We start from the raw sequence: 144,179 nt of genomic DNA, 5'->3' as shown, positions 1-144,179 counted from the left end.
GAGAAAGGTTGTTTTCTGCTGCTCCAGAGAAGCGGACACGGAGCAATGGATCCAAACTACAAGAAAGAAGATCCCACCTAAACATTAGGAAGAACTTCCTGACAGTAAGAGCTGTTCAACAGTGGAATTTGCTGCCAAGGCGTGTGGTGGAGTCTCCTTCTTTGGAGGTCTTTAAGCAGAGGCTTGACAACCATATGTCAGGAGTGCTCTGATGGTGTTTCCTGCTTGGCAGGGGGTTGGACTCGATGGCCCTTGTGGTCTCTTCCAACTCTATGATTCTATGATTCTATGAAGATAAAAAACAGATAAAATAAAATAAAATAAAACCTACATACAGCAACAGTGTTTTGTGTTGTGCAGGCTCCTTTGATGCAAGTAATGGGCCCCGCATATAGCATATATTCAGCACAAAAAAGAGTGACAATTTGTTGTTGACAAAGGACAGCTGGACATACAAAGGGCCCCATTACCTTCAGTAGCTTAGGGCCTCATCAAACTTAAATGCAGCCTACGATCTTGCGTGGTTCATATGACTTGTGCAGAAGCGCAGCCTAAGAAGAAGGTGTCCCGGTTTTTCTATATGGGGTCATCGGAGATTTTGGAAATAGGCACCATGTCTCTGATAATGTGCAGTTCTGTGGCTCTGTATTCCCTGCTTTATGTTCTTATCATACTTGCATTGCTTTTGCTCAATTTTCTTATGTTTAGATTTATGCTGTGGCAAACCAAAGACATGGCAAGATGATTTACAACTGCAGAGATGTATCTACTCTCAGATAGCAGATGAGTTCCTGATCTAACAATAGTAGTGAAGGGGACATTCATTTCCTCCTACATTTCTCATGTAGGCTGAGCTGGCAAATTGATGGGTCCAATTAAAGGAAGAGTTATAGAAATGCAGTGTCAAGAGCTAGGTATGAGCTTATTTCTCAAGGCCAAACTAAAGTGGAAACTGCTGCCAAATGTTCTAATTTGCACCCAGTTCAACATGCTCCAGTTTTTTGGATCTCACATCCACATGGCAAGTTTCCTATGTGTTCTTGTGGCTTAATTAGCAATCTCCTTCATACACATCTCTATACTGGTGACAAACTAGAAGTACAGGAAGTAGTCATTAAAGAAAGAAGACGTGAAATTGTCATGCATGGGCTCTGTGTGTATCCTACAGATGTCAGGAGCTCATCCTACACTCAAGGAGGACCCTGACAGAGACACATGCCTGACTGACATGTTCTCTCCCTCCTGGTCTATCGTTCGGGAGCTTCAAAAGTTTTCTTCTGCCCGAACATCACAGCGACCAATGCCAACAGACATCGGCATACTTAGGGATCCGCAGAGTCTTCGCAGCTTCCGTAACAGACCTCAGCAACTCAGCATTTTGGCTAATCTACTTTATTTACATATAAACACATGCGGAGCACTGCAACATGGCTCCCTCTCTTTCTAGCATCAGACAGAGAAAAAGAACAAAGGACAATAGTTCCACTTCACGGAACACAGTAACACAAACATCCTGTCTCCGTCACTTCCCACTCTGTGGAGTCAAAACATATACCATCATGTGATAGACAAAAATCCCATGACGGCAATCACGGAACAGGAATTCTAACACTACACACTTGAGAACCTTACCCAACAAGTACTGGGGAATGGCTGACCAGTATCCAGTATGGTGGCAACTAGTGGGGACTTCCTTAGTAGTGCTTTGTGGACTTCCCTCATTTGGAATGAGATGGGCAATTGAAAAAGAAAGTAAAGGAGGCTGGGGAAGTGTTCTAAATTCACCCACCCTTGCTACCTTCCTTTGAACTCCCAGACTACCCTCCTATGATCCCCACCCCCATACTGGACACTACTGACAGTGATAGAAGAGGGATCTCGCTACCCTTATTTCTCCATGCATCTGCTGAGGCCACTGGGTGTTCAGGACTGGACTGAACAGGAGGAATAGGAAATGTGCCCTCAATCTGATTGGCTCCTCTAAGAAGAGCAGGGGGTGTGGGAAGTCCCCCCTCCCCCACCTTCAGCAGTTTCAGGAGGAGAGGGAGACAGGGATGATGTACTGCTGAATGAGGAAATGCCTAATTATGATGTAATGGCGGAGGAGGAGGAGGGAGAAGTTAGAGAGCAGACAGCAGAGACCTCCCTGGAGAGTCTGGGAGACCCTCCTAGTCCAAGGGTTCGTTGGTCCCTCTGCATTCAAGAACAGAGTATGTGGAGGGGATGTGACTCCTTTGACTTCCTGTAGGTTTCCAGGATGTTGTGGGCAACAGAAGAGGAGGGACTCAGAGTAGCCAATGTCTCCTATGCATAGAGACATGGATTTTTTGTCTTGCAACCAGATGACTGAATAAAAAGCCATACAATACAAATTGTTCATTCTTCTTGCCTCTGAGGCTACTGGGGAAGGAGATGATACTCCACACTTGACACTGGGATATCATGGCTTCTCTTTCTCTTGTTTGAATTACTGTTATTGTAACATCCCATAATCCAGGAGTTCCAGCAAATGTATTCTTCTCTTGCCTTGGATGTCCACACCAATGTCAGGAACCATGAGCTACTGGAACCCAGAATGCTACCATCATAATATTCCAGGTGCTGTTGGGAATCTGAGATAAGAAAAAGAAGGAGAAAGTGGGGAGAGGAAGACCTCCGTCTCTCCTTGAAACCATAGGGTTTCATTAAAATTTAAGCTGGAGAAGAGCTCAGGGGTTGTTCACAGTTAAGGCACGCCCCACAACTCACAAAGGACCATGCCCTTAGCCATGTCATGAACTTCAGCAAAGGTACTGGGATATGGTAAATGTAATATATCCCACATTCAGATACAGGGAGTTGAACTAAAAGTTCTACTGGGATCCTGTGCTTCTAAAGTTCTCTGATGTGAAGCAGGGCTTCTTAATGACAGCATTGCCCTCTGTTTTGTGTGTGGTCTGTGGCACCTGCCTGGGATTCACAACGTTTGCTCTGCAGGTAGGTGTGGTAGCAGGGAATGTGCTTGAATGCCATGCGGCCTGCAGGACTCTAGGAACATGATGTAAACTTTAAAAATATTTTAAAATGTGTGGGTCTATGAGTGTGTACATATACACACACATCTAAACATGCCAGCGTGCACACACTCCAGTTGAACCTGGATGGGCACAATTCCTTTCAACCTGGGGAATTATATAACATGGTTTTGCAAGGAGTGTACCAGCAGCATTTTAAAGGCTGTGAGCCAAGAAGCTGTACAGACAGCAAGGCGTCTCTGTTGCCACTACAAAGTGGATGTTAATTACCTAAAACAATACATGTAATAAGCAAACAGAAAAAAGCCTCTCTTATTGCAGTACCGTACCCACTCATCTAGTATATCTTTAACTGCACAGTTATTTAGCCTGCAGGGATCATAATTAGCTGCTGCACAAATTAATAAGGGACAAAGGGGGGGAAAGAACCAGAGTAGAAGAATGGTGGGAAACTATGTATCTGGCATTTTTCGAGGAATCTAGTTAGCTTGCACAAATACTTCCTTGTATTTCTAGGAAGAATGCAGGCATCATGCATTATATCTCAGAGTGCGAGCATGTATTATATTGTTGCATGCCACCCCAGTCTCTGAGCAGTGAAGGATTCCAAGGTTTCCAGGCGCTTGCCTAGGGTTTGTGTTCCCTTTGGAATGAGGGACAGTGGAGACTGTGGCGCTTTGTGGTTTATTTGCACATATATACAACCTGAACCTTTGATGGAGGGGCTTGCAGCATTAACACCCCAAGAGAGTTTTGCTTCCCCCATAACAGCAGCCTTAGAGTTAAACAGAAATAAGGCATGGCTCTCTCTCTGGCTTCCCAGCCTGCAGCTTTGCTTCCAGCTTCCAGCTATCTCAACTCTCACTTTTGTCTTTTTAACTACCAGACAACTGAGGGAGGAACCCCTTTGTCTTCTGGCACAAAGCTACTTCCTTTCTTTCCTTAATGACCCAGTATCTCACCAGGAAGATTGCCTGGCTATTTCAATAATTAGAAGGGTCTCAGCATACAGCCTACCCCCTCCCCACGAACTCATAACAGTATATGATTAAGAGTATAAGATGAATTGTGCACTTATATGCACTCCATTTACACATTGGTCATTGAAGAGATCAGTTGATTCTAGGGTGTCTTCTACAGATAATTAGTTAAACAGATGAAATACTGTGCAAACGCCATGTGCTGTTGTGTTTCTGGCTCCAGCGAGATAGTGCAATGCTAGGCGTGACTTAATTATCATTATAAATACTTTGCTATTGCCGTGTATTAAATCATACCTTGAGTCTCTCATAAAAATGATTGGCGGGAGGAAGAAGCGGGGGGCAGAAGCTTACATCTCCATTTCACAGACTGGATAGACTGAGGCACAAAATGAGAGAGTCTCTTATCAAAGATCATATAAGAATTAGTGACACAATTGCAAACAGAAACTAGCAATTGCTGTGAACTCTACAATCTGAAACTTATGCACTTACGGTAGATGTTTTTAAAATGGGGAGATAGGCAGAAGGAATACATTGTTAAAGAAAAAATATGAATAAACAAGCATCTTCACATCACAACTGAGACCTAACATGGAATATCTAATGATAATGATATGATGAGGGCAACCCTATCAGCAAAGGTCTACCGTTCCTGTGGAAGACCCTCACAAATAATGTAATATTCTACTACAATGCAGTCCTCTATGCTGGAACTCCAGCTGTGACTCTTGGGCAAAATATCAAAAGATACTCAAGCCAGATCAAGCATCTCCTTTTCAGTTCTGCATTACTTCTTTCACCATGTTTCCCAAGCTACAAACTGAATGCTATGGCTAGGGATGTAAAAATGCATTGATTATTGTTCCACCCCATATCCAATGCATACAGCGATATTTCATTTCCACTGCAGTTCAGCTACATTAGTTGTCTCAGTTGTCTGCTCTGGGGAATTATTGTTTTGTTTATTATTAAGTTATTTATTTTGTGTTTTTATACAGTAATCTGCTCTGTGATCCTTGGATAAAGGGAGGTATAACATTTAAGTAAGTTAAGTAAGTAAGTAAGTAAGTAAAGGAAATCATTATGTTATTCCACACCATTCATTTCAATGCAAAGGAAACACAATGTGAATTGTGGCAGAGAGAAGGAAATAATCTATTATGTATCATTACATTTACCGGTAGTTTGCATATTGAAAACAACAACAGCAAATACTGTACCTCACAACAATTCAAAGAAAAATGTTGCCAAGCATTTTCAAGCATAGCATTCCTTTCTTGAGTACTTTTCAAAGTACTAATATTTTGTTGTTTCTGGGCTGCCATTTCTGTTTCTAAAGTCTTTCATTGCAGATGTCATGGAGACTCATATTTCATAGCTTGGAGAGACTTTTTGGGGGCACTTGTAGTGTTGCCCTCAAATACAAAGTGAGCATTATGACCCCTTCCAATTCTTCTCCAGCTTAGATTTTAACACAGAACAGAGATACAGTGGTACCTTGGGTTAAGTACTTAATTCATTCCGGAGGTCCATTCTTAACCTGAAACTGTTCTTACCTGAAGCACCACTTTAGCTAATGGGGCTTCCTCCTGCTGCTGCGCCGCCGGAGCACAATTTCTGTTCTCATCCTGAAGCAAAGTTCTTAACCTGAGGTAATATTTCTGGGTTAGCGGAGTCTGTAACCTGAAGCGTATGTAACCTGAAGCGTCTGTAACCCAAAGTGCCACTGTATGTTTAAATCTTCCATTGTCTCAACCTCCAGTCACCCTCCAAAACCAAACCTTCTTTCCTTCTCTCATTCCCACCCATGTACTTGGCTTCTGTTCTTGATCTGGAAGAAGTGAGATGGGAAGGATGTTTGGTCTTTCGAATGTTAGCAACACCTTGTGTGAGGCCAAAATTTGCCCCCCCCCCGCCTCTCACTTTCTCCATCATCTCCGGAAGTCTGGCTAGGAATTTCCCCTGTCTGAAATCCTGATGAACTGCTGCCAGTCATGGCAAACAATTTTGAGCTAGGTGGACCAATGATCTGGTTATGCTCCTAAGCCTTTTTGATGCAGGAGGTGTCTATCAATATGTGGCATATAGCATTAATGATCCCTCCAGAAGCTGTGGAGGTCTACAGTGATGACCTCCTGCAAGTTATCCAGTGCAACCAAGGCATGGAGTCCCCAGAAAAGGGGAGCTTCAATGGTAGAGCACACATTTGTATGTAGGAGCTCTCAAGTTCAATCCCTGACATCTTCAGTTAACGGGATCAGGTAGCAAATGTTATGAGAGATGTCTTCCTGGAACCCCAAAGAGCCAAGACCAGTCAAACAGACAATACTAGATAGACAAATAGCCTGCACTGGTATAAGGCACATTCCTGTGATTCCAGAAAGGGGATGGGCATATGTCTGCAGACAACCAAATGGAAAAAGGAGTCGTCCTCCAAACTTTTCCAAGAGCAGAAACAGGGTATCATATTTCTTGTTTTTCCCTCTGTGTGGAGACTGTGTTGCCCACAGTGATCCCGTGATTTCTCATAGCTGCTCTGTAGCCTGCTGGGGGATGGAAGCAGTTATTGCATAGCTGCTAAAATCATATGTGTAGACTCAGCCCACCAGACTCCCCTAAGCCCTACTTCAATGTTCTAGTCATAGCTGTCATAAAGTGCTACAAGACTCTTAGCAAGTACCCCTTTGGCCCCCTTGAGTTCCCTCCCCCTTCATATTATGGTTGCTAACTTCATACTCGTCATGGGAAAAAAGTATTCTCTCCCCCTGACTTTTTTTAACAGCAAGTATGAAGTTTGAGATTAAACATTTTCAAGATAACAAATCACATGGATAAATTCTCAGCTGTGTAACCACAACGATCTAGAGACCATAAAAACCGGGGGGGGGGGGGATGTAAACATCTCATTTACTTTTACCACATATATTTGTTTATCCTTGGAATTTTAGATTGCAATTTTCCAAATGAGATGTCAAACAGGGCTCCTGCCCAACAGAGTCATTAACGTTCCTGTGGCACTTTTCACATTGTTGCCGATAACCTCAGAGTCTTGAATACAATATTGAAGATCTGCAAAAGGATTTCAGAATCCAAAGAAGCTGAAAGTTGCTGTTTCCTCAAGTGGTTTGCAACCATTGGCCAGGGTGCCCATTAGCATACAAATAGCCTCTTTTCCTCAGTAATGGGAATTAGGCGTCCACATAGTAGCATTGAAAATGCTCAGAAGTGATTTAAACTTCATGTATTAAAATATTCTGAGTTTGGCTGAGAGGACTGACACAATCATATGCCCATGTGCTTGTCGTAAATTTCTCCCATGGTGGCTCCCTATGCATACCAGGGATGGGGATCCTGTGGCCCTCCAAACGTCACACTACAGCTCCCATAATCTCTGACCATTGGCTATGCTGGCTGAGGCCAATGGGTGTTGGGAGTCCAAAGCAATCTGGAGAGCCACAGATCCCCCGTCCCTGCTTTGCACATTATAAGAACAGACTGCAAGCAAGGACTGGACTCCTTGGTTTGGTTGTGAGTCATTATGAAATATCAGTTGATGTACATACACATGTCTCCTAAGTAGTGCTTGGAAAGTTATTTTTTTAAAAAAGTAATTTGTTCCAGTTCACACCCTCCAAAATTGGTTCCAGTTCCAGATTTCTGCCACCCAAAAGGAATTAATTCCGTTTCAGTTCAATTCACAGTTCAATTCAGAATTCATTTGTATGGTCCGCAGCATTTTTTCCCAGCCTTCAGAATTGTACAAGCTGCTCTGCTGAAGTATAAAATAGACTTAGTAAGAAAACATCAACAACCCATAGTGCAATGCAAACAAATTTTTTTAATCTCCCCCAAGAATTATTATCTTTAAGCTTAAACAGCAGCATCACTTTTCAGAAAGGTGTCCAACCAAACCATGGAGTCCAGTCCTTTTCAGAAAGGTGTGTTTGTTTTTAAAGATAAAGTGCTTTACCTTGTTTTGAACACCTCTCCCTCACCTACTCCTTGCTCCTTTGTGCTACAGTAAATCTTGCAAACTCAGCAGGAGCCAGGTCTGATGCAAATGTAGATTGTGGGTCAGCATGCCCTCACTCTGAAGCAGTTTCAGCATTCTCACTGTGGGGTGGCGATTCACAAGCTCTCCTCGTGATGACATGGCCAGGTGAATGACTCATTGCTAATTCAACACACACTGTGGGCACAGTACATTTTGTCATGTCAGAAAGGATTGTGTGAACAGAGCTCACCAGCATGGGTGTATCACATGGGCACATTGTGAAAAACCTGCGTCATGAGGTGTGACGGCCTACACAGCTTAAAAATGAACAGGTGAAGAAAGGAAATAAGGGTAAAATGCCCATAGGCTTCAATTGCATTGACTTGGATTCAATGGAGCTGTCTCACTACCACAACCCCCAAAATCAGGAAATACTTTGGTCTAATCAATTGATTCAGGACTGTGATGATTCATTTGTGGATGTAGCAGTGTCTAATTCCTATTCTTCAGATTAACTCATCAGTTTGCATTTTTTAAAGTCCTCATGAAAATTCACCAGCATTTGTGTAAATTTTTCCTAAATGAGGCAGCCATTCCCTTCCCTTCCCAAACCCAGTTTTGATGTTTTGTGATGACTTAGCGCAAGGATGGGAAATCCGTGGTGCTCCAGATATTGTTGAAATGCAGTTTCCATCATTCCTGACTGTCAGCCAAGCTGGTTGGAACTGATGGGAGTTGAAGTCCAACTACATCTGGCTGGGCACAGGTTCCCCACCATTGGTGTTGTATCATTCATAAGGGGGCTGCCACTTCCCCATTGAAATCCTTCTCAGCAAAGTGAAACATCTTCACCATCACATAATACTGTTCCCTAAGGTACGTTTCTGTAGCAAATATCATGGCTCCCCATGAATTCCAACCCTCTCTGAAAAAGTGCCCCACATGTCCCTCCTCCCATCAAACAAATTGCCACCCTTCAAACAAATTAAAATAAGGATTGGAATCTATCCAGTGGATTGAACCTCATGTCATGATGGCTGCATGAAACCTTCAGATTCAGAGGCAGCTTGTATGTGAATACGATTTGCTGGAGAGTGACTGGAACCAATGGCTGGAGACTTTGTGCCCTGCTTGCAGGCATCTCAGAGGAATCTGCTTGGTCACTGTGGGAAACAGGACCCTGCACGGGTGAACCCTTTTTAAAAAATCATTTTTATTGATTTTCCAATAAATACAGCCAATCAACATGTCCACATCATAATCTAATTAATAACAAAAAACTAAAATAAAAAAGACCAAATTGTAATCCAAATTTTAATTATTATTTTTTCCGGGCTCCCCATAGTCTGGACCTCTGAAGCATATCTCCAAATCCTCAGTCCTGCACAGATGAAGCTTTGGTCTGATCCAGCACGGCTTTTCTTTTCCTCATACATAGTGAATGTCAGGGGAAATGTTGAATTGCAGCTTAGCTATAATTGATTGTTTGTCAAACATAAACATACAGTTAAGCAAGCAACTACTGCTAAGGCGCCTTCCTTCATATGAGCAATGTGGTGTGGGGAGATCTGCTATGATGTGCTGCTCTTTCTGGGGGTGGGGGTGGGATGGGCAGCACAGATTTAGGGAACACCTGCCTATACTTCTTGCTCAGTGTCCTCAACTTCTACTGTTATGATCAGTGGGAGAATATGGCCATAATCTGTTCATCCCCTCTCAATTCATAATATCCATTTTTGCTACTTAAAGCAGGGGGTGTCACAGTAATTGCCAGGATGTTGTGAATGTGCTGAATCACAGGAGATTGCAAAAGCATTAGTCACTTCTTGTTTGCCAGAGAAGCAAGCAAGTTGAGGCTTCCAAGCCAACAGCACAGCCAGGTGGATTGCATTGCAATAAGATCGCGCAACGTTGCCAGCAACAGCCAAGAAGAAACTTCATTTGAATGTTTCTTACATAGAAAGGTTGCTGTTGTGATCAGGCTGCTGTCAACGTTTTTCTACATCTCCCTGCATCTCCAGTGCATGAAGCATGCCTTTATTTATTGTGTCATTTCTGGAAATTAAATCATTTGTGCCTCAAGGCAAAGACTGTGGCTGCAATCTAATGAAAGTTAGCCATGCTGAAATTCTGTTGAAATCAACGGCACAAAAGCATTTTAACTATGCAGTTTAATTCCAGTTATTTCAATGAGACTTAAGCACACCTAATTTTCTCTGGATTAAACCCCACGGTTTATGTTATTATACTACACACTATACTATAAATGCAGAAATATAATGCCCAATAACCATATATTGCTAATGAGCAGTACTACATGTATTTTAATGGCCCTGAGTAGCAAAAATACTGTGATTATGATTTTGGAATGATCTATGATATTAGGTGTGCAACAGGCAAAACAGGCACATGCTCAGAAAGCAATCAACAAGATATAAATTATATTAGTTGAACTTGATGCACAGCCATCAATGAGGCAAGGTAAACCATATCAGAACCTTACCTACATAAATGTACGGTAAACATTAAACAATGTACACATCTAGCAGAACATGGGAAATAAATGATACATAATGTAGAAGCCAAATCTACAAAAAATAAATAAATATGTAATTAAGATGCTCCAGGATTTTCAGTGTTTAGATCATTATCAATGGTTTGACAGTGATAAACAACTAGCTGGCCTTCATCAAGAGTGTGAAAATGTCTTCTGTAAAATGTCTTTTGTAAAATAACAACAACTTCTTTATGGGGAGCTCCCAATCATAGTTAACATTCCACTGTATAATAGCAATTATAATTTATAAATTTCAAAGATGTTCTGGTTAATGGAACTGTTTGGTCTCTGTGGTAATATGCACAAATATTTATGAAATGTTTATATGTAAACTGTCATAAAAGCTAAGGGTATTGCAAGAATTGGAGTATGGTTGCAAGAGCAGCAATTGTTTCATGTATTGCGCTTTAACAACCCTCAGCATCAGACCACTCATCCTTTGACAGTTTGGGAACAATTAATTCCAAATTTTGAATGAAACCATGGGGATATGGTGTGCAATGTATACGGCAAGATAATCAATGTTTTGTGGGGACACTGGATGTTTTTTAATGCAGTGGGGGATCGTTTTAGGTGAACCTAAGTGGGGTGAAATCTGGGATTCCATGCCACAGAAGTCAACTTCAGCATACCTTTGGAAAAACTATACATTAGTAGTTCAGAATCACAGTACAGCTGTCTCACATGGTTGCAGGAAGATTCCAGAACTGCTGGCTAAATTCTGAGATTAAGGGGACACAGGTCTAAAGTGACAAGGGAAATGTCAACAATTTTGACATGTTGGGTGGACTGTACTCCTCAACTGCTCCTGTTTGAATGTAATAGTGTAAGCGTTAAATCTAAAGGCCTGCAGGTGTACTTGATCACTGCAGCACAGCTGGCCATTGTGCAAAAGTGGAAGACTTCAGACCTGGATGTGTGGTATGGCAATGTATGGAAGATAGTGATGGCTGAATGAGTGACACATCACGTGAGAGTCTCAAGGAGCAAGGAAGCTCCAGACAATTTTTACACCATTTCGTCACCATTTGTTTGTATCATCATTTACCGTATTTTTATGCTGCCTTTCCACCACATTCAAGGTGGCTTGTGACATGAAAAGATTACAAAAATGCAACAAAATTTAAGTGACCATAAGCAATAAAAATAAGAAAGCATCGCTTTTAAATAAATATATATATTCTGGAATTTAGAAAAAGGAAAACAGACATTATTATCAAATACCTTTTTTTGTCAAAACTAAAAGGTCAATCTAGATAAAAGCACAAACCACAACAGAAAAGGAAAAAAGGAAAATAGAGAAAAGAGGAGAAAGACAGAGAAAAAGAGGAAGAGGAAGAAAAAGAGAAGGAATAATGGGAGAAAAAGAAGAAAGCAAAATAAAGAACTTCTGATTCCTTGTCTATCAGCTATTTGTAAATGTTTTCAAGGAAAATATTTCAACAATACCCATATTAAGGTCTAACTATAAAGATACAAAAAAATTAATACTGAGCACAGCAAAAAGTAAGCATCCCCCAAATTAAATATTGAGCCAAACAAAAACTCCAAAACAACACTGGTGATTGCCTGGAGAGCATTTTATTGCATCTGCTACACTGCACGAAGTGCTTACTTTCACGTCTATAGCCACACACTGACATTTTGTTTTGTTTGTTTTAATTTACCGTACTTTTCCGTGTATAAGACTAGGGTTTGGTTTTTTTACTAAAAAAATAATTTCAACAAGGGGGGGTTAGTCTTATACACAGAGGCAATCTCCCCCCATTTTCTAAATTTTGAGCCCCCCAAAATACATGTGGGCATGTTATAGACGGAAAAATATGGTAATTACACCTCTTGTTTGTCATTTTCTACTTTGATAAACAAAGCTTTTTGAAAATAAGAGAGAGAGAGAAATTGAGCAGGGTTGTAGCAGATCTGCAATAATGAGTCAATGTGCCCATTCAGGTTGCTGGGGTAGGAGGAAGACCATTTGGTGCACCAATAGGAGAATAGGATTGGTCCCATCAGTGCACACCTATAGGCCTGATCTCCCTCCCACCCACCCTGCCCCATCCCCACCCAAGTAAGAAACATTGACACCAATGTCAGGAGGGCAGCTCTGGACATGCACCACTACTGGATAAGGAAGACTCGGGTTCAAACCTGGCTATTCAGCAATGAAGCTCAGTGCGCTGGTCACTCTCTCAGCCACATAGGGGGATATGCTATTTGTCTCCTGGACCTCCTTGGTGTGTTGAAAATGTGATAAATACATAAAACAGCTTGGAGCAGGCAAGAAAGTCTATTTATTTACATCTACCTGTCACATTGCAGCTATGTTGTGTATAGTTAAAAAAATAATATTACAAAATGTAATAAATAATAATACTGCTTAATTTATGGTCAGAATGTTCTTATACATTTGGAGCATGACTTGGGAGGGATTTCCAAGCAAGATGAGGGGAAATGGTGTATGAATGCATTTCAATATATGTCATAGGATGCTGTTATTATTCTAGAGCAGGGGTCAGCAAACTTTTTCAGCAGGGGGCCGGTCCCCTGTCTCTCAGACTAAGTGGGGGGCAGGACTATATTTTGAAAAAGAAAAAAGAATGAATTCCTATGCCCCACAAATAACACGGAGATGCATTTTAAATAAAAGCACACATTCTACTCATGTAAAAACACTCTGATTCCTGGACGATTCGCGAGCTGGATTTAGAAGGTGATTGGGCTTAGTTTGCCTACCCATGTTCTAGAGGTTCCTCCAAAGCAGAATGCTTGCTTAGATAACTGAAGGGCCTCTGAATGAGAGTTTTAAAGGCAAATTTCAGGAGCAGCCAGCATGGTGCCCTCCAATTGCTGCTAGAAGTCTACAACTTCTATCATCCTTGACCACTGGCTATGGTGGCTGATGGGAATTATAGTCCAGCAACAAGTGGAAGGTGCCATGTGGGCCACCTCTGTTCAATTTAAACACAGTCTGCTATTCAGTTGTATGGAAGCAATAGTCACATACCGTATATACTCATGTATAAGCCGACTTTTTCAGCACATTTTTTATGATGAAAAAGCCCCCCTTGGCTTATACTTGAGTGAGGGTCCCTTTCAGGCTGCTCCTTCCTCCTCCTCCGCCTTTGCCACTGTCAGTGGCGGTGTTGGAGGAATGAGCAGTGTTATTCCAAGTGGCTCAAAGATGAAATTGCATTCCAGCACCTAAAATGCAAAGTAAACATGCATTAGATTGTGCTCTAAGTTACCAGAATCATCTGATTTCTTGCACAATCATCATCCATCCTACATACATTGTAGCAAAGCACTGAACCCCAAACTGCTGCTGTATCCGAGGACTGGATCCTGCAGATTAATTATCCTCCCAAACATTGTTCAGGATTGAAAGGGAGCAGAAATCATGTATTGAACAGCTAGCTACTAATTACACTTTCATGTTAAGCCCCCAAATCAAATTGGTACTCTGAACTTGTCTTCTTTGTATAAACATCAGTAATTTCTGAGTTCAGTGCTAAATGCTCTAGGTAATAATTATCATCATATGTGGTTAAAATTAGTCAGACCTCATCACTGGCAAGTTCAAAGCAAGTTATTTTTCATAATTGTTTTCTGGCTGGGCTACTTCTGCTACTAAGGTTCAGAAGGAAGAATCAGGAAACAGAGTGAAGCTCCAGGACAGCTTTAACATTTGATATGAGGCTGTAATGGATCAACATCAAAAGGTTCTTTTTTCCCATTTGAAATGCTTTACCAAACATTTATCAGGCTGAGAACAGACTCTTTTGTGGAATAGTCAACAATTTTCTTGTTCCATCTATGGTTGGAAACATCACAAGAAGATCTTGACATTTAATAGGATGGCTTTTCTGCCTATGGTTTCAGCCAAAATCAAGATGGGAAGAATTAGGTGGATTTTTCCGAGCCTCAAAACGTTTCTTCATTCATATGATGCAGTGACATGTTTCATACTTGTGTGCCAATAGCTCAGAATGAGATGCACAACTCATTCTATTATAATGTGTACAAGACCATAATGACAGTCTGTGGTGTTGCGTAAGAGTAGCACAGGACAACCACTCTGGCCAACAGAACCCTACTTATAGTCTGGATTCCTCCAACAAAGAGAAAGGTTGAGAAGAAGCCATAACTCAGTGGTAGACCACATGCTCTGGATTGCAGAAGATGGCATGTTCCATCCCTTGCCTCTCCAGTTAAAGCATTAGGTAGCAGGTGATATGAAAGACCACTGCAGGAGATCCCTCATTAAAATTTATTGTAACATGCACAGTGCACACATTTTACACAGTGTCAAAAGACTGTGTAGTGTGAGAAGTTTTTATGCAGTTGGACACATGGGATATAAGAAGGAGTTAGGTAGTTCCTTAATAATAATAATAATAATAATAATAATAATAATAATAATAATAAATTTATTTATATCCCGCCCTCCCCAGCCGAAGCCAGGCTCAGGGCGGCTAACAACAATCAAATAATCAAACAATCAAATAATCCAACAAAAAGAACAAGAAATGCATGAGGAAAGATCAAAATAAATAGAAACTGAAGTTGAGTACTGGTTCCTTTCAAATATTCATAACACATACTAATAGTACATTCCTTCCAGTAGCACCTTAAAGACCAACTAAGTCAGTTCTTGGTATGAGCTTTCGTGTGCATGCACACTTCTTCAGATACACTGAAACAGAAGTTTCCAGACCCTTCTATATAGTGAGAAGGTGGGGAGGGGTATTACTCAGAAGGGTGGTGGGAATGGGTGATTGGCAGATAGCTGTGATGAGCCTGTTGACGACTCTTAACGACTGCAATAGGTCTTACAGGAAAAAGCAAGGGGTGAAAAGGTGAAAAATGGCTTTGTCATGTATAATGAGATAAGAATCCAAGGTCTTTGTTCAGACCAGGTTTCTCCATGGTTTTGAGTTTGGTGATAAGTTGTAATTCAATAGTACATTATGAGACTACCTGACTAGTCAAAGGCCTTTATTGACTCATATTGAACTCCAATTAAACAGTTTGTGTAAGTATGCAGCCATTACACGCCACTACAAAACAAACAAAAGATTACACAGCTGTGCCATAGTCCTCTCACAGTATGCTGAACATGTTGATATTTGTTTTGAGGTTGGAAGAGCTTTGTGGGGAAAGGGAGTCTTCAGTAGCCCACTATAGGTGAAGGAAGAGAGATAATTTAGTTCCCCCAAGTCGCCTCTTTTTTCTTGTTCTTTCATTGTCCTGACTTCCCCCCTTTCTGTTGTTTCCTGCCTTCCTTCCCTTTTCTTTTTCTGTTAAATCTTATTTTCTTTCCCCTCTTTTATCTGGCCATGCCACAACTAGGAAATGGACACCAATAACTACTCCACAGTTGTTCTCTTTCATGTTCTCTTTCCCCAGTAGGTTGATCAGGTGTTCTTGATAAGCCAGTAAAGTTCTCCTTGAAGGACAACATAAGCTATATCTAAGATTGTATGACCCTGTTCACCCTACTTGTTTCCATACGACATAGGGTTTTGATTGACCAACCAGTACAGCATCTAGGTCCAAGCCAATGCCTGTCTATTCATATCCTTGAGGATAGCTCCATTGATTCCGCAGAATGCCAAGTAGGTTGCAATCTATGGAGTGTAGTATTAAAAACATGAGAACATAAGGAGAACCCTGCTGAAAGGCACCAAAGGTCTATCTGGGTCATCATTCTTCTTCCTACAGTGGTTAACCAGATACCTTCAGGAAACCCACAAACAGGACATGAGCCCAATAGCCATGTTCTCCAGCAACTTGTGCTCAGAAGTAGGATGCCTGGCAGTGCTTCTGACCCTATAGCCATCCTCACTAGCAGCAACTGATAGCTGTATCCTCCATAAAGGTATTATTATTATTATTATTATTATTATTATTATTATTATTATTATTCCAAAATGTATGTTGAAACCACTACAACTGCTGAAATAAAAGCAAGAGTTGGTGCTAAAGTTATTGACGTGAGGCATAATTTCAGAGCAGTTATGGGGCTACTGGTCTTGAAACTAGCAATTTGAAGTTGTACATTGTAATTATATAAGTGAGAAAAGTGTTAGCCTTGAATGCCAAAAGTAATAATTTGATATTCAGGGCTGCACTGATTGCTACAGACTGTATCCCAAGGAATATAGTAGCAATTCCTGTTTAATCAAATTCAGAAGGGATTTTTTTTATATAATATATAAAAAATCAACCAATCATGTGTAATTAAGGTTTTTAATATGCAAGTCCTTTGATGTTGTGTCATCTTGGAAACATAAAACAAGCATTTGTCTCCTTTTTATAGAATCTGATGAATGAATCTGAAGGGAGGGTAGATCTCCAGAGAGATACGTTTAAAAGCATCTGGTGTTTTGACTTTTTAAAAAAGCAACAGTACTGGCAAGAAATCTTAAAACGGGTGCTTGTAGAAGTGAATTAATATGTCAGCAGCTCACATGTTGATGGGAAAGCTTTGACACATTTGGAAGATCCCTTTATTTTTTCCCCAGTTCCAGCTTTCATGCTTGTAAGAATTTCCCCAGGACATTTTAATTAATTCTGATTAGCAACACCCCCTTAGGAGCTAGTATGTGTCATTAAATCAGTCTCACAAGGACATAGAACAACAACTATTGTTCTTCTGCTGAGAAGCCTCTCCTAGTAGGGGTTCGGTATCTGGGGTTCTCCAACTCCATGTAGCGAGGAAGTCCCAGACGTTTTTATTCCTGTACCGTTCGCCCCCACCTCCAAAATTATTTTTATCGCTTCAGACCCTTTATGATCCAACAGCGGCAGGGGAGTCTTGCCATTGGGGCCCTTTTTGAGGTTGGGGCCCTCAACAGAGGCCCCATCCTGCTGACTATTGATGATAACACTGCATGCATTGTCTCCCTTGTCTTGGCAGAAGATTCTGTCTCGTTCTCTCTTTGTTCCCCTCCTTTCTCTTTCCACAAGCATCTTTGTTTTCTGTTCCACTACATACAGTGTTTTCTGTTCTACATGTTCAGCAAAATCATGTCAAAGGCTCCTTTTGGGATTTGACCGTTTCAATCTGAAGTTGAGAAAGGTCATTTTTAAAATGTTTCCCCACATTACATAACACTTTCTCAACATAGAAAACAGGGGGGGGGGGGAGAGAAAACACATCTCCAATGTCTGTCTGTCTATCGATCGATCGATCTATCTATCATCTATTAAAAATAAGGAGCTGTGGCTGGGTTAAAAGAAAAGATTAAAAGGAAGAAGAAACCCGCAACAGTGATTGTACAAAATAGATCGAAACAATTAAGATTTGTTAAAAAAATAATCAGTACAAAAAAGTAAGATAGGATTGATTACAGCATTGACAAAAAAAATCATACATTTGCAAGGAAACGATCTCTCAGAAGGTAATCAAAGGTGTCCAGTACCTTCAAAACATATTCCATTTTTTCTCTTCCTCCCATCTTTTCATATATGTTTTACCGATTTTGCTATGAGTGTGCCATGATTCCACATTTTTTCCTAGTCATTCCCTTCCAGGTGGTATTATGGAAGCCTCCAGTATTTTACATGAAGAACCCTAGCATCTGTGACCATACAGGATGTTAAATTCTTAAAAAGAATTATTTGTAAATATAACAAAAAAGAAAGGGAAAAACTTTTGCCAGGAGACATGGGAAATAAAAATATTTCATCAGTCCTAATTTAAATATATATAGATTAATATATGCAGGCCATATATCCAAATAGGTCTCTATTTGAGATTGACTACTATAAACAGAAATGACAATGAGATCTTCAAACCAGAGTAGTAGTTGGTGGGTGTTTGTCCTTCCAAGCTTGTAATAGAAGTCTCTTACCCATCACAAGAGCTCGCAAAGACCATTTTTGCTGTCCATCGATTAGTCCCCACACCACAGGAATATAATTTAAGAGTGCATGAACATCAGCACATATCAAGGATTTGTCTAAACCAAGTTAATATGAACAATAATTTATTGCCTGAAAGATGACACCACGGAACATGCCAGCATCGTGTGCCTCAAAAAGGTGCTTTTACGACACCAGTATTGATCTGAACCAGTCAACTGCTTCCTATAAAGACATTCTGTCATTTTGTTGGCTTTTATCATTTATATGTCAGAAAGAAGAATAGTAGCTGTAGTGGAATGAATATAAGACCTCAAGATCTTCACTAATACTCTTCTAATTTCTCCCCCAAAACGTTTTAGACCGTGGACAATCCCACAATATATGAGAAGGGGAAAATGTAGTATAACAATCATATTCAAAGAAAAGTTGTGTACATTGGGTTGTAGCCAATGCTAGTCCTACTCAGATTAGACCTATTGACCTTAATAAACATTATTAATTAAGGCTTATTCATTCCAGTGGGTCTACTTTGAGTAAAACAAAGTTGGATGCAATCCATTGTCGCACAAACTCTCCCAGCTGGCATGGGAATGTTATCTACTATGCCTTGAGCCCATCAAACCCTTTTACAGTTTACTTGCTCCATTTTGGAGCCATGTTCTAAAAGCAATGTGTAGGTTTTAGAAAGAATATGTTTATTATTATTTAACAATATTTTCCTCAGAACTATTCTCTCAACTGAACATTAAATTTTACCCAAGGCAGTCAGGTGTGTCAAGTGCATTCTAATCTGAAAATATTTGGGTTAAACCCAACCCAAAGTTGGTTGGGTTTAATTCATTTCATTTATTTTTCAGTGCTATTATATCATGCAACCTTTTTTCCTTGTATCAGCTGGGATTATTTCAATGTACTAATTTCATATATCAAGGGAACGGTTGCTGTTTTTGTTTGTTTGTTTAATAACTCCCTTTATGGTTTGAAGTAACCAGAAACCTCTACTGCCTTTCTATGTCTACTCGAAGTTAATTCCCATTAAGTTCAATATGACTTGTTCCCATGTAAGTGTGCGCAGGGTTGGTGTGTTAATGATCTTCATCAGTAGCTGCATTTTTCAAAATGTGTCTGTTGACAACACAACTTTTCTTGACATCAGCCCAGATCTACTTATCTACCATTTCCTCGTAGAAATCCCCCGCTTGCAATATTTATGAAATCATGCTGGCACTCAAACATGTCGGGTGGGGGTGGAAATGACTGTACAATAAGGGACTTTTTATCGTTTGAAAAATACAACTCTATTCCCTGGAAGCAAGCCAGGCTTAATGTGCAATGTTCTTCTGTCATGTTATAATTAGAACTTACACATACACTGAAGTTTAATTTCCAGAGTTTTATTGGAGTGGTGGAAGGAACAGTGGGTGGGTAGGAATCAAACAAATTCTGTAGTTTTTCATGTTCAAAGCATTTCATGGGAGGTGCTTGTAGAAGAGACAGAAAACCCATTAGTCGTTAATAAGACTTGAGAGCAGATTTATTAGGTATTACTTATGCATTTTCCCCTTGCTCATGACTCAAATGCACAGACATTCTGAGGACTTCTTCTCTTCTCTTCTCTTCTCTTCTCTTCTCTTCTCTTCTCTTCTCTTCTCTTCTCTTCTCTTCCACATTCACTATTACATTGTTTGGGGTAAGCTTGGTCTGAGGACATATGACATGATTCAGCCACCCTGCTGAAGCTAAGCCGGTCTGGGCCTAGTTGGTGCTAGATGGAAGACAGCCTCAGAAACCCCATGGATGTTGCCCTGGGCTCCATGATGCAAGAACAACAGGGTATAATAAGTGGGCAAGTGCTTATTGGGTTTTTAGAAGGTCCCTTCCTCACCTGCGCACCCAATGCAGGCAAACTGGTGGCGCTACTCTAAACCTGCTTCAGACACAAGATTCCTCCACTGAGATTTTAGAATACAGTGGTACCTCGGGTTAAGTATTTAATTCGTTCCGGAGGTCCGTACTTAACCTGAAACTGTTCTTAACCTGAAGCACCACTTTAGCTAATGGGGCCTCCTCCTGCTGCCATGCCGCTGGAGCACAATGTCTGTTCTCATCCTGAAGCAAAGTTCTTAACCTGAAGCACTATTTCTGGGTTAGTGGAGTCTGTAACCCGAAGCGTATGTAACCTGAGGTACCACTGTATATGAATCAGTTTGATAACAAGTCAGATTATTAGAGTAACTATTCTAGCCCAATATTGACTTTCTTTGCTATAGAAACAGAGGTCCTGTTTTAATAAAAAATGGTCATGATCGAGACCCTTCTTTCTGTCTCACTATCACATTTAGTAAGTACTTAAGTAAGGTCCTGCTCAGTGACTGACCTAGGTCTCTGGAACTCTTTTCTGAAAGAGGTCTGGCTTTCCATATTTCCAATGATCTTCTGCCAGAAAGCAAATTTATTTTTTATTTAGACAGAACTTTTGTCTTCTTATAGCTATTGTAACTATGTTGCTGTTGCTTAAATGGTTGTTGCATTTGTTGGTTTTATTAATTGTTTTTTCTGCCTTGTTTTTAAGCTTTGGTTCTTATTTTGCAGTGGACCTCGGACAACATTTGATGAATATGTGGGGTACAAATTTAACACATACACATAAATTTTACGAAATTGTTCAAAGTCTGGATTCCAATTTTGCCTCTTTAAAAACATCTATCCTTCTCATCCTTTTCTTCTCTTGTTTTTTGGCAATAAGACATTTAATTTATTTGACTGATTTGCAGTGCAACCCTGTGTTTGCTTACTCATAAGGAAATCCCATTGAATTCAATGGCACTTATTCTCAAGAAAGTGTACACAAAACTTCAACTGGCTATGCAGCTCAGCTGTCTGACCTCATGCTTCCTATCGACTGTTTCAGAATGAAACAGCCGTAACCACACTGTTGGTGCTGTTTTATTATTATTATTATGATTATTATGATTATTATGATTATTATTATGTTTGTGTGTGTGTGTGTGTGTACACACTTATAGTTCTCTTTCAAGGAAGCCAAGGCAATGTACATGTGGTTCATTCATTGCGTTCCACCAGGATTTCTGCTCAGCAAACAAGGAAATACAGCTGATACAAAATTAACAATTAAAATTACTGCCTCTTCTATTTAGAGATGATGTTGCAGCCAAAAAGGCTGTTAAAGTGTGATACTTCATTATAAAAGTAAAAATGCATAATTATCTGATTTTTCTCTGATCTTGTCTTGATACTTTATTCTTTCTGGATATAAATATAATTAGAGAGATAAATTGCCTGTGGTTTTCTTCCCTTCTTCCCTCCCTCTTCAACAACTCAGGACTCCAGAAGCATTTTCAAAGTTTAAATGTGCTCTGTTTTGCTTGCCGTATCCTTTCTGCTGTAGCTTGCAAGCTCTTGATCTAAACAGCTAATGTTCCAAAACTCCTTTCTGCACAAGTGACAACTAGTTGGGAGAGATCCATGTGATGGGCCTCATTCACAGCATTTCTGTGTTCAGATGATGTTGTCAAGTGCAGGGCCGGATTTGGGTTTGATGAGGCCCTAAGCTACTGAAGGTAATGAGGCCCTTTATACGTCCAGCTGTCCTATGTCAACAACAAATTGTCGCTGTTTTTCATGTTGAATTTTTGCTATATGGTAATTTATGGACCTAATATGTATCTAAAGCCATTTGCACATAACAAAATATGTATTTTATCCAAGTAATTTATTTTTTATCTTATATTTTGGAAATGTACATTCAGGTTTTTTCCTTTAAATTTTTTGGGGCCCCCAAGAGAGTGGGGCCCTAAGCTATAGCTTGTTTAGCTTATATGTAAATTTGGCACTGGTCGAGTGTAAATGGGCAAGGTCTGTAATAAACTGGGGTAGCAATATTGGCAATGTATACCCTCCTGTTCAGATTCAGCAAGTGGATGTGATGAGCTACAAAGTCAACTCCAAAACTAGTATGAAGAGTTTCTCACAATCGCTTTCAACTTCCACTGGAGTTGCCATCACTTTTGATTTAACCAAGGAAGAAGCCAGACCTGAAATAAAGCACATCTGGATGGTGTACATGAAAACTTGGAGATGGGGGCAAACTAACATCCATTTAAAGAGCACTCTTCTAGCAAGCAGTGTTTCAGAGAAAAAACAATTCTTAATTTTTGAAATCCACACACATATTTACATGGCATTTCAGAATGGAGAACAACTAAAAATGTGCAGATCAATTCATTATTTCAACAGTTATCTATTAGCAAAAGTTATGTGTAGCTTCAAGATTCATACAAAAAATCATCTCTGACCTGTGAATCCCCAAGTCAACATCTTGAAACCAAATGTCTGCCTCAGCAGAGACCGCCAAAAGACAAGAACTTCCTCTTCCAGCTTCATTTAGCTATTCCACACCATAGTCTCTCACACTTGGGAATGGTAGATGACCTTAAAATGTATGGCTTCATGTGCCAATTCTGACCCGATTCCAATGGCTAGGTGGGAAGTAGAATAAAATTTCTCAGGAGCTAAAATGAAGTTAACAATGTAGGTGTCAAAACCCATTTCCTATATAAGACAAATTCCAACAGGATCTCTTGGATATTACTTCAAAGCACTGAATCAACCATCATAGATAAGTGGAGGGTGATTGCACCCCACAAGAAGTTCATTAAACATTTGACAAACACACCTCAAAGTCATCAAACAAGTGAGATCCCAGACAAAAGGAAGGTTAGTAATTAAAGTAAACCTATGCCCCTCAAGGATCTGTCATTGAATAGAGAACTCTTTTTTAAAAAAAGTGCTGTTGTTCAAAGCAAATAAGAGTAGGGTTATGTCCCCCCCCCCAAAAAAAGAATAATGCTCCCTTTGGTGGGGGGAGTCCAACACCTTTCACTGTGAGATTGCAATCTGTTCCCCCTGCCGCCTCTGGCTGCCAGCACATATTGCCACAGTGCTTGTTAAGGGAGGGGTCATGTTGTGCATCAAATTGTGAATGCCCCCTTCAAAGCGGCTTGCTACAGTGCAATACACCCCTTCTCTTGACAACCTTCAAAAGATGGGGAGCTTTCCAATCTGCATGTTGCTGCAGAGTGCCTCCTCAAACTGGCTGCTGGCAAAAGCAGCGGTGGGAGAAATGTGCCACGCATATTGGGGCCGATTGTCTCCTCCCAAGTGGCGCCAACCATTTGAAAGGAGGTGAATGTTATTAATTTTTGGCCCTTCTTCACATGCAGCCCAAATAGGGATTGAAACGAAGTCCTCCTAAAGAAGACTAACCTTATGTTCTTCTAGCTAAGTGTTCTCATGTAGAGAACAATCACTCGTCTTTAGTTAAACGCAGCCAAGGAGTGAGATAGGAGGGCTCTTAATTGTGCAGCGCAAGGCTATTCTCTATTTATTTATTTCTTTGATGTCAGTTTTCACATCCCACACACATGTAAATTCAAAGATTTACAATTAATTATATCATGCTTAAAATATAGACAACTAATCATACCAGGATTAGTACATCCATAGTTACAGCTTCGTTTATGTTTATATTGATTCCATTGCAAAAGGAATGGCATTCATCTCTCCACATCGAAAAATCTTGTTGGTTGTATCCTTGTCTCACCAAACTGTTTGTATCTTGTGGTTTCATTTGCTCTCATTATGTCCCATCTTATTTTCTCCCAGATGTCTGTTGCTCTACCACTGAGCTATGGTCCCTCCTGGTATAGAACAGAATATGTGGCACCTGCAACAAAATGTTGCAGCTTCAAGTGTTGTTCAGTATTCCAATCACTCTCATCTCTACAGTCAGCATTCTATGGGCACCAAGTGTGGTTTGTTTTGGAGGTCCCCCTGCCATTGAGGGTTTTTATTTTTTATTTCTGCAGCAAATCCAGAGCAGTCAGCCACCTTCCCTCACCACAGCCCTGCCCTACCCCATCCTGATTTGAGCAAGCAGCAGCACCACCACAGCTGGAGAAGTGGAGCCTCAGCAGTACCCCACCTCATGTGTCATGTCTGGGCAAAAATTAGGTTTCCCCCAAGCCTGCTGATATTTCTTAAGGTGCCATTTTGACTACATTATTGTGCCATTATGGCTACATCATGGCACCATTTTGATTACATTAGCACTAACAGCCTGAGCAATAAGAATAGAGCAAATGACGATGGATAGGACAGGATACCTTTGAGAACTAGTTCACACATGCATATATACCCTTGATTGTTCTATACTTTACTCCTGGTGGTAGCAGAACGTGTGATTTGGCTCCACTGAAAATCTTTGCACCTGCCATGGCATGAAACTTCTGCCTGCCGTGTTAAGTCTCTGATGGACCCTTCATATATATACAGCTTATATACATGCATTGATGCTGCCATCATGCACGAAGATCTATTTTTACCACCAACCTCCTCTCGCCCCCTACAACCCTTTCGTGAGAAAATAGCTACAATCACAAGAGTGGCATATACAGGGGAGGGACTAGACTGGGCACACAATGTTCTTCTGTGTAGAATCACATTGTTCCATAGAGTAAAAAACCAAAACACAACAGTGCAAGTTTTGAATCTTGCAGATTGCATTCTTCATGCTTCAGCCACTGCTTCCTAGCTTGGGGTAGGGGTGGGGGTGGGGGTGGGGAGAGAAACAGATGTGTCTCGCTAAAAAGAAAGGGGTGGGGTGGGGTGGAAAACCTTCCCAACTTTCTGTGCACATGGACCTTTCATTTTATGAAAACAGTCAAGCTGCAACCACAAGATTTCACAGATAAGAGAAAAAATGTGGATTGTACTTAATTCAATATTATAAAGAAATACTCTTATGGGGAGACGGCAAGCTGAGCCAAAGCCAGACCAAGACTGCTGACTGATCTGAAAAATGTGAATATTTTTCACACTGGGACACCACATCTCATAATGCTCCATGTGTGCTATAGTATATAATTATGAAATGTTTGCATTAAGTAACTTGGGTGCCTAAATACAGATGTTCCTTATTGACATTAATTGGACATGACATATCTTTGGCCTGCTTTATAGCAGTCATCAAAGCATGCATTTCCATTTTGCCATATATATTCTAAAGGAGCTCTGTTCCATATCGACCTTATTAACAGTGAAAAACATTAGTGCCGCAGCTATCTGTCATATATTTCAGTTAAAAATGCAATTGGTTCACTTTGAAGAGGGCATTTGTTGGGAATTGACCGCAAACATTAATATTTGTTTCTTTCCCCCCAGAAACTTTTCTTCTCTCTCTCTCTCTCTCTCTCTCTCTCTCTCTCTCTCCCTCTCTCTTTTACTAGGTATCTTGATGCTTATTATTGCTTAATTATTTTACTGTTCACAATAAAAGAAACATAAAAGCATCGTCTCCCTAACTGCAGAGACTTCAATGGCATTTTGTTAAACATTTCAATAGTAATAGCTATCTTTAGGGTGATCTGGGCCTGGTTCATAAGTTGATCCTCTGGTCAAAAAAGGAGGGGGCATAATTTTTCCTAACTCCCCACACCATTCCCAAGGATTGCCCAACCCCCAGGACCAGGTTTTCAATGGTTACAATGGGCTGCTAGGGGAAAGAGGAGACAGAAACCCCCCATGCTGCACCCTTGAATTTGATTCCATTTGCAGAAGGAAAGTTAGGACCTAAGGCTATGAGCTGGGTCTAGTTGCACCTAGTTCTCATTGAAATCCATGGGGCTTAAGTGATGACTGACTTTTCCCACTGATGTCAATGGGATTCATGAGCAACTGACTCAGAGCACAGAATAAGTTGCATTGACTTCAGTGAGATCTTTTCTAGGTCTATTTCCCCAGGTATAGGATTACAGTCTTAGGGCAGGAGTCTCTCTAGTGGACTTCTGCGCATGGACTTCTGCTAGTGCAAAGGGATTTTCCTCACCTCCTCTGCTTGTGGGATCTGAAATTGCCTTGGGGAGGGGGGCATGAGAGAACCCCCAGAACAATGTGCTGCGGGGGGGGGGGGAGCTCCATCTGGCAAGTGGAAAAAACTTGCCATAGTGCAATGCTGAATTCCACCTAGTCTGTATCCAGTCCAATCCAATCCAACTCTACGTTTTCATTTTAGAATTACACTGGCATAATGCAAAATGCCATTTTTTGCAAAGTCACACAGAGCTGTTATGATATGTTAGCTTCTATGGCAATCTAGTCAGCCCAGCTCCAAAGCTGGTCAATCAGTTCATTTAACATTAAACTGAGGCAGCAGCTTTGGATGAATCCAGTTCAAAAGCAAGAGTAGTGGTGAAACCGAGATCTGGAAATAAAGTGCAGTGGTTCAGAAGGCAGGGATTTCTCAGTGGTGGCACCATGTTTATGCAACTCCCAGTACAGATCTGGATGTACTCCATATTATATTTCTTTGGCATCTGCTTAATACTATTTATTTTCACAGGGCTCCAGGGTCTAGCAGGAGTGGCCCTATTTATCTAAGTGCATCACTGATTGCCATATGCTACTGTTATTTTATTGCCAAAAAATGGCTTTAATTTCGCTTTGTGGAATGCAATGACCCTATTTTCATCAGAGAAATGTTGGAGGGTATGGAATAGCACAGCAACCCAAATGGCTTCCATGCTCTCATGGGAAAAAATGAGATGCCTCGTTTTGGGGGGGACATCCCGGGGTATGTTATTGTAAAGATTACAGTTAAATAATACATGGGAAGCCCTTTGGACACTTGAAAGCACTATACACATGTTAAGTATTATTATTAACTTTACAAGTCACAGAGCTGCTTCGTAGACGGTGCCTACCTTGATGTGCTTTTTTTTATTAAACCAAATAACTTATATTTCATATACTTTTATAGTGCGTGCAGCAAAGCAAGGGAGCACCTATTCAATCAGCTAGGTAGGTGTTTAATACATGCACTCCTTGCCTTCTGCCTAACTAAGCTCCTCAAAGCGACTTAGCAAAGTGTGCCTGTTGCTCTTACATTAATTAACCTGGTCTGCTTTGCTGCTCTTCAGCAGCCTCAGGGGGGCTGGCTGTTCATCAAGCAGTCAGCGATGACTCTGCCCTCCTGATGCCCCTAGAAAGCGGCAAAAGCCGGGCAGCTACCTGCTGTCCCTTCATCAGCAGCTTTGAAACGGCAGGCCCTGGGGATCAATGAGCAGCTTTCCAGCGCCTGCTGCGAACGAGGCAAACTTGAAGTAATTGAGAAGGGTTGCAATCCAGACACATTCTTTGAGCAGATCCAAAGGGCTGCACATACCAAATACGACGTCTGCTCTTTTCTATTTTTTTTTATTCAGATAAATGTAACCCTCTTTGCAGTACAGAGGGCTCCAAATGTCTAATAAAAATAACCCTTAAGTTGCGTTTGACCTCCGCTATTCCATATTTCATACTGCTTTTTTAAAAAAACACTCCTAATATTTTTCAAAGGGCTTTGCTATCCACAGGGCGGTGGGGTGGGGGCTTGGGGGAGCGAGCTGCTGCTGTTCAAATGAAAAAAAGGTCAAAACACCCGGCTGGGTGTGTGTGTGAAACGGAGTCACCCGCTTCCCTGAAATGTGGCAACAATTTATATATCTAAAAAGTTTATTTTTACAATGTTCTTGGTGGAGGAGAATCATCTGGAGGACGTTTTTAAAACAAATCCTAATTTTGAAAGCGTAAGAATCTTTGGGGATGAAATAAGGATGTACTCATTTGTTCCAAAACTGTTTCTCCCTCCCGCATGTTTAATAAATGGCAAGAAATTGTGGCTTGGTGTTTTCAGACTCATGCGTGCGTGATGTGCCCTTGAGGGCATTGGTTCAAATCCTTCTGCTGTGATAAGGGGGAGCTGATGGTTTGGGGTAAGGGGAGGGGCTATAGCTCAGTGGAGGAACAAACATGTTGCATGCAGAAGGTCCTGGGTTTACTTTTAATTTTCAGTTTAAAAGAGTCTTGGGTAGTAAGATTAGCAGCTATGACTTCCTGATGCCGTGTCAGTCAGAGCACCTATATACTGAGACCAACAGACCAGTGGAATGACTCAAAGTAGGCCAATTTCTGCTGGACATAGAATAAAGGCCTGTTCAGTGTAGTGGTTAGAGTGTTGGACTAGGACCTGGGAGACCAGGGTTCTAATCTCCACTCAGCTATGACACTCAGTGGGTGACCTTCAGCCAGAACTTTCCCCTCAGCCTAGCAAAAATCAGGAGGCAGAAAACCATGTATGGTACATTGAGCTCCTTGGAGGAAAGGTAGGATAGAGCTGTAATAATAATAATAATAATAACAATAACAACAACATATGGCATTAAGGTGGAAATGAACAGGTTACCTGCAAAGGAGGAAGAAAAATCTCCACACGCTTCCTTATTTTCTCCTCAGAAAGATATCCAGGAATTGCTTGCAGCTCCTTCTTCCTAAACTTGCCTGGATAGGAAAAACTGGCTCCAAGTATTCAGTCTCAGGCTTTGTAGATGTCTCTTCATCAATTCATCTTCACAGCAAACATTTCCACAGCCGCCTCCAACGCTCTGAGGTACCAAAAGAAGGTTATTCAGCAAGGTTATTTGATAATCTCCCAGGCGATATTTGCAACAATTCCCCTGGATGCATTTCCCCCCCTGCTCAGTAGATCTCCTGGGAGAAAAGAGTGTCTCCAGATAAGCTTGATGGTAATGGAGTCGAACAATGTCCCTGAGGTAATAATAATAATAATAATAGCTGTGGCTTTGGCGTCCAAAATCTGCTTCCTTGAATAAATAAGCTGCCTTTGCCCATCTGAGAATGATTTTTGCCAGGGAAATTTCTACAGTTTCAGCATATCTACCTTCTCTTCTGAACACAGTATTTGGCTTAGCTCTGCTTTAACATCCTGTTTCGCCTCGAAACAAACACTACTGTGTTGGCTCAGGCCTTCTCTCCCCGTCCAACAGTGAAGGCGGCAGGATGGGAATGGCTTTTGTTTTGGAAAGTCATGCTTTCACAGTACGTTGGGAAAGCAGCCCGAGAGCAAGCGATCCATTGGATCCTACAAAAACGACAGCCGTGTAATTCAATTCCATAATGCCGCGAGTTGTCTCTGTATCCCCTTAACAGACTTGGCAGAATGAGGACAATACCACAAGGGCCTCCAGGTCACTATCTGTGTGAATCATAAAGGATTATGCCAAAACCTTGTCTAAAGAATAAGTCTTGGAAAAAATTACTCAAGAGTTCCAGATGTTAAAATATCTGGGTGTGTTTGCTTTGTGTGTCAGTTCTCTGAGGTTTTTTAAGGTGAAATGCATTTAAATAATGGGAAGAAAGGAAGCTGGCCTCATTTAACGAATTCTCCTGTTTGTTGATAGTTTATTTGAGTGAATACAGCCTTAGCATATTTCTGGAGTATGATGTTGTAACTTGTAACTAAGAGCAGCAGCGTCTTCAAATATACTCGTTGGCTTTCAGAGAAAGTGAGAAGCGCAGTGACATAATACCACAGACTGAAATACAAACTAAGCCCACATGTGCAAATGTACAGTGGCTGCGAATACATCTCCCAAGGGTGAAGCAGGACTTTTCCTCCTGGCACTTGTAAGAAACACATCCAAGAGGTGAGAGAAGGGGAAGAAGGAGAGATGAGATCGTCCTTTTCCCTGCTTGCTTAGAGATGGGTGGATCTATCAGTTTCAGTTTCTCATTGTTTCTATCTTCATTTTAGTTGTCCACATTTCCACAGAAGTTTGCTGATTTTTGAAGAAGTCCTTGTGAAAATTCACCAGCACTGTAGGTGTAAATTTGTTCTAATATGTATGCATTTTCACTAATATATGCATTTGTTTGGTTTTTGTTTGGTTTTTTGGTTTTTTGCGCACATTACATGGCTAGAGAATTACAAAATTCAGATAAGTGTGGATTTTGAAAGATAGCTTTGTTTTGGTTCTTGTGATGTTTTGGAAAGTGCAAAATACTTTACCTTTACATGGGAAATAAATACACCCCCCCACCCTATTTCTACTCTTGTTGAGGTATATAAACTATCACCACTGGTATTCCCAGATGTGTTAATTGTTTTGAGAGGGAAGCGTGCAGAGGTAGGTGCTTTGTTAAGATCATATGGGCTTAGAAAACAATTATTTGCAGTTTTGGGGGGGAACAACTCAGATCCCTTCCAAGTCAAAAGGCGACAAGCTCACCCACCCAGAATTCAAAGCTGCCATTCTTTGATGAGGCATGTGCAACTAACTGAGAGAACAAAATAATCTTAAATTTAACAATGGTAATCCAAGTGGGCCATTCCAAGAAATGAGAATGAAAATAGACTGATGTGATGTGCATGGCCATGCTATGATCAATCTTTCCTACTTTTTTAATTGCTTTTAGTAAAAATATTTTTTTTTTATTTGTTAACAAAAAGTTGCAAACAAAACAAAAAGAAAGAAAACAAAAAATCAAAAATGTAAGCCATAAAGTGTTACAGGACAAAAGTACAAAGATGTGGCATTCCACCGGGACTGCATTATTTACCCACCCACAAGAGCAAATCCTCTCCAACTGGAACCCCAGAATTTGGTAGGTATTCTGTTTGGGGGGATGTCTGAAGGCATTCCCAGTCACACAGACCCCTTCAATTAATATGCTATGCCTTCTGCTTCAATGAAGTACCATGCCCTGTTCACCTTGCTTGATTTTGCCCAAAAAGGAAATTCAATGAAGTACCATGCCCTGTTCACCTTGCTTGATTTTGCCCAAAAAGGAAATTTACCTAAGTATAGTCTAGATTGGAGGTGCCAAAGAACAGGAAAAACAATGTACATGAATTATGAGCAAGATAAACGAGACCTACTGCTTTGAGAATGAATCAATATTGTAATTAAAACATCAAAGGCAGTTCAAATAAATCTGAGCTCTGCTTAGAAAGCAGATGCCAGGAACATCTTTTCCATTTTCGTGGTGTTCTCAGTTTGCTTTGTACACACCCATCACAGAGTGTCAATGCCCTGAAATTACCCAGCGTAAAGAGGGTATAGTGCATTTTGCTGCTGCTGCTACCACTGCCACCGCCACCCAAAGCCAGCTATGTTTCAAGTGTCTCATAAAACACAGAAGAAAAGAAACATGATAAATTAGGCATCCATCCCAAGTGGATGTTTTTCTATCCAAATTCAACCCCTAAAGGAATGTTACGCATAGATAAACAAAGGAAGAGAAAGGGTGGGGATATGTTAGAATGTAACATAACGCAAATTGCAAGTTATAAATGAAATCAAGTCACAACAACTTTGCCATTAACAATTTCCATATTTGGTGTGCTCTACAGTATCCAAATTTACCTTGTGGGTGAATCTACGGCTGTTGCAGCAGAATTTATCCAAGGTCTACCATTCACTTATTGTATCAAAAGTTGATTGCAAACTCAAGATGAGGTTGATGTGAATAGCCAACACAAGGGTGGGATGAATGACCAGCAAAAAAAATATATTGCTGGATCATTAGGAAGCTCAAGAATGTCTTTTCTAATAAAAAGGGAAGTATGCTTTGTCATAAATAGCTGCAAAGTGCTCTGTGTCCAAATCACAACCCAGGAAGAAAACAGGAGCAAATTGTTTCATAGCCCTTCCCAAGGCAACCCACCAAGTGGCAGATGCTAGGAGGCGAGGACTGGCGGAAAGTTGTTGGACAGTGTGCTCTGAGACCAGCCTTAGCATCAGCTCATGTACTTTCCTTGGGTGCAATGTAGGATGCTGAAGTAAGAGTTACCTCACAGTCCTGTTGGGTCTTGTCTTGTGCACAGAATGCAAGCAGGCTCCATATTTCCAGGCAGCAAAAATATCATTGGCCAGCCTTCAGGTGTCTATATGTTACTTTCCCACAAAAGTTGACAGTTACCTGCCAAAGAGTTTGGCCCTAATTCACACAATCCACAACACAATTGAGCTCAAGCCATGTGATTTTTTAATCACTGTATTCCCTCAAAGTCAACAGAACAAAGAAATAGAATTATCAGATGCCATAATTACAACAACAATGTTATACTCCATATATTATTATGTAGTAGAATTAACAACAAGAAAAAGTGCTGCTTAGAATATTTGAAAAGAAAAACAAACCTTTGCTGAGGCTGAACATATCTGATTAGGTGTTTTGTTTTTTTCATATTTCAGAGCCAACCACTGCTCTTATATCGCTAGATGGACCCAGCAAATGAGTCCACGTTTCCTGGAGATGAATCAATGTAACTGCACACATTTGTAAATGAGGTCATGGCAGTCACCCAGAGACAGCAACATGCTTGGAATCTGAAATGAAGGATTCTAATGCTCAGGAAGTAGAAGAGGCAGCCCCCAAAGGTGTCTGCAGACAAGCTCTCTTCACGATGCTAGCTTGTGCCTGACTTGATCAAATTATTTTTCGGGGTGGGGGGAGTTGTGAATGATTTGCTGTAAACTAGCAGGTTCCTAGAGGTCATGAACACAACGAGGAGTGAGGGTGGAGGATACACTGCTGCCATCAACCACAAGCAGCTGTTGCAGCAATGCCGGCTAAGCCAAAGTGACTTGTAATGAAGCATTCGGGGAATGTCTGCAATGTCTTAGCTTGGCCCATGCAAATGGTGGTTGTCCATTAATGTTGCATAGAATTGCCAGTAATTAGAACATCCCTGGTAGGCCACCAACATCATTAATGCCTGTTATGATTGTTTTATAAGTCTGAGGAGACAAATGCATTCCTGCATGACTCTAATGCTGCTGGAAGTGCTGCGCTCATAGCTTGGGCTACAACAGCTATGAAGAAGATTGTCTATCTGAGGAAGATGTCTCTCTAGAGCCACATCTTCCCTTCTTGCCCTTTCACGGTTGCATTATCCCCCCGAACCCAGCATCTTTTGAAATCAGCTCGCTAATATCTTATCTTTAATGGCCTTCTAAAAACAGACCAAAGGGGACTTTGCAAAGTCAAGACGGCAGTCATCACTTCACGTTTAACTGGCCAGCTCACTTGGCCCTCCTTAAAGGACGCAGAGTGCACAGCTCACAAGTCTGTGCGCCTTCTAAGAAACCTATCGCGCAACATGTAAAAATAAGAAGGTGTCTGCAAAATGAGAAGTGCTTCTTTGCTCAGACGTTACTGAATGTCTCCCTGGCATCTATTTTCAGCTTGGGGAAGCAAGTTAACAACATCCAATATTTGTGCTTAGGTCACAAAGGCAGGGTCAGCCTGGTCATTGGGAAGAACAAGGCAGCCATCTCCAGACGCAGATTCAGATGCCATGAAAGTGCAGCCAAGAGGAAGTTCCTTAATGTAGCATTAAAAGGTTCAATAAGCTGGAGTTAATTCTCACTGATTTCAAAGGGCAAGTGCTAATAGAAGTCCTTGACTTTGACAAGATTGTGCTTGGGTGTTTTGGCAAAAGGGGAAATTAATCAGGAATGTGTGAACCTGTCAATTTCAGATTCCCTCATTTTCCCATTGTTAGGTTCAGATCATCACATTTCCATTCCACATCAGCATGTTTTATTTACTTATTTTAAAGTCCTCATGAAAATTCTTCAGCATTTTAATGAATATTTCTCTAAATCAGTGGTTTCCAAACTCCCCACCTCCCCGATCCCTTGAAAATTGCTGACAGTCTTGGCAGACCACTTGATGATATATATTTTTTGCCCATTGTTGGAATTGTAAGCTGCTATATGGTTTTTAATTGTATTTTAATTGTTTCCTTTATTTCTTTTATTGTATTGTATTGCATTACAATTTGCATTCCATAAAATTCAAGTTATAATGCAATAAAATACAATAAAACAAAAGAAGTAATAAAAATACAATTTAAAATTTGGAAAAAATCAGGTTCTTTGACAGCATAGAGACACCCAATACTCAATTGTGAAAAGGAGTTTTTAAAAGAAAAATGAATATGTCATGTGCCAAACCCATGACATTTTTGTCATTTTGCTTTTATATGGCATAAGAAATACAAAATTTACTGTTGCAAACCCCCCAAACATTGTTGTAACACTTTGGATGATTTATAAAAATTGCCTGCTAATAAAACAGATTCAAGGGTGGCTATTTTCTTCTTCCAAGAATGAAGAAGAGAGCATAACTCTTTCTTATGTCCTTGCCTCTCCTTGGACAATAGTGTAAAAATAAAAAAAAAATGCCCTAAACTCCAAAAACAGGATAGTGTGTCTTTTTGTACTCTGTGAAGTATCATGGACATTGATGGTGCTATGTAAATAATAAGGACACTTTGTGTAAGTAGCAATTTGCCTCCTGCCAGGCATAGAATCAATGGGATGCTTGGACCAACCAGTAGTTTAAGGACATTATGTGAGCTTTCAGGCTCCATAGACTGCTTCTTCAGACAAAAAACCCAATGTTCATAATACAAAAGGTGGAGTGAAAGCACTTACATGCTCAGTTTGGTTTAGACAAAGAGCAGGAATAACTGCTTAATTAGGTTTCTCCATGGCCAAAAGTGTTGACGTCTTTCTGGTTCTCACACTGTAGAGCTGGAAGGATGCCCATGCAACACAATGGAGGAAAGGCATTAATCTACTTGTAAACTTGACTAGATTTTGGGCCAGCACAGCAAGCTTTGCAACGGTAGATGATAGGAAGAAGAAATGGGCAAATACACACCAGCACAACAGCCACCCTCCCAGTCCTATTCTCTGTGGAATTTTCCATCATTTTTATTTGAGTGAATCGCTTCTTCTTACTGAAAGTTTCCTTGTTTTATTTTTAGTATGAGCTACTTCTTTTTTTTATTTTCAGAGGGAAGATAATATCATCTCATTGATTCTTCATCTCTGCTTCTGTTGACCCTGCCAAAGAGATGCCAACAATTGGGATGGCTGGATGGTTAGTTATTTGCTATTACGCAGCTTAGCCACCAGATGTCTCTTTTCTTTATTGTATGTAAAACTAGAGGACTAAGCTCTCCTGAGATAGTTGGTAAGGGTTGTAAGGGAAAGGTGAGCTCTGACAATTTCTTCTTCATCATCATCATGCTTGTAATACAAAGGGTCAAGCAAATGCTTACATTCTATGTTTGATGTAGGCAAAGAACAGAAATGTGTAGTATTTAATCAAATTAAGTGCCATGGGAGTGTGTGTGTGTTTGGAGATGTTCCAAAATACATTAAGAAAACTTTTTATAGCATGGAAAGCCACTTTGGTGCCCTCCAGATGATTTGGGACTACAGCAATCCTCAGTGCCAGCTAGCATGGTCAAAGGCCAGGGGTGATGGGCACTGTAGTCCAGTAACATAAGAACACAAAAAGAGCCTGCTGGATCAGGCCAGCAGCCCATCTGGTCCAGCATCTTCTTCTCACAGGAACCAAACAGATGCCTGTGGAAAACCCACAAGCAGGACCGGAGGCATACCAAAGCTCCCTTGCGCTCTTGGCAAGGAGATAGATCAGAGCCCCTGTCTCATCCTTTGCATGCCTGGCAAGGTATGTTGTTGTTTAGTAGTTCAGTCATGTCCGACTCTTCGTGACCCCATGGACCAGAGCACACCAGGCACTTCTGTCTTCCACTGTCTCCCACAGTTTGGTCAAACTCATGCTGGTAGCTTTGAGAACACTGTCCAACCATCTCGTCCTCTGTCATCCCCTTCTTCTTGTGCCCTCAGTCTTTCCCAACATCAGGGTCTTTTCCAGGGAATCTTCTCTTCTCATGAGGTGGCCAAAGTATTGGAGCCTCAGCTTCACGATCTGTCCTTCTAGTGAGCACTTAGGGCTGATATCCTTAAGAATGGAGAGGTTTGATCTTCTTGCAGTCCATGGGACTCTCAAGAGTCTCCTCCAGCACCATAATTTAAAAGCATCAATTCTTCAGCAGTCAGCTTTCTTTATGGTCCAGCTCTCACTTCCATACATCACTACTGGGAAAACCATAGCTTTAACTATGCAGACCTTTGTTGGCAAGGTGATGTCTCTGCTTTTTAAGATGCTGTCTAGGTTTGTCATTGCTTTTCTCCCAAGAAGCAGGCGTCTTTTAAATTTGTGACTGCTGTCACCATCTGCAGTGATCATGGAGCCCAAGAAAGTAAAATCTCTCACTGCCTCCATTAAGCACCACCAAAGCTGGAAGAGTCCATGGGCCAGAATCTCAAAAGTTTGCTTTTCGCTGCCTTTCTCACTTCACCAATGGCTTCCTCTGTGCCTATGGGGCCAGGACTGCTCTGCTCCATCTCTCCTCATTCTCCTCCTTCATCTGTCTGCCTGCCTGCCTTTCTGCCTGCCTGCCTCCCTCCACTCACTACTTTCTTCTGCCAAGGAACCCAGAGGAGCCTGCACACCCTGCCTACCCTCCCAGAACAATGGAGGAGCAGCCCAGGGAGCGTGCAGAGGAGCAGACGGGCTCTTAGACTGAGGGTGCCATATGTCCGGACATTATCGGGATTTCAATTCAATTGGCCCTTAAAAACAAAAGCTCAACAATTTTGGTGGTTTCCTTAAAAAAAAAAGCTGAACAATATTGGGGTCTTCTTAAAGAAAGTTCAACAACTTTCAGGGTGTCCTGGTATTTACTGTTTGAAATATGGCAACCATATCTTAGCCAACCCCTAGGTATGCCCCTGAGCAGGACTTAAGCAGAAAACCACTCTCCCCATCTGCCGTTTCCAGCAACCGGTACTCAAAAACATTTCTGCTGCTGATCATGGAAGCAGAGTGTAGCCATCATGGCCAGTTGCCATGAAATGGAAGTACGGTACTATATTGGCTGTCCTCTGTTGTATAGAATCAATGAACAAGGATAGTCCTAAAGGCCAACTATCTATTGGACCCCATTGATTAATTTACAGATCTACCATTAAGCTCTTTAGATATCTCATCCTACTATTCTCACGTAAGAGGGATTCATTTAAAATAGGAGCCACAGCTTGAGATAATAGGCATCTGTCCACCTCCTCAAGTTCTTATAATTTAAGAACTGTGTTTTATACTCTTGTGTTTATCTCCCAGAGTTGATCGTAACATTATCTTGTTTTCATGCAAAGCAGCTAAGTGGAACTATAAATCATACATGCCAATTAGATACTATGAGACTAACAGCACAATTCTAACTATGTCTACTCAGAAGTAAGGCCTATTGAATTTGATGGGATTACTCACAGGTAAGTGGGAGATTAGGATTACAGTCCTACAGTGCTGCTAATACAATAGAATTACTGAAAATAAAGTATCAGATTTTCAAAGACATGTAGAACATGTATCCAATTTAGGCATGAACTCACATTAAGAGTTAAAGTAAGTGGAAACAGAATATTTCTTTTGTTTCAGTATTACCACCATAAAGCAGCAGCGGTCTAGTATGGGCTAGACGTATTTGAAGAAATGGCATTTTGTTATTTGGACGCCCCTTTAATGTACTTTGTAAACAACTGTATTTCCAGACTGATTATGGTTGAAATGCTGCAAGTTCATTTGACCTCCAGAGTTAAGTACATCCTTGGGCTACCACTTAACACAACACTTTGGGAATGTAAAGTCTTAGGGTGCCTTTGGCCTTTCTACCAGTTTCTTAATCTGCTTACAAGATCTCCTTGCACTTTGACCCTTTGGAAAAACGTTTGCTCCATGTAAATGGTGAGACTCTTAAGCTATTGTGTGGGAGCAATTATCAAGGCCTTAGAGATCTTGCAGGCAGGCTGTCCATATACCAGAGTTAAAGGGATGGTGTGGTGGAGATGAGAGGAGAGAGAGAAACGTTTTTACTCAGATAACTTTTTTTTTTACATACAGTACTGTATAAGCATTGTGCATGCTCAGCTTCACAAGCTACAGCATGGACCCTTGCCCCCAGGAGATTACAAACCACATTTTGACAGGGGGAGAGGCAGCAGAGGAAAGACTAGAGCAGGTGAGGCAAGTGAAGCAAAAAAGAAAGCAAAAAGGATTTGGTGAAAAAGAGTTGCTGCAGACAGCATGGAAAGGTTCACTGATAGAGGGGCCACTTATGCATTGCCCCCCACCCCCAAAATGGAATGCATCACCAAAAAAGAGCACTAAAGGTGGCATAGATTTGCATAACCTTAGCATGTGCTAATTTACATGCATCAATTCAAATGTATAATTACTATAATTTAAACAATTATCATAATCAATCTTTATTAACCACCTCCTACTGGTTGCATAAGGGACGAGGGTGGTGCTGTGGTCTAAACCACTGAGCCTAGGGCTCGCCGATCGGAAGATCGGCAGTTTGAATCCCTGCGACGGGGTGAGTTCCCATTGTACAGTCCCAGCTCCTGCCAACCTAGCAATTCGAAAGCACCTCAAAGTGCAAGTAGATAAATAGGTACCGCTCAGGCAGGAAGGTAAACGGTGTTTCCATGTTCGCCAGAAGTGGCTTAGTCATGCTGGCAACATGACCTGGAAAAACTGTCTGCAGACAAACGTTGGTTCTCTCAGCCAGTAAATCGGGATGAGTGCCACAACCCCAGAGTCATTTGCGACTGGACTTAACTGTCAGGCATCCTTTACCTTTTCTTACTGGTTCTATGGGTTGTTAGGGGAGGGGCAGTACCTCTGGTGGGGACACATTGTGCTCCTTCTGGGGTGGTTTGGTCCCCACCTTGCACTCAGCTCTCACCTGTGGCTCCTAGAAGCTGTCAGCATGTGACAGGGGACCCACCCTAGGAAATGGCTTCGACTGATTGGCTAAACCAGGTGAGGGTAGCTCATGGGTCTCAAACCCTCAGTAAGTTTTGGACTTCCTCTGCATGCGAAGATAGGCTCTAGGAGATTGAGCAGGCGAGACTAATAATGGGTCTAATGGTCAAGAAGGCAATTTCTGCACGTGCTGTAGAGGGAAGTGATGGGCAGATGGGACTTGTCAGTCTGGGAAGATAGCCCACCCAGGAGAAGGTAAACTCCTCTAAAGCAGATTTGGAGGTGGAATGGTGTTGCACAGGGGGAGGAAGGTGGGGGAAAGTCCCATTGCAGAAGTGTAAATCCTTGGGCTGATGGGATGCTTACATAGTGTTGCATTGGATAAAAGCCTAAGCTCCTATAGCAGTGGTCTATTGTGTGAGTGAGGAGTAAGAGGAAGAGCTTTCTATGATGTTTGATTCCTTCTAAGGCTGCTTTTAGACAGGTGTTTATTGTTGAATTCAGTAACAGTCAGCAGAGTGGAGTGGTGGGGCTTATCTGACCTCCCATCACCAGTGTCACTGCACCTTATGGCAGGAGCAAGATGCAAATCCACAGGCAGAATCATCTGGTATTCTTGCTTGGGCTTTTGCCCCATGCAGTCTCCTCACCACCTCCCACCTACTCAGAAGGGACACCAAAGATGGGAGGTGAGGTAAGCACTCATGGGACCAGTCCTCCTCATGCACGCAAGATTTTTTATTTTTTTGCAGAATCCACACAGTGTCATTGGCATAGCCCGACCCTTTAATCCAGAATTTCCTTTTCTGGGGATAATCAAATACATTAAAAAGATGGTTGCTTATGACCCATGCAATTTATGTGAAACGCACCTGAAAATTAAGCCCGCCCAATTTGTCAGAAGGGACACGGGTGGCACTGTGGGTAAAACCTCAGCGCCTAGGACTTGCTGATCGTATGATCGGCGGTTCAAATCCCCGTGGCAGGGTGAGCTCCCATCGTTCGGTCCCAGCTCCTGCCCACCTAGCAGTTCGAAAGCACCCTTAAGTGCAAGTAGATAAATAGGTACTGCTTTATAGCGGGAAGGTAAACGGCGTTTCCGTGTGCTGCGCTGGTGCTGGCTTGCCAGAGCAGCTTCGTCACGCTGGCCACGTGACCCGGAAGTGACCTCGGACAGCGCTGGCCCCCGGCCTCTTAAGTGAGATGGGCGCACAACCCCAGAGTCGGACACAACTGGCCCGTACGGGCAGGGGTACCTTTACCTTTACCTTTTAAAATTTGTCAGAACCTTAAATTCAGTGTGATAATGCAGGATAATCTTCACAGACAGCCTACTGATGGAATGTGGCCACACTGGTAGACAAATTCATGGAGGAGAAGGCTATTGACAGCTACTAGTCATGACTGGCTGTGCTCTGCCTCTACAGTTGGAGGCAGTGATGCTTCTGAATGCAAGCTGCTGGAAACCACAAAAGGGGAGTGTATTCTTGTGCTCAAATCTTGCTTGTGGGTTTCTCACAGGCATCTAGTTGGCCACTGTGAGACCAGAAGGCTGGGTTAGATGGGCCTGATATAGCAGGCTCTTCTTGTGTTCTGATAGTCTTACGAAAACATTTGATGTTATTAGTTGTCCCCCAACTTCCAGGTTCATGTCTCTACAATCATACCTTGGTTTACAGATGCTTCAGGTTGCATGTTTTTGGGTTACAGACTCGCCGAAACCCGGAAGTACCGGAACGGGCTACTTCTGGGTTTCAGCGCTTGCACATGCACAGAAGCACTAAATCGCGCTTTGCGCATGTGCAGAAGCACCAGATCGCGACCCGCACATACGCAGATGCAGTGCTGTAGGTTGCAAACACTGCGGGTTGCAAATGTGCCTCCTGCACGGATCACGTTCGCAACCCGAGCATCCATTGTATGTTGATCTACAACAGACATATTTTAAATATACAGTTGTATCTCAGAAGTCGAACGGAATCTGTTCCGGAAATCTGTTTGACTTCCAAAACATTTGGAAACCAAGGCACAGATTCCAATTGGCTGCAGGAAGCTCGTGCAGCCAATCGGAAGCCACGGAAGCTGTTCCGGATGTTTGGGTTCCAAAGAACATTCGCAAACTGGAACACTCACTTCTGGGTTTGTGGCATTTGGGAGCCAAAACGTTTAAGTCGCAAGGCATTCAGGATCCAAGGTACCTCTGTATATGCTGCAATGTATTGTGCTGATTGTTTCACATCTTTATATTGATAGGCAAGCATAGGTTTAAACAAGTTAACTGTCTCTGTTAGGATTTTATCAAGAAGTACATAGCATGGCTAAAAAAAACCCCAACACTTTAAAGCACAGAAATAACCCTGTTGCAGATGTAGCATTCATCTCAAATGTGTTAAACCGACATGGAATATTGAATGTGTTTTGCTTGGAGAAATGAAGAGAGTGGTGTTTGTTAGTGACAACAGAGGATGTGACTGCCTCTTTTGAGAGTACAATTTCTTTGTATCTTCAAACAGACTTACTTTAGTTTCTGCATCTACGGATATATTAGAGCCACACCTAGAAACCTGCTACCAGAAGGATGCAGACAAATTAGAACAAGAGCTGGAGAAATTATTAAACTGTTCAAAGGATGGTTTATGAGGAACTATGAAAAGAACAAAAAGCCCCCAAAACATTTAATTTGACTCATCTGGGTGAGCAAAAGATGTATAGGACTAATCCTACCATAAATCTCTGTGGGTCGGGGAAGGGAACTCTGGCTGATTTTAGGGTACGTGAGCTCTTTATTGCCCAACTCTATTGAATAGCCTGGGAGAAGGCAGCTTTTTCTGCCCACATACACTCTCTTTAAATTCCCTTTTAAAAAATCTTGCTTCTCATTTTTCACATCATTTTCTAGTGCTCCTGATTATGGAGGCAAAGTTGAAAGCATGATGGCATTCTAATCTAAAAGACTCAAAAGCAAGAGGGCGAAAATTAAAAACCACAGATTTACTACTGCTTTCAAAGTTCAGCTCATAATGCTAAGAAGTTGTCTCTGTATTTTAAATATTTGTGGTTCATAGATACAGACTAGACTCTTGCTTGCTTCAGCTCCCTGTGGAAAACTGGGGACCTGTCACACTAATCAGCATCCTTTGAATTATTTCTGGGAAATGCAGTGCGGATGCTAAAGGTGATGCAGAATGAGATACACATAGAAAGGCATCACCAAAGTATCTCCCTCTCTCCACAGTAGTGACCAGAGGGGGAATGACCACTGGGAGAAGTGCAGAAATAAGGAACGCAATGGTACATTTCTTGAGTTGCTCCTACCAATCAGAGCCTTGGACAATACATAGTCCTATGGACCACTGTTCTGATTCGGGGTAAGTTAGCTTCCTTTTAAAATGATAAATAAAATAAAACACAATTGCTTTCCCCACACTCTTGCCCATGAAGTGCAGTTGGGACCTAGTTGTCTTTTCCAGTTCTTTTGAATGTTAATTATCAAACAAGAACAAACAGCCAGATATAAATGGGGGGGGGGTTAACATCAACAACAGCAAAGATTTACTGCAAACAAATTCAGAAAGTGCATATACTCTTAAGGCTGTCAATCATTATAATCAGAAAAGTGGTCCACAAATTTCAGTCTGCAAACACTGACACCTGTTTTTCTACCCTGCTAGACTCTGCCTGGATTCAAAGTACCCGATTCTGATCGGCCCTCAACTATTAATTACAAGCAGAGGTTGCCAGAGCCCTGGCGATAAGCTATACTTATCCAGCTCCTCCTCATCTAACACCTGTTGGTTCTTGCTCATAGTGAAGAGTTTAGGGCAGATTCATAGGAAGGCATTACAACAGTAGTCTGCCCTGGGATGGAAAAAAAAATAACTTGAAAAATATTTCAAGTTGTGCTTGAAATATTTTATTAAACTTGGCTGTATGTGATTTTCAGGATAAGAAAACAAATATCACACGCTTCTCCAAGGGGGGCCTCATTTGAAATCTTTTTCACCTCCTTCCCCTTTTAAATATGGGCTTGTGGCACTTTGCTGCATATGAATGAGAGGCCCTAATGAATAGTAACCTGAAATTGAGGGATTTTCGTTATTGAAGGAAATTAACCTTGTTTAAAGGAAATGAGCATTCAGAGACTGAGTGGAAAGCTATAATTTAAATGATATCTGAAGCCAGTTTCTTTATTCAATGTGTCATTAAAACAGTGGGGGAAGTTTCACAGAACAGCCTCGGGGAACACTCAGAACCAATACCATGCCTTCCCGTGCAAGGCTCTAATATATTAATAAATTATGCTAATAAGAAACAAAGGAGCAGAGGAGACAAAGTCAAAGCATAGGACCCCTTTCAGCCTCAATTTGTAGCCAACCATGTGTAGGCTCCTGGGAGCCAAGTAACTACAGTCTTGTCTCCTTTAAAAGAAATAGCACCCCACTTTCTTTTTGTTTCCCAAAAGGTAACAACATCACCACAGAAAGAGAGAAAGGAAGAGAGAGAGTAGGGGGCTTTCTATAGTCAATATGCAGACAGGGCAGGGGAAATCAAATGGGACAATGTTTTCCAAGCTTTGCCGTTGAGCAACTCTCCAGCATATATTGAACAACAATGTAAGAATCATGAGCAGTACACTTTCACACTGTTCCCATTAGCCCCAGCTAGCATGATCATTGGGATTATAGGATCTTGTGTCCAACAATGTAGGAGGGGCAACATTTTGGCTAACCATGGTCTAAACCAGCACAACAGAAAATCTACTTTCATAGACATATTTTGCAATGCTTGCATTATTCCCCCTCCCCTGCCACATTTTTTTCTACAAACGACCTATTGATTTCTTCAGCATGGGTTATTCAGGTGTACACTGGACATCTTTAAAAATCTAGATGCTCACAGCGGACATTTAGGAACAGGGATTCTACCACGTTGATTTGTTTTCCTTTTACCAAACAAATGGAGTAAGAGGAAAACTATAAACAGCTCAGGAGCTTTTGTATGAAAAATAGGAAATGAAATAAAATATGTACCCCATTAGAACCCAGTTGTATGATACAGTGCAGGTATTTGGGGGTTCTTAGAGTTCTTAGAGACGGTGGTTGGCATCCACGGTCACTGCTGTGGACACAAGTCCTGGCTGCCTGTCTCCAGGCACTGCAGTCGTCTGCAAGGGATTCCCACATGTCACTTTTGCAGACATCTTTGTGACACAGAGTTGGCCTTCCAATGAGCCTGGTGCCTGCAGCCTGCTCCCTGTAGAGCATGTTGTGAGATTATTATGAGAAGGAATTTCTGGGGTTCTTTTTTTGACCCCTACCTTGGAAAAGAGGACAATCTTTGCCATGATTTTGTTGCAGTTGCCTCCACCACGCCACCAAATGATGCTAGGTCTGGATCATGGCAGACCATGCAAAATGTTGCTTGCTGGTGCACTTGCTGCTGTTTGCAACAGTGGCCGGGGGGGGGGGGAGAGACTTTGGAGAGAGGAGAAGGAAGATATCATGAGGCTGGTGGGAAGTGCCACTGCCAATAAACTGTAAGATAAATTTTCCTGCCCTTCCACAGAGGATACTGAGAGAGATGGTGTCCCCATCTCCCATTTCCTATCACCATTCCTCTGCATCCAATCAGTCCATGGCAACCCATGAAGGCAAGGAAGATGCCTTCAAGGACACCTTTCAACCAGCCAAACATGTTCGCAGGCACAGATCAGGGCTGGTGAGGATCATAGTTTAAGGAGCATCATTAGGCTCACATAGAGAGTCTCGGAGGTCAACATCCAGCCCACAAGACTGAGATTCCCTGGCTATGCAAAAATGACAAAGTAGATGCCAGGTGAGCATCTCTTCAGAGGATGTTCTTCAGACTAGCTGCCACAACAACAAAAAAGTCCTTGTCATGGTTATCACTCTCCTGCCTTCCAGTGTAAATGAGTAAGTAGTTCCTACAGTTCATACACTGTTTTGTAGCTCTCACAACTCCCTTTGAAAATAAGGTTCTCCAAGTCCAACAAAGACACGAGAAGGCTAAATGACAACTCCTTAAGGCCTGTTCCCTAGGCCCCACGTCTTTAAGCATGTGTCTATTTCTCCCGAATATTTGAATGCCTAGAAGGAATCACCAAGCATTCCTTTCTGTAGAAAAAGAAAACTGAAGAGGTGGGGCAGGGAATCATGATATGTTGTTTTGCAAAGATTTAAGACAGCAAAACAGGAGCAGTGGTCCATCTAGTCACTCAATATGAAGCGGTATCACCGTCATTTTTCACAGGAGGGCTCAGATACTGTCGATGGGGAGGGGGCAGTGAGGGAAAGTCAGGCTGGACAGCTTCAGATCAGTAAAGAGGTGGGGAAAATTTCATCTCCTCCAGGAAATAAGTTCAAGTGTGAAAAGTCCAATCCAATAGCTTGGAAATCTTGCACAGCAGGACTTAATGGAAATAGACGTCTAGGTAGCCTAGTGCAGCAGCCCAAATTCTCTTATTAGAAAATGTCGAAGGTGCAAGAAAGCCCACTCCGCATAGGTTTAATATCTCTAATAAGTGACCACCTTTTAGCCCCAGGAAAGGGATAGGTATTCATCTTCTTAAATTACTTTTAAAACCAATTTTTCTTCCTCCCCCCTCCCTTCCCCATCCCCCCTTTTTAAGCAAAAGGGGAGGGGTGAGAGTGGTGAAAGAAAACAGAGGCAACCCAGATGCCTTTCAGTGCTTTGATCAGTTTCTATGCAGACAGCCAGGCTGCCTCCTAGCACCTCTTTAACTACAGCTTGCCAGTAAGAAAATGAGCTGTTTTAACTCTGCAATTATAGTGCCTGCTGAATGCCTGTCATCACAGCAATAGGAACCTGATCTGAACTGTATATCCACTGGAGAGAGAATTACAGCAACCAGGGCAGAAAGTTAAATACCCCCTATGGCTGTGAAACTCACATAAATGAAAGAACCCACAGCCCCCCCCACCCCATCCCCCAATCCTCTCCCACCCTTCCCTACGCATCAGAGCAGCAGATATATAAAGCACAGGAAGATGATGATGGGGGCCCTTTTGAGCTAGCCAGGGGAATAAACACTCTGGAGATGTCCCCCTTTTGAGGGAGGGTTTCTCAGGCACATCTATTTCAAGTCAAGAGCATTGCTGGGGTGTCAGTAAAAAAGGCGTTTTTAACTGTGCAATCCCATGCACGTCTGTTCAGAAGTAAGCTCCACTTAGTTCAATGGGACTTGCTCCCAGGTGGATAGAATTGCAGTCTAAAAAGAAAAGAAGAAACCCCGAAGAGGTTTACATTGGTGTGTTTTGTAGGGAGGAAGGCAATTAAGACAATGCTCTTGCTTCTCAGTAGGAGCTCCTGAGGCTGATTTGAGGAGCTTTCATGTCGCCACACATGGAAGTGCTGGTGGTAGCATCCCCTCCCTTCTCCTCAGATGCTTTATTTTGGGACCCACCTTTTAAAGAGATTTCTTCCTCTCTGAAATGTGAAGGCCCCCCTCCTCGCTTTGACTATTATCTACATGTGGGGAACTGGGCCAAATGAAATATTGCCCTACCCCATTTAGAGACAAGAAAAGCAACCAGTAGGGAGGATTCGCAGTCCCTGTAGAACATTAGAGAAAGCCCCAGAATAATTAACCTTTCTGGTGCCTGTAAATTCGAAAGGGTTCCAACTTGGATAGTTTTTTTCTTCTTGAGCTCCCTTATGATTTGACTTAAAATAAATAAATAAATAAAACCCTCCTCGAAAAAATTGCCCTGAATGATATCAGCTCCCTGCATAGTCCAGCACTCATTATCTCCTTCCCCAGTTCCTGAGTAGATTTTCTTTTTTCAGCAGCCATAACAGCAAACACCTGAGTCCAGCTGGCTGAGAAATCGAGGCTAGGGAAGGAGAATTCGCTTGATTCTTGAGTCACTGGGGGGAAACCATGGCTTAGTGGTAGATCACCTGCTTTGCAGACAGAAGGTCCCAAGTTCAACTCTTGGCATCTCTAGTTAAAGCTGGGAAAGAAAGACTCCAGTCAGTGTAGATTATACAGTGCTAGATAGATCCAAGGTCTGACTTGGTATAAGGCAAGTCGCTGTGTTTATTTACATACTTTCCAGCTGCCCTGTGGACTGCCAGGTAGGGGTTGAAGGGTGAGGGATCTGATAAGAAGATGCTGGTGTACCACAGTGGTTAAGAGCACGAGCTGTGAGGCAGGAAGTTCCTCATTCAAACATTGCTACCAATCTCAGCTTTAAATAGAAAGGTGTTGTACTAAGCATATGGAAACTATACCTGACTCCTCTGTTCTCCAACCAGATTTGTGAAGTGGATCTTGATCACAAAGTTAGATACAGTGCTTTGTATGCTACAAGACCACAGGCCAGTTCAAAGCACAAACCCACAAAGGCACACAAACTCAGTACATCCTAAATAAATAATAAAACAACCTTTTCTGTAGCAGTTAGCTGATGAGCTGCAATTTTAAATGTTTATGTGGTTTTTATTGCAGATCTATCTATCTATAAATATATATCTGTTGTAAACTGCTTTTATATTTTCTTATGAAATTGTGGCATACATCTATTTTTTTAAAATAACATAAATGTTGCTGGTGGTGTGAGTATCATGTTAGAAGGAAAGAGAGATTAATCAACATTTAAACATTAATTCTGCACTGCCAGTTTGCTATTTTAGCCCTAGGGTGGAAACATATTTCACATACTTACAATCTGTATATATGCACCATTGAATGTTAAATTGTGAATGTTAACATATTCAAAACAAACAATCTCTCCCAGTTTACCATATATACTATATTAATTTTCAGGTTTCTTCTTCAAAGCCCTTTCCTTAGACAGAACCCTCTCTAGTTCTTCTTTCCTCCCACACTTCTCCACAAGATTACCTGTTTCTCTGAGAAATGGGGAATTGTAAAAAGTCTCCTGCCCAAGTGATTTTCATAGTCACATCTGACATTAGTCATCTATCTTGCAGCCCCCAGTCCACTGAAGTATGCTGCACTGAAGTATGGATTTCTCTCTATGTAAGACACACTTGCAATCACAATGGCCCATCCAAAGGATGATCCATCTCATCCTTAGTCCACCTCATCCCTGAAAATGACAGATTGATCCATGAATGGACACACACTCATGGGTTATTTTGCAGGTCGGGATTTATTTAACATACCTCAAGTTGGCAGTTGTTGCCATATCAACAGTGTTCACCTTGGATTAGAACTTGATCCATAAATTTTGATGCAGAAGATAACCTCCTTTTGCCCCTGAAAAATATGTAACTTCCAAGCACAGCACTAGGATAATTCTTAACTCAGTGCATAGGCTTTATGCTATAACTGGAGGGATTGCCTCAGATGGGCATCTAAAGCAAAGATTTCTATAATGTGGGATATATAAACAAACTTACAAGTGTTTGATTCTACTAAATATGGGAATTGTTAGTAATTTCATGGCACTCATTTCGTTTAACTCATTTGAATGTTCTCCATATTTGCCTGAGAAACAGACTTTGAGGTTGCTTCCAGATAACCTGTTTATTGAGCTATCATCCTGATTTGTTTGCATAATGTCTGTAGGGAAGTTAGATGATGTTACTTCAAGCAATTGTTTCCCCACACTTTCCAGTGCATCTTTCTGTCACTCATATCACTACAAAAGGTCCCATTCTGGGAGGGGAAGAGGGCTTGTTGCTCAAGAGCACCATAATATCATGAATTTGGCTACCCACCTTTTCCAGTATGTGACTGAACCCCGCTTGAAACAGTGACAGTCTGGTAGCACCCTTGAAAGATCCAAATTGTTTCAAGAAAGACCTTTGAAGGATTACCTGTTTGTGCCTGTTTGCTGGTGTTTGTGATGGGGATGGGTTGGGCATTGGGGAGGGGGAAGGAAAGTCAGACATTATTTTCTGGCTTGCATTTTAATCTGAATTGAATAACTTGGGGGCTTGTAAAACTCTCCTTTGAGGTGAGCTTTGTAAACCCTCGAAGCTCATATTCAATCCTGAGCTTGGCATGTTTGCTTGCCTCCCCCAAATTGCCAAAGAGGGGATCACTTTCCTCACAGAGAGAGAAAAATGGCCAAAAGCACTCCTCTCCAACATAGATGCACATACCTGTTTTGGGTTAGCCCGAACATTTTACAAGGCTTAGAACAGAACCTAATCATGTTTACTCAGAGGTAAGACTCTAGTGAATTAAAGGGGTTAATAAAGAAAACCATATTGAAATGTTGCTTTGACATGTTAGGGTGGAGGCTTGGGAACACAACACTTTACAAGGTACATGAGTAATTGGCCTGATGTTCTTTAGTACTGAGCATTCATCAGTTCCTTTGATCTGAGTGGAAACCACAAATATAGATGTGAAAATGTGTGGGCAGGGAGAAAGTGAACTATAATTTGACAGTAAATGAAACAGAGTTGCCCGTCCAAGTTTTAAAACTCACAAAGAACATTAGAGTCTCAATAACATGGGAACATAAATATGCAGGCAATTAAGAAATAACTTTGTGTAATAGTTAACTGATCTTTGAGTTTAAATTTTTACATAGCATTCATTTTATGTGTGTATGTGTGTGTGTTTTGTAAACCACTTTGATTTCTTTTCTAATTAGCAATATACAGATGTAATTATAAATAAAACAAACTTTGAACCCATGAAATTCAATGTACATTATTTTCCTGTGTTGCAAAGCCAGCACAATACTGGTGCAACTTGGAGACACCCAAGGGTAAGTTTCATGGTTTGTGATGTCAGGGAACATAAGAGATGGAAACAGATACTGTAATGAGTTTATGGTTATCATTCTCTTCCCAAAGCCAGGGAAAGTTGCTTACCACCTACTCAATAACCAGCTTGCCTTGAGATTACAGATTTTACTCCATCATCACACTGCTTTGTTTCAGGGTTGCCCAAGACATCTTAATTACTTCTTCCCAGCTATATGTTCACAACATATCTGTGCTGTATATAGCTGTGAGCCACGCCATCTAGGAATGGCACAAATGTTGCTGAACTACAATTCCCATCACCCCTGCCCATTAACCATGTGTGCTATAGCTGATGGGAGTTGTAGTTCAACATCTGGCAGGCCAAAGGTTCCTCGCACCTGCTTTATGGGAATCTCATCTGACTTCTCAAGACTGCTTCACACTTGCAATTATAATTAACACACCACTTCATTTCATATCACCTCTTTACTTGCAGTCCACAGCTGAATGTGGAAACACACTCCACAGAAAAGAACTGGAATGTGCTGTGATGTTTTATATGAGCAGGGAAGTCATAATTTCATGTTGCAATTGATTTCAAACATGAAATGCTGCAACCATCATTTGATTATCATGCTTCTGTGAAGTCGTTCCTCCTAAGCAAGATCATACTGTAGGCAAGAACAAACAGTGCTGACTGGTTATAAGTGTTTGCTTAGCCAAAAAGAGTTGGTTGGAAAAAGTGTTGAAGCACTATCCTTTTAGTTTAGAAAGAGAAAATGACAGCTTCACAAATGTTCACAAAACAAACTCTCTCAGGTGTGAGTTTGATCAGGGCCTGAAACTATAACTACCTTGGATTGCATGATGCATTTATGTTGCATATAAATAATAGAATAGAATAGAATAGAATAGAATAGAATAGAATAGAATAGAATAGAATAGAATAGAATAGAATAGTTAATGGTCAATTATTTTATTTGTTTCTTTCCCAGCTTTGTATCCCAGAACCAGGACTCAAGGCAGCTCGCATAAGTGGAAACAAACATGGATGTAACACAGAAAGCTAAAAACATATACAGTGTCATAGTTTAAAACACTATAAAAACAAAACTATAAAATCTAGCAAACAATTTTTTATAAAAACAGCACACCACTATTAAAAGCTGCCCCCCCCAAAAAAAGTTCACAAAAGCCCACTGAAATAAAATGGTCTTCTCCTACCTGTGGAAGAACAAGAAGGGAGCCAGTCTAGCCAATGTAGGGAGGGAGTTCCCCTTGAGACTTCTGGGGAAGGGGGTTAATAAATTCATAACAAAAATAAACGCGAGGCAGTATGTAAAATGCCTAAACAAGCTAAAAACCAGATTAAAACACATGTTGACAGGTAGAATGTTGGCAGTTGTTTTAACCTGATTTTAGCTTATTGTTTATTTTAATTATTTTAACGTTTTAAAAAGTTGTTTTAAACTGTTTTTACTGATAATTTTCTTGTTTCATCCTTTTTGTAAACCACCGAAGTATGGTTTATTTCTTGTGAAATAAATAAAGATGCCAACTTGCAAGGCTGCAAACTCACTTTGGCTCTGGCCCCGCTGACTTATGGATCTCTCTTTGCTTGCTATTTTTCCAGTTCCACATTCCATGCCTACTGAATATGTATTGTTTTGTGGTTTATTTCCCTGCGGGATTCTTTTATTTTACTTCTACAGCCCTCAGTCTTCTCTCCTCCTGGTTCCACCAAGCATGGTAATATACCTCTCTCCTGTTGGTTCCCCACTTTGGTTCCAGTCCTGTCACACTCAGTCCCTGAGGGGGAAGACTGCCTTAATCCTTTTCTCTATGTTTCCAAATGGATATTGCTGACAATTCCCCCCCCCCCCGCAATACATGCCCTGAATCCAGCTTTTGAGATCATCAAAAGAAATTGGAAGGTTTTCGTTCTTATTCTGAATGCTTCACATGCCCTTATTGTATACACAGAGCTCCCTAAGTATCACCATTTCTTCCCCTGCTGAGATACTAATATCTGAAGCAATGAAACCTGATCTGAAATGTTTGAATTTGAAATGATGACAGACAGTGCCAGGGCAGACATAACAGTCGACATCTATGCAGTTCTTTTCTCCAGACTGAGACGCCCTCTACTGAGGAAAGTGGTTTAAAAAAAAAAACCCGAAAGGAAATTATGAATTTTGTAGTGTTTCTTGATTCAGGGTTTCTCTTCTCATGCAGTTTTGGAATTTTAATACTGTATTATTATCCAGGCTCATACAGTATCTATAGACCACCCTGTATATTTGAAGGGCAGTATAAACATCATATAACATCATATAATACCATGGAAAGCGCTCTCTCTCTCTCTCTCTCTCTCTCTCTCTCTCTCTCTCTCTCTCTCTCTCCACAGAAAGATCTGAATAATGTGGAACCAGGGATTACCTTATCTTGTATAACTTTATCTACCTGATCACTTTGATCCATGGGAGAGAAGCTTTTATTAATTGTCTTCTCTCAAGGATTGGCTTATGTCCACTAAGAACAGGGCCATTAGTGGAGATGTGTTTGCCCTTTGAAATGCATTTCCAATTAACATCAGGTACATACAATACTGGGGTGTGGGTGGCGCTGTGGGTTAAACCACAGAGCCTAGGACTTGCCGATCAGAAGGTTGGCGGTTCGAATCCCCGCGACGGGGTGAGCTGCTGTTGCTCGGTCCCTGCTCCTGCAAACATAGCAGTTCAAAAGCACGCCAAAGTGCAAGTAGATAAATAGGTACCGCTCTGGTGGGAAGGTAAACGGCATTTCCGTGCGCTGCTCTGGTTCGCCAGAAGCGGCTTAGTCATGCTGACCCACATGACCCGGAAGCTGTATGCCGGCTCCCTCGGCCAATAAAGCGAGATGAGCACCGCAACCCCAGAGTCGGTAACGACTGGACCTAAAGCTCAGGGGTCCCTTTACCTTTACATACAATACCGGCTTTTAGGTCCGTGCTTAAAAACTTATCTATTCACTCAAGCTTTTCCGATGAGGTAATTAGAAATATTGATGCATTAAGCATTTTGTACTTGTTATGAACATACCGTATTTTTCGCCCTATAGGACGCACTTTTTCCCCTCCAAAAATGAAGGGGAAATGTGTGTGCATCCTATGGGGCGAATGCAGGCTTTCGCTGAAGCCTGGAGAGTGAGAGGCGTCGGTGCGCACCGACCCCTCTCACTCTCCAGGCTTCAGGAAGCTATCCTCCAGGCTTCAGGAAGCTATCCCGCCGGGCGCGCAAGGCTTGGGGCGGCAGCCTGCAGCCCGAAGCAGGGGGCAAGCTGTGGAGCCCGCCCCCTGCTTTGGGCAGATGTTCGCAAGCTTTGCGCGCCCGGCAGGAGGTCCCGCCAGGCGCGCAAGGCTTGGGGCGGCAGCCTGTTCTGGGGGCTGGGGTCAGGGGAAGCTCATGCTTCCCCCGCGCCAGCCCCCACACCTGGGGGGGGAATATTTTTTTCCCCTTTATTTCCCCCCCCCAAAAAAAACTAGGTGTGTCCTATGGGGCGGTGCGTCCTATGGGGCGAAAAATACGGTAGCTAGTCAAGCTATTCTAACAAGGAATCATAGAATTGTATTGTTCTATGACTGGAGGGTCACCTAGTGCAACCTTCTGCAATGCAGGAATCTCAACTAAAGCATCCATGACAGAGGGCCACTCCGAAAGAAGAGTGGCAGATGAAAATGGTGGACTTTGCAGAATTGGCAAAGCTGACGGGAAAAATCCGAAACCAGTGAGATCATGTATTCCAAAAGTACTAGAGTAAATTTGTACAATATTTGAAAGAGCATTGTAAGCATTTAACAACACTAGCAGGGTTACCCGAAGACTTGTAATGAGAATTTTTTTACCTTTCTATATTTATTTAAATTTTGAGGTATTTTGTAATATTAGAATTGGAAAATATATATAATGCTGTGATATAACGGTTACTTTTGAAAGCCAATAGGTGGGAGGGAAGGAAGTTGATATGCTGTAAAGAGCCAAAAGAAGTCATGTGGATATTAACAATGTGATTATATATGTTTAAATGGAAAATTTATTTTGAAAATCATTTTTAAAAAAGACAGAGGAACACTCAACCTCTGCTTAAAAACCTCCAGTGAAGGAGAGTCCATAACCTCCCAAGGGAGACCGTTCCACTGTGGAACTGCTGCTACTGTCAGAAAGTCCATTCTGACGTTCCTGTAACCAGCTCCGGTCACCAATCTGGCTGTAGCATCTTGGACCTGCTGAGGTTTCTGAACACTTTCCAAAGACAGAACATGTAACAGTAATCCAAGCAGGATGCAACTGAGGCATGTATTAATGTGGCCAGGTCAGGCATCTCCAGGAATGGGCACAGCTGATGCACTGGGCATCTAGGCTGAAACCTGGGCATCTAGGCTGAGGGCTGAATCCAAGAGTACACCAAAGCTGCAATCTTGAGGTTTCAGGTTCCCATAGCTTTTGTTTGGGAAGTATCACTTAGCCCTCCAGTGATCTGGAAGTTATACACTTAAGCTGTATTCCCCCATTATTCGCTGCTGGCATGCAGAATGCTCTTTGTAAACCGCAGAAAGGTTCTGCCCAGCCTGTTTGGAATCGCTACTGTATGACATTGTTCAAGCCTGAAAATTCAAATGGTGACATATCTCACATGACCCCAAAAGATTAATGAGGAAAGTGTGTTCCTCTCTTCTACTCCCTAACATCAGTTGTTTGACTATTTATGATATTTGGCTTGTGGGTTTCTTTGGAAGAATTAGAGCTCCAAAAAAGGAGGTCTACTTGAAAACAGATGTTTTGTACTTCCATTTTCACTACATGGCTCTTTGATGAATAATGGATTATAAGATAGGAAATGCCATATCTTTTTAACATTCTTCAAGTAGCGCCACATAGTTCCATGAGGTACAAGAAATTCTCCCAAACCTGGATGCATTTTCTGCAATTGCTGTGCTTGTGAAATGATGGACACTTTCATATTTTGGTCTTTGATGTTGAAACTGATCACCTATAAAAGGAGTAAAAGTGGGAAGATTTCCAGTCTTCTGTTTATAGTCATGAATGACTTGGCAACTCCACAGTATACCAAAAGTTTGAGCATCTTCCCTTTTGCTAACTGAAAATGGAGACAGAGGTTCAGTAGATAATAGAAGAATTTGCAGTTGAGAAGCTAGATTTCAGGACACAATATATGAATTGCTTTTGGCTTTCTTTCTTGCTGACATTCAGGTACATGAAAATTTGTCCCTGGGAATTTTTAAAAAGGATTTTAGCTATAAGTTATTTTATGTAGATGTTGAAGAACTTACTTGAGCATTCACTTTATCCAAAATCAATGTTTCCTTCTTCCTGTCTGGCCCCAAAGACTAGTGATATTAACAGCAAGAAGATTTTGATTAACCTACAAGGGTCATTTGTTCATCCACCTTACCTTAGCATTTGAAATTTGATTCAGTTCATATTTAAGGGCAAGCCTACCTAATTCACACTTTCTGATACAAAATGTGAACTAAAATGCACCCATCCTTTGAAATTCGCATATTTCTGAATTTTGTAATTCTCCAGCCAAGTAATGTGCATAAAACTGGGTGTATAAAGTGTGCATAAATATTAGTGAGGGGCATGCAAAAATGCAGAAATGTATACTGGTGAAATTACATATAAAAATGTGTATATTGGGAGAAGTTCACACTCAATGCTGATGAATTTTATGAGGACTTTTTTAAAAAAAACTCTCTACATGTTGATGTGAAAATGCATTATTTTCAATATGTGTGTGTCACCCTCTTCTCAACCCCTCTCCTTCTAGCTGATCACCACTGCAGACTTATTGCCTTCTTTCTCAAGTGTACCCAAACAGATGTGTTATGATGCTTCTCTTGGTGTCCATCCCTCCGTAAATTTCTCTGACAGAAAGGTATAACATTATACTAAGACTGGAAGAACAGGGTGGGGGAAGGAAGGAATGTGGTGTATATCAGAGACAAAATGCTGAGAACTGAGCCCTGTGTAAAACAGCTGGCTGCCTTGGCCACTAAAGTCCACCTTGAAACTTTGCCTTGATGGCTGCTTCAGCAGCCTAATATCTAGGATCCCATGCCCATATGATAGCTGCCATTGCATCCTCTCACCTGTTGCCTCCTTATAAACCTATTAACATCCTTACAATCCCCAGGAATGTCAAGCAGATGCTAGCATTCCATGCTGCTGATCAAAAGGTTGCCTAGCAACTGCCTGCCTCTCAACTCAGAAGCAGAAATTCAGCTGTGCTTGGACCAAGCACCCAGGGAACTGTGGGTCCTTTCCCTCTAACACCTCAATGAAGTAGACTCTGGTCACTGATGTCGTAATCAGTTTATTAACCTTTGAGGCACTACGAAACTCTTTGTTATGCAGATGAGGCTACAGCTGGAGATTTATCAGCTATGGCAAGATACCTATGGCAAGATACTACAGCAGGATGATTGCAAATGAAACCTGCTGAGGAGTCAGAGAGGGGGAAAGGAAACTTACACCAGGTCTTGGATTGATCCAGAGCAAAAGGCAATGGTGGTCGTGAATAAATTCAGGGCTGAAAAATGCTGCTCTGGCTTACCTTACAGCAGAGATGCGGAACCTGTGGCCCTCCAGATGTGGTTAGCATTCCAAGGCCACATCTTCACTACATGTTTAAAGCATCATCATGCTACTTTAAACCCAGAGTTTAACAGTCAAGCTATCTTTCCAGGGAACTCTGTAGCTCTGTGAGGGGAATGAGGGTCTCCTAAAAACTCTCAGCACCTTTAATGAACTATCATTCCCATGCATGATGATGTTTTATATAGTGCAGATGGGGCCTAACTCCCATCATCCTTGATAATGGGCTCTGCTATCTAGGGCTGATGAAAGTCCAACATCTGAAGAGCCACAGGTAATCTATTCCTGCCTTACAGGACTATTGCAAGATAATTAATATGACTACTTTATGCACATAAGGAATTATTGGCATGATTTAAACAGATTTTATATATATAGTTTTCATTCTATCAATGTTTCATTGCTTTTTAGTTATTGCTTTTTCTATGTTTTTAGCGATTCTTGTTTTTATCTGTAAGCCGCCTACCAGGGGAAAAGGTGGGGTATGATATAAATAAATGGCTCAATAGATACTAAATATTAGTGACAGTAGCTCTATCTTAGCTGGTGTCAGCTCTGAAGTAATTTTAGATGGTAGATAGATGATAGATGATAGATAGATGATAGATAGATGATAGATAGATAGATAGATAGATAGATAGATAGATAGATAGATAGATAGATAGATGATAGATAGATAGATAGATGATAGATAGATAGATAGATAGATAGATAGATGATAGATAGATAGAAGATAGATAGATAGATAGATAGATGATAGAGAGAGATGATAGATAGATAAATAGATGATAGATAGATAGATAGATAGATAGATAGATGATAGATAGATAGATAGATAGATAGATAATAGATAGATAGATAGATAGATAGATAGATAGATAGATAGATAGATATAGAGAGAGATGATAGATAGATAGATAGAATCACCTGCCTCCCCAGCTTTTCTTTGGACTGTTCCATCGTGTGAAAGCAACAATGAGTGAATGAGCAGGAGGGGTGAGGGATGGGGGCCATGTGAGATGCCTACACAAGCAGATGGAGCTGTCAGTTCCAAATAGCATTTGCAGTGGTCAGTGCTACATGTCTAGAAATTTAATTCTGGCCTGTCCTTGAATCCTAACAGGTACCTATTTGGTGCTCTAATAATTTCCATCCTTGGCAGGGACTCAGCTGTCTGGGAGAGGGGCCAAAGTCATATGTTACAGAACTTATTAGAAGGTGCTGGTCCAATCTGAACGAGGTGCCCGTCCAATCTCATGTTTGGCACTTGCAAAGTGGGTGGCTGCAAGACCGCAGCTTGGGTGGAATCAATGACCTACTTGTAACGACGTCAAATTTGGTGACATTTCATTTTGTCCTGTGGTCAGTTCTGATCAATCTTTTTAAAAACATTAAGAAACAGATCATTATGTGAGCTGGATACGGGTGGATGTAATTAAATGTATAATCTCATCCTTCTTCCCAAAGACACTTGAGCTAGCAAACACATCAGTAGTAAATTGATACAATTTAAAATAATATAAAAAACATACTAAAACTATCTAAAAACAACCACATATCCTCACACACAGTTAATGATTAGCACGTGAAGCTGTCTTATACTGAATCAGACTGTTGGTTTATCTAATCTAGCTCTTGGCTACTCAAGGGCAGCCAGCATGGTGCTCTCCAGATGCTGTGGACTACAAGATATTAGTTAGGGGCCTCTGCTAGTCCTCCTACCAGAGATCCTTGCAACTGGAGAAGCCACAGATTGAAGATGGGTTTCCCTGCATCTAAATCATACGCCGTACAATTGTCCTACGTTGTAGCGACAGTAATATGATTTCCCTTACATGGGGATATAAGAGTGCAGCCAGAGGCCTTTTCTCCCTGTGCATGTCCTTGAGTTGTGATCTTTTGTTGCCACAAATGAGCTGGTGCAGGACCTGAACAATATATCCTGATGGGAAATGATGGCATTTACTGGTGCAATCGTTCACAGGTCTGCGCGCAGATACATGAACCACACACCCATGTTGGCACTGGTGTGCTGAGACCAGGGGAGCATTTCACATGGCTCCCATCAAGCAGAGAGAAAGCCCTGGGAGGTAAAAACATGTCAGTGGCCTGCAGAAGTACATTGTTGTGAGTAAGCTCTGTCTTGTAGAAAAGCCGTCAAGGCCAACAGCATGGCTCCCAAACTGTCACTGCAGGCAAAATTAGGAACTCCAATGAAATCCAGCCTTTTGAGTGAAGCTAAGCTTCCAGGGCTCAGGAGCAAGAGTGAATGCTGAAATGTAGATAAAATCAGTGGAGGCATCTCTTCATTTTTCTCTGATAGGATTTGTTGGAGGCTATGGTTGGTTTGTCCAATTTGATAGGGGGACACTTAGTTGGTGAGATCATCATAATAAGAGAGGGCAACCAGCAACCAGCCGCAATGTGGTTATTTGTACTTTGGTCAGATTAGACAAAACAATTTGGGCCCATTTGAGCTGTTGGTTGTTGACTGATGCAACATTGGTCCTGTATGCAAAGATACAATTATTATACAGAATTTCCTTGTTCAGTGATACACATTCATTAACTACGAACCAATATAAAGGCTGCATTGCCACTGGAGCAGAAAACTCAAACCAAAGCTACATCACTGCTACAAAGGGCCACGCCTTCATGAGAGAGAAGTAGATTGCAAAACCATTAGTATGAAGGAAGGGGGCATATTATTCCTTTTTGAGTCAGTACCACATTTGAGGTCACCTGCCCCCCTCTTTTACATGGGGCAGGCATGTTTTTTTAGTACAATTCCCTCTCAGTGATGCAATGTTGTCAAGACCCGCCCACCCCAGGGGGACTTGTTGTGCTGTATTCAGGAGCCCTCGCCACTCCTAGCTTTGGGTGGCTGGATGACCTGTTTTGGAGCTCCTTACAAGGTGGGGGCAGGGAGTGGGCAGAATGCTACCAGACAGAGTCAGTTCTACAGCCCTCAGACACCTTAAAAAGAGTTCTGCAGGACTGTGGATTCTGAGGTGAACCATGAACTGATCATGGTCCCGATCTGCTCAGACTCACTCAAGTGAGTCCACTTCAGAATCTTCCAATCCCTAAGTACTCCTCTTCAGTTAAATTCAGACAGCTTTCATGAAGAAAAACATGGGATGATTATGACAGATCAGGCGACTCATCTTAACTCCACCAGAGGATGCTGTTGTTAAATTTATGTGGGGATTGTCAGGAAGCCCATGCAATGGGAAGAGCATTCTATTATCTCCCTCAGAAGGAAAAAAAAAACCCCTGCATTGTAATCCCCAGAGTTCATCCTTTTCTCTGACATCCTGTGCCTAAAAGAAAAGATATTCTATCTGCGAAATGAGCAAGCGCCTCTCTGTTTTATCACAAAGAAGAAGCAGATACCAAGTATTTGGGGGTCACCCTCATTGAATGTGCACCAGTATTGTTGGTCCTTTGAAAACCTAGAGGAGAAAAAGCATTATATCACAAAAAGAAAAGCTCTTTCGTCAGGGAAGGGGAGAATACAAAATATGCAAATGTAATTTCAATAAAGATTGGACTGTGCCTTTGGGGGAAAGATATGCCTACCATGTTAAAATAATTACATTGGCAGATTCTGATTCACCTTTTCACTGATATCTAGTGCTTTTCAGGACTTAGCCTTGGGACAGAATTTTCAGAGCTAGGAAAGATTCAGATGCGAAATATGTGATATTTAAAAAGAAAAAGGGGGGGGATGTGGGAAGGGGCCGTAGCACTGTAGAAGGCCATGTGCCCTGTAATGAGGAAGTCCCAGATCTAATTCCTGATGTTGCCAATTAAAAGGATCCCAGGGATCAGGGCTTAGAAATATCTCTGCCTGAGACCCAGGGAATCAGCTACCAGGGTACACAATACCGACTCTCACCATTTAACCTTCTATATGCAGCTGCCAGCTTGCCAATGCTCAACACTGATCAAAATCCATCTAGCCTACCCATAGCTGAAGAATCCATAGAATTCAAAGAGGGCTGTCTCATATATATAAAACACCTAACATAGCGATTTTCTGACCCTGACCCTATTAGTCTCCAAGTGAGACTACTGGGGTGTTTGTGTCCTTAGATACCTCCCCGGTCCTGTCTACTGTGAATTGTGGTGATAGCCCAGCATACCCCAATGTTTTCCTGTTTATTCCTCTCCCCCTGCCCATTAGCCATTGCTGGACTTTCTGAGAGACATAGGCTGTGCACATAGAGGACAATGGAAATTGCCAGATATTTTGGCTCAGATCATGCTAACCGCATACGAGCATCTTGCTTTATTTGTCACTAGCAGACATTGGAGGAGGGCAACCAAGTGGGGTGGGACAAGGGATGGAAGATCACAGGGAAAGTGAACTGGTCATCCTGACTGTAGATCCACAGGTGGCTATTTTCATGAAATCCTTTCAATTTGGCATGCACGATGAGCTTTCAAACTGAATACCATGTGTTCCCATTATGAGGCTGCTATTTATAAGATATTCCACAAGGGGGCAATGGAGACATATTTGATATTTAGCTCTCTTTCTCTGATTCCTATTCTCTTTTCGAAAGATGTTTTCCTGCTCCTCAAGGATATAAATTTTAGTTCTAGGAGGGAAAGAGGGAAGTGGAGGAGGGAGAATCCAACAGTCTTTCAGTGCTAACAACGTGATTCTTGTCCTGAAAGGAATTAATTATGCCTTCCTATCCCTACTTACCTTTGGTAGCCCCACTGAGTAGGGCTTACTTGCCAAGTAGGCAAGGAAGCCCTTCCTTCTCATGATTTCTCTGGAGGATGCACACAACAGTAGCATGTCCTCCCATTGTGACAAAGTAGAATTATTCCACCTCTCATTTCTGTGCTTCTTCGCCTTAGGTGCACGTCCTCTTAGTGCTGTATTGCAGAACTGGGGATTCAGGAAGCATTTGCATAGGCTACACTTTCAATCTCTCAAAGACCTTTGTGCAGGCATAGCTCAGCACTGCACAGTGGCAATTTTGGCCTGCCTCTTGCTTTATTAATGGTTGATCTCGAATTATTTGGGAGCTCATATTCAATGGAATGGGTTTTAGAAGTCTCTTAACAGTTTTGCAAGTTAGGTGCAACCCTCCCTGGCGGAAGCTTGTGTGACAAGCTCAGGTGGGCAGGGGGAGGTACTGACATCAGATGTAAAGTCTTAAATGCACACACATCCAAATATAGCCAACTTCTTGGCTAAACTTGGCAACTTACCATTTTGCCTCAAGTGCCAAGAAGATGTCAGGGTTTTAACTTTTCTCTGCTTTACAGAAGACCCCAAGTAATTACAAATCTGTGCCTACAACTGCGTAGCAAACAGGCTGGCTCAAATCTCTCGCCACACATGCCAGTTTCCATAGAGTCATTCACTAACAGGGATTCAGATGAAAGGTGGGATCATCACAAACAACTGCCTGACCTTCCATCTGAACTGTTCATAGTCCTATGGCCATGTAATAACCTCATGGACATCTACGTGCAGTAGTTTCCCCCATTCCCAATTCAGCACTGCAGCACTGGAGACAAAAGAAGGATCTTTGGATCCTTTCTCTGTTCCCAGTTGTTTGCTGCAGGACCCAAGCAGTCCATTTCAGATGACAAGTGAACATGTGGAAGAGGGATTGGGATCCCAGCTCCCAGCTCTCTTCAATGCCTTCACTGACTGCCTTAAAAGGGCGAATCCTCTTCCAATTCTATGAATTCTTCTGCTATGGGTGGGCTAGATAGATTTTGATCAGTGTTGAGCATTTGTAAGCCAGAAGCTGCATGGAAAAGGTTGAATGCTGAGAGACAGTATTGTGTACTCTGGCAGCTGATTCCCTGGGGTCTCAGGCAGAGATCTTTCTAAACCCTGATCCCTGGGATCCTTTTAATTGGCAACATCAGGAATTAGATCTGGGACTTCCTACAGAGCACATACCATTCACCCAGGATACAACAGAAAGATACCCATGTACAAATTGCAGCCCATTGTTCCTTTTGTGTATTTTTAATGTTTTGATGATTGTTTAGGGCTACTTTTTATGTTGTAGTCATGTGTTTTTTCATGTTGTAATTATGTATTCTTTTCAAGTTGAAAGCTGCCTTGAGCATGGTTTGAACTGTGGAAAAGTGACCTAAAAAGAAGAAAAAAGTATGTATGTATGTATGTATGTATGTATGTATGTATGTATGTGACACTGTATGTTCAGCCTAGAGACAGAGGGAAAGACTACAGTTTCTAATAGGAAAAATGCCTCCAAAGGCATTCATTTTGAAGCCTTGCAAGTGCTGGTATTTTTCTTTCTGAGAGCTGATAAGGCTGTAAGTATGTGACTGTATTTCCTAGCGATTGATTAGTTTGTTGCCTGTTTGAACCTGCTTCCCCGTGTCCTATAAATCATTGCTTCATCATCAACTGCACCTTTTTTTTTTGCTCAGGGTGCTTAACTGCCGGGCGATTTACGAGGTTTGCCATTGGTTCCGGACAAAGAATATTTAATGAAAGAAAAGAAAGAGAAAATCCTCAGGAGATTGCACTTCTCTGTGAACCATGAGCCCTTGAAGCAAACTCATTCTAGGTTATGTGTAAGTGAGTGTATAAATAATATAGAGTTACATACACCTAGCTGGACAGGAGGTCATAATTCCTGAGAGGCTCTATAGCCTTCCTAGAGCGCATGAGCTAAGGTCTCTATAGGTAGACGGTTTTTCTACAGCACAGAGCTCCTCAGATCCCTGAGATGCCAAGTGTTGCTGTCTGTACAGCAAGCAATTACAGATAGCGCACAAAAGAGTCAAAGAAAACCAGGCATTAGCTCTCGACAAACATGCTACCAGCTTCCCCCACATCTTCCACTCATCACGTCTCTCTCTTGTTCAAGGCACTAGGGATTTCCAGAGAGACACAGTTCAACCCACACATATTCGGAGCAGCTAATCTGGCGTGGCACAAGAGGAGAACATCTGGAGGGCACTCCTTGATTAGCCAGCACAATTCATTGACTAATGGCTTGATCACACAATCCAGTTGCTTACATGCTATTGTTGAGTCAAGGGACAAGTTATGTCAACCTAACAGGCAGGCTGGCCATTAAAGATTGCCAAAGGAGAAGAAAGGAATCACCTTCTTTTTTAAGTGGTTTGCATAAGCTCCGAATCGGCTCATTTAAATGTATAGGTGCAAATCAAGAAATAATAAATTAACATCAATGGAAATTAAACCACATCTCACCGTAGAGGGGAAGACTATGACCAGGTGAACTTTGCATCTGCTCCGTCTACTGTCCAGGAACAAAGTTTTGATGACCAATCCCATGCTTTCCCTTCAGATGGTTGTTTATCTGTAACCCAGCCTTGGACTCGACAGGGCATGAGACTCTTAATCTCAGGATCACATTGGGCAAAAAGATTCCTGCATTGCAGGGGGTTGGACTAGACAACCCCCGTGTTCCCTTCCAACTCTACAATTCTACAAACCCTTCAGATGGAGGACTGTGCTCTGACAGCCTTTCAAATAGAGGACACCTTCAAATAAGAGGGCAGTCCTGTGCAATGTGCGGGACATATTGCCACCCTATCAACACAACAAGCTCCAAAAGGGCATAAGAAAAGCTCGGCTGGGTCAGGCCAATATGCAACATGCTGCATAGCGTAGCGGGTGGCAGGGCTGTATTGCTGACTTGGCTTCCCAACGCAGTGCCTTGCAGCTGCTTACTACAATACAGAGAGGGAGTGTTCGAGGCAATGAGGAGGTTGGCCTAGTGTGGGTGCAGTAGCGTGACTTGGCAGGTTGGTGCTGGAGGTCAGGTCATCAACAAGCCCCATCCTTGATGCTCCACTGGCTGCTACTGGCTACACAGTACAATGGTACCTCGGGTTAAGAACTTAATTCGTTCCAGAGGTCTGTTCTTAACCTGAAACTGTTCTTAACCTGAAGACCACTTTAGCCAATGGGGTCTCTCGCTGCTTCTGCTTCTGCTGCTGCGCAACCGCCATACAATTTCTCTTCTCACCCTGAAGCAAAGTTCTTAACCCAAGGTACTATTTCTGGGTTAGCGGAGTCTGTAACCTGAAGCGTCTGTAACCTGAAGCATCTGTAACCCGAGGTACCACTGTAAGTGGAATGTGTATTTGGCCCAGAACACTTGCTTAGCATGCATGAAAATCTCATAACATTTAAAAGGCTCTCAGGTAGTAGGAGTGTCAAATAAAGTCTGATACAGGAGTGCTGCTGCCTATCAGGCCTAAGTGGACGACGTCAGAGTTCCTATTTGTTTGACTCAATATCAGGCACCCCTTCAAAGCTCAATCAAGCTCAGTTTTCCATTGTACACTGCCCAACCCCCCAGCTGGTCAGATTTGAGGTTGAGGATTCAAATGAACCACAGTCACGTTGCTGATCAGTCAAATGATCGTCCATTCCCCATCCACTCTGTGGCCCACTGATCAGGCCAATCTGATCTGGGCTGCCTTGAGGACCGCCTGCCTGAGATTTATCCTCAAAACAATTTGAGGGCAAGGCTAAAGGAGAGATGGGGGGGGAGGCAACCACCCATGTCCATGAATACTCAGCAGCTGGGTAGGACCTTTTTGCAGTTTTCCTAGCACACCGCCTGACAGTCTCGGATCACTCTGGGCCAGCAGCCCACCATGATCTGGGGCTACTTCAACCTCACCCAACTCACAGCCATATTCCCCCAAGTCAGCTTAATGCAGTTCAGGCCTAGGGCCTCAGCCGAATCTGGTGCACAGCTCTAAAGATTACACTTCAAAGTTATAAACATAGTTACCACAATTAGCAGAGAAGAAGAGGGGAGAGGGAAAGGGAGGGAGCATAGGTGCCAATTCCCTGGAGCCCTGGGTGCCTAAGCACCCACAAAATTGCCCATGAAGGGGCCAGGCACCCACAAAATTCGGTGCCAGGGCATGTATGCTGCATAGCACCCACAGCCCCAGGCACCGACAGCTGGCACTCCTAGGAGGGATAATGATTCGGGAGAAAGGTAGGGTGATATTTTTGTTGGAGTAAAGCTGCCCTTTAACCGGAGGATGTCAGAACATGTCTTGTAGTCTGCTTCTTGCTCATGAGCAAGACTTTATGGGTGTATGAACTGAAAAATACTTCATTTTGCCTTTACTGAAAAAGTTGTGGCCTCTACATTCTTCTGTGTAACCAATTTCAGGCCCCTTTTCTAATATATGTCAGCTCAAGTAAGCCGATGCATATTTTCCAGCTGTATCATTTAGCTTTTGGGGGCAGGGAGCAGGGATTGTCCTCCTTTTCCATTTTCCTAGGGCTGTTTTAAATGTCACATTGAAAGGGGACTTCCCGTCTGCACTTCAAACAACCAAAGGAGCTAAATATAAAAGATGCATCATGTGCTTTTTGCAGAGCGGTGCCAGATTTAAAAAACTACATGTTTTTCTGCCCTTTGTTCTGCAACACCAGAGATAGCTAAATATAACTATAGGACATTGGATAATTTGGCCTGGCGATGGAGCACGATAGAGGGTTTTTATTATCTCAGGGCTTTGAAAGGCAAGTGTCACAAGCACACACACAATTTAAACAGCCACTGTGAGAGAAGGTGGGAAAGGATTTTTTGACATGCACTCATGGCAAAAAACCCCAAACCATTTATGCTGCACTTAGCAGTAACAGTGTTGGCTCATCCATTCTTCTCCCCGCCAGCACTGGTTTTTAAATCAATTAAATCTCTCTAATTCATTCCCAACAATGAAGGAGCATTATTAAGTGCCTTCACACAGAAACCGTATGAGAGGGGCATGGAGGAGAATGGTGGCATGGTTATTTTTTACAATATAGTCAATATAAACATTTTCAGGAAAACTGTTGAAAATAAATAATTTGCAGAGCCTATTTAGATCCTGGTCACCTCTGGAGTGGATACTGCAGCACATTCTACATTCTGCTTCCATATTCTCAGTATTCTACAAGAGGGATTCATGTGCATACAGGAAATTTAGGTTAAAATGGATTGAAGGCCTAGTGCAACAATTCCACTTTTGTTTTTAAAACTGGGATTTTTGCAGTTAGGAAAGTGATGGTGAAATGCATTGAAAATTGTGGAATGAACAAATGATTAATGGGAGCATGTATAAGCACCGCACAACCAAATTAGGATGTACCCTATGTTCTTTGTCATATAACCTCCCTGCAAACAAGTCAGAATGAATTTCACTAAAGACCAATAAAAGGCACAAGAGGACACTTGGGCAAAGTGGTAAAGATGCACCCAGGAGTATCCTTTCGGGAGAGAACAGGTAACATGCAAATTTCCAATTGGTGCCAACGTTTTGTAGCATTTTGTAGTGAAAACCTCACAATTTGTAGCACCCCACAGAGCAATAGACACTCAAAAACAAGGGTCACGGGGTCACCCAAAAACCCAATGTTGTCCAATCCCTTCAATTTTAAATCATTTTGTAGCATTTTGTAACAAAAACCCCATGATTTGTAGCTCCCCACAAACAGAGCAATAGACACTCAAACCTGAGAATCACAGGGTCACCTCAAAACCCAACATTGTCCGATCCCCTCAAAACCAGTGTCAAAGTTTTGTAATTGTTTTGTAGTGCTTTTTGTGAAAACCCCGCATTTTGTAGCACCCCACATATGTTTGAAATGTTTAAAGCTGATAAAAAATACAATTTTATTGATCAAAATTCACATTTCGTGAAGGAATTTTTAAAGAATCATTTTTAGCAAATAAAAATTGTCTATTGCTCCATTTGTGGGATGCTACAAGTTGCGGGGGGGGGGGGGCGGGTTGCTGCAAAACTCTATAAAACGATTACTGTACAAAACTTCCACACCTGTTTCAAGGGGATCAGACAACGTTGGGTTTTTGTTTGCTAACTAGGAACCCGAGTTTGATGCATCAATTAATCTGTGGGGTGCTAGAAAATGTGGGGGTTTGCTACAAAGTGCTTTGAAACAATTACAAAACTTTGGCACCTGTTTTGAGGGGATCCCAGATTTGGGGGTTCTTAGTTAATGGAGCTAGTTTCCAGAACAAGGGGAACCACCCACTCAAAGAGCCCCTATCTTCCCAGCATTCAAGCACAGTTTATCTGGCCTCATCCAGTCCACCACTGTATTCAGACACTGGTCCAGAGTTTTCACACCCTCCATTGATTCAGGTGTTATGGAGAAGCAAAGCTAAGAATTATGGAAAGTGTGTCTCAAAAATAAATGTTTGGAATGTACTGATTTAATAAACAGAAAGGACAGGACAGAATCAAAAGCAACAATGGGGAGAATCTCTAGGGTTCTTCTCACAAAGTTCAAGCCTTTAACGTTTCCAGGGAAGCCAAGCAGAAAAAATGAAACTTTCTGTTTCTGTTACCATACATAAAAAAACACAATCCACATCCCAAGCCCTCTAAAATGAGATTTGTTGTTCAGAAGCTCAGAGCAAATATAGCATTATTCTTTCTGAGGCAGCATTAACAATGAACTTAAACTTTCAAGCACAGCCATTTCTTTTATTACACAGCATTTTTCAGAGCTCTCAGAGTATAATTCTGTCTTCATCCATCTGGCTTATAACAAAGCACCTCAGTGACGTGAAATAAATCAAATAGGTAGAAACAAGATAACTATTCCAACACTGTTGGTGAGATTCTGAGATTTCTTTCTGAACATGTCTACAAATTTAGCCATTAAAGGCCAATCCCTGGAGTTGTTTTCCAACCAGCTTTTGGAAAGTCTTCACATGGATACCCAACAGATGTCCTGAAAATGAATGTGGCCTGGTTTAGATTCTTAATGGAATGAAAGGTTATGTTTCTGAGTTGGAGAACTTAAAAAGAGCTTGGCTAGATCAAGCCAACGGCCTTATTATTCTTATTATTACAATTTATTACCCATTCTTCACCCTAAGGGTGGGTTACAACAATCAAGGCACATTAATACAGGTCACTCTCAACTAATAATAATAATAATAATAATAATAATAATAATAATAATAATTTACTTGTACTCCGCCCATCTGGCTGGGTTTCCCCAGCGACTCTGGCCGGCTTCCACAGAAATCAAAAATACACTAAAATATCACACATTAAAAACTTCCCTGAACAGGGCTGCCTTAAGATGTTTTCTGAATGTCAGGTAGTTGTTTATTGCTTTGACATCTGATGGGAGGGCGTTCCACAGGGCGGGCGCCACTACCGAGAAGGCCCTCTGCCTGGTTCCCTGTAGATTTGCTTCTTGCAATGAGGGTACCACCAGAAGGCCCTTGGCGCTGGACCTCAGCGTCCGGGCAGAACGATGGGGGTGGAGACACTCCTTCAGGTATACTGGACCGAGGCCGTTTAGGGCTTTAAAGGTCAACACCAGCACTTTGAATTGTGCTTGGAAACGTACTGGGAGCCAATGTAGGTCTTTCAAGACCGGTGTTATGTGGTCTCGGCGGCCGCCGCCAGTCACCAGTCTAGCTGCCGCATTCTGGATTAGTTGTAGTTACCGGGTCACCTTCAAAGGTAGCCCCACGTAGAGCGCATTGCAGTAGTCCAAGCGGGAGATAACTAGAGCATGCACCACTCTGGTGAGACAGTCCGCAGGCAGGTACGGTTTCAGCCTGCGTACCAGGTGGAGTTGGTAGACAGCTGCCCCGGATACAGAATTGACCTGCGCCTCCATGGACAGCTGTGAGTCCAAAATGACTCCCAGGCTGCGCACCTGGTCCTTCAGGGGCACAGTTACCCCATTCAGGACCAGGGAGTCCTCCACACCAGCCTGCCTCCTGTCCCCCAAAAACAGTACTCTGTCTTGTCAGGATTCAACCTCAATCCATTAGCCGCCAGCCATCCTCCAACCGCCTCCAGGCACTCACACAGGACCTTCACCGCCTTCACTGGTTCTGATTTGAAAGAGAGGTAGAGCTGGGTATCATCTGCATATTGATGGACACCCAGTCCAAACCCCCTGATGATCTCTCCCAGGGGCTTCATATAGATGTTAAAAAGCATGGGGGAGAGGACGGAACCCTGAGGCACCCCACAAGTGAGGGCCCAGGGGTCTGAACACTCATCCCCCCCCACCACTTTCTGAACACGGCCCAGGAGGAAGGAGCGAAACCACTGTATAACAGTGCCCCCAGCTCCCAGCCCCTCTAGACGGTCCAGAAGGATGTTTTGGTCGATTGTATCAAAGGCCAGCAGAACTAGGAAACAGCTCTCACCTTTGTCCCTAGCCCGCCGGAGATCATCAACCAGCGTGACCAAGGCAGTTTCAGTCCCATGATGAGGCCTGAATCCCAATGCGAGGGTTACGTTTCGGGGATAGTGTGTAAAGCCCAAAGCATGAATAGTCAAAACACATTGGGTGCAATGATGGGTGGGCTTGCCCAAGCTCCCCCCCCAGACTCCCCCCCCCTTTTTAATTTTAATACATCTTTTTGCCAAGTGCGTAAAGCTGAATGCACACAAGTTGAATGTGTGCAAATTGTGACTAACTTGTATTAAAACACAATGTTAAAAACAGTTTAAAGCTACTCACAAAAAAATAAGGTAGGCACTAAAAATATACACCTCAAGTGTCAAAAGCCAGGGTGAACAGGTGCATTTTCAGCATTCATGGGAAGCTGTATAAACAAGAAGCCACATGCAACTCTGAAAGATTCTCTGCCTTATACCACTTGTCTGATAACAAATGTTGGAAATGTAAAGGAAATGAAGGAACATTCTTTCACCTCTGTTGGACCTGCCCCAGAGTGAAGGCTTTCTGGGAAATGATATATAATGAGCTGAAAAAGGTATTTAAGTATACCTTCACTAAGAAACCAGAGGCCTTCCTTTTGGGCATAGTCGGCCAGAGGGTGCTAAAGAAGGATCGAACTTTTTTTATGTACGCAACAACAGCAGCAAGGATACTCATTGCTAAGCATTGGAAAACCCAAGATTTACCCACACTGGAAGAATGGCAGACGCAACTGATAGGCTACATGGAACTGGCTGAGATGACTGGCAGAATCCGAGACTGGGGAGAGGAGACGGTAGAGGAGGACTGGAAGAAATTCAAGACTTACTTGCAAAAACATTATAAACTGTATGAATGTTAAGCTGGAGGCTAGATCATAAACAACTTGGCACCATTAAAATAGATGATGTGATTTATGAAGAGAAGTTCAAATTTGACAATGATTAGGTTAAATTTAAAATTGTTTAAGATTTCAAACAAGTGTAGATAAAATGTGTGAAATAACATCTGGAGATTAGCTATTAAAGAATAGAAACAGGGTGATAAATTGCTGGATTAAATTTTTAAATTAAGAACGCAGGAGTGGGAGATGCGAGGAAGTCCAAAGATGATAAGAAAATGTGTTATGAGATGTATTACTGTGTTTTATTTATTTGTATTGTAATTAAAAACTTTTAATAAATATATATTTTAAAAAAATGAAAGATGCTCTGCCTTCCCAGTACTTTGACAGACCTGCCAGGTGCTGGTGTAGTTTATTTTCATCCCATGGCTTATAGTGGGTCCATTCTGTCCTGCTGGGGAGAGTCCAGTAGTGCACTGAATGAGACAGTTAGGCTTGCAACCTTACAGATGCATATTTTGAGTTAAATATAGTTGTACCTAGGAAGCCAAACGCCATGGGAGTCAAACGGTTTGGCTCCCAAACGCCGCAAAGCATGTTCTCCCTAAATGAGAGCACGTGTTGCGGTGGGGTCCGCTGAGTCACCCCTCTGTTGCCAGGTAGGGTGATAAAATATAACCCTGGCATTTAATTGGTTGGCTGTGTTGCTGGGGGAATTTACTTGTTGCTAATTTGGTGGGAGGGACCAAACTGTTTAAATTCTGAGCACACAGCTTGGTGCTTTCTCTTTCGCTGCGTGAGCCGGATCACCCACCTGCCCGCCCTCAGTTCAGAGGTTTTGCTTGACCTTGCTATGCCTGTCATGGTGTCGTCTGCCATTGGGGCAGGGGACTGGTAGGAATTTTGTCCATCTGGCTGATTGGCTGGGCCATTTGGTTTTTGCCTACTGCGTAGCAAATTGTCACAACTTGTAAGGTTGGTAGTTAGGCATTGGTTATCAACTGGTTGGAGGAGGGGTAAGGATTGGCTGTGCCTGCCCCTCCAATGCTGCTGCGGAAGGGAATTCCATTAAAGGAATCCAGGGGCTTGCCACGATTTCGTCTGAATCCCTGGAGAGGGGCTAGGGCCGGCAAGCCCCAGGAAGCATGCGGGTGAGCGCTGAGGGCCTGTGACTCAGCTCCTTTGCTCCCCAATATTGTTTTCCCTTACTGGCATCCGGCGGAGTTCGGTTGTCAGTTCTGTCAGTTCTGTCCCCAGGTGGGGGGGACAGGTAGTCTTAACCAATGCCTAAGCAACCACTCAGAGATATGTATTTTAATAAAGTTGTGGCCAAAATTATGCCAAAAACCTTAAACAAAAATTATGTGTGAGTTGTGAGTTATTTGAGGGGTGGCTTGGGGACCTTGACACGCAAACCCAGAAGTGAGTTCTTTGGAGCCCGAACGTCTGACGCGGCCTCCGCAGCTTCCGATTGGCTGCAGGAGCTTCCTGCAGCCAATCTGAAGTTGCACCTTGGTTTCCAAACATTTTGGAAGTCGAACAAACTTCCAGAATGGATTCTGTTCAACTTCCGAGGTACAACTGTATGTTCAAAAATACATACTTGTTATTGATCTTTGAAATTGTAAATTTGTTAAAGAAAAAACAAAAGAAACACAGACACACAAAGAAGGGAGAACACAATGGAACAAAAACAATATTGTCAGCTCCTATTCACAGTGCAATAAACATCAACACATCCATCCCAGTTTAAAAACACGGATCGATATACGCCATTCAAATGTCTGAATAGGTATCCAAACAATAGCTAGCTCATTCTTCTAAGTATGTTTCTATAAAGTACATTCAAACATGGCAAGGACATTAAGGCCTTCAAGCCATTGTATAATAGATGGTGAGTATTTATCTTTCCAGGCTCGAAGTAGAAGTCTCTTAGCGACCATAAGGGCTCATTAAATCCATTTTTGTTGTCCTGCTGTTAGCCCTCATACTACAGGGAAATAATTTGAAAATACACAAATAATAAGCAGATATAAAGTATTTTGCTAACACAAGCTGAATACAGACAGTAACTTCAGACCAAAAATTACATACTTAACTACATATTTAAATTTGCATTTTCATAGAGGTTTTGTTTTGTTTTTTATTTAAAGAAATGCAGATTACTGCGGACAAGGGATATAATTTACTTGTGAATCTGGAGACAGTGACACAGATTAGAAGTAGACTCGTTCTTCTTTCCCTAAATGTTGCAGGTGTGGTGGTGGACGTGACGAAAAGCCCCCCCCCCCCGCCCCGGGTCAGAACCTCTGCTAGGAATCCTAGATAACTGCTCGCTGCACAAGTAAATGAGAACTCTGTTTGGTTCTAACCATAGGAGCCAGCCAACTCCTAGAGGCTGCGGTCCCTTTGCCCACCCCCATAAAATATTTGAGGGCCCCCCAAAGTTGATGGGCATTGTCATTCAAATGGTATGTGTGTGCCGCATCTTGTGATCAAATATGTGGGGCAGGGTTTACGTGGCCCCCAAATATTTTATTCAAGTTGGCACGCCTGGCTCTAACTACCCCTGCATCAAATTGTCAACCTCAGAGCAGCCTGAGGTCCTGCAGCTCATATTCAGGTAATCCAACTTGATGCTCCTCTGACTAACCAACTGATCTGCTACCTAGTCTGGCCAGTGGACTGCCTGCCCCCTGAGAATTGGACTTGCCCTGTGGGCCAGGCTAAGATATCAAATTTCTCCTAACACTTTTAAAATGTAACTACCTCTGGCTCATAGTTTATCCAGATTACTTTTATTCCTTAAAAAAAATAAAATAATTGTGTGTGTCTCTATTGGCCTAACTCTGAGGACTTCGGCTGCTTAATGAATGTTTCAGTGGCATAAAAGTCTATAATATCCACTTCTGGAGCTCAGTCAATCTTCCAAGGGAAGGAAGGCCTGCAGCTGGAAAGCTGTGCCCTTGTACATACTTTTGTCACAGATGGCACCACCAAGAGGCTGCTTCTAGGCAAACGGAAATTTCAATGAAACGGATATCTGTACATACAGTCTCATTCTGAAGTCTCTTGGGTTCTCAGTGTTCAGTGATTTGAAATAATTTCTTTTGATTTACTGTACTCCAGCCTTCCCTTGAACTGATGCCCTCCAGATGTTTTGGAGTCCCATCAGCCCCAGCCAGGGTGACCAGTTGGCAAGGATCATGAAAGTTGTAGCCCAGTACATCTAGAGGGCACGAGGTTGGGGAAGGCTGCTATAACCTATCCTTTTAAATCCAATCTGTATTTTCCATATTTGAAGTTATCAGATAGCACACACCTGCTGATCATCCTACACACCTTACTTTTCAGTGTGAACAGCAGCCGATGCTTCATTTCATTTTTGTCCATGTGTCTCATATTCTACTTTTATGATCCCAGTTCTCTGTTTTTGTATAAGAAGCAAAGTTGCTTAACACTGCATAAGGAAACCTGTGGCCTTTCAGATGTGGCTAGTCTCCAGCTCCCATTTGCCTCAGGCAGCTTGGTGAATGGCCTGGAGTGAGAGAAGTAATAGTACCACTCTATTCTGCCGTAGAACATACCTGGAATACTGTGTCCACTTCTGGGCATCAAAATTTAAGAAAGATAGGTAAAGGTAAAGGGGCCCCTGACCATTAGGTCCAGTCCTGGCTGACTCTGGGGTTGCGGTGCTCATCTCGCTTTATTGGCCGAGGGAGCCGGCGTATAGCTTCCGGGTCATGTGGCCAGCATGATTAAGTCTCTTCTGGCAAACCAGAGCAGCACATGGAAACACTGTTTACCTTCCCACTGGAGCAGTACCTATTTATTTACTTGCACTTTGACGTGCTTTCGAACTGCTAGGTTGGCAGGAGCAGGGACCGAGCAACGGGAGCTCACCCCGTCGCAGGGATTCAAACCACCGACCTTCTGATCAGCAAGTCCTAGGCTCTGTGATTAACCCACAGCGCCACCCGCGTCCCCCTTAAGAAAGATAAAGTAAAGGTAAAGGTACCCCTGCCCGTTCGGGCCAGTCTTGCCAGACTCTAGGGTTGTGCGCTCATCTCACTCTATAGGCCGGGAGCCAGCACTGTCCGCAGACACTTCCGAGTCACGATAGACAAGCTGAAATGTGTGCAGAGAGGGTTACCAAGATGATCAAGGATCTGGAAACAAAGCCTTATGAGGAGTGGTTGAGGGAGCTGGGAATGCTTAGCCTTGAAAGGAGAAGACTGAGAGGAGATATGAGAGCCATCTTCAAATATCTCAAGGGCTGTCACATGGAAGAGGGAGCAAGCTTGTCTTCTCCTGCTCTGGAGGGTAAGACTCAAATCTACTTTATTTTATTCCTAGGATTTTCATACCATAGCGTTCACTTTCCATATTCATACTTTTTAGATATCTTATCTCATATTTTGTCACTTTGCTTTGCAACAGAGTATAGCATGCTTGTCCTTGACATTACTAGAGCTATAGTTAGAATGAAAACATCAATCCATTATTAAATGTGTAAAAAACACAGGTCACACAAATCTTCTGCAGGTTTGCAGCACAGCTTTGTCAAGCTTTAAATTCACCAAATCTGTTTGGACTGCTTGAACGAATGCATCTCAGAGAATGCCTTCTCCTGTATTATCACTCATGTGTGTTAAGATTATCTGATACGACCTTGTTCCATGTCTTTCACCATGTTCCATGTCTTACACCATCAAAGGCTGCATTAGAATTACAGAACTGTAGAGTCGGAAGGGATGTCAAGGGACGACTATTCCAATCTCCCTCATGTGGGATAGCCAGTTCTATATAATCTACATGCTTAAGTCTGATTGATGCATGAAGGGGTTAATACCATAGAGTAAGCTGTCCTGCCAGACTTAGCTATGTCACTTCACTTACCTTGGGAGGTAATAGATAATCAACCCTATTGCTCCCTCCCAGCCTACCTGTAAATCTCAGTATGTGACAAGGTTTGAGCTGGTTGCTCCCACTCAGTAGCATGGCTCTCACCAGCCACTCTTGAGTTTCTATGCCAATAACCTAGGAACTTTTACCACTTTGTAACTAAACTAAGTTTTACTGCCTGTGCAACTTTTCTGACTGATGTATGTAAAAGCACTTACCAAATGTGTGCATTTTTTTAAATGCTAAGGGAAATGGAAAACTTTGAAGTTCACTCGGAAGTGCATATTTTAGAGGTCTAACAGCTTATATTTCCATGCTTTACTTTGCTGTGTATTTTGTGACTTTAAATCTTTGCTGGAGTTCTCTCACCAAAGAGTACTTGTCCCCAGACTTGGATCTTGGCATCCAGGAATTCTCTCTCATTCTCTCTCTCTCTCACTTGTGTGTGTGTGTGTTTGTGCGTGCGCGCACACACACACAGTGCTTTTTTCTTTAAAAAATATGTTTAGGGGTACTCTCATTTTGACTCAAGAAAACCACTATTTTATAGTTTAAATTGGAAAAATAAATGCAGTAAATGGACAAAAGTAGAAAGATTCACAAAATGTTTAAAGGGTAAAGGTTTAGGGGTATGCATACCCCTTCATCCCCCCAGAAAAAGCACTGTATGTATGTATGTATGTATGTATGTATGTATGTACACACACACACATACACACACACACGATTGCAGTGTTTGAGTCGGTTCATATGGCAAAAGGTGGTCCCTGAGGTATCTAAAGCTTTATAGGCCAAAACCAGCACTTTGAATTGGGCCTGGAAACTAATTTACAAGCAGTGCAGGTGGGCCAGGATTGGCATAATATGCTCAAACCGTCTTGCCCCAGTCTTGCCTGGCTGCTGAATTCTACACCAGCTGACATTTCTGAACCATTTCAGAGGCAGCCCCACATATAACTAACCACCACTGCACAGCAGCCTTTTTGATGACTAGTGGCCCAGCTGCCTCAAAATATAATGATGTTGGGCTAGTTAGACTAATATAATGAATAGATTATCCCACATTATACACATTTGAGTTGGAAAGGAGTCAGTCAGAATGCACCAGTAGCCTAGTCCTTTCTGAATGCTGACTTCTACGGCCCATTGTTCTCTTTCCTAGCCCCTTGAGTGAAATGAATAGTGTTTTGCTTAACACATTGTTCCATTGCAACCCCCCTTTTTGAGGGGAGGTCCGCCCTATGAGTGACTGAGATCTATGAAGCCAATTACACCGACAATTTAGAGTCCAAGTGGAAATTAGAAATGCACTACTGTCCTTGACGTTACTGGCGCTGCAGCTGGAATCAAAACATTAATTCAGATTAAAGCTGAATCAGACAACAATTCATTAATTTTCCAATGAAGCATTTGCATTTCATCTCTACACATGATTTGACTGGTTAATGAAATGCTACCACCTATGGTGCCTAAAAGTGAACTTGTCAGCACTCCATATACCACAAGGTTGCATGTGGGAAGGATGCAGGATCTAGTGAATGCAGCAGAGCATGAGAGAAAGAAATGTGAGGCTAATTGTTATGCCATTAATTTAACTATGCAAGCTGATTAACCTCCTGTATTTCCAGTTCAGTTTAGGTAGGTTGTTGTTTCTTTATTAATGTTATTTTCTATGCTGTCGTTAATTGGACAATAGGAGTACGGTATTTGGTACAATGGGAGAACTGGAGCATCACAAAGGGGAGAAGCCAGGAATTGAACCTAGGCCCTTCAGCATGCAAAGCACATGCTCTCCAATGGAATTACAGGCTGTAATAATTCCACCAACAGCCAGTGGAACAGGGTTAAGAACCTTATTAGAAGCCAGAAAGGCTGCTTTTGGTGCCTGACTGGGTGTAACTAACAAATCTGAAGACAGGAAAGGAAAGTTAAACCAAACTAAACCAAACCAAAGTAACTGCTTTGCCCCTAAGGGGCAGTGTCAAAATTACAAAAGAGTATACAGTGGTAGCTCAGGTTAAGTACTTAATTCGTTCCGGAGGTCCGTACTTAACCTGAAACTGTTCTTAACCTGAAGCACCACTTTAGCTAATGGGGCCTCCTGCTGCCGTTGTGCCGCCAGAGCACAATTTCTGTTCTCATCCTGAAGCAAAGTACTTAACCCGAGGTAATATTTCTGGGTTAGCGGAGTCTGTAACCTGAAGCGTATGTAACCTGAGGTACCACTGTAGTTAGGGAACAACCCCAAATGTCAACAACAGATCTCATGATAGGACACTGGTCCCCCTGGCATTCTACAACTTGTTTCCTACTGGTTCCAAGCACCTGCATGAAAATCAGTGTTCATTTCTTCTCTTCCTGCTGGGACAGCAGAAGTTTTGCTTGCTCAAGAACAAGGAGGTTCTTTGGTGTAATTCCAAAGGACTTTAAAAGCCCTCCCACATAGCAGCCAACTGGTTGTGTGTGTAGAGCTTTTGGTGGTCCGACATGACCCTGAGATTCAGCTGGCCTTTACCAGGGAACTGAGCCTTTAGTCTGAAAAGCCCTGGCCTGTAGAACTCCTTGCCAATAGAACAAACCTTCCAACACGGCACAACCCAAATCCGGGATGCCATCTTCCAGGTCCGCACTCCCGCACAAGTCATGTGACCCACGCAAGATCTTGGCACCCCAAAAGCCTTTTGGGGGTGCAGTGTCCAAAAATGTGTGTTTGGGGACACTATGCCTGAGAAAAGCGCAGCCCAAAATCGCACAAGATCACAGTGGCCATTTGGGCCACTGTCCATCTGCAAGAAAAAATGGGATGTCCCATTTTTGCTGTGACAATTGCTGGGTATGGTAGAAGTTCAAAAGGAGCCATCCCTCCTCAGTTGTCGACACTGTTTTAAAAATCATAAACTTCCGAGAGACCTTGCAAACCTGAGATTCCTTGCCAACCATATTTTATGATTGTGTTATGACATGTTTTATGGCATGGTAGAATAGTTTAAGCCTGTATACCGCCTTGTGCTTTTTTAGATGATGGTGCAGTTTACAAATATTTAAATAAGTGAAGCACTATGTTGCTCTAATGCAACAAATCCACATTAAAAAACATAAAATCTGCCCTCTCCCGGACTTATTGCAGTTGGGAAAGTGATAGGGAAATACAGTACACTGAAAAATGTTGGGTGTGCAAATGATTAACGGGAACACTTCTAAACACCCTGTAAGAAAATCAGGATGAAGGTCCCTTGCCATATAACTTCCATGTGAACAAAAACAGAGCAAATTATGCATAAAGACCAGACATAGTCTAATCTCAGCATAAACTCTGTGCAAGAAAATCAGGATGGATGTTCAAAAAACAGGTCATTTGGAGAACCCCAGTTTTAAATAGCTTTATAATTTCCAACAACAAAAATAGTCTCTTTTGGCAAAGCGCTTTCTGTTAGCCGTGCATACTTATGTAAGACTCTTAAGTATGCATGACTAGCAGAAAGTGCCTTACAAACAAATAATATTTGATTTTATAAAAATTACGCAGCTTTTTAAAACCAACTAGGCAAAATCAGTCTTCGTTGTTGTTTTTGGCTTTGGAGTGACTGTATCACTCCAAACAGTAAAATAAACAAACAGAATTTCTTTCCTCCCCCCACCTCAAGAAAGGAAACTGAGCAACAATGTGTAGCATAATGAGAGTTCAGCATTTTGACTAATTAGTTTGAAACAAGCTCCAGCTCCATTTAGCTGTTCTGGAGTCCTCTAACTCTGCAGTGCAAACAACTCCTCAATGACAGCAGGTGGCTTGTTCTTACACATTTTAATAGGATGCTGCTAAAATATTTATTCTTTTGTTAGATTAGTTGATATCACAGCTGGCTGGGAGCTTGCAATGACTTTTCTGACTGTTGTCCCTTTCCCAAAAGCCCAGGGAGAGAAATAAATAAGTATAGAGCATTTTAGTACTTTGTTTCAATATTTGGGAAATGCAATGGGACATCTACCTGTATCTATTTTCATTTTTGTTAGTTCAAACACATTCAATTATATGGCAATTTAGTGCTAATTATCAGCAATTGGATATGATAGAGGTAACTTAGAAATAATTGATAACCAATAGATAACCCTTAATTACTAGAAACTGATGATCAGCAGAAGTTGATATAGTTTCACTCCTCCATCCTTGAGTCTTTTCAGGTTCCAGAGTAAGGAATATAAGCACACAAACACATATTCCCAAAGGGGCTTTTTTCATCACTCAAGTCGCTGGCAAAAGTTTAGTTTGGCGGATGATAATTAATTGCACACTGAGCTTTTATTTTTAGGAGGAAGTGCAGTTGCATAGGCAGAAACCCTGGGGCTAATGGGATGACTTTCTTAAATACAACCCATTCTGCATCGTAGAGATGAGGAATCCATGGCGCTCCAGATTTTGTTGGACTAGAACTGCCATTGTCCTTGGCCTGTTGGCTGCTGCCGCTGGGAATTAGAATCCTACAACTGTGCTGGCTCCCACTCTCAGTCTCTGAACTCAAACTCTCCACATGATTACCGTATTTTTCACTCTATAAGACACACCTGACACACCCAGTTTTTAGTCTCATTTCTCACCAGCGAGGCGGTGAGGTCGCGCTTACTGCGAGGCGGCAGGCGGCGGTGCTGAGGTGCGGTCTTGGGCCTCTGGCAGCCGGCAGAAGCTCATTGATCCCACCTTCGTCGCCAATGTTAAATGTTCGGAAAAAGTCAGAAGCCCAAGGCAGTATAAGTTCCTGAACTACCGTATTTTTCACTCCATAAGACACACCTGACCATAAGACACACCTAGTTTTTAGAGGAGGAAAACAAGAAAAGAAATATTCTGAACGAAACAGTGGATGCATGATTTTTGTGGTTCATGCTGTGGCCACAGACATGTGATTTGACGGTGAGTTTGGGGTAGCCCAATGCAAAAATCCTGAGAATCCATGTGGATCCCTGCTTTGTAACCATGTTTTTGTGCCATTGCGGCCCCACGCAACAGTGGATGCGTGTTTTTTGTGTGTGCAGGCTGTAGCCATAGACATGCTATGTTATCTGATGGTGAATTTGGGGTGACCCAATGCAAAAATCCTGAAGATCCATGGGCTTTTATCTCCCCCTTCCCAGGCAGCCTCCTTTATCGCTAGTGTCTCTTATCTCCCTCCCCGATCGCTTACCGATCAGCTGCTTCCTTTCAACACTCCCTTCCCTCTTGTTTGCCTTAGTGTCTTTTCCTTAGCCTTAATCTGGCCTCAACTAGAGCCAGGGCTTTTTCAGCCATGGCACCGATCTGGTGGAACACTCTATCACAAGAGACCAGGGCCCTGCGGGACTTGACATCTTTCCGTAGGGCCTGCAAGACAGAGCTGTTCCACCAGGCCTTTGGCCAAGGCACAGTCTGACCCCCTCCTCTGGTATTCCTCACAGAACTCTAGCCCAATGGTTGCCATGAATTTGATTTTGAATTTATTTTAAAACAAATTGATTTTAGAATGTTGTGTTACTTTTATTGTTGTTAGCCGCTCTGAGCCCAGCTTCAGCTGGGGAGGGCGGGATATAAATACATTATTATTATTATTATTATTATTATTATTATTATTATTATTAGCTGGAGCAGTTTTTTGCTTCTCCTTTTCTTCTAATTTCTCTCCTCATTGCTTTAGTCTTCCTGTCTCCTCTCCTTGCATGTTCACTCTTTACCTCCCCGCTCCCAGGCAGCCTCCTTTATTGCCTGCATCCCTTATCTCCCTCTGATCACTTGCCAATCAGCAGCTTTGTTTCAACACCCACTTCCCTCTTTCAAAAAAAGAAAGAAAGAAAGAAAGAAAGAAAAGCATGATCTTTTCATGATCTTTTCGCCCCTGGGCAATTCGGCTCCAGGGACCATGCATTCACTCCATAAGGCACACAGACACTTCCCCTTACTTTTTAGGAAGAAAAAAGTGTGTCTTATGAAGTGAAAAATACAGTGCATCCAAAAGCTTTATTCAAGAAGTCAGTACATGATCTATGTATGAGCTCAGACTATAGATTATAAAGTTTTCAGATATATAAACAGAGTTCTAGAATACATGACTAGGCCCAAGCTAAGACATTGTCCCAACGGCTGGTATGCCCTTCCTACTTTGCTTTCAAACAGCCAAGCATAGACTATCACTCAGGTGGTTCATGTCTTCTATGTAAAGATAGCAACTAAGCAGCCCTCCAAAGGACATCAAACTGTTTGCATCTGATGATACATACTTAGAGATGGAAGCTTGTCTGGTGCTGCTACCTCACTCTCAGTCCCAGTCTCTGTCAACCCTGCTGAACCCATTGATTGGCGAGCTGGCTTCTCAGTCACCATGACAATGTCCTGCAATGAAGGTGAGGCCTGAGGCAGCTTGAGTGGCTCTCCTTCCACCTAGGAGCACAACTCGAACCCTTCCCATCCCTGTCCACCGACTACTTCTCCTTTCTCCCTTCTGACAGATTTTGCCAACCTTCCTCCCTCCCAGATTCTGCCCCAAGATTCACGGCATACAACAGCAGGAAGCCTGCAGGTTCCTCATCCCTTCTGTACAGTTTAGAATTTTGGTGAATTTACTACTGCAATGTGTCAGAGGATAGCCAGAAAAAAGATGGCCAACATAAGCTGGAAAGAGACAATCTATGAGCATCCAGTACTTTTCTTCCATGTCCAAGAGCATCATGCTTGCCTGTGCTTTCAAGGGAAATTTAGGTTGATTGTTGCAGCATGAAGATAAACCCGACTACCATATTGAAGAATCATGATCTCATACTCCATCACAGCATCTGTATAGTCCTCGGTCCAGTTCTTTTGGAAAGAGAATCGCACCTGTCAAAGCGGCAGATTTCCCTGGGAGCGTTCCCATCAAATATCATTGAGCTCATATGCTGCCTAACTCGTGAAACCCATGGAGAATTTGGCCAGAGGTTAAATGCAAATAACATTGTTATGCACAATAAAGCTGCCTTATCCTCTCAAGGTCAGAGGCCGAGTATGTTACATGAGGTCCCAGTGACCCTTTTTTGCTCCAAAACGGGTGTCAGCAGATGGGCATATAGAAAGCAGAAGAAAAGTGCTTCTTAGAACGGCTCTCTTTACACATTTAAACATTGTGCACTGAAGCCCAGCATTATTACCAGCCAGTGGTATTTAAAGCCATTATCCAGCTTGACAGCTCCAGACCTCCAGGCAGCCCTTCCAAATGCCACTGTTGATTTGCTGCAAATGTTAAGCAAGCAGACACTGCAATTATTTGTCAGCAATATAACTTTCCCCTCTTGCCCCGTGGTCATCAGACACATATGGTGATGTGTGAGCTTCATTTGAAAGGATGCAGTATTGAACCAGGAAACAGAGAGCTCCAATAGCCCAAGACTGAGCAATTAGATAGCAAACAAGCATTAGCAAGAGGTGGTTGCACATCAAGGAAGCTCTCCATCTGGTGGTGCATGCAGTTGCACTTTCCAAGCTTTGTCTTAACAACAGGACTTGGTATTTGCCCTCAGTCAAGTCTGCTTCTGCTTTGGCTGTAAATCGGTGGTTTCCCCCAGAGAGCTGGATGACCTTCTGGGTAGATGGGGCTTTCATTTAAGGAAATGGGCAGAGAGGTGGGTGTATGGAAAGCTAAGAAACTTGCTCTAGAGAAAAACAGTGAGGCTTGGAATGACAGCGCACCTCCCAGTCCATGGACAGATGTCAATAGGATAGAGAGCTGAATATTAATTTAACATTATATTATACACACACACACACACACACACACATACACACACACACACACACACATATATATATATATATATATATACACACACATACACCCATATGCAAATGCATTTGACAGGTGTCTCAATTAAGCAGCTAACAAAGCAATCCTGGATATTGAGGGTGGGGTAAAAGGGAGAATGGCTCTACAGCATTTCATACATCCATAGCCCTACCAGCTCAATGCCACTAAGGTAGGATGCCTTGTTATCCTTTCTTTGTTCTTGAACTCAATGAGAGGGAACTGAGTGTGGCAGTTCCAGGCTTGGAACAGTTAAGGGAGTCTTTTGTGATGTGTTGGGGAGCTGCGGATCCAAGCTCATCCCAGGCACAACCTCAGCATGTCCCCAGAACAACCTGTTTGGGCCCTTCTGACAGCAGTGCCTCTATACTTGCAGGCATTCCTGCAGGAATGGGGGGAGGGGACCTTGAGGGCAATAGTGCTGATTCACAGGCAAACCTTGGTCTCCAGTGGCAACAGCATCGCCCCCTCCCTACTTCCTGTGTGTTTCCCACTATTTCCTGCATTGGGGGGGGGACTTCATATTGGTCCCTTAAACTCATATGAACAATTGATTGCAATTTCTTTAATTGGACTGCAGTCCTACTAAATCCACTTGAAAAACAAACAGAGCAGAACTCCAGGAAAAACCCACACAACCTGAAAGTCCTCCTAACAACGGGGGGTGGGGGTGGGGTGCACTCCTAGACATAAAAAAGATGTCTGCCCACTTCTACATGACCCCTGTAGAAATAACAATTAAACCTGTTTGCCTTTGCCTATCACAAAAGGTCACACAAAAACGCCCTCAGAAGGTGTCGAGTGCATTTTGTGCGAGAAAAGGCTGTGAGCGGTGGCATTTTCATGTTTCTCTCCTCACAATGGTACTCTGAGAACAAAAACTATTTTAATCTAAAGCAGGGCTAAATAAGCAATTAGTCACTCGTACATTGGAGAACTGAGGAGCAAAAATGACGGTTAACCCACTCAGGCAGATTAGGGTTCTATGGTTCTTCCCTTTGTTTGATGATTGGAATCTTTTCCATTTTGATTGTATTTGCCAATTAATCTGAAGAGCAACAATAATGATGGCTAATAACTACTTTGCTGAAGATAATGAGGAAAAATAACAATTCTTTTGTCGGACAGATTTGTACTGCTGTTTTTTCTGGAATATGTGGGAAAGATAGATGTCACAGTGAGTATGCTTCATGCTAAGTTTTCTTGCCCATCTATCACAAATGTTTAAGGACAACAAGGTCTTTAAAATATATAAAGTAGCCCCAGGCTGCATTCAGACAGTATTTTACTCTGCTTCCCTGACATTTCCTTACCTAATAATTTCCAGTTTTTAACGTGATCTTTCATATGATGTAAAAGCCACTCCTGGAAATCTAGCAGAAGTTTGATGCTCATTTCTATGCTAAATGTTTTCAGAAATGACCAGACAGCCACCCAGTTAACCTGGATTATTGTGGGAGTTTTGTGTTGCGATTTCCCCATCCCTTTGCATGGATAGTGGCTTGTGACAAAACCTGGTGCTGTATTCCGACATACAGTACAGCTCTTTCCCACCATTTTCATGGGTCAGTCATGAGGGAACAGAAGCACGCATGCGCATAAAGGGTCGTACCATGTCCAATGACATAGAACCATAGAATTGTAGAGTTGGAAGGAATCCAAGTGCAGGATTCCTAGGTTGTGTCACATCACACCCACAGGTGTGAATGAAATTTAGTGCAATATGGTGGCAGAATGATAAAAAAAAGCCATAGTTCCATAATGCAACAAGGGGCATTAGAAACAGGTAAAGGTAAAGGTACCCCTGCCCGTTCGGGCCAGTCTTGCCAGACTCTAGGGTTGTGCACTCATCTCACTCTATAGGCCGGGAGCCAGTGCTGTCCGCAGACACTTCCGGGTCATGTGGCCAGCGTGACAAGCTGCATCTGGCGAGCCAGTACAGCACACAGAACACCGTTTACCTTCCCGCTGGTAAGCGGTCCCTATTTATCTACTTGCACCCGGAGGTGCTTTCGAACTGCTAGGTTGGCAGGCGCTGGGACCAAACGACGGGAGTGCACCCCGCCGCAGGGATTCGAACCGCCGGCCATACGATTGGCAAGTCCTAGGCGCTGAGGTTTTACCCACAGCGCCACCCGCTACAGAAGTGTTAATGTTATAACCAGGAAAACTAATACAATGAACCCCACATCTGACTACATCCCTAGGCAAAGCAACCCTCCACTCACCTTCAGTTGCAGCCAGTTGACCCTCCACTGCTGTTTCTCATCATTGTACGACTGAAAAGCATAGATCCAAAACAAGATGAATCTTGGGAGTGGTCACTCCTCTAGCATTGCTGTTGTTTATGATGATGAGGATTAGTATTCATATGCTGTAACTAAGAGCCTTTAAGTTGTAATTCTAAACACATGTACTAATTTCTAAGTCCAATTATAGGACGCACTTACTTATTTCTGAGTAAGCATACATTGAAAGCATACATAGGACTATAAAGTTAAATATTGACATTAGACTTAGTAAGTATACACATTGGCAAGAATTAAACTCTTGAAAGCTCCCAATTTTTGCTGTTTCTTGTTTGTACAGTGGTACCTCGGTTTACAAACTTAATCTGTCCTGGAAGTCCGTTCTTAAACCAAAACCATTCTTAAACTGAGGCACGCTTTTCCTAATGAGGCCTCCCGCCACTGGTGCCCTTCCACTGTTCGGCTTCCATTCGTAGACCGAGGTAAAGTTTGCAAACCAGAACACTGCTTCCGGTTTTGCGGAGTTCGTAAACCGAATAGTTCGTAAACAGGGCTGTTCATAAACCGAGGTACCACTGTACTTTTAAGCACATTGCAGGAGAAAAGACAAGTAAATAAAGCCATAGCAGCTTAATTTTTAAAAATCCAGCCTATCTTTAACTTACTAGAGTGGATATAAGAGGATTGTTCTGTGCAGATAGTTTCCTGTTTCCTTTGCAGTTTACATAGGTGCTTTATTTTTAATTAATCAACCCCCAAATACATTTGGTCTTAATCCGATAAGCAAATTTCCTTTTGGCAACAAATCTGACTCAAGCCCTCAGGTAACATTGTACTTCTATTTGAAGATGAGATCTGAGTCGTTTATCGTACCTTTTTAATTATAGAACACAATTTAGGTATAATTACTCTGCTTACGAGCAGGTGGCTTTGTAATTTGCTCTGCCAACACTGCCATGTAGGCCAAGGCTCAATTCATTGGTGTTAGATAGATCAAGATTTATTTTATTTTATTTTTTAAATGCTTGCTTCGTGTCTCGAAAGAAAGATTTTGCCATGTAAAACCCCTCTGCGGCTGTGGAAACAACTTACTTACGTTTTTACAGAAGGAATGAAGCAATTGTTTGGCATGACATGCCATATTCTTGGCCAAGTGGCCATCATTCAGCTGCAAAATTTAATTGGTGTAATTAAGATGTGCATGATTTGATGTGCTGGGAATTCTAAAAATCCCCATTAACCACTTCTCCAGCTTGCACTAACTGGTACATTGCACAGTCAATGCATGCCCTGTCCTTCATGCTTATGCCCCACCTCTGCTTTTCAGTAGCAAAGTTCATGACTATCACTTGATGCCCAAGCTTGTCTTGAAACTGTAGGAGCAAGGTCTCAACTAAGGTTTTCTTTCTTTCTTCCCTCCCTCCCTCCCTCCTTCCTTTCTCTGACCCATAGCCTGTCCATCTAGCCTGTCCCATAACGACTTGGTTGCAATACTATCAGATTAATGCGTTATGGAATGAGCATAAAAAAATAGGGATGAGTGAGAAAAAGTCCAGATATCAGGTAGAAATAATAGAAGGAGATTCAAAACTCCTATCTAAAATGTATAATCAACTACTAGATTGGGACACCAAAGATGAAGAAGTGAAGGAAGTTATGATCAAATGGGCCATGGACCTTGGATATAACTTAGAATTTGATAGGTGGGAGAAACTCTGGAACAAGGACATGAAATTTACAGCATGTGTTGGACTCCGAGAAAATTTACAAAAAATGATGTACAGGTGGTATATAACCCCTGTGAAATTGGAAAAAATGTACAAGACCGGGGACAAAATTTGCTGGAAATGCAAATCAAAAGAGGGCGACTTCTTTCACATGTGGTGGGCATGTGGAGAAGTGAAAAGGTTTTGGGGACTTATCTATGATGGACTAAAAAAGATCTTGAAATACACCTTCCCTAAAAAACCTGAGGCTTTTCTCTTAGGAATGGTCGGGGAGGAGATAAGACGAGAAGACCAAACCATGTTCCAATACGCAACGGCAGCAGCCAGGTTACTCTTAGCGCAAAATTGGAAAACCCCCAATATCCCAACTATTAGAGAATGGCAATCCAAGTTATTCAAGTACATAGAGCTAGCAAGGATGACACAGAAGATCAGGCATCAGAAAAATGTTAAATTTATTAATGATTGGAATAAATTCTTTACATATATAGAAAAAAACATAGGAAATATCAAAATTACAGTAGGTACAATATAAAATCTGAGAGGTACTGATATAGACGGTAATAAGAAACCGCAGGGAGATAAGGTCAAAATAGAGCTCAAACCGTGATGGAGGGAAGTCCTTAATGTAATGTTGCAATTTGTAATATGTATATGCGTTTATTGGTGTTTTCTTTTTTGGCTTTGCTTATTTGGCTTTGCTTATTTTTATTTTTTTTCTCTTTATTCCTTTATTCGTTTTCTTTTATATGTGTGTTGTTTTGTTTCTTAATTTGCGGTGAAAATTAATAAAAATTAAAAAAAAAGAAAAAGAAAATTGATGCCAATAATAATGATGATGATGATAATAAATTTATTACTTATACCCTGTCCATCTAGCTGGGTTTTCCCAGCCACTCCTGGTGGCTCCCAATAGAATATTAAAAACATAATAAAAAATTAAACATTAAAAACTTCCCTAAACAGGGCTACCTTCAGATGTCTTCTAAAAGTCAGACAGTGGTTTATTTCCTTGACATCTGATGGGAGGGAGTTCCACAGGGCGGGCGCCACTACCGAGAAGGCACTCTGCCTGGTTCCCTGTAACCAATGCATGTGCTGCTTCTCCACCACCGGCAGAGGTGGTGGGGCATGCAGGATACCTGTGAGGGAGCAGCCTCAGGGGTTTCTGCAGACTGAGGCAGCTGTTTCACTCCACCTCATGTATGGGCCAGCCCTGGGTTTAGTACATAGATGGGTATAAACCTGCATGGATTAAAAACAACAACAATAACTCTTACCACCACACCTTTTCTGCAGTGAAAATGGGGAGAGACTATGGAGATGGGCAAGACATGGGGGTGGGGTATTTGAAGGGGGGCAGAGAATTCTGCTTCATAAATGTATTAGGTAAAAATATTCATTTTGCGTGGATAAATGGATTAATGGCAAATGAGAAACAAAGATAGCAAGGATGGAGGTGATGCTTTGGGATCTTGTGCTATTCTGCATTTTTATTAATGTCTTAGAGGAGCACAGAGTATTCCTATGAAATACACAAATGACACCCAGTTCAGGAATATTGTAAACACTTTGGCAGGTAGAATTAGAATTCAAAGTTGTTTTGACAAACCGAAGACTCACACTGGAGAGAGGATTCTGGAAAGGAGATATCTAGTTGTGTTGCCCATTATACATACAGAAGTGGAGAGGGAGGGGTAATTGGCTAAGCAGTAGCCGGGCTAAAAAAGGGTTTTAAGCTAAGGTGATGCTAGTTTTAACAAGAGATTTCCCCCCACCCAACCACCCTCCTGTGTGAAATTATTCCTGAACTACCCTGTGTCTTACTCTGATCCAAAAGTAATTCCTTCTGTTGTAATGGAATGGAGTAAATAGCCAATCTCAATGTTAAATTCAATCGGCTGCTTCAAAAACTGATGAGATTTATTGGGGCAGGGGAGGCATCAGAAGCATTGATTGAAACGGATTTTGACTCTGCTATTATGGCAGGCTCCTGAAGTGGAAAAACTAGGTTTTTTATTTAAAAAAAATCACTATAAAACCAAGACCTTTCTTGCTCTCTTTTAGTGTTGTCATTACTTGTCTTTCCAAACAAAGAAGCTTTTCTTCTTGGGCAGAAGGTGGCCACAGGAAGCTTAATCAACATAGCCGCTCCCCGCAGAAGGTATCATTATGCATTATTCCAAGGGGCTATTCAACCTACCCTTCTACCTGCATTTAAAAGCAATTTTCTCTCTTCCTTAAATAATCTACACGTGTTAATTACAAGGCAGCAATGAAGCTGAAATGGTGTGAAATTAGATGGAATGAATTATTCATGCCATTTGTCAGCTGCTGGGTTGGATATTTTTTTCCTCCTACTGAGAGTTTAAAAAGAGAGAGAAGATTTACAAGAGAAAATGAGATATTCTTCTAAATTCAGGAGGAATGAAGTCTCTTCTCTTCTCCAGAGCATCCTACTCATCTTTCCTGCATGCTTCACTTGCCATTCCAGAAAAGAGAACATAGTCTGTTACTTTCAGGGATCAAGGATATTGTTTCGATGCTTCTGATCTCAGCCACCCACCCACCTTTTGAAGTGTGTCTCCACCTATTTAAGCTCATTTCTGATGGTTGGTGGCACTAGAACATGTTCCTGAGCTCATCACAGGAGGGAGGATCTAGTACTTCCTGAATGAGGAGAATGAGAAAGAATGGACCGATAAGAGAAGAACTTCCTGACAGTAAGAGCTGTTCGACAGTGGAATTTGCTGCCAAGGAGTGTGGTGGAGTCTCCTTCTTTGGAGGTCTTTAAGCAGAGGCTTGACAACCATATGTCAGGAGTGCTCTGATGGTGTTTCCTGCTTGGCAGGGGGTTGGACTCGATGGCCCTTGTGGTCTCTTCCAACTCTATGATTCTATGATTCTATGATTCTAAGAGGTTTGGCCATGCCTTTCTAATCTCAGAACAACACTGCTATAGCTATGTTACCAAATATTTCCCAGAGGCATCTGATTGGCCTCTGTGGGAACAGGATCCTAGACTTGGTGGGCCAGTGGCCCAATCTAGCAGGCACGTCTTATGTTCATCACATGACACAAACAAAGCTCAACAGATGAAACTCCATGTGAAATAAAAACTTCCATCTAATGTTTTTGCTGATTATTTAATACATTTCTACCAATAATTTTAAAGCAAAAAAGGCAGGTTCCAATGTAAAAATTAACACCATCATACAATAGCAATCATAAAAACTGGCCCACTGCCTACATCTCAAAGTAAACCAATGAATAAATAAATACATAAATAAAATAGTGAACCATTTGTAATACCCCAAAGCTTTCTTATCTACATAAAGTTTACTCACTTATAACTGGAAGTAAAAGTAGTGAGGAATCAATAGAAGGGAGTACTGGGAGGTGAAGGGAGTGCAGAATGATACTGTAGAGAACTCGGTGATGAGCAGAGTCCCAGCCTACCTAACTGAAGAATCTCACTGGTTGGGCAGAGTTGATATACTAGCTTCCTGGCAGGTGATTTTTCTGTTGCTTACCAGCAGGGTGAGTAGAGGGGGATGGAGAGGTTGGTGCAGTGCAAACACACTGGCAGGAACACCAGATTTATTGCACCAGTGCGTTTGCACCACTTCAACCTCCTCGCCATCTCACCTTTCTCACTCCTGATTAGCAACAGTGTCCCACCTGCCTGAAAGCAAATGTAGGGCCTCCACACAAGTCATATCTGCTAATAGACAGTAGGTGTAAGGGACTTACCAAACCTCCTCTGCAGTATGAGGGAGGACTGGGGCTCTGAGGTTCTATATGTTCCTCCCTTTGGGCCAAAAGGATGGTCCTTACACATCCTTACAATGCAATTTTTAGTACAAAACCTCTGTTTCATGAAAGTCTAAAGATTACGCTTTGTTCATTGTTTCTAATCTATGCAGATTATATTTAGTATTCTTTCTCCATATTGCAGTGTTGAGAAGAACCATTGAAAACGACCAGATGCGATGTTTTTAGTGATTCATTAATTCCCACCTCCTCTCATAACCGCTATTGAATAACTGGTTTCTATCATCCACGAGTCTTAGTTGAATAAAAACAAACAACAAAGGTGAAAGTTTGAATTCAGGGAAATTAATCTAGCAATTTGGGACTTCCTGTAGATTCATTAAAGTCAAATAAATATGATTTAAAGATAATTAGCAACACATAATTAAACTATCCCAATAGGAATCAACCTCAGAATCCCACCTGGAACACTCAAAGACTCTTGAAAAGACAGCAGAATTATTGTGGGATAATTTCAATGTCATTTCAGACAATTGGCAGCACAATTCCTTTCTGTCTTATACATATCTACATTTCCAAAAACTGTGTTTTTCTTTCCCTCATTGGCTCAAGCTCTCCCATTATCACTGTTCCTCCCTTAACCCCTGATTTCCACCCCACCCCCAAACTCCAGCCTATACACTGGGAACAGATTCGTCCATTTATACAAGTTCCTGCACCATTTGCCTCTCTCCTAAACAAAGAAGATTGACCTTGTTTGAGGAATGTACAAAAAGGACCATAGCCCAGTAGCAGAGCAATGCTTTATTCCCACTGTGGCCAACCAGGACATAAGTGCAACAGCACTCCGTCACTGTTGTTCCATAGCAACAGACATCCTGCCTCTAGCGGTGTAGGAACTCGCAACTACTAGTAGCCATTGATAGCTTATCCCCCATGAATATGTCTAATCTTCTTTTAATGAAATCCAAGTTGGTTGAGTGGCTACATCTTGTGGTCATGAATTCCATAGTTAACCATGTGCTGTGTGAGGAAGAACTTTCCGTTGCCTGTCTTCAATCTTCCCACATTTAGCCCCAATTCTTATATTGTTCTTGGCTTTGGGGACAAAATCTAGCCTACTGGCTAAATAATATTACATAGCTAGGAATTTTCCAAGGTCTTCTCTTTCTTATTGGATGCCAGAAAAAGAATCAGCCATCTCACAAAGTTTGAAATCTGAGGGTACAATGTGGCCATCCAGGTTCATCCTAATGTTTACTTGCTACTGGAAAGCTAAAACCAAAGGCATTACTACAACAAAAACCACAAATATATTATTGTTCTTCCAAAAATCAAATATAAACTGGCAAAAACTAGAACCATAGAATTAGAACTATGGCCACAAACCAAGACACAGTTAAGCTGTAATCATATGGACAGTTACTTGGGGGGTAAACCTTTTTGAGCTCTGTTGGTGTTGCTCTGAGCAAACATGCACAGGTTTGAATTATATGGAATTCCAACCCTGTCAAGTTTTACAAGGGTGACACTGAAACAAAGGAGAAGGAAGCTGGGAGGCATTGCTACCCATCTGCACTGGTTGTAAGTAAGAAAGCAGGCAGATGGGGGCTGGCTGAGAGCAGGCAGGTTGGTGGGGCAATGCCCTGTTCACCATGGACCAGCCTCCCCTGGCTGAATTGTGGCCTGCATCTGCATTGGATCAGGCATCTGGGCACAATATTATCAGGCATGTGTCCAATAATCATTTGATTACTTTCTACAGCAGTTCTAGTTTAAAGCTACAGTTGTGTGCACATTTACTTGGAAGCGAGATCCATTAAATTCCATGGGACTTACTGCCATAATATCCGTAGGACCAGGCTGCGTGTCTTCAAATTACTATGGAGGACGTAGTGGATCAGATGTCTATAATATTCCCTGAAACCTCCACCAGCCTGCATGCATACAGAATAAAGCAGTAGATTCAAAAGAGGATTCCCAGTAAACTGCAAAGCTTTATAAGAAACTGCTTAAAATTCCACACACCAGTCTTTGGAATTATGTATGTAGACTTGGTCCTACAGGCACATACCAGGCTTAAAGCAAAATATTTGAAAAAAAAAAATTCTTCCACTTGATTTGCCAAGGTCTGAACAGAGAACAGTTGCCTTTCCTGTGTTATTTAGTGTCAGTGTTCAAGCAAAGTCTGTAGAAGCATCTGCTTTTCATGTACATTGAGGTGATATGTGAAACAGAGTGCAGTGAATTATGGGGAGTGAGAAGCTCAATTTTTAATGTTCAGGATTCCCCCCCGATATTACAACTGCCAGGAGATAAGTCAACAAGAAACATAACTTCACAATCAGCGTGTTTTCTATTTACACTAGATTATGATGCCCATCAGCCCCAACCAGCACAGCCGTGGAAGGGAATGTTATTCCAAAATGACTGGAGGGCAACAGGCTCGTAAAGATTGATGTTCACTTTCTCTAGCTGTGTTTTAAACAGCAGCCTTGAAAGAGGAAGACACCTGCAAACAAAAGAAAGAGTGATTCAAAGCAATCTGTATCTTTAATACATGTGTGGTCATCCATGACAATCTAAAATGTTTTTGATGACAGTTACAGGAGGCACAAAACACCCCCATTTCCAGGTCTTCTTAGACGTCCAGTTTTTGAGGCTCCAGTCATAATTAAAATAAAATATGATGACACACAAAACACAGTAAGACACCCCCAAAAGAGTGGGTGGGTTTTTTTAATATGATCAGATGATCTGAGTGGACACATTATTAAAGTCTAATCTTCTGCCATCAAAGCCAATCTATATATTATTACTATTTATGAGCAGTTTAAGCTGTTTAATATGACAAAATCTATGCCAGTTAGCAAAGAAATGAAGTTTTTTACCAAATCACATATCTCATCTGCTTAGATTTGCAGCTCTAAGCTGAGAGAGTGTTCCACATCTTGGTCTGATGTGCATAAAAGCAAGTTATGAATGGTATCAAATCCCCCCCCCCAAAGAAGAAATGTCTAAATGTGAGGAATTTCATTTTTCACAAATCTATGCAACAGAGATAGGGCAAGAAATGGGGGCCACTATATAATGCTTCTGTTGAGCTTTTCAGTTTACAAAATTACTTTAGGGTTATCTCACTTGAGTGGACAATTCTGTGAAAAGTTAGCTTGTGTGTTGGTGGTTCATTCAAGGCCATCCAGTTAGTTTCATAGTTAAGCATTTTCATACCCAAATGCCACACTGCACCCTTGCCCATAGCAAATGAAGTGCAGTCACTGATCTGCTACAGCACTCTGGTTGGTAGCAATAAGTATTAGTTGACTGGTCTGGGTTCAAACCTCAATTCCATTACATCAATTCCTGCTTTGCAGGGGGTTGGACTAGATGACCCTCGGGGTCCCTTCCAACTCCACAATTCTGTGTCCTCATTGTGTGGCTTCAAGTAAATCACATTCAATAGCAGTCTCAGCCCTGCCCCTTATAACTCTGAGAATAATAATACTCCCCCACTTTACAGAATTCATCTAGCTATTGGGATTATGGATTTGAAGTGAATTGAGAACTTACGGAAAGCAGTATATATATTTTGCTTTCTGAGATGGTTGTTAAAATCACATGGCCAGATCAGAAAACTGAATAAGTCATCGCAGGGTCAGATGCTAAGTATGCATGCAGAATGGGAAAAGGGAACTGAAGCAGAATTGTTTCCTGAAATGAACTCCAGACATAGGCTAGAATTAAATTCAATTCAACCTCAGTGGTGCTGGAGGGAACAGCAAACTTCATTTCTTCCTGTAACCAAAGTGCCAAGCAACCTATTTGTCCTTTCTCCATCCTGATTACTTAGTGACAGGATGAGAGGTGACATTTGACCGCAATGTTGCTGAAATCAGACAAATCAAACTCTGTACAGATTTCAAAACCAGGAAATATATTCAGGGAGTAAAAGCAATCCAGGTCATCTGAAAGAAAAAAAGGGGGGGGGCTATACGTCAAAAGCTTTGAAGTTCACCATGCAAGAAAACAGTAGAGAGTAGCATTTCCCCCAGCTATAAGCTAGGGAAAAATATACATAGACAAGGATTTCCGAGGATTTCCAGAACTAAGACAGAAAGATGGTAACCCTTGGTTTTATGGTTTTATGTACCTGGAGAGAGAGAAAGGCTTCTGAAGAAAACTGTCAGGAGATCAGATAGTTTTATATGAAACAGCATATTACAACTTTTGTACTGGCCTGTTCACAATACCTCTCCATCTTTCTTTTTTTCATTGGTGCGAAGCAAATGGTTATGTTCCTTTCCCCAGACAACTCAATCTTAGTTCATACATTACCCAGGGCAGTATTCTTCATTGCATTTTTGAGAAGTGGGTGCCTTCCTCCCTTCTGCCATGCAGAGGATACAATCGTTGTAATGAATGAGCCTGGTTCCTCGTGCCAATACTTGCAGGCATAATTTCTCCCCTTCAAAGAGGGGCAGTGAATTGATTAGGGATGTTGCATGGTCAAGCCCAACCAGTATCCCACAGTGGTTAAGGTGTAGTGATGCTTGAATCCCACAGGTGTCCGGTGGGCCACTTTGAGAACAGGATGCTGACCATAGGCCTGATCCAGAGACTCTTCTTATGTTCAGCTTCTCTTTAGCCCAGGCCCAGCCCGATCTTGCTGGGGGAGGATAAAAAAAATAAATTAAAGAGGTAGGTGGAGATGAAGAAGTTGCTCCCACCACAATCTGGCTTGCTATGAGGGATGGGGAGAAGCAGAGACTGCACTGCCATTTTTGTTCTTAACCAATAAGTGTCAGCTTCGCCTTTGAGCCGGTGCCAACGACTGGGCTCAACCTCTTCAGCCCCGAATGGGCCAGGCAAGCTGGGAAAGCACTTCCAGAGACCTTCCACAGCAGGGAAACAGGTCTAAGTGAAATGGACTCACAACTTTGAGCTGTGAGCACCAAGCTCGCTGCCAAAGTCAGCAGAGCACAGCAGAGTATGAACTACACAATCGACGGCTCTGAAGCATAACTTCTTTATTCTTTTACAACTACTGCAAATTAAAATAAATTAGAAACTAAAGACTATCGGAGGCTACCGAACTGCATGAGTGTTGCAGTTGCTTAAGCAGTCATCTTATCTCTACACAGATAACACTTAGACTCCCACAGAGCCAGGCTGGAGAGGAAGAAGCGATGAACAGATTCTGCCCCCTCCTTTCTGAAAACATTGTTATCAGGAGATTCTTGCAATGGGAGGGGTGAAATATCCACAATAAGGTGCAGGTGAGTAGAGGAAGCGATTAGAGTGGTGAAATGATCCCAAACTGCAGGTAGGAAGTTGCCATGCTGATGTCTGAGATTTAGGACCACTCCCAGTAAATGTTTCCACTATACACAGCAGTTTTCAAGACAGAATGAAAGTGGTTTGGAAGAAAACATAGGTATTTTAGAAGAAGCTCCAAGATGCCTGTGGGTCCTGGCTAACAAGTGTTCATGGACTCAAAAGCCAGATTACGGTAACCACTAAGGTGTGCATTGCCCAAGTTAATTGTTTTCATCTAAACAAGAGACCTTGGGGTATAGGGCGGCAGTGGTGGAGCTTCATGCTCAGGCACCGGGGGGGGAGGGGAGAGCAGGTGGGGGTGGGGCTGGCATGTGTCCTGGGGGCGGGGCACACCAACTGCTGGCGTGGGACACCCAGCGCGGGTGGGGGGCAGCCGCAATGGCACCCTGGGTATCGCGCTGCCTGGGGCAGGGCGCTCCCCCCGCATTCCTCTTCCTCCGCCAGTGTAGGGCGGTATATAAATTGAATAAATAATAATAACAATAATTGCTGCGTGGTGACTTGTGTTTTCCATGCTTACCTGCTAAGAATTTGTTCTAGCGACAATGCTGCAGTTGGTTGCTATGATCAGTGTCAGTATGGGAGACTGCGTTTGTTGCACAGATGAACAGATGACATTTATTACTCTTATATCATTCTTAGTACATTTTCAGCTGGATGGTGCTGAGTAATCTCAGTTGCCAACTAAAATATACTGGCACAGCTATAGTCACCTTAGTAAAGGTAAAGGTAAAAGGACCCCTGACCGTTAGGTCCAGTCGTGGACGACTCTGGGGTTGCGGCGCTCATCTCGCTCTATAGGCCGAGGGAGCCGGCGTTTGTCCACAGACAGCTTTCAGGTCATGTAGCCAGCATGACTAAGCTGCTTCTGGCGAACCAGAGCAGCACACGGAAACACAGTTTACCTTCCCGCCGGAGCGGTACCTATTTATTTACTTGCACTTTGACGTGCTTTCGAACTGCTAGGTTGGCAGGAGCAGGGACCAAGCAACGGGAGCTCACCCCGTCATGGGGATTCGAACCACCAACCTTCTGATCGGCAAGTCCTATGCTCTGTGGTTTAACCCACAGCACCACCCACATCCCAGTCACCTTAGTAGACTATAGAAATTAGCTGTCAGGTTCAAAATGTGATTTTACAGTGTCTTCTTTTTTAAAAAGGAATGTGTCTTTATCAATCCATATGCCCAAACTGACCTTTTGTTACATATGTAGATGTAGTAGTCCTCTGGGAGTTGCTGCTCCCCCCCCCCCCCCGTTCTTTAACACAGCAGTTTTGAATGATAAGCCATATAATCATATGCATTGTTATTGTAGTCCTGCTTGCACATTCCGAAAGAGACTTCCAGCTATGAAATCTGTGCTGAATGGAAATCCGCTGTTAGTCTTTTGATGTGCAAAGCTTTCATACTTGGTGCCACACAAATACGGATTTCAAAGATCACAGCCACATTAGCTAGTGGCGAGCCCTCTGCTGAAAGATTTGTATCCATGATTATGCTAAGATTTAAACCTATAACTGGGGCACAGAAATGGAATGCAAGGCAAAGATTCATAATCATGTAGTACTAAAAAAAAAAGAAACCCATCCAATTTTCCTGGGGACAGAAGTGGATGGTTGAAATCTATTTTTCAGTCTTTGCAATTCATCAAAGAAGAAGCGTGCTACAAATGATTGAACAATGAAAAACCCAAGGGCTGTTCTCCACACTAGAAGGCTTTTAAATAATTAGGGGAAAGCCCAGACTGTCACTAGAAATGGTGCTGATTAGCATGTATGAACGATGCACTGGAAGAAGAGTCAATATTTACTGACCTAATATTTACAGAGATCAAAACGCTTAGGCTTACCCACCCTAGATCTAAAACTGCTTTAGACACTCTATTTAAAATGCTCCAGGATACTGTAATAGGGGCAGGAGAGACACGATTCACTGCACTGTAACTTGGCCTCACTGTGCCAGTGGCCTCAACACCCAGGGCTGGCCATACCATTAGGCAGAGCGAGGCAGGCGCCTCAGGTGGCAATTGCTGGGAGGTGTAGAGTGGTATTCCCTAAAGTAGCCTGCTGCTGCTGTTTATCTAAGGTTCAGCTTCTAGTTTGGTTGGCTTACATACATGGAATAGAGACAGGGGGCGCCATCTTATGGTCTGGCGCTGGCAAGGAGAATGCAGTACAGTGGTACCTCGGGTCAAGTACTTAATTCGTTCCGGAGGTCCGTACTTAACCTGAAACTGTTCTTAACCTGAAGCACCACTTTAGCTAATGGGGCCTCCTGCTGCTGCCGCACCGCCGGAGCACGATTTCTGTTCTCATCCTGAAGCAAAGTTCTTAACCTGAAGCACTATTTCTGGGTTAGCGGAGTCTGTAACCTGAAGCGTATGTAACCTGAAGCATATGTAACCCGAGGTACCACTCTTTAAGTATACATTTACAGGTTCTTTACATGGATAGATGACTTTAGCATGTTTAATTGTTTTAATGAAGAACAATTAAAGCAAAACCTTTATGAACAGGTGGGTGTAGAGACCACTTGTTTGGGAAATTTTTCAGAGAAATTGCCATGTAGTCTACAAGGCAATGCTCACCAAGCTCTGGTAGGCAGTAGCTGCTTTAAGTGTGAACGCATAGCTTATTCTGATATCAAATGTCATGGCAAAAGTGGAGCAGCCGATTGTCTGTGTCCCGTCACCCACAAGTTAAGGTGTAAAGTACCCAAAGCCAGACAAGTTATTTCCTGGCAAAAACCCATACTCATCTTCTTTTTTTCCCTTCTTCTTTTTTGGAACAAACCAGATTTCCAGAGAGAGGCTAACTACAAAGGAACTTAGAAGTCTCTTTGTTCTTCTGAACCAAGAGTAGCTGAAAGACAGCTGTTTCTTCCACTCTTTTTCTATTATGCTATTTTTTCTATTCCTGCTTAATTTTCTTTCTTAAATCATATGGTCAATAAATATTTGAATAACTAAAAGAGTGCTGAGAACTCAAGATAGTGTTTTTTCTGTTTTCTTTATTGAAACAGTCTGCATTGCTTAATTCTGTTGGCTGCCTTGTTTGTAAGAACTCCCAGGATTTAAAAAAAATATTTTTCTGTGCATTTTAGTGACAATTCATGTCTTTTCATACACAACACGGTCAATCGTAGCCATGTGTCTGATTACACTAATTTGCAATGGCAACAGGAAACCCACGGATTGATAACACTTTATATTTTCATGTGTGTGCTTAAAATATACCTTGGAAAATTTAATGTGTGAATTAGTTTGATATCAATATAGGTTTTAGGCCTATATTTAGGAGGAAATACAGGAAAACTAGGAAACTAAAGTGCGAGAAATCCTTTCACTAATCTATGCAGAGAGTTTCACTTTGTGAGTAAAACGTTATGTTCAGCTGATAGATGAGTAGAGGTATGGTCATATATCTTTAGTATTATAACTAATCTCTGTAATCGCTAAGCCACTGATCTACCTCATCTTTTACAAATGGACCTCTCCACTTAAAATGTCTGAACATCATTATACACTTTTTCTGACTGGTATTAATGTCATTAATTACATTGGGACATCTCGTGGTTTCACCCAGCACAAGGTCCTCTTTCAGTGTCTTATATCATTCATTTAGATCATATTTGGAAGGCACAAATTGCTTTACAATTCTCAACTCATTCGTCTTTACAACTCGGTGAGATAGCCCATTACTCTTATTACCACATTTCAGGTGAGAAAGTATAGTTAGGAAGAAGTAGTACTGCTAGCCAGTCATAATTTCTGTTGACTTTGTCCATTGAAAAGTAAACAACAACAACAACAATTTTTGTCAGAGTTTGCCCTTATTTCCTGTAATAGCAGGGTTGTGAGACTGAACTGTCTTCAGAGACAAAAAATATTAGACTCTCCAAGTGTCCCTATTTTCCAGGGACAGCCCTGGATTTACAGGCAGGGGTGGAGGAACGGGGTACAGTAGGTGCGGACTGCCCCAGGTGTCACCACTAAGGGGGATGACAAACTGCCAGGCAGAACTCACCGCGGGAGCCTGCAACGTGCTCGAACCACTCGTCTTTCATGGCGAAAATGTGGTGGCTTGGGCGCGCAGGCTCCACGCTGTGTAAGCAGTCTGCCTGCTGCCTTTCCCCCAGCTGTAGGGCGGCTGAGTGGGAGGAGGCATGCAGACTCCAGAGGCCCCACGGTGTGCCCCGCCCCTATGGCCAGTGTGCCCCGCCCCTATGGGTGGTGTGCGCTGTCCCTGGGCATGCTGCCCCAGGCGCCAGAGCGGCTTCCTCCGCCACTGTTTACAGGTGTTGGAAAACAAAGTAAGCTGTGCCACATGGCCTGCTTAGCATCCCCTAAGATTGCCTATTTTTCTTAGGTGTAGTGGATGACACTGTTCCATTGCTAGCACTGAAGTAAAATGTAACTCTTCAGTGACTCCATATTGTCCTTCATCTTATGCTACAAAGTCTTGGATTGGCCCTGCTAATCACAATAGATTTGTAATCCTGTAAAACAGCCTTTGGGGAAACTTTACCCAGGGTTTTTTTAAAAAAAAATCCTATTCCATTTTAATGGATCTGCTCCTAACTTAATAAAGAATAACTGTCAAGTCAACATGCTTAAAGACACTTGGGGACAGGGGTTGCTTTTTTTTTTTTTTTGTATTTCCCCTCACAGCTATCCTCCAAATGCCATTTATAAAGCTTTACCTTGTAACTTCATATCTTAATCAAATCAGCACATGTTAACGTGGGTGTGAGATAGTTCAGGGACCAGTGAGAGTCCAGGCTCAAAGTGTCCAATAATGCCCCATGCGCCTTACGCAGAAACCTATTTGAAATCTTATTCACAATTGTAGCTATTGCACCGTTGAAGTTATCAGTGAAGAGCAGAACATTTTCTGTCAAGCTCAAATGATGACCTAGGCATTCTAAGAACAAAGGACAACATATCAAAAATAAAACAAGTGGGTTTTGAAAGGGGGTGATGAAAGAGGAATGTGCTTCCCCTTTTTTGTTTCAATGTTTTCAAAGGATTCCTACTTCAATCCCCACTAATCTAGTGACTTATTGAAATACAAATCAGGCCCAAAGCTCAAAGGAAGGAAAACTTTTATCCTACCAACAAGTAGCAACATTTCTAATATTTTTTAAAAAAATGTTCAGTGGTCTTGAGCTTCACATCACTAAACAATGTGTCTATTGAAACCATGGGTAGATGCGGAGAACATTTAATTCTGGCTCCCTTTTATTTGCAGTATTTAAGATATTCTAGGTCTCAAAGAGCACCACAAATGAACAAATTGTTACCAGACCTTGCAGCTTGGGTGAATTAGCTTGGAATCATAGAAGTATAAAAGAATCATAGAGTTGGAAGGGACCATGAGGGTCATCTAATCCAATCCCCTGCAATGAAGGAATCTTCAGACATGAGGCTTGAACCCACAACATTGAGAATAGGTGTCTTATGCTCTGCCAACTGAGCCAACTCTATCACTTGCAGTTTCTGGCATTCAAAGGCTTTATTCATGTAGGAACTATTTAGGGTTCCATGGAATATGCTGAAAGTGAAGGGTATGTGGGCAATAGTTGAAAAAAAATAAAAATACAGCACAAAACTCTTTTTTGGCAGGGTCCTGTGACAGAAATTCATTCTATGATTCTTTCTAGTATGAAAATGCATCGATGGTGAGTGACACCTGTCAAATTTCTGCAGTTTTTAAAGGGACACGAGCCCTGCTGGAAACATGGAAGCCTCAAACAAGTCTGTGCAATACGAGCCAGGATTCAGAAGACAAATGCTCCATTAAACTCAATCAGTTTGCTGCAAAAGTGTCTTCCCAATACATTAAATTGTAGTGCAGTTATAGAGAGTTATGTTGAACATCAACAGTGTTTGTTACATCTCATTTAGAAGGGGGTAAGTAAGTAGCACACTCCTGCCATACCGCCTCCAGAGAACATACTCCACTTGAAAGTACATAGCTCTCTGTTATGTGCTGAAAGCACGGGAATAAATAACAGAAGAAGCTTATTACTGAGGCAAGAGTGATCAACATATTTGATCTCTTCTCCCGTGACCTGTCTGCCTATTTCAGAGTGTTGACCTTATATCGGCTTTTTATTTAATAAGCTGAATGAATGTTAGTGCTCAAAGTAATTGCCTCTGATTCTTGCCTATGTTGTTGCTTTTTGTCAGCAGGTTCAAACTGAATGACTGAAGAGATCAGAAGTATGTAAAACTCTGCCAGGAAATAAAGCACTCCCTCCCAGCCAACTCTTTTCTCCCGCCTCCCTTTGGCTGCATTTATGTGCAGGATTCTCCAGCAATAAGTCCCACTAAAACAGACAGAACTTTTGAGCAAACCCAGCTAGACTGAGCTGCACACATCAGAAACTTCATGTACAGTGGTACCTCAGGTTACATACGCTTCAGGTTACATACGCTTCAGGTTACAGACTCCGCTAACCCAGAAATAACGCTTCAGGTTAAGAATTTTGCTTCAGGATGAGAACAGAAATCGTGCTTTGGCGGTGCGGTGGCAGCAGGAGGCCCCATTAGCTAAAGTGGTGCTTCAGGCTAAGAACAGTTTCAGGTTAAGAACAGACCTCCGGAATGAATTAAGTACTTAACCTGAGGTACCACTGTACTGTTTATCCATTAATTGGGGATGATCTGGTTTGGCTTGGGGGGTCGTTTTCCCTGCCATTGTCAAATGAAAACTGCAGTCAACTTTCTGAATTTCTGCGTATGTGTTAAGGGTGGGTTCACTGCCCCAGTAGGAGTTTTTACTTGATGGCTGCAATTTCATCACCAGAGCCTCCTGCTCTATGTTGGCCGCCTTCCCAATGATAGCCAATTCCCAATGATAGCCAAGACAGCATGAGCCATCGACAAACATATAAACAGACAGAAAAGTTCGTGCTTTCCTTTGTTTACTTCCTCATTGCAGAGCATCCAAGATAGGAAGTTGTCTTATACCAAATCGAGCCAATGGTCCTTCGAGCTCAGCTTTTTCTACACCGACTGGCAGAAGCACTCCAAGGTTTCAGACAGAAATCTCTCTCAGTCCTACCTGGAGATGAAGCTGCGTATTTCTTTCCCTTCGGATGTCCCCACCCACATCTTCCTCCCTGGCCAGCAGAGGACAAGGGATCAGGATATGGCTATCCTTCCAGCCCTAATGATCATAATGGTCTGCAAATGTTACTCAAAAGCTTTGAGTTAACACAGGAGGATTTTGGACACAACATTTGCTAGATCATATAGCCATCTCTGTATGGTCACTGCTGTATGCCAGGTTTCCTCAACCCAGTGACCACCAGGTGTTGCTGAACTCCATCTCCCATCATCACTCCACATTGACCATGCTGGCCAGAGCTGATAGGAGCTGCAGTCCAATAACAGCTGAAGGGCACACAGTATTGGCTACCTCTGCAGTCTGCAAAGGAAGGGCAGGAGAGAAATGTTTTTAATGAATGCATTTAATATATGAAGTGCTTGTGTGGAACTTTCAATTAGGCTTCCAGCGGGCGTAGGAAAAGCAATGCCTCAGTAGCACTTGAGAGCTGCAGTGTGGAAGCTAGAAGCCTTTATCAATAAGTCATTTTAATGTACCCAGAAGAGCACAAGGTCAATGTCCTTCCACATGGTCTAAGTGAGATTATTATAATATTGTTTCCCAAAGTGGCAGAAAGTTCAAAGCAGCCTCTGGAGAGTCAGTTTTCTCTGGAGGAACAAATATTTATAGTATCTTTGTGAAACATTTCTTTTTGGAAGAATGGTAGGAGAAGAACATTAGTCCCTTCCAGACATTCTAGGAAGGGGGCAGGGGAGCTCCATACATTCACTAAGCATACATAGGTCTAGTGGGGCAGCAGCATAGCTGCAGGCTCCACCCTTACCCGTATTCCTTTGCCTGTCTACAATATAAACACATATGACAGAACGCAGGAAAGATGCTGTCACACTCTACATATGTTTCCATACGTGTACAAAATGCCTGACAGGGGCTGTGTTATTTTTTCTAGAATATGCTCTTCATAGATTCAGTGCCCAGCAAAGGAACAAATTTATTATTTATCTATAAGGATCTTTTTATACCCCTGTGCCATAAAGAAAATATCAAAGTGGTATACAACAATGATTTTTTAAAAAAACAACAACATGCAGTTAAAAACAGTTAAAAACAGACATCAGTTAACCATTACAGAAAGATGTAGCCTTAATTACAGGCCTGGAAGAATAGAAATGTTTTCAGCAGCTGAAGGCACCCCCTGAATCTCTATTGGCAGAGTAATCCATAGAACTGGGCCAATTACACTCAAGGATCAGTTTCTTCTTGTCAAATGATTGCTTCACCTACCATCCATTTTTCAGCTATAAAACTGTCAATACTGAACACGCATTACCCTTACCCCACCCCAATTTTCCAGCCTCAGCAGGCCTTTTGATTTCCAAAGCTGTCCCATGAATTTCAGGTACACCCCAGGTGGTTGGACATAAAAACCGGTGGAAACAGATTTCTGTTTGGAGAGAATTACACACACACACACACACACACACACACACACTGTGCTGTTGCCGTTGATTCGAAAGTGATGTGCAATCTTAACTCCAGTTACCTGAGATTAAGCCCCATTGGATTCAATAGAACTTTCTTAGGAGTCAACATGCTTAGGATTGTGTGGTTAAGCTCCCTATTCTTGGCCTAACTCATACAACATACACCTGTGTTATAAGTGTAAATGAACCATTTATACAATGTGCACTTTGGCTGTGAGAAGAGAGAAGCATTTCTGTTCAGATGAATGCTGCATAACCATACATATGCACTCTCGCGCACACAAACCCCACACCTTTCTATTTCTCAGCAAAAGCTGAGTGAATCCTGCAACAGACAAACCTCAACATCTTTATATACTCTGTAAGAGGCTATAAAGAGATAACCCAGTTTCTCTCTCCCCCGCCCTCCACCGTTGATGAATAATGGAAAAGTCACTTGAACATTACTAATTAAAATTTTTATTCTGGGTTACTCTTAATACAAGATATTAATAAACACTGCCTATTACAGTATCTCAGAAATTTGCCCGTCAGTCCACAGAGAATATTCAACATGGAGACACTGTGGCAGTTGTGAGCTACATAAATATAACTAACCTAAATATTTCAAGAAAATGTTAAAATAATTATCCTTAATAGTAAAGTGGAATGTATGTATGGGCATCATAAAGGCCTAAATGAGGGGAGGAATGACCCCCACCTCCTCCCAAATTCTAATGAACATGAAAAGAAAATGTTGCATTCACTTCTAGAGGGTGTAATTCAGGCCATCTGAGGGTGCAAGCACTGAGTTGAGGGGAAATATGTTGATTCCAGAGGTGCAGAAGATATTTGATTCAGTTTGTATTTAAAGGCAAAACTCAGCCTAATTCATGCTTTCCAAAATGATACGGGAACCAAAACACAGCCATCATTTGAAATTTGCTCTCCTCTGAATTTTGCGATGACATTCTCCACCCAAACAATGGTAATGTAAGTGTATATATTAGAGGAAAGTGAGAATGAAAATGAACATATTCATGGAAATAGCATGCAAACCTGCATTATATTAAGGAACATTGCTTGCAAAAAGATGTATGTTGGTCAAAACTGCATACAAACATGTTTACTTAGGAGAAATTCACACTAAAATGCTGACGTATATTCAGGAGGATTTTTTAAAATGCAAATTGCTACAGAAATGTGGAGAACTGAAATTAAGACCGGGAAATTGAAAAACTGAGAGAATCAAAATGGACAGATCTGTTCACCCCTGGTCCGTCCCCCCCCCCACAACCCCCCTTGAATTTTCACAAATTGCCACTTTTGTTTGTGAGTGATTAAGGTTAACAGCAGCTAAGAGAACAAATGGGTGATGCATTGGAAGCATTTTCTCATCTGTTCAAAACATGACCTACTGAATGCTCCATTTAGTACAGAATGGTTGTTTAAACTTAATCAGTTTTTAGTTAGAGCCAGGAATATTATTTATTTCTGGGTAATTAGTACAGAACAAACATGTCTGCTCATGAACCCTCTCATAAATTCCATCAAAAAGTTAACAGGACTGCTTTACCTCCAGAGCAGGGAGACACCATATGTGCAGAATTAATCATTTTATTCTTGTCACTCACAAAGGAGATGGTACCCTTGAAATGGGAGAAGCCCGATATCTGCACTGTTCTTCAGCAGCTGTTTGCTGCTAAGCAAGCATAATGTTAACAAAATGAAACGAACATTCACTGATTTTATTTTTAGCTTGTCCAGTCAATTTCCAGCATAAGAGACTTTGAGGCAAAATTTTTAATTCACATAATCAGTGTGAAATTTCCCCCTTAAGATTTGAATCTCTAATTCTTACCAGCTCATCTGGTATTGGCAGGCTTCAAATACGAGTCCGCATAATGATCAAATATGAATTATCTATCAAATGCTGTTGGGTACTAAATACTATTGCATATTACCAAACAATGCTGTAGACAAAAAGACAGCTATCAACCATCTAATATTAAGCATTATTATACATGAGGAGAGTTAAACCATTGGAGAGTTAGAACACCTGCTGTGGCCATAGATAACTTCTGCCTTCCGTGTTGTTTTTGCTGTGCTTGCAGCACCGAAGTGACCTCTCTGAGGCACAAGCCTGGGCAGTATATATGGAGGTCTAAGGCTGCCCGGACCACAGGACCTCCCTCTCGGCCTCCCTGATGTGGTCCAAAGGAAAACAGAGCAATATGTTTGGCACCAGCTTGGCTGCAGGAGTTGCCAGAAGGAGGTGCGCAAGGTACCATCCAACTCTCTTAGGGATCCCACTGTAGGATTTACTCCTTAGTCTTTTCTTCTCCCAAAGCTGTTCCACAAGGCAGTGGGTACACCTACATCAACACAACTGGACACCTTCACCTGCCCCAGCTGGAACAAAACTTGTCTCTCCTATATTGGTCTCTACATGTTCTGTCATTTCAGACCTGCAAGGGAACACAAAAAGCAAATGGATTACCTGGTATCCAACCTGTAGTGAACACCAAGATTTTATTGTCCTCTTCCCTTCCTTTACCCTAAACCTCCTCAGTAAGAACAGCGAAGTCATTCCCTGCACCCCTCCCATACTGGTGAAAGTGCTGTCCCAGCCCTGTCTGGTAAGCAGCAGCCAATTTTATTGATTTAGTACATCTATCCCACCTTTCTTCCAGGGATCCCAAGTTAGTGTACAAGTTCTTGCCCCCCCCCCAATTTTATCCTCCTTTTATCCTGAAATGTAACAGGCGAAGTCCCGGCAGACTGGAGGAGGGCAAATGTTGTCCCTATTTTCAAAAAGGGGAAAAGAGAGGACCCAAATAATTACCGCCCAGTCAGTCTGACATCAATACCAGGGAAGATTCTGGAGAGGATCATTAAGCAAACAGTCTGTGAGCACCTAGAAAGGAATGCTGTGATCACCAATAGTCAGCATGGATTTCTGAAAAATAAGTCATGTCAGACTAACCTGATCTCATTTTTTGACAGAATTACAAGCCTAGTAGATGAAGGGAACGCAGTGGATGTAGCCTACCTTGATTTCAGCAAGGCATTTGACAAGGTGCCCCATGATATTCTTGTAAAGAAGCTGGTAAAATGCGGTCTTGACTATGCTACCACTCAGTGGATTTGTAACTGGCTGACTGACCGAACCCAAAGGGTGCTCATCAATGGTTCCTCTTCATCCTGGAGAAGAGTGACTAGTGGGGTGTCACAGGGTTCTGTCTTGGGCCCAGTCTTGTTCAACATCTTTATCAATGACTTGGATGATGGACTCAAGGGAGGGGTGGCTAACACCCCAGAGGACAGGATCACACTTCAAAACGACCTTGACAGATTAGAGAACTGGGCCAAAACAAACAAGATGAATTTTAACAGGGAGAAATGTAAAGTATTGCACTTGGGCAAAAAAATGAGAGGCACAAATACAAGATGGGTGACACCTGGCTTGAGAGCAGTACATGTGAAAAGGATCTAGGAGTCTTGGTTGACCACAAACTTGACATGAGCCAACAGTGTGACGCGGCAGCTAAAAAAGCCAATGCAATTCTGGGCTGCATCAATAGGAGTATAGCATCTAGATCAAGGGAAGTAATAGTGCCACTGTATTCTGCTCTGGTCAGACCTCACCTGGAGTACTGTGTCCAGTTCTGGGCACCACAGTTCAAGAAGGACACTGACAAACTGGAACGTGTCCAGAGGAGGGCAACCAAAATGGTCAAAGGCCTGGAAATGATGCCTTATGAGGAACGGCTAAGGGAGCTGGGCATGTATAGCCTGGAGAAGAGGAGGTTAAGGGGTGATATGATAGCCATGTTCAAATATATAAAAGGATGTCACATTAGAGGAGGGAGAAAGGTTGTTTTCTGCTGCTCCAGAGAAGCGGACACGGAGCAATGGTTCCAAACTACAAGAAAGAAGATTCTACCTAAACATTAGGAAGAACTTCCTGACAGTAAGAGCTGTTCGACAGTAGAATTTGCTGCCAAGGAGTGTGGTGGAGTCTCCTTCTTTGGAGTTCTTTAAGCAGAGGCTTGACAACCATATGTCAGGAGTGCTCTGATGGTGTTTCCTGCTTGGCAGGGGGTTGGACTCGATGGCCCTTGTGGTCTCTTCCAACTCTATGATTCTATGATTCTATGATTCTAAGAGGTTTGGCCATGCCTTTCTAATCTCAGAACAACACTGTGGTCTCTTCCAACTCTATGATTCTATGATTCTATGATCAAATGATAAGTAAGTTCCTCAAGGATGTACAATGTAACAATGTACAATTCATGTAAATAAGAATGGTAGAAACTGATCTTTTCCTGCCTTGGGTTTAATAACATTCGACCCTGATGAAATGTTCGTAGTTGGCAACACTGAGCAAACACATATTCAGACTTGGCAATGAGAGGTTCTTTGAGGCTAAGCATAACTTAGGAAACAAAAGGAAATGGGTATGTTAGTTAGTAGAGAATTATTGGTCTGTAGGCATGTAGAAAGTGGACAAGCCAAGAAACTTTGAAGATCACTGCAAAGATCCATGATTCCTGGCTGGTCAAAATGTTATGCACACATTGAGATGTGAGTCCATCTTTGCATTATGAAGTTCAGAATTACTGGATTTGAAATGCTAATTAGTCCCGCTCAGACGCACTAATATCAACTGAGCAGAGTTTTCTCAAGAATATCTGTTTTGGCTCAGAATATAAAAAGAGACTGTGCACATGCACAGCCTGGTCTGTATCAACATGTGCACAAAAATCATTTTAAATGTTAGCTCCTTCCTTTCTTGTTGAAACTGTAATTGGCTGGTATGGAACCATAACAGCAGTCAGAGTTAGGATGGTGTTATACACCTGGATTCCTCGCAGTGAGTGTCACTGCTATTTGTTGAGAGAGTGAGGCCCAAGGAGTTTAATGTGGTGTGGGCACAGAAGTAGAAATGTCCATTTGGCATTGCTGTCATGTCCCCACACTGAGCTCCTTGCAGCTCTCCTTCTTGGGTTGTGGTAGTGATGCTCACTGTCAGGAAGCCAGGTTCACCCTCACAATCCCACTGTCTTCACATGCATCTCCACTGTGGAGAAGCCAGAATTGGTCCATCCCATTTCACTGCACCAAAAGTGGGGGGCAGGGAGTATGCACTTTCTCCAGGAAAAGAAGCACAGGTAAAATTTGCTGAATGGTGCTTGCTGGTGGCAGCAATAGCAAACATGATTCCTGCTCTCCCTTCCCTCCCCACCCCCTGAATCCATCTAACGATGTAGCATCTCTCCCATGGGACCTTTGGGGTAAAAATGGCAACCACCAACAGGCAGCCACTAGGAGGAACTCTGCTGCTGTTGCTGCAGAAACTGGGGGCAGTGGAAATGCTGAAGAAAAGGGAACAATTACAGTCCTTTTTTTGCCCTCTCATTTTCCAATTTCAAGCCAAATGTTCTCAGCTAAAAATTCTCATCTCCTCTCTCTATATATTCCACAGAGTCCAGTAAATAGTATTTTCTCTTGAGACCCGATTCAGACCATTGCTGCATTTTGAAGAAGGTGATGACTTTCTATTTTAAAAAGAAAGTTGCACAACAGGAGTTTTGTGGAAAACCACAATGGGTTGTGTCTCAGCTTTAGTTGCCTTGCATTGCTGTATATCCCTGAAGTTTCAAAGCTAGCAATGGGGTGAGATGCAGCAGAGAAAATAATGTGTTTTTTTGGTTGGATTTTTCTAATCTAAAGGCGATGATCTGTGCCAAGCAGATTGACAGAGCTTGCATTCCATGAGATATATTTATGCATGCATACATGTAGTGTTTGTGAATAAACTGACAAATGTCACTGCTGTTCATAAAAAGTGCTATTGTAGACTACAATGTTCCAATGAGCTGTCTGACTTGCTGCTTTTCCAATAGGCTATTTCTACTCAATTAACTGTGTGCCAGGTTTCCTTCTAGGTAATCTGATGGAGCCGTGGACATTTTTTATTAAGTGTCATCAAGTGAAACTTGCCCTTTTACTAGTACCTTACAATGGCTACATTGATACCATTCATTTAAAGTGTCATGATCCCTTTTTAAACAGTTTAAATCGTTATCCCAAAGAATTCTGGGAAAGTTCTAGTTTGCTAAAGATGCCTAGAGTTCTTAGAAGACACCCCTATTCCCCTCACAGAGCTACAATTGCCGAAGTAGCTTAGTGATCAGTCCCTTTTCACACAGAACTCTGGGAATTACATCTTTGTGGTCTGTCATCCCTGGGCACACTGGCTAGGATGGCAGCTGAAGTCCTTCTGAAGAGCCCTGGGTTCCTAAGCCCTCATGTAGGCATTTGCAGCAAACCACTGAGAACGTGTGTTGTTGTTGCCTTCATCCAGGGGAACATACATCATGTCCACACCAGACATTTAAAGCACATGGCCTTCCTGCAAAGAATCATGGGAAATGCAGTTTGTTAAGGAATTGTTCTCTGTGAGGGATAAACTGCAGTTCCTCAGATGCTTTGGGGGAAGCCAGGTGCTTTAAATGTGTGGTGTGGATGTGACCACAGGTATTCTCTCCCTCTCAAAATGGATTATTGCCAACAGAGTTTAGAGCTTCTGAAAATGGGCTAATACAATAATTTTATCGTTGCTCCTCATCACATGTGTTTATACTTCATTCACAGTACCATTGAAAATAGGATCAAGTCAAAGCTCAAGCAGAGTGGGGAACACATTTCCAAAATGTATTCTTCTGCCAACTTGTTTCATTACCCTTTGATGTTGAAAGGCCCCTTCTGGGATAATTAATGTTATTAACCCAGAAATGATCACATAAATCATTCTTGCCTTTGATTCGGCTTCTCTGGAAGTCTCAAAGACATCAGTTAGTCGGCGACAACTATGGTTAAACCCGTGACACTCACCACTGGAAGCCGCAAATCAGGCCACCCACACTGAAATATTGTTGAAGGGGCCTTTCAACACATTCCTCGTTATTATTCATGGTACATTCATCTAGACTAGTGCCATTCTCAAAATCTTTAGTCAGTCCACCCATTTGTAAACGATATAATATATATTATAGTATTACATATTATACTGTTTACCCCTAAACACATTGACCTCACATAACTTTGACTACAGACATATTCAATCATTCTCTCACATAAGAGCATGGGAACAGCCTGCTGGATTCCATCTGGTCCAGCAACCTGTTCTCACAGTGGCCACCCAGATGCCTGGGGAAGGAGCCCACAAGGAGGACTCAAGCACAAGAGCCCTCTGCCTCCTGTGGTTTCCAACAGTTGGTATTCAGAAGCATGACTGCCTCCAGGTGGCATCACCTCCATGGCATGATTGCCATTGCAGGAAGGGGAGACCTGGGATTTTCCCAGCATGCAAGGCACCTGGTTAAATAGAGAAGGCTCCATGGGAAATACTTTCAGCTCCAAACTTGTAGAGGGCTGCAGAAATGGAAAGGGGATATGTGGGAAGGGTTGATGAGTTCATCCCAACTCTCACCATTACGAAATGAGTGGTGTTCAAAATGTTACATTCAGCAAGTGTACAATCTGTATACACGAATCATAGGCTGTACACTTGTATAGTTATTCACATGCAATGCTTCACTGGTATACAAGTTGAGTGGTAACAAATCAACAAGTGCACTTTCTTTCACACAAAAGTGTATACATGTGTAGAGACAGCTTTTGCCTGTGTTCAGTGTAATGTGTGAACAAGCCTACTGTAACCAGGGGTGTGATGGGAGAGGGGGAGAGGAAAAGAGTGAATATGGCTTTGCCTTCATTTGCTGCTAAAGGTTTTAATATTGCTTGCTACTGCCTCCCTGACTCTGTCATCCATTCACTGAAGTTCCACCATAGGGTCACTTCAAGAAATTTTTTTATTAAAATTTGTATCTTATCCCGACTAGGTGACTGAGGCCACTAACAAAAACAGTATGTAAATGCAGTGTAAAGGCCAAATTTCAGCCTTCAATAAAGCCATCCTCCAAACAACAAGTTGAAGCATGAGCAAAGAAAAACAAGAGCAGATTAAAAACAGCAGTCAGCTGAGGAAAGCCAGCAGGAAAAGGAAAGGAAAATGAAAAGACACCACGTATCTAAACAAGAAAGATTTTCACCTGCCCATGGAAAGATGAGAAAGGTTATTTAAGCAGTGCCTCAGTGCCTGAGCTGCTGCAAAAGCAGTGTGGGAGAACACAACACTTCCATTCCCTCTTTCTACCTAACAGCGCCCCCCCACAGGCATGATGAAATGGCCCAGGGAGAAGGGGGGGTGATAGAGGGGTAGGGAAAAGGCTGTTGCCCATCAATTGGGGCAGTGGCACCTATCACAGCAACACCCCCTTTAAAAATAAAAACAAGCAATATCATTTCTATTAGGAGAGAGAAAGGAAGCGAAAGTTTATGGTGGTCCTATGCAGCCACAACATGGCCTTTTGGCTCAATGAGACATAGGGCAAACTAGGCTTAATTTGGATTTAGATCTACTGAAAGGTAGGAAGCTGGTGTTTACTAGCCTTGGCTGTCTTCAGAGATGTCTAGTAGCTGGACTGTTAACTTATTTTTATTTATACGTATTTATTACAGTTGTTAAGACACTTGATCTTGCCCAGTTTGCAACCCAAAGCTACTTACAAACAAACAGAAAGACAGACAGACAGACAAAAAGCCCCACATAGATACAGTCAAATCGGGGGGGAGGGGGATTAAAATATCCCACAGATAGTTAAAGGTCAAAGGCCTGGTTATAGAGGAAAGTTTTTGCCTGTTGCCTGAATATATATAATGATGATGTCAGGCGAGCCTTCCTGGGAATAGCATTCCACAAACTGTTCATATTTGGTCAAAATGGCTGCCCCAAAAAGCTTGGGGAGGGAACGGTGGTCTGGGCCTGAACAAAAGTGAATAGTTGGCTTGAGTGGTGTCATGCAGCTGCCTTCATAACACTGCCTCATTGCTGCTGCTTACCTGGGTGGGCAGAGCAGTGGTGAGGTTGGGGCCGCATAGGTGCCCTGGGGGAGCCAATCCAGCTCTTTGCCTGTGCAGCCCTGACCTCGCTTCTCCCCTTCCCCACCCCCCACACCACCCAGATAAGCCACAGTGACAGCACTGCTAGGAGGGCAGCTCCAATGTATTGGACTCCTGAATAAGAGTAGCAACTGTACAGCCCTAAGCCTAAGCTTGTCCCTTCATATGTCTGGGGGGAGGGGGAAGTTAGAGTTAAGAACCTTGGGGAACAGAGAGAGGTGGGCAAAAGGAAGATGCCCACTGTGCAGTTTCAGTCCCCAAGTTTGGGATGCTTGCGTCATCATGCCATTTCTGACAACAGCTCCGCTCCTAATTAATATAGCAACCATTATGTTGAAACTAGCAGGCATGAGGGCATTGCTGCAAAGGCTATTTACTTTGTAAAGAGCCTTTTCTCATTATTTGCTGTTGAACAAGACACAAAGGGCAAGACAACTCCTTTGAAGAATGGTTGCTATGCATCTCCAGCTAATATATATTGAGTTGAACTGCTTGCATACCTTATTTGTTAAATTGGAATTCTTTTAGCATTACAAAGCAGGTTTTTATTACAGTTCAATATAAACAAATTGAATTCCATTCCTACAGTTTTAATGGGAGCTAACATTTTAGGTAGGTTTGGGTTTTTCATCATTTGAATGAGGCACTCTGACTTTACTGTACCTTAAGTAGATTTGAAGAGTCCACTTTTTAAGCTATTTGGATATAAGAGTTTCTTTCTCTTCAGTAACTTGGGACTGGGGGCTGGGGCGGTGGTGGTGTGAATTAGAAAACCATTTTGCAGCAGATTGCATATAAATTCAGGAAAAAGAATTTTCACTTTGAGACCATAGAACAAATATACATCATAAACAGGCTGGGCTGCAAAATTATTGATTTCAATTAAGCAGTTAAAGTGGAATGAGCAGTAATGTGCAGATAGCTGTACCAATGAGAAGGACAGCAGAGCTATGTGCGGATATTAATTCTAATATTAAAGGATGTTTCACCAATTAGTGACCCAGTTAAACCTATTAAAGCAGGCTGGATTTGGAAAAACCTGAAACAAACTTGAAATAAATGAAAGTGCTGCCAAGATTGTTACATTTATTTCAGGTACTATTCCCCTCCCAATACTAACTCTAAAGGAAATCCAAAATAAAATCAGCACCTCAATTATTCAGAGTAAATGACCCAGGAACGCCATAAAATTAGTAATGTATACAAAAAGTCAAGTGCAAGAGGATGAGGAATTCTAGTACATATTATGATGCATTCCGGCTTCATTGGCTATGTCATATGATTCTCACAGCTGAAACTCCATTGATAAATATAGCTGGGAAAAGCTATGGGACAGATCTGCAGTGGGCACCTCAATTCTACCTGTGCACTCTCTCCCTCCTCAACCAAATGTAAAAACCCATAAACCAAATGCAGTTTCCCAACCTAGAAGAATATGGCAAAGACTCTTTTTTTTAAAAAAAAAAAAAAAAAAGAATGGCAAACTGCCACATGCAGCGCCTTACTTGGATGTGTCTGGAGTCTTGGAAGCTTGACTACCCTACATTCTCCTACAAATGGACCTTGAGCTTGTTTGGAGGTTCTAGCAGGGGAGCGCAGCTATCGTATACCCTTGACCGAAGAACGGTACACTCCTTCTATCTGGGATGGTCGTCCTCTTCCACCGAGCGCGCAGCTTCGGGAGGGACGCACATGGAGCGGTGAGGGAGGAAGGGGACACCCGCCTAGCCAGCCAGATCAGCCGAATCAACCCTGGCGATCAATGGGGTGACAGATATCGCAGCCAGATCGCCCTCACATCCGAATATGGCAAAGACTCTTAACGGGTCTCCGCTTTGCCGCAGCGGACGACCCTTTTTCGCGGAGCCCCTCTTCACAGAGTAAAGAGGACCGCCATTGCCGTTTTGCGCCGCCTCCGGAAGTCTCCAGAATGGTTCATTGATCACCACTGAACAACTAAGGCACTTAGAACTAAACTAGTTACTACAACAACGTCACTGAACCCCATCTGAAGGGCAATGGCTTATTAAAACAGGCAACTCACCCACTTACAGGCCTTGAGAATCTTGGCCACACAAGATGTGTCTCTGAACAGGGTCCAGTGCTGATGGCAGAATTGTTAAAAATGACAGCGGGTTCTATGAGTGGCTTTAAAATAACATGTGAACTGACCCGAGGCAGCCAATGGATGAATATGACTGAGGGACAGTTTGGTTAACTAAACCCACACAATCAGTTTCTACGTATATAAAAGAAAATACTTTGAAAATGTGGTACTGATGGTACAACACCTCAGTGTATTTACCATACTTTACAACTGGGGTTCCCACAACTGACTGGTACAGCAGTGAGCATTGGGGCATCTTATACCACCTATGGTGGGCCTGTCCAAAAGTTGTAACCTTATGGGGGAAAGTGCAGTAGGACATGTCCCCAATTATGAAATAACCTATTGACTTTACACCTAAGTGAACGCTGCTCTCCTTGTCTGAGGGTCCAAAGACAGACATTAAGTCTGCCGAGATGCTCACTACTCTTATCACAGCGGCAAGATTCAAATGGAGATGTCTGGAACAATTAAACATAGCATTGTGATACAGGAACATCTGGAACATAGAAACTGCTGGGGGAAATGATTCATGAGGTGAAATTAATGAGAGGCATAGACAGACCAAGTGATTTTTATGCAACATGGCAAACCTTTATTTCATATAGAGGGACATGCAGTACCCAATCCCCATCTTCAGCAGCTTTGAAAATGTGGAATCCATAAAAATAAATTATCCGGAAATATCCCTGTTGTTATCCATGCCTGGAAAATAAATGCCAACCCTGACATCTTTACTATTCTTTCCACAGAATACCTGGGAAAGAAAGTAAGACATTTCACTGGTTACTTTTATAAGGAAATTTGGATGAAGTAGGACAATTGTATACCATTGTGTTACACCCAAGAACTATGGACACGATATTTCTTTGTTACTTATATATAACCTATATTGATGTTTTGTGCTTTATTTTATTCTGCATATAAATATATAAAAACCTTCATTTTAAAACTTTATTGAAAGCTAGTTGAGAAATTGATTAAACATACATTTCGGTATAGCCAACTCTTGAGGGTTAAAAAAAAACCCATTGGTTTTTAAATGATCATTTTCTCTGGTGTTTTTTCTGCTTATTTGCTCTTTTAAAATGGCACCATTTTTTTAAAAAATGCTCTGGTTAGTCCCTTTGTTCATCCCACTGGTGGGATAGAATGGCAGGAGATAAATATAATAAACAGCCTCAAGGACTTTCGATCTCATTACTCTGTTTTCATTTACTGCTCCTGTAAATTGCATGCTTGTTTCTAGAGTCAGAAGCCTGACTTAAAACTACAACGAAACAGAACACCTCTATTATAAAAAGGCCCAGAACTGAACCTTTGCTTTGGCAAAAGCTGGACAATGTGTGAAGGTGGTTTAGTTTGCTAGGAGTTAAATTACAGAGACTAGAATGGCTTATGCAACCAGCAACCCATGAAGCATATATTAGTCATAATAAGCCTCTGCCTTTATAGTGCAAATTCTGGGTGTTCATGCTGTGAACTCTGCAATTCTCTCTGTATGTTTTTCCCTTGTCAGCCCTTTGCATTGTTGATAAAATAATCCGCAATAATCTATGCAACTTTCCTATTTCCATTTCCACACTCTTAATTCTGTTATGTAAGAGCTCTTTGATAACTTCTGTATATCTGATATTTCTGGAAAGAAGTTGTGAAGTAGAAATATTGATTGGCCTTTCTCAGAAAAGAGTAGGAGAAAGCAGAGAGCAATGCGTCTTGAGGGACTGGAGTTCTGCTCTGCTAATATCTTAGTACTGTACCTCATTTTCCTAGTCACCTGACTGCAGTTCTGACAACCAAGATGCTTTGTTAAGCAAGCTCAGGATTGCTGTAACCAAATCCAGGACCTACCAGTGCTGTGGAAGAGCCAGATGCAAAAGATTGTGACCTTGATTCAAACCAAACAATGTCAATATTCCTGTTTGAAGAAAAGCTGTGCTAGTTTATATATTTCATAGTTCTTATCACTCATCAGTTGCCTACACCAAGAGACTCTAGAGGACTTACAATTAATAAGTAAAAAGATTCAATATACAGGTCTATAAGAAGATCATAACCAATGTTCAGAACCCTTCAAATAGCAACAAAATTCTAACACAGCCACAAACTCCCATCAGATTAGCAACCCTACTAACATTAAAACACTTGGAGGTATCCAACTAACTTGTTTTGTCAGTGCAAATAATTTTTCCTGGCAAAAACTTCCCTCAGGGGAGGAGAGGAAAGTTTCATTGTGCAAGTTGAAATCCTTGCACTGAGGGAACATGTTAGTTGGATGCTGCCTACTGGCTGCTAAAAAGGTTAAAAATTAATTAAAATTGTTAAATTAAAATAATTGAGGAATGAGATTTTTAAAAATGATTATAAAAAGGGGAGATAAAGAAGAAAATATAGTTATAAAAGGGGAAACCAGAGAAATTTGTAAAATATTAGTAGAATTGGAGGCTCAACAAGATCAACTAAAAGGGGTGTGGGAAAAGGAGATAACAGAGCAGATAGGTAGTCAAAGCTGGGAGGAAATATGGGAGAAACACACTTTGAAAATGTTGTCTATAAGGATAAAAGAAAATTACTGTAAGTTAGTATGGAGGTGGTATCTAACACCAGCAAGATTAAATCAAATAAACAAGAAGTATTTGGTGTTCTGTAGGAGGGGATGCAAGGAAACAGGGACCTATGTTCACATGTGGTGGAGGTGTAACTCCAATTTTATTTTATTTTTGGCAAAAGGTATTTGTAGAATTTGTACTTTTAAAACAGAAAGGGGTCAAACCATCCCAAGAGGTTGTTGAAATTTTGGAAGGTCAGATAGTTACAATGGAGTGGTCTCAGGGATGAGGTGTACATTTTTATTTATACACTTAATTTGTAAATAAAATTTTAAAAGGACATTTTAAAAAAGCTTTTATATGTGCTACAATACTTTACACAGCAGCCAAGAAGAAGGATGGCTGCTTTGAGAAAACCTAAAAGACAAGTCAAAAGGGTAAAATAAACCAAATTATTTTGGGTTAAGAAATGGATAACAGGATGATAATCTTGCTAGAAATTGGATAATGTTTATTCTGTACTGCAACTGCAAACACAGTGTTTCAATGCAAGCTCTTTGTTTCGTTTTTCTACTCTACAGATGGTATATTAGCAACTGTAATAATATATTCTTATTTGTAACAAAAAAAGAAATTAAAGATAAAAAGTTCAATAATCTTCACTGAGGCAAAGATCAAAGGGAAATTTGCTTGGAACATCAATTTAGGAGTCTTGAAAAAAGAGCCACATTAGCATCAACAATGGGATTAATTAGACTCCACTGGAAGCCTTTCAAATAGCAAACATCCAGCTAGTTTACTGCTAATTACAGTTTATTCTAAAGGAAAAAAGAGGGGGCCCAAGAAAGAAATAAGCCAAATTGACACTGCTGCTTACACAGGCACCCACCCCTTTTGCCAAAGTTGCATTGTCTTGTGTGTGTATCCTCATGTGGACAAGAAAAGGGAGGTGGTAACCCAGACTGAAAAAACAGGTCTTGTAAACCATAGATAAGAGATGAGACTTTCCCCTGCATCCATGCCATGCATCGTGGAAAGCCAAGATAGCAGCTGGGCAAATATTTCACAGCAGGTCCAGCTTATGAGGGATTGATAAAGAATTCAGTACCCTCCAAAGGGCTGTAAGTGCGAGGATCTTCCTTTCATGCTAGATGGGAACAGAGGCCGCTGCAGGGTGGGAGGGAGTGGAGCTCAGCAGAGAAGCCACTTCCCTCCTTCTCTCACCCAAGACAGAGGCAGCTTCAAATGAATCCTTATGTAGGATTTGTTGTGTGACTTCCCCCCCCCCCCTTCATGCCATTTTCTGACACTGTACAGGAGCAAAATGAACTTTACCATTCCCCTGTCACCACCACCACCATTTTGTGCTGTTATATCTTCTTAATCTGTTGAGAAAAACAGTCCATGTTGATTTTTGACTTTAAAAAAACACCATGGGGAAAGGGACAAAAGAAAACATCCCAGGCACTTCATTCATGTAAGTGACAGGATAAAGACTCTGCACCCTGAGGTTAAACATAATCATTGTGACCCCTAACTCTGATGTAAATGCACAGCACTGTGTAAAGCAGAGAGGGTTGCAATTTAAAGCACACACACACACACACACACACACGGTTTAGTCTGTTAGACACTTTGGAGTAAATGTATGTAGAATTTTGCTGCACATTTTATTTTATTTTATTTTATTTTATTTTATTTTATTTTATTTTATTTTATTTTATTTTATTTTATTTTATTTTATTTTATTTTATTTTATTTTATTTTATTTTATTTTATTTTATGGGTTCCCTAGCCCACCTTTTAGAATACGTATGCTCGCAAAGCTGGTTATAACAAATCAAGACAAAACTAAAGTTCCAAAATTTAAAACTGCAGTCAAATAAAATAACAATATAAAAGTAGCAGCAACAGCATTAAAAAAACCTGTCGTTGAGTACAACAACCATTTATGCAGGGCTTCATAAATTGACTCAATGCCTCAAACTTCACTTCCCAGAACAAAACCCAAAGACTTTCATATTTTCAAAGCTTTCCTCTTGGACACCAAATTCTTTGGAGGATCAGGAGAGCCCTGAGAAGCATCCTCCAAATAAGTTCCCACCATCCCAAAATCTTGCTACCTAGAAGTAACTGACAGCTGCCTAACAAGGCAGTGGACCTCTGGAAGCAGCACTCAGAGGGTGATGCTTTAGTCTTGACTCTCTAGCCCAGACTATAAAACCCTGGCAGTTGCTCCAGGCCACTGCTAAGGCAATATGTTCTTTTGGTCTGAGACACAGGAGTACTTTCTGTGGTCCTGACCCAGCACCTCTGCACCTGGCTGGGGTCGTGACCTTGCCATGGCACTGAATTGGCCGGGCTTGGTTTTATTCATCTTCCTTACGCTATTGCTTCATCTCCAAGATCACAATGGATCAAGACAATTAGCAGCTGAAAAAGTACTTATTTATCTTTCCGTACCACCCTTCAAAAGACAATTTTGAACTCTCGGGGGGGGGGGGAATCTCACTTTGCTGACTGTCTCAAAGTGAGCAGCAATGGGAGAAGGTCGGCCATCCTGGGAAGGTTAATCCAAATCTTTTATGAGTTGCTCTCCTACTTTCTATCCGACAATCTGCTGACCTACCTAACCCTCCATGAGCCACTTAAAGCCTGGAATGAACAGTTAAAAGATGCCACATTGCAATGCAGCTAGGCGGCATTGTTTGCATGCAACTTTTTGCGTTTTCACACTCATAAGAGTATGAGGAGAAAAGAAGACCACCATTTCATGTGGGCGAATGTTTCAATTCACTGTTTTAGCTCTTGGTGATACTATTTGTTTGTTTTTTCTATTCCCTTCTCCTCTTTCCCCTTGCTCACCTATCTACATGCAATCCATGGATTATCTGGGCAGAATTCAGTACCAATTTTAAATAACCTGCTCTGATCATTTGAGTGCTCTTGAGTTGAATAATACATGATACAAAATCTGCAATGTGACTCAGGAAACAATGTTTCCAGTGCTGGAGGGGTTTGTTTAGAGAATTCAGATGTTAAATTAGTAGCAGGCATGGCCTGCCATCAGAGGTTATGCATGGAAATGGAGCATATTTAAAAATTTTGTGATAGAGATTTACAAAGATCCTTAGAAGTATATTTGAACTTACACATCAAGATATTCACATTTGCTAAAACCTGTTGAGGCATATCCATAATGACTGGAGAATGTACAAAATTCAATCAATATGTGTACGTTCTCCAAGGCTTGCTGGGATTCTGCATAATGACTGAAGAATGTACCAAACCGAACTGGCAAATGCACTTTCCCCAAGGCTTGTTGAGGGTTACATATATCAATCAGGAAATATGCACATTCTCCATGTGGCCTAGTGAATGTGCAAAATGGCTGGTTGTTATGCACATTATGTACATAGAATCATAGAATCATAGAATCATAGAGCTGGAAGAGACCACAAGGGCCATCGAGTCCAACCCCCTGCCAAGCAGGAAACACCATCAGAGCACTCCTGACATATGGTTGTCAAGCCTCTGCTTAAAGACCTCCAAAGAAGGAGACTCCACCACACTCCTTGGCAGCAAATTCCACTGTCAAATTCCACATATTAAGGGGAATGTAGGTTGTGCAGAACAGTGAGCCATTGTGCGCATTCACTGTTCAACCTACATTCCCCTTAACACATACACTTCACTCGACTAATACAACCCAGTTTATTCACACTCTTTCCTGGTCATAGTCACCATACTATGAGTCACAAGTGATCATGATTTGAATTCTGTCACCTTTTCATTGAGAAAAAACTGAGTCTATGGAAATCTATCTCAATCTTCCTGCTTTTGTTCATTTCGCTGATCACATCTGAGGTCTTGGAAAATAAAATCCAATATAATAAAAGGTGACATTTTGTTTGGTGATGGATTTGGGGTTTAGTCAACCTTCTTACAGACTATGTAAATCATGTGGAAATGCACCATATAAAAAGGGCACAAACTGAATACAACTCAATATTCTCTTGCCAACAATTAATTCTTTATATCAAAAATTTCCACACTGCTGGAATTAATCAAGCTAACTGCTTAACATACTTGAGTGCACATATTTGGTATAATTATGTTCAAGGTTTCTACTCACTCATTTGTGAGTGAGATTTCCCTCCCTGCTCCCCCAACCTTCCTTTAATGAAATAGCTTGCATAGGTGAGTAGATTAATTCAGTTCTGACATTTATGACATTTTCTCTTCCTGAAAAAATGTTGCCATTTTTCAGCCTGCTTGATCCAATAAGTATATTGCAAGATTGAAAACACTGACATTTCCATAGTTCTTAATACTTCTTAGGCTGTGTACAGAATATTTCTGGGCAGTAGTGGGAGCCATGTTGTCTTTGTCCATGGAGTTTTCTTGGCAGGGATACTGGAGTGGCTTGCCGGTTCCTGCTCCAGATGGATCACGTTTGGTCAAAACTCTCCACTATGACCTGTCCATCTTGGGTGCCCTGCACGGCATAGTTCATAGCTTCTCTGAGTTATTCAAGCCCCTTCGCCATCGCAAGGCAGTGATCCATGAAGGGGAGCCATCCAGTAGTGATGTATGGAAATGAGAGCTGGACCATAAAGAAATCTGATCGCCGAAGAATTGATGCTTTTGAATTATGGTGCTGGAGGAGACTCTTGAGAGTCCCATGGACTGCAAGAAGATCAAACCTATTCATTCTTAAGGAATTCAGCCCTGAGTGCTCACTGGAAGGACAGATTGTGAAGCTGAGGCTCCAATACTTTGGTACCTCACGAGAAGAGAAGACTCCCTGGAAAAGACCCTGATGTTGGGAAAGATGGAGGGCACAAGGAGAAGGGGATGACAGAGGACAAGATGGTTGGACAGTGTTCTCGAAGCTACAAACATGAGTCTGACCAAACTGCGGGAGGCAGTGGAAGACAGGAGTGCCTGGCGTGCTCTGGTCCATGGGGTCATGAAGAGTCAGACACGACTAAATGACTAAACAACAACAGTGGGAGCCATTTCCCTTACTGCAGCCACGGGTCATCTAATGTTGGTTCCTTGATCAGGGCTGTCTTTACCCAGGGGTGCAATAGGTGGGGGTACCTGGTGCTGAATTCTGGGGGCGCCAGGCACCCGCCACTGAAGCTGCCTAAGCTCTTAACTATCTACCTGTTATGAAATAATAAATAATTTTGATCAAGCTAGAAAAACAAAATACATATACACCTAGGTATTACCGAAAGGTATACCTACTGTTTCACTAAAGGACTTTCAACTTTGTGCTCTCATTTACCAAAGATGCGCTAGCAGGGCCAGTGGGGTCATCAAGGCAGGACTCTAAGGCAGAAGTCCAGCAGAATGTGCAACAGGGCCCCCAAATGCAGCAGCACTGGCTTATCACATTTTGAAGAAAGTGAAGTAAGACCATTGACTGTTAAGACCATTAACCTTTAAGGCAAAAATTATCTAACTACACCATGTATCAGCAGGATGAGAAAGAGCCAAACAGAGGGGTCAGATCCAGCAAGGTCTGGGCCCTCCACTTTCCAAATTCCTATTTCAGCACTAGATTTCCTGGGCATTTTAACCAGACCTCAAATGGAGATGAGTGTGAGAATTTTCTCTTTGATATTCTCAAATTCTGAGTATGCATGTGCCAAATGACCTGTCAAAATCAAGGCTCTGGGTGTTAAAAAAAAGGATCACTGTGCACTATGTAGCTTATTTTCATACCTGGTGACAATTTCATTCCTTACACCTCCAAATTACATTTAGTCTAAAAGGCTAGGTAACCAGTGGCTGACTGGATGTTGGCGGACTACAACTCCCATAATCTTGGCCATTGTTTGGCAGTTGTAGTCTAATAACATTTAAGGGACACACAGGTTCCTTATCCTTGCAATAAGGCATACCTATTTTCATCACCACTACCCAACCTACAATGCAGATCGCCCTGAATTATACCTTGTTTTCCCATATTGCTTTCACCTGCTCTTTGAATCATGGCAAGTCATGGCTAGCAAGTCTCTCTTTTTATGTTCCCAAGCCTTCTCCAACATCTTCTTTCCTGTTTATTAATCAAATTTAAACCTAAAGCAATAAGCAGATCTCTTAACCATGCGGAACTGTCCCGCCAGCCTTCCTTTTGATCATAATGACCCTAGTTAGTTATGCTACATTTATAATTCCACCCACTGAGCTCACCCAACCCGGCCAATGCTTTGAAATATGGCCTACTGGAGATTCAGGCATAATAACCCTGTTTTGAATCCTTTCCAAATCCATTAAAAATATTTGTTTCATAGTTACGGCTTGTGTTGTCTCCCAGGGGAGCTGATTTAAAAGAAAATTGCATGTAAGTGTTGGATGAAAAGAACTTCATTAGCCAATTTTTCCTCCACCAGCACTTCTTTAAATTGCTTACTAGGGACAGCAGACGATTAGACATGTGTTTGAACTGAAACGTAATAAGTATCTGACATTCCCAGTAAATGAGGCGATTAGTATTTTGATATGCAAATGCATGCATTGTACAAACTAATTGGAAAAGGGGGAGATGGTCATCATTTGAGGCACTGAGCAAGTCCTGCAAAATGCATCACCCACACTAACCTCAAGAAGACTATGCCCCCCCTCCAAAAAAAGGAGCAGGCCTTTGGGTGAGACCTGCCACTATTTGCTCTAAGACAGAACTTGGATGAGCCTAGGCATGTCACTTTGGAAACAAAAAGAACCTCCCCAAAACAAGGTAGTGGTTTTTAAACACTGATGCGCTTCCTTAGGTGTGCAGAAGTGTGTTCATTTGTAAATTAACTGCAAGAAGATCAAACCTCTCCATTCTTAAGGAAATCAGCCCTGAGTGCTCACTGGAAGGACAGATCCTGAAGCTGAGGCTCCAATACTTTGGCCACCTCATGAGAAGAGAAGACTCCCTGGAAATGACCCTGATGCTGGGAAAGATTGAGAGCACAAGAAGGGGGCGACAGAGGACGAGATGGTTGGACAGTGTTCTCGAAGCTACAAAGATGAGTTTGACCAAACTGCGGGAGGCAGTGGAAGACAGGAGTGCCTGCTGTGCTCTGGTCCATGGGGTCACAAAGAGTCGCACACGACTAAACAATTAAACAACAACATATATATATATATATATATATATATATATATATATATATATGCAGGTTTTGGTGTCCTCGGGTGTCTTCCCGTGTAAAAGTTGGGGTGTCTAGGCGACGTTTCGACGAGGTCTCACTCGTCATCTTCAGGCTGGTGCTTTCGGCTTCTTGTTACTGGAACAGAGCAGGATCTCAGTGTTTGAGTTCCTATAAATACTGTAGAGGGGTCTACAGTATTTATAGGAACTCAAACACTGAGATCCTGCTCTGTTCCAGTAACAAGAAGCCGAAAGCACCAGCCTGAAGATGACGAGTGAGACCTCGTCGAAACGTCGCCTAGACACCCCAACTTTTACATGGGAAGACACCCGAGGACACCAAAACCTGCATTCCTGTACCCGTGAAAATCTACGAAAGCAAATATATATATATATACATATATATGAATGAATAAACAAAGGAAGAAAGATTCAAGTTGAGAATGTTTGGTGCTCACCTGCAGAATGTTGAGGGGGTGGGAGCAAACTGATGGGGAGGAGGGAATTGGCATGTTTAAACCCCTAACAATTTATAGTGAGTATTTTGGGAAGTTTGCTCTGCATGCAAAAGGTCTCTGGTTCAATTTCCAGCATCTCCAGGTAAGACTGGGAGAGAACCTTCCTTGAAATCCCAGAGAGAGCTGCTGTCAATCAGTGCAGACAATACAGAACTAGATGGCCCCATGGTCTGTTTTGGTATAAGGCAACTTCCTATGCTCACTGTGAGAGTTCAGAACTTAACTGGTTAAGTGTTCTGAGGTGTGCGTCACTTTCTGACGTCAGCTATGGAAGCTGGGAGGAGTCTGGGAGGAGACTGTACTTTTTGTTCTCTCTGTGTTTGAGAGAGAGATGGCTGCAAGCAGCGATGGGCTGAAATGTTCCAATAAAGAGCTGTAAATAGACAAACCTGTCTGTGTATGCTTGCATGGAGAAAAAGGGAGAAAAAGACTGCTTTACACCGCTGTATGCTACTCTGCTAAGCCGTGGCTAAAGAGACAGCAGAATTTGTTGCGCAGCTGAGAAGGAAGTGTGCCGGACGCTGTAAATGACTGATTGGGATCGTAAAGAAATCAGTGGCCACGGCTCAACGATCAAGCTCCAAAGATCGTTATCTCAACAGGTTATGGAGGTCAGTAAACGCTCGTAAAACAGTCGGAATTGAGCCACTGGAATGCTTTGAAGTCGGCACGGAAGCTAGCCAGAGGTTGGAAGCTGCATTCCGTGAGTCTAGCCTGATGCCGGGAAGCAGAGGAAGTTTTTGCCTGCTTCTGAGAGGCAAGAGAGCTGCTGAGAGACAGAGCTAAACGCTGAGAGCAGCTGAAATCGTTCCTCCACGGAAGGGAGAGCCAGAGCAGCTGGGCCGTTTCTCCACGTACAGGAGCCGGAATCAGCTGGTACTGAGTAAGTACAGCTTGTGGGGCACCTTGGGAGAACGGGAGAATATGGCAGAGAGCCAGGACATGCCGGTGGAGAAGCTCACTTTAAAAAGTTGGGCAACCTGGAGCAGAAGAGTAAGGGGCTGGTTCCTGGTCCATGGGCTTTGGGAAGGAAGCCAGAGGGAGCCAAAAGCACCACCCCTTAGCTGGGAAGATAGCCAGCAGAAAATGCTTCAGAGAGAGCTGGATATGCTCAGAGCATGCGTTCATGCATCGCTGAAGCCTCATTTGGAGGGTGTACAGTCAGCAAGGGCTGCCTGGGATGTGCTGAAGGGCTTGTGTGAAGCTTCAGCAGGAGGCCAGAGCCCTGGAGACGCTGGACTGGCAGGCCCATTTCCCGATGTATCGGCCTGTAGGAGCGCTGGTGAGCAGATTGGGGGGGGCGAAGAGTTCCGAAGGCAAGTTTAAGAAACTTTCCACAGGAAGTCCTGAAGCGAAGAGGAGCTTCAGGGGGGGCCAGGCTGGTGGGAGGCGCCGTTCCAGGAGAAGGAAGGCCAGGCCAGCTGGGAGGAGCCCCGGGCAGTGTTTTTCCACTGGAGTTCAACGTCTGCGTGGCAGTTGCCCCCACCGGAGCACACAGGCACAGCAGGATGTTGTGAAGGACACTTCTCATGGGAATCAGGCGGGTTTCCATGGCAACAAGACTGGCCAGGCAGGAAGACGTGCAGGTGGGCGTCGTGGTAAACAACAGGAAGAGTCTTTTCAAACAACTGCCAGCATGGCCTTGTTTGAGAACAGCTGTGTGGAAAATTCCGAGCTTAGTTTTGTCATTGACTCTGCAGCAAACCGCAACATGGTTCCAGAGACCCCTGCAGTCGAGATGTGGAATTGCACGGCAGTTCCAAAAGGACAGGGACAGACTGTTAAGTTTGCAAATGGACAAAGAACTAAAATTTCTAAGTTTGCTAATGTTTATCTTTCTGTTTTGCAGGAACAGATGGATTTTTGTATTGTCCCAGAGGTGCATCATTGTTTGTTATCTGTGCCTTACTTGTTGAAAAAAGGGTTTCAGGTTTGTTTCCAGGTTGATGTCTGCACAATCTCCAAAGGGGAGAGGATACTTGCCAAGGTTAAGAAGGGGCAGAATGATCTTTTCATTCTTAAAACGTCTCTTGGGGGTGAGGGGAAGGTTGAGAGAGCACAGGCGCAGCGTGCTACAGTTCCCACTCATGTTCAATGTACTTGTGCTTGTGCATGGCATCAGAGGACCAATCATAGTCCTCTAGAAGAACTGCAAGTGCTTCCTGAGGTTACCAGAGGGTGTAAAATTAGAGATTGTGGACGTGCCATTAATTGCGCCACTTGCAAGCAGGCGAAGAAGAAAGGGTGCAGTTACCCAAAGGTGGAACGGGTAACCACTAAACCTTTTCAGCTGGTACACATAGATCTGTTCAATCCTGTCAGGGAACAGAGTCTAGGGGGGGCCAGGTATCTGCTAACGTTTCAGGATGATTTTTCGCAGAACACCTGGACCCACGGTCTCAAATCCAGGGAGGATGCAGCACAGCTGATCAGGAGCTGGATTGAGGGGGTGGAACTAAGGTTCTCCACCAAGGTGAAAGCAATCGTCAGTGACAGAAATGCTAGGTACACTGGTTCTGCTTTGCAGCAGTTCTTTCACAAGAGAGGGATAAGTTACACAGTTACTTCACCCAGTAAGAGGGGGGTGGCAGAGCTGAGGAGTGAAGCTCTGGTTAAAGCTGCACAGGTGATGCTAACGGAAGCTAGGTTACCTCCAAAGTTTTGGCTGGAGGCAATCCGTTGTGTGTCTTTCACCTGGAATCATGTCTACAACTCACTGGTAGGTGACACACCGTACTCGTTGTTGAATGGCAGAAAACCCCAGGTTCACTTTCTGCGCAAGTTTGGATCTCCTGCGGTTGTCCCTGTGCCTAAGGCTTTGCAAGGGCCAGATGGAGCCAAAGTCCAGAAAATGATCTTCTGTGGGTATGAGCCAGAAGCTCGTGCTTGGAGATTTGCTTACCCGTCAGGTGATCAGAGTAAGGTGCTGATCAGTAAAAACGCTGAGTTCTTTGAGCAGGATGAAAGGCCAAAGATTTCTGCACAGCGTGATGTTCTTTCAGAATGTCTCTCTGATCCAGAGGACAGTTCTGTTGAGGAGGAAGGAGAGGCTGAGTCTGCTGATGACGATCAGGTCACTGACCAGAGTCAGGAGCAGGATGGGGCGTCTCCACAAGTTGTTAGAAAAGGACAGCCCAAGAGTGAGCCTAGTTCTCCTGTGAGTGTAATGGAGAGGATTCGAAGACGCTTTAAGTCAGAGGGGGAATCCTGTGATGCAGAGGACACACCTGCTGGTGACGGTGAGCCAGAGGAAACACCAGAGTTTGTGCCCAGGCGATCCAGTCGCACAACCAAGGGTATTCCACCTGAGAGGTACCAGGCCACAGGTGCGTGGGTAAGTTTCGCACAGTGCCATTCTGAGAGTTGTGAGTTGATTCCACAGATGCCTAACAGGTACGCCAAGGGAGGGCGCAAGGCATTGGGGAAGGGATTGATCTCACAGGGTGTTGCTGAAGATGTTACACAGGTCTTGTCAGAAAGCAACGCAAGGGGGGTGTGAGAGTTCAGAACTTAACTGGTTAAGTGTTCTGAGGTGTGCGTCACTTTCTGACGTCAGCTATGGAAGCTGGGAGGAGTCTGGGAGGAGACTGTACTTTTTGTTCTCTCTGTGTTTGAGAGAGAGATGGCTGCAAGCAGCGATGGGCTGAAATGTTCCAATAAAGAGCTGTAAATAGACAAACCTGTCTGTGTATGCTTGCATGGAGAAAAAGGGAGAAAAAGACTGCTTTACACCGCTGTATGCTACTCTGCTAAGCCGTGGCTAAAGAGACAGCAGAATTTGTTGCGCAGCTGAGAAGGAAGTGTGCCGGACGCTGTAAATGACTGATTGGGATCGTAAAGAAATCAGTGGCCACGGCTCAACGATCAAGCTCCAAAGATCGTTATCTCAACACTCACTGCCTTACAGAAGTTCCTAGGTTTAAATACATGATTCTGATTTGGTTTCTGAGCACTGCTTCATTAGGAAATAGGCAATGAGTATGAATGCCTATGGAACATGACCAGGTAGCAGCCTCCCATGCCTTCCTTTGTGTCCCTCCATCATGCTGATGCCACTGCCTGGAACCCTAAGTCAATCAAGCACATTCCCTACCTGCATTCAGATCCTGTCTCAAAGACCACTCCAAAGACACCACACACAGCCTTATATTAGCTACACTTCCTTTTGTCAGTTGCTGTGCCACTTAGCTCACCCTTCCTACGTCATTATCAGTCTCCTCCCTTCCCTTCTCCATTTCTCCACCTGTGCAGAACCTCGCAGTCAGTGCTTGTTAGACCGGTAGCTTCTGATGAAATAAGAGAACTCAGAAGCTCAGCTTTATTTTAGTTAATGTGATATAAATTAAGGCAGGTATTTATTCGGGATTTTACATTTGAGAAATTCTAATCCCTTTTTAATATGGATTTTGGGCACTTACCAGTACCTCTGCTATCCCCCAGATACAAGAGAAAGGTCTAAGTGACAAATTTAGTTGGTTAGCTGCAGTCTTTCTACTGAAAGCCATCAGTAACTCTATAAATGTTTCAGAGGAACAGAATAGCAAGAGAAAGATGGAATAGTTGACACATTCTGGATAGATTGGCTGCTCTGAGTTCCAGAGGGGTAGTTGTGCTAAGACCATTAAAGGTAAAGGTAAAGGGACCCCTGACCGTTAGGTCCAGTCGTGGCCGACTCTGGGGTTGCGGCGCTCATCTCACTTTATTGGCCGAGGGAGCCGGCATACAGCTTCCGGGTCATGTGGCCAGCATGACTAAGCCACTTCTGGCAAACCAGAGCAGCGCACAGAAACACCATTTTACCTTCCTGCCAGAGCGGTACCTACTGTATTTATCTACTTGCACTTTGACATGCTTTCAAACTCCTAGGTTGGCAGGAGCAGGGACCGAGCAACGGGAGCTCACTCCGTCGCAGGGATTCGAACCGCCGACCTTCTGATCGGCAAGTCCTAGGCTCTGTGGTTTAACCCACAGCGCCACCCGCGTCCATTACAGCACATTAATTTATTATGACATCCTCTTTTGTGAACCACAGTCCAAATGGATGAAGTGTGATGCCAGGTCATGATCTCATGTCCTTGAGTCAGATCATGTTATTAGCAAGGAGTCTCAAGGTAGATCAGGGGCTCCCTTAGCTTCTGAGGCATTCTGTGGCCTTGATTGATCCAACAGGTTGAATGAATGACCTCCCTTCCTCACCCCCCCCACCTTTCCTAGAAATAGAACCGAGCTGCCAAGGGTGATGCTCAGAATCCAAGGAAGGAGGGGTGGAAAGGTGGCAAAAAAATCATTTTGACAAACAGCTCTGGCTTTTAATCATGGCGGATTATTTTTTGAGGCCACTCCAATCACTGTGATTTAGGGGAGGCATATGGAAATAAATATTCATGTGGGTCATGATTCTCCACCAAGCTTTGGCTGTGAGAACAGGGTGTAAGTGGTAGAGTTAGAACAACAGGTGGCCTGCTTCTGTCTCAAGAATGATGTTTTAAGTCTTTTTAAAAAACATTCAACAGAAACAATACCAAACAATGTAGGTAAAATCACCTTGCATCCCAACCCCTGCACCTATTTATCTGAACTTTTGCCACCCCCACCCCCACCCCACACTGCAAGAGCATTTCTCTGTATTCCTCAGGTTTTTTAAAGGGAGCATTTTTCCCCCATCCCAAATGATAACCACTGCACTTCTCTCTGAAATTTGTCAGGCTTCACTCCCTCAGGGGCAACCATGTCTACAATCTGCATCCAATTCTGGCAGGGCGGAAAATAGAGAATAAAATTTTGTCACATTTTGGTTGGTCCTGAAAAAGGTATGGGCCTTCTGTGGATTTTGGATTATTTCCCCTAGCACAATCTGCATAATTTTCCTTCATATCCCCTGGATGCCATACTGGGGAGAAGGCGTCGGCAGAACTGTCTAGAGGTGAACTCAGCTTGGTGTCCGCAACTTGTTTCTGTGGGCAGACATGATTGGGGCAGCAGTGTTATCCCTCCCTGTTGCTGACTGTGAGTTCAAGTGTCTCTTGGAGGAGCAAAGCTTCTTTGATTACCCTGCTGCATGCAGAAAATTGGCCAGGCCAAGTGAAACCACCCCAGCAGGGAATAATAAGAGGAATCTCCTTCATGTGCTCTGCAGTTTCCAGATGCTCACAGAGCTTTTGCTTCCTGCTTTAATGCTATTACAGTCTTAAAGAGATCAACAAAACACAGTTAATATAAGTTGATTCACTGTAATCTGCTTTAATGGAAGAGGTATTAAAGGCAGACTATGGTGAAAGTCTGTGTTTAGATGTAATAATAACTCAGCCCCAGCATTTTCAGACAAAAGGTGTTCAATATACACCAATTCGGCCTGATAACTGTTCTAAAAGCAGAAATTTGTGGCAAAGTGCATGGTTTCTAAAAGCACTTTTGAAATTCCATAGTATGAAATTCAGGCTTGCAGTTTTTAATAAGCATTTGCAACTTGTTTATTTTTAAAGCCACCTGTGTTATTGGACACCTTTGTATAGGCTTAGACCCTAACTAAGATTCTACTGGTGGGAACATCCTGTGAGCAAAATTCTTCTAATGGGTTGCCCTTGCCAGCAAAAGGGAGGCTGCATGTTTTGCTGATCTCCCCTCCCCACATAACCTCTTTGCCTGGAGCAGTCTGCTCACTCGCCACACAGAGACCTTTGGCTCAGATGGTACCACAGGAAAGGCAGTGGATTTGAGCACCCTGACTCTAGTCACCCACCTGCTGCTATTTATGCCAGTGCTCCTACAAAACTCACTGGTCACCACACCTTGTTTTGCTTTTTGCCTCTTGCCTCCACCCTGTGTAAAGAATCCTCTTCTAGTAAAAGCATCTGGAGATGAGGGTATTTTGATCCCATACAGCCCTTGGGATGGTATTCATTAATGATTAAAAGTTGTTGGGTTTTTTTAAAAAAATGAAGGGAATGATTAAGCTTTTTTATTCCTGGAAAAGAAGGGGGTTTGAACATTTGAACAAAAGAGATGTGACCAGTGCTATTTTTCTAGAAAAAGGGGCTGGAAATCACCATAAATGCTTTCCTTGTTCTCTTATAATAGCAAAGGCATCCACCTGAGAGGTGCTGGAACTGAGTTCCAGTGAGTTCGCGCTGAAAAAAAGCTATGGATGTGACGTACACCTACAAAAAAAGGTCAAGCATGAAAACAACTAGAAAGGACAATAATAAGATTATTATTGTAACCTGCTTACTAGTGACTAAGCCTCATTGTCCCCAATGAGATTTAACTCTGAGTAAACATGCACAGGAATGTTTCAACATCTCAAAAATGATGAATTGAAATCTAGATTTTCAACATCCTATTGAAGACATAATGGCTTGCATCCAACAAAGTCATTCCATTGCACAACAGAACTCCCCCTCTCCACATGTCCCCTGCCCCCCAATCTGCTCCAAAGGGTTGGAGGAAGCCCCAGAGAAGATTTATGGAGGGGGCGGCAGGAGGAGAGGAAGTGGAAGTTTTGTTGCACAGGAAGAAGTCCTTACATAAATGGAAGTACTCATTGGATACAACCCTCGGCAATTTCATAGAATCTCCCCCCCCCCCCCCGTTAAGCATTGTTCTTCACAGCTGTGTGATCCACCAATTGTTTAATATTTGAAAGAAAAAGAAATGTTAAGCAAAGAAAATGAGCACCTCAGAAAAGTAGCACAAGGTAGTTTGATTTCAAATCTCTTCAAACGATGGCCAAAGCTTCTGAAGTATCGCTGTATGTACAGCACTGATAAATACTTCCGTTCTGATTTCATGTTTGTTATTCTGTGACTGTTCTCAGGAGCATGAAAAATTAACTTTTCTTATAATTTGTGGAACGCACTGGATGCTGTTCACATTAAACAGTTTTCTCTAATCTCCAGCTTGTGCTTTATTTATATGGTTATTTTTACCTTAATCGTCAAAGCAGCTGAGGAAACTATTATGCTCCAGGATTTGTTACAGTTACATAAATAAACTGCATGCTCTGTAACACCATGGGGGACAGTTCTTCTCGGAAATATCAGTGTTAAGTACATTGAATTCGGAGAATTAAATGCCTCATTTTCAATGTGTGAATTCAGAGAAATGTGCTCAAAGGCCACGTTGCGGAGTTGATGGCTCTAAAGACTGACTAATGAAGCTGCATTTATGTGGAACTCAGAAAATGCAGCATTAGCAGCTATCTGAGGCTATGTGTTTCTATAGAAATGGAACCTGGAGTATAGAGTACAATTTGTATTGTGCTTTTATTAAACAGGAAGAGCAAACCATCACCCACAGTCCACCACACCAGAGAGGGTTTGGATGGAGAGGAAGCATCTCCTTGACAAGCAGGGCAGCTTTGCTATCAGTGGGGAAGCCCCACTGCTGAGGAACACACAAATGTGCCCACCCAAATGGCAGGTGGACAGGAGCTACAGCCAGTGGTAGCCAGTGGAACACCCCCAAAACCAAGGTGTTTGAGGAGCAAGGGGGAGGGCTGCGCCAGCACAGGAACTGCTGAATGCTGTGCAGACCCTGCTGTCAGCATGTGAGTGCAATGGGCCCCAGTTGGCACAAGTATGGATGCTGTAGATGCAGTGCTAGCCCTGCTGCTGCCAATTAGCATTGCAGCCAAATTCTGGGCAGAAATTTCAAAAATAAGCTGAGGCACATGCACCAGAGGTACAGTGCAACTGTGACCACCCACCCCAACTGATGCCTGATACCTGGTGTGCAGATACCTCTCCAGTGGCTTCTGTTGGTGGACAGGAACTCCACTGGTTGTGAGGGATGGGGTTCCGCCACAGTGGAGGCCCCAGCATCACCCAGTTGGGCAGAGAGCTACTGCCAGTGGTACCCCCATGGATGGTGGTCAGTAGAAAGCTCTGAAATGGAGTAGTTGGGGGAAAGGCCACTTTGGAGCCCTAGATCCAAAGTTCCAGAGATTCCCTGAGGAGCACAATCCTTGAGACCCTCAGCCATGCCAGCTAAGAGCTGGTATAACTATAAGGTAGGTAGGTAGGTAGGTAGGTAGGTAGGTAGGTAGGTAGGTGATGATAGATATAGATAGATGATAGATAGATAGATAGATAGATAGATAGATAGATAGATAGATAGATGATAGATAGATAGATGATAGAGAGAGAGATGATAGATGATACAGATAGATAGATAGATGATGGAGATAGATAATAGATAGAGATAGATAGATAGATAGATAGATAGATAGATAGATAGATAGATAGATAGATGATATAGATGATAGATATAGATGATAGATAGATGATAGATAGATAGATAGATAGATAGATAGATAGATAGATGATAGATAGATGATAGATAGATAGTTCCATGTTCTGCCCTGGCTACCACTCCACTCTGCCCCCCTGCTTCCTGGATTCAATTTCAATTGCTCTGTAAGACTGTAATACACACTTTTCTGGAAATAAGTCCCATTCAGCTCAGTGGGGTTTACTTCTGAGTAGACATGTAGGATTGTCATGTAAGGGTGCAGTTCTAATCACACATACTAGGGAGCAAACCCCACGGAACAAATTGTGACTGCCTGCCGAGTAAACACCAACAGGATTGCACTGCAGCAGAAAGACAATAACTAGGGCTGTATCTTCAATTTCATTTTAAGAAATAAGTGTTCACTTAATGGCTTTCAAAAAGTAAATATAGTCACAGATTGCAAAAAAATGTTGTTGTGGTTTTGATAGCTTAAAAAGGGGAAATGGGTAAATTTGTTATGCAAATAAGCCTGTTTTACAGAATGGGCAAGAGTAAGCTGGAAAGTGGTTTATAAATGAACAAAATAAAATACAGAAATCTGCCTAGTGTTTTTATGGGGAACTGTTTGAGCAATAGCCAACATCCTGCACAAGAGCAACGTTTTTGAGCAAATGCTACAACTCACTCCTTTCCAAAGTACATAGGAACAATACTTAATTAAATCAGGACTCAGAGGCATAATGTTTAATAATGCAAGGGTCCAAGCAAAAATGTGAAATAACAACAACCGCTATGATGAATTGTATAGCCATTCTTGCGAATAACAGCACCATCCTATGCAAGTTAATTCAGAAGTGATTCCCAATGTGCTCACTGGGGCTTTACTCCCAGGAAAGTGCATATAGATTGTAGCCCAAGGATTTGCTCATGAGTAAACATGCATAGGATTGTGACGTAAGTGTCCCAAGCACGTGATGTCACTTTGCAAGGAGGTGGAAATATTAGAGGCTTCGTACATCCCTCCTCATATATGCAAAGGTGAGTTATAAGACCGATAAAGCTCTACATCTTGTTATACATTGTCCATGATCCTATAGATTGGGCAGCCCAAGACAAGGGAGAAGACGATGACTGTAAAGGAGCATAAATTGTTTCCTGTCACTCTATTAGTGCAACCAGAGAATTTTTCTCAGTGCTAAGCCAAAGTCAGGGCAAAGGTGGCATGGAATTGCAGTGTCCCTGTGCCCCTTCCAACCTCTGCTTAAGTCACTTGATGATCAAATGACAAAGGGAGATAATAAGATGGCACCTCCTCCACGCTCCCACCTTTCTCTTTCCTAAAGATCTGAAACTGCTTTTTAATAGACTATCAAATGATCGTTTAGCTTTCCAATTTTTCTTAGTTCAACTGGGGCTTACGTAGACTAAGCAGATCGCCTTGGAGGAGGAGGGGGAAATCATATTTGTGCAGGAATCTTTTATGAAACCTTCAGGATGCTCATTTGATGTAGGATAATGTATGCAAATGGCATTTTAATATGTAAAGTCTTCCTTTTAGCAGCTAATCTTGTCTATTGCCTTGTCCTCTCCTTCACCCAAACCACCCGCCTTCTACCACATACTAGTGTCTCTTGTCTTCTATTTAAGCTCTTTGGGGAAATACATTTCTTTTTTGTGGGGTGATTTAATTATGAGACTTATATCAGCCTCACAATGTTGCTGTATTATGTAATATTCAAAGAAATACAGCCATCGGAATACGCGGGTAATGGGCAGTTATACAAACAGGCATCCCAATAAAAGCTTAACAAGCAATCATAAACAGGCCAGCATCTCTTGCAGGGCCAGGTATGGTGTCAGGATGATGTCCCTGAAATGAATTGCTCCTGAAAAAGCTCCCCTGCAAATACTATTGCTGCTGATTCCCCATTGATGCTCTGAAGACTCAGTTTATTTTATTTTATCGCCCCAATGCTCCTCAAATATTTGATCTTTGTATTTGATCTTTGTATTTCAGTATTGACAGCTTGACGCACTGCTTAGTATTTGACAGCACTTGATAGCTGAGGTGCCAAGGCACTTAGCATCTGAGAGTATTTGGTGGAGGGCAGGAACTGGTACTTAGCATTTCATACAGTTTAGTCGCTGATAGGCAATGAAGTTTACTGTCTGACAGCTGACAGCTTATGAAAACACATATTTGAAGCTGGCCAAGACAATCAGTAAAGCCAAGGTCAGGGGTCAACATTGCTGCATGTTTGCCAAGGACCCACACGCCTGCCAGTCCCTGGAGCTCCATAGCTCTCACTGCCTGACCTGTTCGCCTGTCCCCTCTGAGCAAGTGGGCAGAGCCAAGTGCAAGCAGAAGGAGCATCAGCCTCTGATGGTCTTGTCCTCTGCACAGCTGCGCAGATTGGGCTCCAAGCAAGAAAGGAAATAAATTAGCAGAGAGCAAGAGCAGTGTAGCAGATGTGGGAGCCTGCTGAGGGCATCATTTAGGTCTTTATATGTTGCATTCCTATTTTGCCTTTCCTCCAAGGATCCCAAGATGGTGTAAGTGGCTCTCTTGCTTCTGATTTTATCCTGCTCACAGCACTGCAAGGTAGGCTAGGCTGAGAAACAGGGATGGCCCAAGGCCGCATTGTGAGTTTCATAGCTGAGTGGGGATTTGAATCCTTGTCTCCCACACTAGCACACCCCCACCCGCAAAAATCATCCAGAGCTGATGCTGAAATCAAGAGATGCCAAGTCTAAAACACACATTGCAAAGCTTGGTGGTCAACTGTATATATCAATAAAGTCAGACTTAGAATTTCAAGTGTCACCTCCAAAATGGCAAATAGTTGTGAATAATTGTTCTAGATCTTGTTGTACAGAGGGGAATACCTTTATTATCAGAACTAGCAGTGATTACCTTTAAGGTATGGTTATTTAAGTAGGCACGACTATTTACAGTGGTCATAGTTGCCTGACTCCAAGCACAAATAGGTGCCAAGGGCTTTGAAACTATATAAGCTAAAATGTAACAGTCTATCAAAATCCCCAGAGTGCCGTTTTAGAATCCCTAAAGGTAAAGGACCACTGATAGTTAAGTCCACTTGTGAACGACTCTGAGGTTGTGGCGCTCATCTCACTTTACTGGCTGAGGGAGCTGATGTTTGTCTGCAGACAGTTTTTCCAGGTCATGTGGCCAGCCAAGGTCATTAGAATTCCTAGGTCATTTGTAGTACGTACAATAAATAAACTAGCCCCAAAAGGATACTAGCATGGTTAAACATTAGAGTCAATAGAAGGGAGCTACGCAACTCTGCTATCCTCTCTACAGTGTGAGGCTCCGAGAGACTTCATAGTCAATGTGGCAACAAGGAAGTAAACCTGAGCAACACATGTGCATTCATTGCACACCCTTGGAAAATGGGTCACGACACTGGCACACATACAGAAATCTGAGGGCATATTCCTGTTATTCACATATTCACCAATGTACTGCAGTGCTATTACACAAAAGGCATAGCCACTATTGCTATTGATATTTTGAATGTTTGCACCTATTTTAATGGATTCGCTAGCCTAGAAAAATTGCATGAAAAGAAACAAGGGGCAAAATACACACGTATATCTTGTTTGCATTCTCGTTTTCTCTCTTGTTTCTTCCCACTTTTTCTTTTGTGTTCTGCTCTCTGAGTGATTGTCGCTTTGCAATCTTCAGGTGGAAAAGAATTGTTGCGCGGGGGGGGGGGGAATAATGTGTCAGGAGGGTGAGAGAAATGCCCCAGGGAAGTGGCAAATATTTCTGCAATTAACAGTGTGTTATTGGCAGATTTGTTAGCAGTGTTCATGCATTATTAAAAAAAAACAACCCAGCTGAAACAAAAGCTGCCCGGTGTTGATTTCTCCTCCGGCAGGATTGGTTCACTTATTATTATTTTTCTGGTTTTGCTCCTCTTTTATCTCCTTTGACAAGCTGGCTCCATTTCAAGCCTCGCTTGAAATGAAAGTTGTTCCAGGCACTCGACCTGAGTGTGTCAGTGAGTGTGCTTCCCTTTTCTCTAGATTGTTGTAGCCTGTGGGACAGAATCTGCTGGCATCCAAATCCATCCAACCGATTTAGTTCAAAATGCACTGAGGAGGTGGGGATGAGTTTCTGTTTTGCTGGAACATAGGAATGATAGCATCATCTGACTTCAGATGGGTCCTCTTGTCTATTGCCCACATCTTTTGCATGCATCCAGTGGGGATGTCCAGTTGGCTCTACTTAAGGAGATCTGATGCCCTGTTTTGGTGCAATTGTCTTTTGTAGCAGACGCCAGCTTTCTCCGCTCTGTTCCACTCCAAACAACAGGGCCAGCAAGGCTGAAAGCCTAATACTGAAGCATAAGGATGTCTGACAACTTGGGTTTCTCTCAGGCTGTATTCAGACAGCATTTTATTCCAATTCCTTACCTGGTCATTTCTGTATTTTCTGTGATCTTTTGATCACATGATATAAAAGCCACATCTGGAAATCAAGCAAATCTTTACTGTTGATTTCCACACTAATTGCTGTTTGCCACCCCATTTAAATTGTGGGAGTTTTGCACTGTAATTTTCACATGGTTTTCGAGGCTCACACCATGTGGCTTTATGTCCCCAAAGCATAGGAGCTAACTCCTAGGGGCCGAGGTCCCTTTGCCCCCCAATAAAATATTTGAGGGGGCCGCCCCCCAAAGTTGATGGGCATTGGCATTCAAGTGGTGTGTGCTGTGTCATGTGATCAAGTATGTGGGGGCAGGGCTTACTCCCCCCCCCCATATTTTATTCAAGTTGGCACCCCTGCCCTAAAGTAGTCCCCTCTAGGGTCCTCATGAGCAGACACTAGATGTGGCTGGGTAGAAAAAGGTTCTCCCCCTTGTCTGCAACTGGCCTATTTCTGGGGCAAATAAAGGGAGAAAGAGAAAGAGAAATAGAAAGAGAATGAGAATACTACTACTACTACTACTACTACTACTAATAATAATAATAATAATAATTTATTATTTATACCCTGCCCATCTGGCTGGGCAGCTCCCAACAGAAAATTAAAAACATGATAAAACTTCAGACATTAAAAACTTCCCTTAACAAGGTTGCCTTCAGATGTCTTCTGAAAGTCAGATAGTTGTTTATTTCCTTGACATCTGATGGGAAGGTGTTCCACAGGGCAGGCGCCACTACCGAGAAGGCCCTCTGCCTGGTTCCCTGTAACCTCACTTCTTGCAGTGAGGGAACCGCCAGAAGGCCCTCAGAACTGGACCTCAGTGTCTGGGCTGAATGATGGGGGTGGAGACGCTCCTTCAGATGAAGGCCAAGACCCTGCTTTACACACAGACAAATGTGTTTTGGAGTACAAATTTTCAAAGGGATATGATCAAGTGCCAGCCATAGACTTGGATCCTCCAAGTCCACTTAGCCACATGGGTAGTTCAAAAACATTCAGTGAAAGAAATCACAAATACCAATGGCTTGTGTCTGAAATCCCTAGTTTGTGACACTCACTACAAAGTCTGTAGCTTTAATCCAGCAATGTCTCTCCAAATATGTCTCCTGAAGCTCTGCTCCTCTTCTTATGGGGATGCTGTCATTGGACTGGTGGGGGAAGGAGTCACCGTAGTGATGGTGCCAAAGATAAAACTGAATAATGTAGTTGGTGTCACTCGTAATTGTGAATATCCAGTGGACCTCAATTGGTTTAAGACAGTTCTTTAATGCTACCAAGATACCTTTTGCATTTCATTTCCTCTGGGAAGAGGAGGTCAACCCTTGTTATGCTGCATATAATTTATCTGAAAGGACACTGTCAAGGTTTGGAGCTTGGAGCTGGAAACCCTGTGGAAACCCATCAGTACTATTTATTCTTAAAAAATAATATCCTAACATGCCTTAGTGCACCAAACAAGCTTAGGCTATCCAACACGCATGAGGAATCACACAAAATTAAACAAGTGTGATCTACAGCAAAAAATAAATAAAAATTCGAAACTCTGCACACAGAGAAAATGGGAGAATAGCAAAGATGAGTTTGTGGATATTTTAAAGAACCTAAATTTTTACCACCTCTATATAGACTGATCAAATAATACTTAGGAAAGCTTCAGTATTCAACCTATGAGCAAAGACTGGAAACTTATCTTCCACACAAGTCAGCAAACATCCTTGAAGGAGCTGAGCTTATTATTCACATTGACTTGCTGTGATGTACCACCATGTCAATACATTCTGGATATATGCTGTTGAAACTAGCTGTGACTGTACCTGATAATCAGCAAATGAGAGCAATTGTAGACTGAATCCAGGAAGGCAGCCAGAAGCCATTACAAGAAAAGCTATCCCTAAGCTCAGCTGATATCCATTCCTGTACGAATGGAATATTTCACCGCAGAATGAGGGGAGGGCTTGGTGAGAAGAATATGGTTATCTGGATCTGATAGACAGGTAGGGAGATTTATTTATATAACTGAATGATCCCCCCAGGCAGCTGATTTTGAGTGCCACGTAAGGGCATTTTAAAAAATTGTTGTTGCTGTAGTCCCTAAGAGAGTACATTTTTCTATATCACGTGCAAAAATAAATTGGCTAGCTTTGCATACTGTGCACACTGACTTGAGGATTTGCTATTCTGCCTCGGGCGGCAAAATGTCTTGGGTCAGACCTGTCCATAGATTCATTTTGTTTTGAATCAATAGCAGACATTGTGGTGGGATGGCAGTGCCCACCTGGCCTCTGATGAGTTGCATTGCTACTGCTTACAGGAATGTAGGGGGGAGGCAAGGCAGAAGCAGAAGCAGTGTTGTGCCAATGCACCAGTGGCAGCACCAGATTAGCTCTGCTGGTGCAATTGTGCTGCCCTTACCTCACCAGCAATGGGACCAACCAGAGGTCAGATAAGCACTGCCACTCCACCACATTATCCACTACTGTGTTCCCTTTTGTATTGAATTTACAGGCTTTCAATCTCATGGGATGAAATGGAATAATCTGCGGGTGTGAATAATTTATCTCAACTCATTCTCATTGCACAACATATAACATATAAGCCTCTATAATTCTCTCCTCAGTATTGCAGCAGTCTCCAAGCTCAGATATCCCACTAGTTTTACAATAAGATCCCCCCTCCTTTTTTATTCTTTTTATTTTTTAACCTAAAATTGGGTGGTGATGTCCATTTGCACTTACACTGAATTTCATATGCCCTTTACTTCTCCATTCAGCCAGTTTGGAGGAAAACATTTTGATTTTTTTTTTTTTTTTTTTTTTAGCCTGCTTTGGATTTTAATATCTTAAATAATTTGGTGTCATCCACAAACTTGGCTCCCTTATTGTTCACCCATGGCTTCAGATTATTTATTGGCTGGGCTCCCACCAGTTCATTTATTCCACTTAAGTGAAGACTTAATGGCTGGTCTCCACAAACATCCTTTCAAATTCCAGGACATAGAAGTTGACCTATACAACTTACCTGCAGCAGCAATCTGGGCGGGGTGGGGTCGCTACTCTAGTTTCCTGGCAGGTGGGCCACTTTTGCTTAGTAGGAGGGGGAAGGGTGAGAGAGACTGGTGTGGTGCAAATTAAATGACAGGAGCGCCATGTTGGTTCCACTGGTGTGTTCACCCACACCACACTGACCTATGTACTGCTTTGCCCCTCTCCTTCTCCCTCCTGGTAAAGGACAGTGACCCACCTGCCAGGAAGCTAATGATGCAACTCCATTGATGCAACCCCCTTGAGATTTAAACCAGAAACACCAATTTCATTCCATTCCTTTCAATGCTTCCCAGCTGCAGTCAGAAGATGGGGTGGTGGCACTGACCTGACCTTCTGTCACCAGTATTGGTGTGACTTACTGGGAGGAAGAGAGGAAGGAGCAAGATGCTGGTGAGGTCATGGTACTGCTGGATTTTGCATCATGCCCTTGTCACTACCTCACCCATCACTCTTTCCTTCCCAGTGAGCTGTACGGATAACAGTGACAGGGGCTCATGTAAGTACCACCTCCTTGTTCTGCTGACTGCCACCAGTGCATCTTCCTAGTACAGGATCAAAATTTAAGTTTTCTTGCTTCTTAAAAAAAAATGCTTGAGAAAGTTTGTAGCATATTGGGGGCTGGTGATAGTCACTTGAACAGTCCTGAAATGGATCAGGTTTGCCATAGTAATGAGCAGGTAGCAAACCTGGTCTTCCTGAATAAACCATCACAAGGAATACAACGGGGAAGTTATGACGAAGCTATGATGAAACAGAGAAATGATTTGGTTTCTTTTGAGTGGCAGTAATAGTTTCTCTGGACACTGGCTGCAAAAAATAATAATCAAGGGAAAGGAGTTAGATAAAATCACTATCAATTGTGGTGATTTGCAGATGTAATCTGGAATCAAGATGGATTTGAGTTGGTTGGTGTCTCTGGTAACTTCTTTCTCTTACATCATGGGTGGTGGCTCATATTATGGATGGATGTTCTGTATTATTTTATTAATACTATTGGTACAAGTTTGTCGTGGTCTTTGGCTGGAACAATAAACCTATGAACTGAATTGAGTTTCTAGGTATTTATTTCAATAAATTTAAGCATTCCTTTAAAATGACAAAGTGTGTGTGTGTGTGTGTGTGTGTGTGTGTGTGTGTGTCCTCAAGATTTTCCTGCAGTGCCTGTAGAGACAATGAAGGCAAAACTATATTGTCTGGGCTTGAATCTCAGTCTCTTCTATTCAGATCAAACAAAATGCTCCAATTCCTAACATGCAATTTAGAAGTAAAAGGACAGCCTCTTCATCTGATCATGGCAGAGAAAATGTGCAGAAGAGGGAAGGAGAGAGGAAAGCCAGAA

At 42.3% G+C, this 144,179-nt stretch overlaps 1 long non-coding RNA gene across 5 annotated transcripts; it reads left to right on the top strand.

Moving 5' to 3' along the window:
- The first annotated feature begins 28,800 nt into the window (after window positions 1–28,800).
- Window positions 28,801–82,319, top strand: LOC309336450. Of its 5 annotated transcripts, XR_014153999.1 has the most exons (4): window positions 29,668–29,978; window positions 30,086–30,150; window positions 31,685–31,740; window positions 32,529–34,224. It is a non-coding gene; the product is annotated as an uncharacterized lncRNA (long non-coding RNA). The 5 variants fall into 5 exon arrangements; XR_014154000.1 differs by lacking the exons at window positions 29,668–29,978; window positions 31,685–31,740 and adding an exon at window positions 28,801–28,921 and having other exon boundaries at window positions 32,529–33,968; XR_014153996.1 differs by lacking the exons at window positions 31,685–31,740; window positions 32,529–34,224 and adding an exon at window positions 81,803–82,319.
- Window positions 82,320–144,179: the final 61,860 nt, after the last annotated feature.

This window comes from Podarcis erhardii (genome assembly GCF_964252035.2).
Source record: "Podarcis erhardii genome assembly, chromosome: 2".
NCBI lineage: Eukaryota > Metazoa > Chordata > Lepidosauria > Squamata > Lacertidae > Podarcis > Podarcis erhardii.
This window is presented reverse-complemented; position numbering and strand designations above follow the sequence as displayed.